The sequence below is a fragment of the Mustela nivalis genome, assembly GCF_964662115.1.
Source record: "Mustela nivalis genome assembly, chromosome: 2".
In the NCBI taxonomy this organism is placed as follows: Eukaryota; Metazoa; Chordata; class Mammalia; order Carnivora; family Mustelidae; genus Mustela; species Mustela nivalis.
Window position 1 is genome coordinate 132357885 of NC_139021.1, and position 111602 is coordinate 132469486.

The 111602-nt window shown below is 48.2% G+C and overlaps 3 protein-coding genes across 22 annotated transcripts; 1 reads left to right on the forward strand and 2 right to left on the reverse strand.

The window, feature by feature from the left end:
- Window positions 1-8510: 8510 nt before the first annotated feature.
- On the reverse strand, window positions 8511-23155 carry TBATA (thymus, brain and testes associated). 12 transcript variants are annotated; one of them, XM_082721333.1, is made up of 14 exons: window positions 23032-23121; window positions 22452-22495; window positions 20415-20568; window positions 19904-20083; window positions 18884-19113; window positions 16836-16991; window positions 15857-15936; window positions 14161-14334; window positions 12989-13049; window positions 12342-12755; window positions 11912-11993; window positions 10981-11125; window positions 9827-9879; window positions 8511-8864 (listed from the first exon to the last, which is right to left on the reverse strand). In XM_082721333.1, the coding sequence occupies exons 3-14, from the start codon at window positions 20462-20464 to the stop codon at window positions 8648-8650; spliced, it is 1842 nt and encodes a 613-aa protein (XP_082577459.1). In that variant the 5' UTR covers window positions 20465-20568; window positions 22452-22495; window positions 23032-23121; the 3' UTR covers window positions 8511-8647. The 12 variants fall into 12 exon arrangements, with proteins under 12 accessions (XP_082577459.1, XP_082577455.1, XP_082577462.1 ...); XM_082721329.1 differs by having other exon boundaries at window positions 22452-22499; XM_082721336.1 differs by lacking the exon at window positions 19904-20083 and having other exon boundaries at window positions 22452-22499; window positions 23032-23132.
- A 57-nt stretch (window positions 23156-23212) lies between these two features.
- SGPL1 (sphingosine-1-phosphate lyase 1) lies at window positions 23213-90923 on the forward strand. Of its 9 annotated transcripts, none has more exons than XM_082715414.1 (16): window positions 38098-38221; window positions 38545-38683; window positions 38997-39058; window positions 59449-59614; window positions 65568-65635; window positions 68716-68863; window positions 71373-71449; window positions 72853-72981; window positions 80423-80511; window positions 81889-81994; window positions 83401-83499; window positions 84045-84194; window positions 85395-85633; window positions 86737-86883; window positions 87827-87947; window positions 88452-90923. In XM_082715414.1, exons 3-16 carry the CDS (start codon window positions 39032-39034, stop codon window positions 88590-88592), a joined length of 1707 nt encoding a protein of 568 aa, XP_082571540.1. In that variant the 5' UTR covers window positions 38098-38221; window positions 38545-38683; window positions 38997-39031; the 3' UTR covers window positions 88593-90923. The 9 variants fall into 9 exon arrangements, with proteins under 9 accessions (XP_082571535.1, XP_082571534.1, XP_082571538.1 ...); XM_082715410.1 differs by having other exon boundaries at window positions 38134-38221; window positions 38854-39058; XM_082715409.1 differs by lacking the exons at window positions 38098-38221; window positions 38545-38683; window positions 38997-39058 and adding exons at window positions 23213-23383; window positions 29106-29213.
- Window positions 90924-93060: 2137 nt separating this feature from the next.
- On the reverse strand, window positions 93061-97993 carry PCBD1 (pterin-4 alpha-carbinolamine dehydratase 1). Its single transcript, XM_082715638.1, has 4 exons — window positions 97167-97993; window positions 94443-94574; window positions 94145-94225; window positions 93061-93598 (listed from the first exon to the last, which is right to left on the reverse strand). Exons 1-4 carry the CDS (start codon window positions 97167-97169, stop codon window positions 93500-93502), a joined length of 315 nt encoding a protein of 104 aa, XP_082571764.1. The 5' UTR covers window positions 97170-97993; the 3' UTR covers window positions 93061-93499.
- Between the last annotated feature and the right edge of the window lie 13609 nt (window positions 97994-111602).

Sequence of the window (111602 nt, forward strand, 5' to 3'; positions counted from 1 at the left end):
CCAGATCATCGGGGCCTTACCCTGTGCCTCAGCCAAGCACTTGCTGAGAGGAAGCTGGAAGAAATCCAGGAACCTCACCACCCATGTGGGGACAGGCTTGAGGAGAACCCATTTCTGGGGGGGCTCAGGACCTCCATCCCTAACCTCGGGCACCAGACTTGCCTGGGTTTTGGTTTTCAGTTTCTGTGTCCAGAGGCTCACATGGACTGGACACATCTGGAAGGTGCTTGCACGTTCATCATGGTCCTGCAGCACTCACCACAGTCGTGGGGGTGGGGGGCCTCAGGTGGTCCCCCCCCCACCGCAGGCCCGGGCTCATGCAGTTCCCCCACTTTTCCCTTACTCTTCTTTCAGGACTGGGCCTCGATGTCACCTCCCCTGGGAAGCCAGGTGAGTTCGTGATGCCCTCCGCTCATGTGCAGACTGAGCTTCTTTACGGACCCTGCCTTCACATCCCTCACTGACTCATGTCCCCTCCTGGGCTGGGGCTCCTTGAAGGCAGGGGCCTGGTCTTTATTCAATCAGCATTTATGGAGTACCTACTGTGTGCACCAGGGCCACGCAGAGGTGGGCAAGACAGATGGGGTCCTTCCCTGCCTGGAGCTTATAGTTTGATGGGAAAGGCAGATGGCAAACACATTAAGAATGAAGCTGGGGAGATCTTCACAGATTGTTGAAGTCTAGGAGGAAGAAACAGGTCATCTGTTCTTGAGGAGGATGAGAGGTGGTCTCTTGGAGGGAGCAGTGACTGTGCTGAGACCCGAGCATAAGAAGAAGCAGTAGGTGGGGCCCCTGGGTGGCTCAGTGGGTTAAAGCCTCTGCTTTCAGCTCAGGTCACAATCTTAGGGTCCTGGAATCCCAGGACCTAAGCACCGCATTGGCTTTCTGTTTGGTGGGGAGCCTGCGTGACCTCTCTCTCTGCATGTGTCTCTGCCTACTTGTGATCTCTCTCTCTCTTTGTGTCAAATAAACAAATGAAATTTTGAAAAAAAAAAAAAGAAGAAGAAAAAAAAGAAGAAGGAGCAGCAGGCAAGCTCCAGAAGGCATCACTGCGGGCAGTGGGAACGGCATGAGTGGGTGCTCTGCGATGGGAACGAGACTGACTCCCCAACCATCCAGGAGACGTGTGCATCATTGGGGAGAGAACCAGAGGAGGCCCTCACAAAGAAATGGGATGATGGCCACAGCTGGGCCTATGGCTGGGGCAGTGTGTGGAGCCAAGAAACGATGGGATCTGGTTTGCATTTTCAAGTTGGCTTTGCAGGGAACAGGGAGCAAGGACGCTGCCATCAGCTCAGAAATGTTGCTGGCCTGGACCAGGTCACCTGCAACGGAAGTGGGTCCGAGAGTCAGATGGTGGAGGTGCGAGTCAGATGGTGGAGATGGATTGGCTGTGGGGTCAAGGGGAGCCCCCAGGTTGCTGAGCCTTTGGGTGAGTGAGGGGCAGTGCTGGAAGAGCACTACCCGGCGGACATACAAGGTGTGAGATACTGGGAACCCTGAAGTGGAGACATTGGAAGGCAGCAGCTCAGGGTAGAGGATAGGGCTGGGCAGGCAGGTGTGAGGGCTCTCAGTTTATTGAGGTGTCTTATGAGGAAGCTGGAAGGATGGCCACCGGGGAGAGAGCTGTTGAGGGGAAGCAGATGGCCCAGGCAGGAGCCTGGTGGGGCTCTGACAGTCAAAATTCAGGCACCTAAGTCATGTGTGTTGGCCCAGTGCAGGACACTGTGGGTTGTGAATTGAGAGTGAGGATGAGTTGGGCCTGGAAGACCTCACACGTGTGTTGTGGGTTGAATTGTGTCCCGCCATTCATACGTTGAACACCTAACCCCAGTAGCCCAGAAGGTGTCCTTATTTGGAAATAGCCTTGTTGTAGATGTAATTAGGTAACAAGAGGTCATACCAGAGTTGGGGAGGGGGCTCTAATCCTCGTGACTGAGGTTCTTATAAAAAGAGGAAATTTGGATACGGAGACACACATATAGAGAAAGGCCATGTGAACATGAAAGCAGAGATCAGATGAGGCATCTTTAAGCCAAGGAATGCCAGAGATTGCCATCGAACCACCAAAAACAAGGCGAGCACCTGGAAGAGACTGTGTCACGCAGCCCTCAGCAGGAATCCACCCACTGACACCTCATTCTCAGACTTCTGGGCTCTAGAACGGGGGACAATAAATTCCCGTTGTTGTAGTCACCCAGCTTGTGGGACTTGAGTTAAGGCAGCCCTAGAAAAGAAACAAATTGGCCAACGAATTCAGGGGAAAAAAAAAAAAAGTCACATGCCAACTGTCCAGAAAACTGACACGGAGCCCACAGTGTGACCTTGGGCAAATCACATGGCCTCTCTGGGCCGTTCCAACTGTGACACACTGATGAATGACTATGAAAGAGCCATGTGCTGAGTGGAGGAAAGCCACCAAGGAAGAAGGAGCTCTGGGTAGATGAGGGAAGTCCATGGAAGGAGGAAGGAGCTGGAAGGGAAAACAGCAGATGCCCGGAGCCAGAGCGAGACTGGGCGTTACCAGGTCAGTGACATGGCAGGTGTGGAAGTGCTCCAAGGGGACTGCGGCCCGAGCTGTCCCCCAGCTCTGTCCCTGGCTGTGTTCAGGGTGATGCAAGAGGAGGGGCTTAGCTCCGGAGAGGTGGCCCTCCAGCAGGTTCAGTCTCTGTCACTTTGCTGTGCCCGCCTGCAGCAGGGACATGGCCTGGCTCACCAGAGCCCACTTCTCTGCTGTCCCTCCCGAGGGCCCAGGACAGCTGCAGACAGGAGTGACTCCAGCAGGGTGCCCTGCTCCAGGGCTGTGGATGTCCAAGAGCTCTGCAGGTGGCCCAGGGAGGCCTCTGACTGAGCAGAGGTGGCTGTGCCCACCCAGAAGGGGCAGGGGAGGGAGAGCAGGGGAGGCCTGGGACGAGGTCACACTGTGGGGCTAGAGAACGTGGAAGGGGGTACAGGTCAGTAACAGAGGCTCTCAGCTCTGTAAGGATTCTGATGGGCCACACTTTGGGGGTATCGAGATCCTGGCCCAGCAGCAAATCCTAGGGAAAAGGAACCGGGGGGATTGCTTTGTCTGTCTCTGAGAATAAGACAGAGGGAGGGGCCTTTTAGGGACAGGTCTTGGTAATGCCACTTAGGGAATCATGGATGCAAGGCCAGTGTCCCCCAGTACTAAGACTGCCAAAGGCTGGGAGCTTCTGTTCCGGAGCAAGGATAGTCTCTAAGGTCTCCTACAGAGCTGATGGAGAGATGACCATGGGGAGACCATGGTAGGAATGCCACCATAAGAATGTAAAACGCAGAGATCCCCTGTGCACATCACAATTGGACTCCTCATTGCAATTTATGTAGGAGCCAAATTCTATATCTGGGTTAACACGAGGGATAGCGCAGGGGGTCCAAGATTCAGTCTGCAGGAGCTCCAGAAATCTGTAGACTATGGGAGTTGGGACAGTTCAAGGATGTCTGCCCTGGAATGCCATGCCAGCAGGACAGAGGGCCACAGAGCCACATGGAACTGAATGCAGGGTAGGGCCCTGGATCAGGGGTCTGGGATGCTGCTTTCTACCTCATGTATTAATACTGTCCATGGGTCTGACGCTGGCAGTTTGCCAGTTTGCAAAGTGCTTTCATGAAATAATTTCATTATATGTTTGCCTACTTTCTGTGTGTGGACACTGGTGGACTGAGAAGTAAAGGGACCTGCCCCCAGGAAGGCATTCAGAGCTGGGACAGGAACCCAGGCATGGGTCTGGTCCCAGAGTGTCTGGATCTTGTCCCTTGCAGGCCAGGGGGTGAAAGGACTTGGCTAAGCCCCTGGACTGGAGACACACAGGTGGTGGGCATTCTGCACTATCTGATCGAGACTCCCAAGGGATGTTCTGAGAAGTATCTGCTCCCCCCCTCACTTCAGGTGCCAGAGGGCTTGGGGGAAGGCAGAGGTGTGCCAGGTTTGAGGGTATGGGGAAGAGAAGGGGGAGGCAGGGACCCAGCTCCTACTGTCTAGGAAATCCCAAGGCCTACACCTCAAGTCTTTTTCTTTAAAAAAATTTACACAAGAAATTACAAGCTTATTATTGAAAACGAATCTAAAAATCCCATGAGAAAAGAAAATCTATTTTTCTACTTAGCAGTAGCCTCTGTTAACCATTTAGTTATCCTTCTAGACATATGCAGATCTGTGCTCGGATGTACACACTTGCACACACACACACACACACACCTGGGTGTTACCATGCATGCCACCGGAAACTTGTTTCCTCCCCCCTCTGGCCCTGCAACAAAAGAAGAAGGTCATCTTGGGGCCCCTGGTGGCTCAGGTGGTTAAGTGTCTGCCTTCAACTTAGGTTGTGATCTCAGGGTCTTCGGATCTAGTCCAGCATCGGGCTCCCTGCTCAGTGGAGAGTCTGCTTCTCCCTGGCTTGTCTCTCTGTCTCTCAAATAAATAAATAGAATCTTTAAAAAGAAGAAAGAAGAAGAAGAAGGAGGAGGAGGAAGAGGAGGAGGAGGAGGAGGAGATCTTTCCAACCTAAAATATGTTGAGGTGTGTCTTCATTCTCAATGATACCTCCTACCCCATCATATGGCTAGATAATCACTTATTTAACCATATCCTCTAGTACTGTAAATTGACATTGTTTCTAAATTTTGGTATCATAAAAAACGATGGAAGGCAAATCTCTTTTGGCTTACCTGGTTTTTCTTAGGAAACTCCTGGTTTCCAGAAGTGCATCTGAATGAAAAATGTACCGAAATCACATTCTGAGGGCCCTTCACGTACATTTCACAATTAAGCCAACTGGGATAGGTTGATCCAGAAAGGTTTTTCAGGTTTTAGTCTTTTCCATGGTGTAATAGGATGACAGCCCAAATATTCTAAATTTTGGTTTATACCATCTACTCTCAAAACATTTCAAAAAGTCTTAAGCATCCAAATGGACAACCCTACCAGAAATTTTTGACTTTGCTGTCTACTTGGCAAGAATCTGGCATTCCTAATGATGCTCCCAAGGGGCCTAGCACATTCGAGGGATCTTCTGGCATCATCTCAGCTGATTGTCTTGCTAAATGGCCAGGAGGATGTAGGGGACAGAACACTGGTTTGGGAGGCAGAAGACACAGATTCTAGCCCAACTCTGCCATCTTCGTGTCTGACGTGAGCATTCTGTGGGTTGATGTGGTGAAGTTTTCACAGTGTGCATGTATGAGCAGGGAACTTGACTCTTGACAATGGGTAAGATGCTAAGTGTTATGTTAAAAATGCATACAAATCAACTGTAAGAAGTAATTTTAGGGACACATATAATAGGGAGGCATGGGGGACAGTCAGGGGCTGCAGGTGTGACTGATGCTTTGTCCCCTTGGAATGATGATGACCAATGATGGCATCTTGTAAAGGCCAATATTCCTCTCCCTCCACCTCAAGACCAAGGATTGGCCAAGTCCAAGGATCGGCCGGGTCCGAGTCTGTGATTGGCTCAGCTTGGGTCACATGCTTATCCTACCCCGGAACCAGTCACTGTGCCTAGGGATGGGGTGCTGTGATTTGGATAGAGCTAGGTTCAGGCCCACCCTGGACAGAGGATGGGGGACATCTGGACAACCCCAAACAATGGCTACCACAGTGCCTAAGAAGACTGGATCCCAAGAAGGACCCAGAGCCATCTGGGAGAAGATTGGAAAGGAACAATCTGTCCTCATGCTTCAGGCAGACAGGCAGAAGGTAGGGAGAAATTTCAAGGTCTGGAGCCAGGAGAAACTTAAGAGTGACCTAGAGGTGGCCATGATGGCCAAATGGGTGTCCAGCCACTGTCACCAGGGAGTGCTGCTAAGCAACACATAGAGACTGCACAGCCTTTAGGGGTCACAGCCCGGGAACCAGTCTGGCCTCCAACCCACGTAGGATCTGAGGGCACAGGTGGCCTGGGGCAGGTGACGAGGAAGGCAGGCTGGACACCACTCACATTTCCAAGAAGGCCAATGACAACTTTGACCTGTGTATAGGTCTGGAACCTTCAAGTGCCCCCAGCTGGCTATCTCCCTGGGATTTAGCAATAATTCCCTTAAAACCTAGGAAGAGGATGGGGGCCTGATGAGGGGCTTTGAAGAGAGTCAGTGAGTGAGAGGAAACCCTGACAAGCTCTCTGATCTGAGAGATAGGGGAAGAGGATAGGCGGGGAGGGGGGTGAGTGGCTGGAAATGAGAGACAAGCAGCCTGGGGGTGGGGAGAGTGGCTGGTAAGGTGGCAAGGGAGCACTGACTGAGAAGCCCAACAGCCCTGGATTCGATCCACTGTTTACTGGCCATGTGAACTTCAACATGTTACTTTTCCTCTAAGCCTCGGATTTCCCACCTGTAAGATGTGGGTGAGGACACCTGCCTTACAGGTTATCGTGAGTGCTGAACGAGGTCAGGTCATCTGTGCAGGCCCAGCTCGACCGTCCACATGTCTGCACAATGGCAGTTTCCCATGGGTGTGTATCACAGGGCTCTTTGCCACACTGTCCTTATGTGTGCGTGCTTCAGCTGAGTCCCTTTGCCTTTCTTCCTCCCGATAGACCGCAGGGCTATGAAGACAGATCTGTTTGCCATCTCCCCTCAAAATATATGAGTAAGAAGCCAGGCTCAGAATACCCTGTCTTTAAGTGTACTGACAATGGGTGCAAAGGCCAGGCAGTGACACAAGGAGTTTGCAGGGAGTTGCAAAAGTGAAATCAATCAATCTGCAGGACTGGCTCAGCAGCCTTTGGAATAAGAAACTGACAAGAACCCGCTGCTGTAAATGTTAATGGGTCGGCCATACTTCCTGAGCAATTAAAGGGGACTTGGAAAGATGACCAGAAGAGCCAAGTTTTTTTGTTTGTGCCAACAAGTATGGTTTATTCTAGAAGCAGATATCTTCCAGGACTTTTTAGTGTGTGGATTCTTAAAAATCATTCCTTATGGAGGAGGGAGAGACTGTTCTAGCCACCACTGCAGCGGGTAGGAGTGGGGTAGGGGGCAAAGCTCAAGGACCATTCCATGAACGGACTTCTAGGTCAGCCCCTTGATGGGGCTGGATAGGCCAACGTGAAGCTGGAGACTCTAGGAATGGGCCTTGAGGGGCTGGTGGGTCTGAAAAAAAATATTAAATGTGAGAGGAAATTCCTACAACATGGATGAGACTTGAGGACATCCTACTCCATGAACAGAGCCAGTCTCAAAAGGACGAATATTTTGTGGCTCCACTGATATGGGGTGCCTGGAGCAGTCCTGTTCATAGGGACAGGGAGTAGAAAAGTGCTGATGGGGGCTGTGCGGTGGAGGAGGGGGAATGCTGTTCGCATTTAATGGGCATGAAGTTGAAGTTTTGCAAGATGCAGAGAGTTCTGTGGACAGATGGTGGCGATGTTTGCACAACAATGAATGAACTGTATGCTTGAAGCATGGTCAAAATAGTAAATTTTATGTTACGTGGATTTTACCACAATAAAAAAAATGAGAAAGAAGAAGAACACAATGTACGTGGGCTTTCGTGGGGCAAACTGGGGGCGAACTGGGGGCAGTACAGGGGAGTGCGTACAGGGGAGTGCGTACAGGGGAGTGCGTACAGGGGAGGACAGCCTGCAAGATGACAAGGCATGTGGCTGTTAGATGCTGAAGCCAGGGGAACATCCTCAGTGGGAGGGGGAACTTGAAAAATACACGGCAGTTTAATATTGACAAGATCCTGTTGGCTGGATTCACAGTGAATCCCCATCCAGCCCCTGATCTGGGCTGAAGCTGACTGTGCACACAGATTTTATGCAAATTGGGTCTTTGAGAAAACCCGGAGGGACCAAATCCATCTGAGCTGCTATGAGCTGGACCTGTGTTGCCAGCACAGGAGGGAGCCACAGTCCAGGGACCTGATTCAGTGGAAGTAGGAACTCAGAGCCACAGGTGACCAGGAACCCCAATGCTTCTTCCCATGTCTCCCCATCCCGGCTTTCCACAGAATCTGCAGCCATCTCTGGACTTCCCAGAGCATCAAAGGCCACCTTCTCTAGATGGTAAAGGATAGCAAAACCCCAGCTGGGTCCCATTTATGGAAGGTCTCTTTCCTCCTTGATCTTGCCAACCACCATTGTGCAGCCACCTTTGGCACGGTAGCTGTTTGGAAGGCAGGAGAGCATGGTGGGGGAGAGAGGGGGTTCCCCAGCCAGACATGCTGGATTTCGGGCCTGGCTCTGACAGTTACTGTGTGGCTTTGGACAAGTTATTCACTGTTTGAGCCTCAATGTATTCATCTGTAAAATGGGAGTGATGCTACTCATAGTCTGCTGCACAGAACTTTTGGGAGAATCGAATATGGTACTGCAAGGAACTCAAGTGTTGGTATGGATGGTTACTTTCCAGAGGACCGTGGGTTCCTGACCTCTGCTCTAGCCTCCCTGGAACCCTGTGTGTCTTGGCGTGGAAGGGACAGAACTTCTTCCTTAGGCTGCCCTTCAACTCTTAGGAACATAGAACGCGTTAGGAACACAGAACACCACTTACACACTAAGTGCTGTATTCTACCGCTTAGACTTTCTCCAAGGGAATGGGACCGTTCCACAGCCCATCCCAGCTCCTGGAATTACCCAGCCCCCAAGCACAGACCCACTACAGAGAGGAGAGTGGAATTGTCCTCCTAAAGGGAAGGCAGCCTTTTAATGGGCTCCGTGTGATAGGCAAGTCGGTATTGCTGTTGAGACGGTGGGGCTGAGAACAGCCTCAAACTAGGGGGCAGCTCCTGAGCAAGGCGGGCAAAGGGACTCGGACTCAGCATTCTGCCTTTGGCTGTGAGGCTTTCTCTTCTGCGATCTGGCTTGAATGCATCCGAAGAACTTGTGCTCTTCCGATATACTCTGGGAGAAGGGAAGACATCCGTCAGGAGAGGACAGGGAGGGGCCTGGCCCCTAGCTGGGAGCTGCTCGGGAGACCTGGGTGGACCTGCTCTCCCCACAAGACCCCAGGAAGATGTGGGTCAAGGCCAGCTTCTGCTCTGGGCTCTGCTGGTGACCTGGAAGGAGCCAACCCCCTTCTCAGAGCTTCACCTCCCCTTCCCTTTCTCCATCCAGACAAAAAATACCTAGAGGGCCAGATAGCCAGCCCCCTTAGGATCCCTTACAGTCTAGTGGGGAAGAATGCTACACATGGCGGGTAGCTGTCCTTTCCTCTGCCCTTGCCAAAGGCACCAGGATGATGCTGCAGCCTCCTCCCTGGTCTCCCCCCCTGGCTCCCGACAGTCCATTCTTTACTGGATCGCCACGGGTCCCCCCAGGCCCTGCTCATAAGGCTCCAGGGCACCCCCACACTCTCTGCATGGGACCACCAGTTCCACCCATTTACCCTATCTCATTTCTTACTTCTGTCCTGACCCACAAGGCCCCAGGCACCCTGGCCTGTGTGTGATTTCACCCACACACCGGGCACGTGAGAGCCCTACTTCTGGGCTCTCCCTAGACCCACATCGGGCTGGATCCTACCTTTTGTTTGGCTTAAGGAGCCCTCTCCCCACCCTGCCAGTCTTCCCTACTGTCCCTCACCTTACCTTTTTTTTCCCTTTTGGCACCTGGCCCCCTCAGATGTTTATGTTGGCTGCCCTCCTCCTCATAAGCCCCATGGCCACAGAAGCCCATCTGGACTCTTCCCCAGAGCCTAGCTCATAGCTGCTAAGGAAGTCTCTTGAATGAGTGGAGAGATAAATGGACAGAACGGGCAGCTTCCTGGAACAGGGCCTTATCTCCAGGGTCCTTGAATCCCCCTGGGCATACAGCCAGGGTGGGCTTCGGGAGTCCCCAGGATGACCTGCTGCCTGGGATCTTACCTGGTTTGTCGCCTTTGGGTAGGGGCGGTGTCTTTGTCTTCTTCGGGGATTGGCTATAAAGGACACAAAGACAAGGCTGGGAAGGTGAGGCCAGAGCCCACTGGGGCACAGTGGCAGGGCGGGAGGGGCGGGGAGGGAAGTGCTCCAGGGAGACACCTGAGAGCCCAGTGCAGGGTCAGAGTGAGAACCCAGGCCCTCAAACCTAAATGAGCACAAGCCCCAGCCCCCAAGCTGCAACCACCCTCAAACTCAGCATTCCCTAGAGTGAGCCCATTCCTGCCTTCCCTTTCTGACTGTTCCCACCCTCTCATCGGCTCCTTCCGGTTCTACCAATCCCAGCAGCGTTCCCCAAGCTCTACTGGAAAAACTCTGGGAGACTGTCAAAATGACACAGCCCCTGGTTCATCCCCAACGTGCTGTGTTAGAATGTTCCAGAATCTGCATTTTCCACAAGGTCTCCTGCAAATCTGCGTGCTGCTGGGCTGGGAAGTGAGACTAGTCCCAGGCTGAATCCCAGCTCCAGGGTGGACCCCTCAGGTGACTTTGGGCCTCCATGTAGTGGTGGCTTAGCCTGAGTTTTCCAATTTGTAAAATGGGGGTGTACCGCTGCCTCCACAGATGGTTGTGTGGGCTGCAGATACGTGAGACATCTGCCAGGGTCAGGCAGCGTAGTGGGCATGTATTACTGCCAGATCCGTCACTGGCACCTGGCCCTACACACCTGCTTTGTGAGGATTTCCCTACTCGCCCCTTTTCCTGTGTCCTCCAGCCATAGGAAGCATGTAACATCCCTGGTAAGGGACTTCTACTTGCCTGTTAGATTTCCATCTCTACTTGTCTTCCCAAAGACTGAGAGCAGGAGGGCTCCATGTGGCTCCTCTGGCCCTTGTCTTGCTACAGCTGACACAGAGCGCCCCTAGGGCATCCCCCAGAGCCAGCCACGGAAGCCTGGGCTGTAGCAGGGGCTGACCTGGGAATCCCCAGGGAAGGGACTGGGCCTTCTCCAACTCCAGCACAGGCTTAGTGAGCCCAGGCTGTGGCCAGCACCCGGATTCCTTTTTCAGACCACCCCAGCCTCCCCTGGGAGGACAGGTGGATGAATGTGAGGGAGCAGCTCTGGGAGCAGAGGGGCAGGTGAGGGGAGTGGAGCCCACCTGTAGGGTGGTTGTTGCCTCTCTTGAGAAGGTTCTTGGACTTCGTGGAGCTGATGGAGAAGTTTTTCCACCGGGAGAGAGTCTAGGGGCTGTGGAAGGAGCTGAGCCACTGCTGTCTGCAGGAGCCCCAGGGCTAGGTCTTTCTCTGCAAGCATAGCCGGGGGACATGGTCTTCAGTGGCAAGACCCACGCTGTCCTGTCCCCATAAGGGACAGGCTGGAAGCAGGGCCTCCAGCTCTTCTGCCCAACCCTGATCCAGGACAGCTCTCTCTAACCATCTGACATTCTGCGTCCAGGTCCCCTTTTGGCGGGGGGTGGGGGGGGGGTGGGCCTTCTCTGTCATGGCCCATGTGTGTGCAGAACACCCAACCGTTCCCCACCTTTCTCTCACCACAAGATCACATGCCCGTACCTTGTCCTTGGCTCTCTCTGGCCCAGCCGCCATGCCTCCGGGCTCTCTCTGGAAAGCCCCCTGGGGACCTGCCTCCTTCCCTCCCCCGCCCCCCTCCCCCACTCCCTCCAGCTCCCATCAGCACTCCTCAACCCCCCACTTGATTACACCTTCCATCCACCATCCCAGTGTGTGCATGTGCGTCCGCTCGTGTCCCTGTGCATATGCTGTGCCCGTGTGTGCATGTTTCCCACAGCAGTGGGTGTCTGCTGAAGACAGCTCTGGACTTCTCCCTGCAAGGTGTCCAAGGTGGTGGTCAGCCTGAAGCCCCCTCTGAGAAGCAGGGGTGTGGAAATCCTGCTGAGGGAGCAGGAGCAGGGAGCAGGGGCACCGTCCTGTTGGAAAAGGCTAGTTTGGGGCTCCAAAACGGAGCAGCAGCCCAGGGGGATGGCTCTGGGTGGGAGCTGAGTGATATCCAGAGAACAAGGCCCTCAACAACTTCCAGTCCGAGAAAGCCCCAGGCACCTGCCGTGTCCTCACCCTTCGGAGGAGCGTACAGAAGCCAGAACTGGATAGCGCTCAAGGAGTCTGTCTGCAGGATCTGACAAAGGAGCTCCAGGATCTGTGGGCAGGAGGATAGGTCCCGGGTCAGCAGGTCTGGTAGGCACGTCCCAGCCAGCAGCACAGGCCCCGCCCCCACAACGTGGGCTCCCAGAGCCACATGCTTGGCTCCACTGGTCCCCACCAAGGTCCCTGCCCCGTGACTTCGCACTTTACAGAGCACTTTCTGTCCCACCAGTCCCGGAGGAAGAGTCTTGAGGACCCAGCTGGGAGAGTGCGGCAGAACCAAGCTTCTGAACCCCATGTGTGGACGCCTCCTCCCTGAACCCCGTGTGGGCTGATGGTACCCCAGAGTCCCTCACTGGGAAGGCGGAGTGTGAGCGGGCCGCGCGGCTGCTCAGAGACGCACCGAGTCTCGGATCCCTGGGTCCTGGATGTGGGGATTTAAGGAACCCCACAGGCCTCCCCTCCCTGGAGCTCCCAGGGTCTGGAGATGCTAGCATAGAGGTGGGGTGATCGGAGTGGGCGGGCTGCGGCTCAGGACTGGCTGGTTCCGCAGACTGCCAGGCCTGGGATTCCGTCTCCCCCAGTGGCGTGCGCACTTCACAACTAGCCGCTTCCTCAGCTGCTTCCTCAGCCTCAGGTGTCACTGCCACTTTCCGACCCTCTTCCCCCTGTGATCTCCAGGCAAGTGTCATCCGGGGGAGAGCCAGCTCTGTGTCGAACAGGCTACGGGGGCTCCCTAGGCCGAGCTGCTGATGGCGGCTGTGGCTACGGCTGGCTGGAGTTGGGGCTCGCGGTAGCAGGTGGAACCCTTGGAGTCCTAGGAAAGTGGGGTCCCCTCAGTGCTTGGCAGTTGGTATTCCCAGGACCTGGAGGGGCCTGTCGGTCCCCAGCAAGTCTGCCTCATTCTCAGCAGAGTGGGAACGTGACTGAGAATCTTCCCAGGCCTCTGCTGCCTAGGGCACCCCCTTGGTCCCACATACCCACCTGTTGCAGTGACTCCCACCCTGGGTCTGCCCCTGGGCCCTTCTCCGTTCTCCGCGTCCAACTTACCTGCCCTGGGCCCCCTCCCCACAGGACCCGAGAACCTAATTCCAGGCAAGGTGAGGCCGCCCTATGGTGGAGAAAGTGCTGTTCTAGTCCCGGTTACACCACTCCCTCTCTGGGGGCCTGGGCCACAGAATGTCACCGGGCAGGGTCTTAGCCTCGCCGTCTGTGGAATGGGGATTCTGGGACCTGCCTGCGCTATCCATTTCAGCGGACCCGTGCAGTTCTCCAAAGGACTGCAGGCTTGGAAGCGCTGGTCACGGGGAGGGTGTTGAGAGACTGGCTCTGTGTGTAACCTTTTCTGGAGAACATGGATGCTTTTGGAAAGGGACTGCGAGATAGCTTTAAGCCACCGGCAAGGGGCAAGGACTCATCTCAGGCCTTGACTGGGAAACTTGTGCAGGCCGCGGGCAGCAGGGGGGTGGGGGTGAGTCTGTGCATCACTGTAGCAGAGACCAAACCCCTCCAAGTGTGGGAAGACTGTGCTGGGACTGGCCTGGCTGGCTGCAGCCCGAGGCAGAGCAGGGCATGCTTTGGGAACAACACTAGGCAGGACCTTCCTCTCCTGCCGTTCAGCCACAGCGGCTCCCTTCCTGAACTCCTCCAGCGCCACAGCTGGAACAGCCCTTCTTGACAAGCCGTTCATGCTCCTGGCTTGGGTGGATCATGGAACTAAATCCCTGAGCGGGCAAGGCCTTCAAAGAGAGGGAGAGCCTCCCACAGAAACCTGGATGCAACGGGGGGTTGGATCCGGGGGCTGGACTCCCAGGTCCGGAGTTCCTGAGGCTGACGGTCTCAGGTACATGGGTCCCCAGGAGAGGCCACGCTGCCTTTTTTCTTTCTTTTTTTTTTTTTTTTAAGGAGGGAGAGATGGGGGAAGGGGGAGAGGGAGAGGAAAAGAGAGAATTCCAAGCAGGCTCCACCCCATTATGGAGCCCAAAGTGGGGGTCCATGCCACGACCCTGGGATCATGACCTGAGCCAAAATCAAGAGCTGGACGCTTAACTGATGGAGCCACCCAGGCGCCCCGAAAGGCCACACTTTAAAGCACACTTTGAAGTTTTTAAGCTCCTAGTTGAGATTGCTGGGAGCCTGGGAGCAGCAACCCCCGTGTTCTCAGCCCTCAGACCAGACCTCCATCGGGCCGTAGCTCCCAGCGTTCATTCCCAGGGCCTCACCAGCAGCTCCTGATCCCGCAGGACAATGGTGTGAACTCCTCCATCTTTGCCAGAAGGATAAATCCGGGGGCTCTGGTGGGAGTGGCGGCGACCAATGGCTCGGGTGGAAGTGGGGATGAGCCTCCCGGTTTCGGCCGAGTACTTTGCCCCCTGCTCCCGCTGAGGTTCCTCCTTCTGCTGGGGGCAAAGTGGCCAGAGACTCCAGGCAGTGAGAGAGAGATCAAGAGAGATCGAGAGAGAGAGAGAGAGAGAGAGAGAGAGAGCAGGGCGGGGGTGGGGGGCGCGGCTCAAGGAAGAAGGCAGAAGGGGCCCAGTCATACCTCTAGGGCATTCGCTCCCCTCCTGAAATCCCAGCATCACCACATTGCAGGAAACTAGGAGGATGACCAGGCCAGCCCACCCTGTTCTAGACTCCTCTCCCCAGCCAGGGGCCCCTCTATAGCCCAAGTTCTTCCTCCTGGAACTTGAATGCTGGAGCCCCCGGCGATCCTCTGAAGTCCTCGTACTTCCTCCTAGGGAGACCCTCCTTCCCTCCCCTCCCCCAAGCCCATCACAGATTTGAAAGCAGTATCCTGGGCCATGGTCCCCATCGCCTACCTTAACTCCCAGGTCAGCTGCTCCCAAGTTTGTCCCCCAGAGCTTGGCATATTTTCTTTGCCCTGGGAAACCCTCCTGAGCCAGGCCTGTGGGTACGAGGCCTGAGACCTCCTACCCTTGCAACCCAGTAGACTGGGGCATACATCCTATTTTATTTGTTTATTTACTTGTTTATTTATTTTAGAGAGATCAAGAGAGCTCCTGTGTGTGAGCAGGGGAGGGGCAGAGGAAGAGGGAGAGAAGCAGACTGCGTGCTGAGCACAGAACTCCAGTGTGGTGCTCGATCCCAGGACTCTGAGATCAAGAGTTGGATGTTCAGCTGACTGAGCCACCTGGGCACCCTTATACTTTTCCCCATTTTCAAGATAAGAAAAGTGAGACCCGGATTGCTTAACTGAGTTGCTGTGAGCATTGCACTGAGTTAGGCGCAAAGCAATCCTGAGAGCTCTGTTGCCTCAGACAAGGGTGGAGCCAGAGTCCGTCTCAAGGGCCACACCTGCCCTCAGTCCCTTTCCAGCTACCTCCAGGCTGCCTCCAACTGTCTTTACTGAATTACCAGCAAATGGCACCCATGAGGTCACCCCATCCTATTTGAAATCCTTCAGTGAATCTCCCCTCCTTAATGAGATCCGACACTACAGTAAGTTCACAAATTAAGAACAAGCTCCTCTTTTTGTCCACATTCAAAGTCAGCCCCTTCTCACACGTGCCCCCTTCCCCCTGCCATGTCTGCCCACGTATCCCTGCATGTCAGCCCGGTCTTTAAGGATGTCCTGCCTTTCCCAGCTTCTGTGGTCTTGTGCTGCAGGCCTCCCCTAGGGACGCCTCCCCTGTCCACTTCTTCACATCCCCCTTCTGTTACGAACCCTTCCTGGATTTCTCCACCCAGCCGCCTTCTCTTCTCCTCCGAGCCCTTGCCGCGACCCTCCCCATTCAGGCCGGTGTTCTGTAGCCCCCTCCTCCCTTGGCCAACAGCCCCCCACCTCTTGTGGACACGGGCTTTACTGTCCATGAGGTGGGAACCCCCTTGGGAGGGATTTTGTTACAAAGAGATGGACCCTTGGATCTCTTCCCGGCAGCGCCTTTGATCCACACCCACCTCTTTGCTCTTCAGCGCATTCTCCTTAGTGAAGACGGCCACCCGGGAAGCCAGGTCCTTCAACTCCTTCTTCCAGGTCTCTGGGAAGACACTGCCAGCTGATATGTGGGGTCCTACTCCCCGCCCTCCCTGTGGTACCCAGCACTCGGGGGGAAGCGCCTGGCCACCTCCCCAGCCTTCCCAGCCTCATGTCTTACAGGGAAAGGGGGAGGCAGTGACCTGGGGGGAGGCAGTGACCTTGAGGGAGGGAGGAGGAATCCCCACCCCCTACCCCCCGCAACCTTGGTGCAGTCACTACTTGGCGGGCGGCTGACGTTGATACCCTAGCCTGTGGCTTCACTGGGGGATGCTAGAGATGCTTGGCTCCCTGTGCTAGGAAGTGTGCGGGTTAATCCAGCTTTGCCTCCTTTGGACACTAAGGCCAGGCTGGAGACCCAGTGGCTGTGCTGTACCAGTCACTCAGACATCCACCTGTTCCTGGCGAAGCTGGTCTGGGAGCAGGCTGGCGACAGAGAGAGCCTCGGAACCCTCTCTGCTCTACACCGCTGTCCTGGTTCCTCCCTGGGGCCTCTCCCCACACCCACCAGTGAGCTTCCCCTTGGCCCCGCAGGGAAGGGCAAGGGCCTGGGCAGGGCCATGGCCGCCTGAGAGCTGCCCCTCCATCTCTGGCTGTCTGCTCCGACGGCCCGGTGATGGGCATACAAGCCACTCAACATTTCCAGTATCATCCCTGTCTCTGGCTGTCAGTCACGTGACTGTGGCCCGCCTCTGCTTCTCCTCTGATGGTTATTACTCCTCAAATACCTCAAATCTGAGTAGGGGCCACATTTCTGAGGACCTGGGGAGGGGGTGGGGAAGAATGCAGATTCTGCTGCCTGAGGAAATGTGGAAAAATCTAGGGTACCCCATGGGACCCCAGCAACCTAAGAGCTCTTTCCTTCCCAGGCACCTGGAGAGGGGTTGCTGCCCACATACACACCAGAGGAAAGCTGAGGCTCCCGATTGGACTGTGGGTCTCCAATGGGGACAGAGATGCCAGGCATCCCCATCAGGCAGCGGGATAAAAGTGTGACTTGAGGCACGGGGGCTAGAGAGAACTCGTCTCTGACGACACAGACGGGCTTCCCGGTGAGATCTGTGAAGGGTGAGAGGCCGTGAGAAGGAGACCCTGGGTGGACCCTCGGAAGCCCGGGAGACTGGGAGGCGGTGGGCAGGGAGAGCACTGAACCCGCTTCTTCCAGTAATCACAAAAGCCCATAGATCACTGGAGCTGGGAGACCGCAGCCACGGAGGCCCTACCCACAGGGACATTAGAACAGACAGTGACAGGCTGTGCTCAGGCTCACCTAGCGAGTCAGGTGGAGGTGAGATAGGAACCCAGGCTTTCTGGAACCCTAGTACTGGGGTCCTTCTGATGTTCTAGGACAGAGCAAGGAACTGCAGGTGTGAACACACAGAGGCAGACAGCGTAAAGAGGAAGGCACGGGGCGGGGCGCTAAGCCACAGTCTGTGACCAGAGCCCAGAGCCTGGGCTCAAATCACAGGGAGTGGTAAGAGTTAGCCAGACCCCTCTGGAGAAAACTCCTTGCCATCTGTCAGCCTGTGCCGGGCAGCCTGGGGGAGATGGCGAGCTGCTTACTCACAAGGACCCTGCTGCCTTACAGTCTGGCCATGTATTATCGCCCACCGTAAAGCTTCAAGGACCAGCCTGGTAGGACCGAGCATGGTGGCTCACTCTGTCCTTTCAGAAACACTCTACTTTTTGTCCAGGGGTCCCCTCATTCTGCCGGTCCCTCCTAACTCGCAGGCCACTCCTCACCTCCTCTGCTCCTTCCTTCTCACCAATGGCGTCCCTCCTAGAATGGCCACATCGGGGTCTCTCGCCTGAACTCTGGGCCCAGCCACCTACTCTGCCCTTCCACCCCCAAGCCTGAAAGTCCTGTGCAGTCTTACATCTCCCAAGTCCTCACCAAATTCCCAACCCCGCTTCCACCCAGCTTGGGCCCTCGCTTCGGGCTCTTTTTGCCTCAGTCCATGTGACTCTGGTTTTCTAGCCATCAGGCCCAGCACCAGGGAGTCATCCTTGACTGCTCTTTGCCTTTCCCACTCATTTCGAACCAGTCCACAAATCCTGTTCGCTTCACCTCTGTAGGTCTCTAGAGCAGGGCCGCTCAGTCTTCCACTGCTACCTCCTTGGTCCATGCCATCCTCCAGACAGCGGCCAACATGTCACTCCTGTCACTTCTTTGCCTTCGCCCCTTCCCATGGCTCCCATTGCCTCAGCGAGATGGCTCAATGGTAAGTGGGTGATCTCCAAGGCCCACGTGCTCTGGACCCCCATCACCTCTCTGGCCCATCTCCTTTTTACCCTTCCTTATTCTGCTCCAGCCACACCGGATTCCTTACTGACCCTCCAACTGAGCCAGGATGTGTGCCTCAGGGCCTTTGCACTTGGTGTTCCCACTGCCCGGGACATTTTTTTCCCCCAATATCCACAATATCCCTTTAGTTCTTTGCCCAAAGGCCATGCTATTGATGAGGTTTCCTCCCCTCATGAGCCTTGGCGCTTTCTATATGCTGACACCTTATCTGTTTCCTATCCTTTCTCACCAGAATCAGCTCTGTGGGGTCAGGGACTGTCTTATTCAGTCATATCCCCAGCACCTAAAATGTACCTGACCTGTAGTTCACACTCAATAGATGGCTAAGTGGATTAATTGGCTGGAATTCCAGAACAGAGTGCGGTTCTGGGGCAGAACATTTATCCCTTTCCCTGAATCCTAAAATGGGAGGAGGATTGGTAATGAGGGACATGTTCTAGGGCTAGACACTTGGCCTTGGAGCCTGTCCCCAGGGTCAAGTCTTTGCTTGACCAAGTGCTCGCAAGTGGCCAAGGAGCTCTCTGACCCTGACCAAATCCCCACCCTTTCCGGGTCTCAGCTTGGAAATGGGAGCTGACACCTCCCTTTCCCATTTTTAAGATGACCCCACCACCTCCAGCCGGGCCCCTACCCACCCCAGGTCTACCTTGGATGTGGGTCACACGTTGTGGGTGCGGATGGTGTCGGGAGAAGAAGGAGTGGTGGCTGAGGCGGCCAAAGCGGTAGGTCCCAGGGGTTTGGGGCCTGGGGGTCCTCAGTGCCGTTTGGATCAGCTGGAAATCCACAATCCCTGGGATCATCAGTTCTTTCTGCGGCCCGCCGTCCCCATGGCTCCTCGGCCTGTGTCCTGACTTCTTTTTAGGCTCAGCCCTTGGACTGAAGGAGAACATTAAGGAGAAGCTAATGGAGCCTCCGGGCAGCAGTGCCGACCCAGCTTGGAGCTCGGGTCTTATCTGGAGTCTATTACTGAGACACGCTGAAGCGGGTTTCCAGGATCTCTCTCCCACCCCCCTGGCACCCAAAGCCGGGCCTCTCCCGGGGTCCACTCCCAACTGGTACAATCCAGTCCCAGGGAGCTTCCTGTCTTCCTAAGATGCCTTCACAGGGAGCTTGAATCTATTTGAAAGAATTCAGATGGAATCTCTCAAGACCTCAGTTTTCTCCCATAAACCCTCTCTCAAGCCACAGGGAAGAAGCCTCAGACCCACCTACTCAACCAAATACCTGGGTAGAAGCAAAGGGACCTTATATACACAGACACAGCAAGGGCCTGTCCCCACGCTGACTGTTGGCAGTCCAGGAGAAGCCAACTACAGGCAGCCCACCCCCACCCCGTGCCTCCCAGACAATCTTGGCCCAGGCATCCAGAGGCCAAAGCTGGAGCGCCGAGGTCAGATGGCGCCAGCATGTCCTTTTCCCGGGGGGCCCCTCCCAGGAGACGCAGAGCTGATGCGGTAGCCTTCAGAGTCGCAACGCTGCAGGGAAGCGTCAAGCTCTTGCTCTGCTTTGCTGGAGACAAGCTTCTCAGGTTGTCTGACCTCCGCCCTGCGCCCCTGCCCTCCGCCGAGGATGCCAGGCCCTGCCTCTGGAGGAGGAGCTCGAGGTCAGTCCAGCAAGGATCCAAAGGTGGGGTGCTCTCCGCCTGGGGCCTGGGGGGGCCACCTGCCTGCGTGCTGTCTGCACTCCCTTCTCCCACTGGCCCCGGCTGAAGGGAGGCCCTCTGGAGAAGAGACGGACTCTGGATATGCTAAGCAAGGTGCTCTGCCCCGGGACCCTCTGAGAATTTCGCTGACCAGGCCCCTGAGTTTTCTGTGCCGTCCTCGATTGGCCTCTAAGGGATCTGGGACTTAAAGAAATAAAGCAAACCTTCTCTGAAATTTGCAGTTACCTGGTGGTCCCCTACCCCAAGTAATGGAGAGTGTCATCCCTCAGAAACCCCAGGAATTCTAGTACTAGGTGCTTCGGCCCCCCGTCACCATGTCCTCTCCCTCCAGGGAGGGACCCGGTGTGTGACCTGCGCTAAACTCAGGCTCAGGAACCCACGGGGACCTGGCTGAGGGCAGCAGAAGGCGAGGCCCCTCAGTCTGCTGGGTTCCCCCTGGCCACCTTTGTCTCCCACCCCGCCCTGCCTCCACCACCCCCTTGGTCAGCAGCAGGGGGCACATGCAGGGTCTTACGCCATCAGTGGATGTTCAGCCAACTGGGTCTTCACTTCGGTAGCCATCATAGCCTTTCTGACAGAATAAAGGCCAGTGCACCTAATACTAGTGCTGGAGATGGATGGCAGGAACTCTCATACACTGGTGGTGGGAGTGTAAGCCGGAACAGACACTTGGGGGAGAAAAATTGGCAATATCTTGTAAAATTGAACATTGGCATGTTGAACTGGCATAGAGTGCTCAGCCGTTCCTCTCCCTGACATATACCCAGGGAGGCCCTTGCGGTGGTACCACGGGGGCTGTATGTAAAAATATTCAGACTAACATCGTGCAAGTTAGCCAACACCTGGCGACATCCCAAATGTCCGATGGTGGCAGGAACGGGAAAATGAGCTGTGCTGCATGTGGGCAATTGAGCATCATATTGCAATGACAATGAACCACAGCTACGCAGAACAACATGGGTGAATCTTACAAATACAATGTGAGGTCAAGGAAAGTGAGTTCCAGAAGCCCCAGAGCCTGAGATTCCTTTTTAGAGGTAGAGTTCAAAGGCAAGCAAAAATATCATAAATATGATAAAATAAGGTCGGGGGGGGCAAGAAAACAGGACACACAAAATTCAGCTAGTGGCTATTTCTGAGGAAAGTAAGGGGGGGGGATGGGATGGGAGAGGGCGGGTTAGATTGTTGTTGGTGGTGTTCTAGTTCTTGGTTTGAGAGGCGTCTTTGCCGGTGCTCATTATAAAATGAAATAAACTAATTTGGTGACATGGATGTAAGATGATAGGTGTTGAAGTCAAGAATTATGACTGGGGGCACCTGGGTGGCTCAGTGGGTGAAGCATCTGCCTTTGGCTCAGGGTCCTGGGATGGAGGCCTGCATAGGGCTCCCTGCTCAGCGGGGAGCCTGCTCTCCCTCTCCCACTCCCCCTGCTTGTGTTTCCTCTTTCGCTGTGCCTCTCTCTGTTAAATAAATAGATAAAATGTTAAAAAAAAAGAATTGTGATTGGTCTAAATCTATGGACCTGAATATAGCTCTATATATGCATATATGCATAATATATACACACACATACATATACACAGACACGTACGTATACACATATAGTACACACACAGATATACATGTACACATATAAATACACGTGAACACTCACACATATACATGTACATAAGCGCACACATGCACACATTTATATAGTATGTGCACATGTACATACATGTATACATACACATGCACACGTGATTACATATACACACATACATACACACACATCTACACATACAATATACCACACATATACACGTACATATACATGTGCATACACATACATATACATATGCACACATACAGGTACATGTACACACAACACATATATACAGGTCACATACAAATACACATGAACACACATGCACATGCATATATGTGTGCACATGCACACACAATACAGTATATGCATATGTACATGCATGTACACATACACGCATATACACGTACACACACATACATAGACACATGCACATATACATATACACACAGCACACACACATGTTCACACATATATACTTGTATATGTGTATACTTGTATACACATACCTATACACATGTACACACACATGTACATATACACATATATATACACAATATACAGGCACATATATAGCACACATATACAGGTACACATAAAAATACAGGTGAGTACACATGCACATACACATGTGCATTTACACATACATGTACATACACATACAGTATGTAGATCTCTAGATCTATCTGTCTATATCTCTCCAATGTGCAGGATAGTGATGGGGTTGGGACAGGAAGCCAGTGCATTCTGAAAATGAACTCTCAGTCACAAAATCTGCAAAGGACCCCAGAGATCCTCAGGGCCAGCCTCTCAAGCACTTCTTGAGTTCGGGAAAGGGGAGACTTTCAGGCGTCCTGCCTTTAAGTCTCCTGGTCTCTTCTCTAAAGAGCAAAACAATTGGCAGAACTTCCTTGGAAGGAAGCTTTGGACATCCTTGGTGACGGGGGCTGGGTCTAGAGCACTCACATGCTGCAGGCTTGAGGACAGGCCATTTGGAAGCCCAAACCCATCTGCCTACAGGAAAAAGTACTCGTTAGAACAAAGACTTTCAAATGCTTTTGACTGTGATCATACTAAGAAACTCCTTCCTAGATCCTGATTCACACACATACGTGCACACACATCTGTGTATGTGAAACTGAAGCAAGAACATTCTAGAGCAATCCTTACCCTTGCCACATAGCATGCACAGCACTATTTTCACCCTACTTCTTGTTTTCATTTCGCAAATGTTAGCTGTGACCAATTACATTGATTTTATAAGCCACACAAACGGGTCATGACCCACAGCTGCGGTAGAGGTCAACAGGGACTCAGGCAGGTCTGTCTTTTCCAGAGTGGGACAGGCCGGGCCCTGCTGTGTCTGCTCCCGTCCTCACTCCCCTCTCTGCCTGGCCCCCAACCAGCTGGACACAAGGAGTCCAAACACTCACACCCATCCTAGACCTTCCCTTTCTGCATCTCGGCCTCTGGAGGCCCTCCCCTGGCCCGTCTGTCTGGCTCTAGTGTCCATTTCCTCCCCGGGAGACATCCGTGGTGGACTCACCAAGGCGAGTGCCTGCTACGGTCTGTGTATGAGAAGTCCCCGCTGCCTGAGCAGAAAGGAGCGAGAAGACACATCAATAGGCAGGCAGGCTCGCTGGTTCTGTGGGCAAGCCTGTCGGCTTTGTGACCACGTAAGGCACTGGTTGCTAGGCTACCCCTGCCCCACAACTCCAGAACCACTCCCCAGCACCCCTCTCCTTGCCACCCCCCCCAGCTCCTCTGAACCCTCCAGGTTCCCTCCAAGTTCCCTCTCCACCTGGGACTCGGCATTTTCAGTGGGGGCCGGGGAAGACAATGAGAGTCGGGGGCTGGTTTCAGCCAGCAAGCGGCAGACAGAAAAACTGGCAAAGAAGGTTGGCGGAGGTTGGTCCCAGCTTTGTCAGCCCAACCAGGCCTGATGCCACTCTAGAGAGCTCTGCTTCCCACACATCCTGTTTCTGGGGGTTGATTGGCAAGACAGCTGCCTCTTAGCTGGAGAGAAGGAGGCTGCCCGAGTGACCTAGAGCCTCCCTCTAGCCCTCCTCTGGGCAGGATAATGGGGTGGGAAGACTCTGGTTTTTAGCTGGGCAGGGGTTTCAATCTGATTCGAACACTTCCTAGATGTGGCACCTTGGGTTTCGAAATCACCCGTGTTGCCAGAAACATGGAACAGTGGTAAGAAGGCTTGGTTGAACACCAGTTCTGCTACTTGCAAGCTGTGTGACCTCGGACAGATTACCTGATGTCTCTGAACTTCAGTTATCACATCTCAGAAATGAACATGCTCATGGGATTTTTGGGAAGACAGAATGATTTCATGCACATTGAAGTGTTTAGAACAATGCCAGGCACTCAGTATGATCTCCTACCGTTATTGCCTTCTCTGAGCCTGTCTGACAGGGCAGTCTGCTCTACCCCTGGTGTCCTTCTGAAGGACGAATGAGCTCAGGGAATTCAGCTACCTAGTCTTTTACCTGGTGCACACGAGATGCTCAAAAATGGTAATAACAATGCTCATTAGTATTGGTGTCAGGATGGAGGTAGGATTTTTTACTCTACATGCGTATGTAGGTGGGATAAGTCCTTAGTCCGAGAACTCCCTTGGGTAATTCACTTGATTGCTTGGAGGCTCAACTTGGGACACCTTTTGTCTGCAGGGTACAATAAGATCAGGCACTGTGAGGGGTGCATGCTGGTTCTATGAACTAAGGGAACGTGCTTGCTGCTGTATCCTCGGCTAGGAAGGAAGGAAAGGAAGAAGGAAAGCTAGAGGCAAACCCAACTCCTTCAGGAGTTCTGCTAGTCCCAGCAGAGGGTGGGGATTCCAACAATGGTTATGACCCACTGTGGGCGGTGCCTGATCTTGGCCTGGCCCCCAGTGCTCCTCCATCCGTACAGGTCAGCATGGTCTCCAAGTAAGTGAAGCTTTTCTCAGGCCTGTCTCTGGGGGAATAAGGAGATCCCTTTGAACCCATTCTGCAAGACCCTTCTTCCACGTTTCTGGAGTTGTAGCTACTATTACAATAAACAGTACTGTGTTTGAAAGAAGGGAAAGCTTCTTTCCTGCCCAGTCCCTCCTTGTTGCTTCCAACCCACTTTGAGGGGTTTCCCACCAGATGACCTGAGGCAGCTGAAACTAAAGCCCACCTTCCCTTTCTGATTGTACCTCTTACACTTCCATTGTATTCTTCAGAACCCTACAGCAGGGTCTGCATGTAGATTGAGCTGTGGGGGTGAAGGGAGTACCTTAGGGAATGCCTTCAACACTGGTTTGTAAGGTTGATAACATAATTGCTAAGCAAACCCTCCTGACATAATCTTTATGGAGCATCCAAGGCAGGAGGGTCTGTCTGCCTGGAAATGCTCTGAAGCTTGGTCCTCCTGCTCAGACATCTCAGTTATGAGAGGAGAAACATTACATTTTATGGAGCACTTTCTATGTGCCAGGCACTGTGCTAATCCTAGGATTATGAGATAATCCTAGAGTTGAGGAGATTAATGATCAGAGAAATCCTGAGTTACAGGTATTACAATTATTTCTAAAATTTCCATTTGGTTCATTATAGCTTCTATTACTTTGCCAAAACTTTCTATTTTCTTTTCCATCACTTATCTCCAGTGTGTTTCTCATTGCTCATTAGAACTTTTTTTTTTTTTTTTAATCATGGCTTCTGTAAAATCTTCCTCAGAAAATTTTAACATCACTGCCTTTTGGTATTGGCATCATTGGGTATTTTGAGGAATTTCTCCAGAACATCAACATTTTCAATTGTATCGCAGAGGTCATATCTTTGTATTGTTTCCAGGAACTATAGTGATACCCGTTGTTTCATTCCAGACACTGGACTGGATTTGATCTCTCTCTCTCTCTCTCAACTCCTTGATAAATCCTGCCAAAGATTCTTCTTCTTCTTCTTCTTTTTTTTTTTTTTAAATCAGTTTTTTCCCCTCAAAGAACCAATTTTAGGTTTTCGGTCCTCTTTATTTAATTTCTTCTACTTTCTTGGGGGTCTACTTTGTGTTCTTTTTATAATTTCTTGATAGGGATACTTAGCTCATTGACTTTCTGCTTCCTTCTTTTCAAATATAGTCTACGTTTGAGGCCATCATAGCTGCATCCCACGTGGCTTTCCAGTTTTTAGGGGATCAATGCCAGTTTAATTTGCATTTCTTCAGTCAGATTGAGCATCTTTTTTCCTATGCTTAAGAGCTACCTGTGTATATTTCTTGCTATTTCCGTTTATATCTCTTACCCACTTTTTCTATTTGTTTGTTGTCCTTCTTACATGAATATTTGTATATTAGAGTCGTTATCCCTTTGTAACATGAGTCAGAAGACATTTTTTATTGTTCATTATTTTTCTTTGACTTTGCATATGCTATGAACTCAGTTTGAGATCCCCTCTCCTGCTCAATGGCCAGTCTGCTGAGGGCTTACTCACCTACTTTTGGAGTTCACACAGGAGAGCCCATTTTGACCCATTCTGCTTTGGTGGGCTTTCATTTATCTCCACAAAAGGTCAACAGAATGAAGGCCAGAAGCACAGGCTCTGGAGACCCTTGGGCCTGCCATTCCCTACGTACTTGATCTCAGATAAGTTTTGACAATTTCTGGGCCTCTGTTTCCTCTTCTGTAAAGCAAGGATAATAATTCTGCCCCTATGGGGCTGTTTGATGCTTAAGGAAGATAATGCGTATATAATCACCCCAGAACAGTGCCTGACCCATAGCAAAGGCTTTGAGGCATGGCATTTTTCTTTTATTATTACTATTGTTTACCCAAATCATGCAAACATTTCATGAATAGCTGTGTGTTATCCTAGTGCTGTCCCCCATCAGGGCAGGAGAAAGTCCTGTGATCACATGCCTCTCGGCTCACCTGCTATTTCTTTTCTGCTTTGGACACGGAGTTCTGGATTGTGGCCAGTACCACTGGTGCTTTGATGGCTGTTCTGAAAGTAGAGAGTGTGCCAGGCTCTGGGGGTTCACCCACCATGGGATTGCTGGTGCCTCTATTGTCCCAAACTCGGTGTGACTAGCCTTCTGGTGGTCTTTTAGAGACAAGGGAAGGAAAGAAAAGGCATGACTAAAGACCACACGTGGCTCCCCTGGAATGATCAAAGTTACTGGGTTACCTGTCAGCTGAGCAGAACTCACAGCTCTGGAACTGACATGACAGGCAGAGACTGGTCTAAGCCAGCCTTCAGAAAGGTCACCCAACTGGAAGAGCAGGCATCACAGAAGAGAGAAGAATCCTGAGTTCTCTAGAAAGATCTAAGGTCATGGAACCCCACAAGCTTCCTACATTCATCCTTGTTCAAGTTTAATATCTCTCTGGCTCCCACCCCTAGTCGTCCCCTCATACAATTGTTTGTATCTCTTCTGCAAACCTAGAAGCTCCAACAGGTCAGAGGCCAAATCTGCCTCATGCATCAGCGAGCATACGCCCTTGCTTTGCATGGTGGTTACATGGGTGTGTCCGTGCTGTGCTAATTCATTGAGCTCCTGGTGCAATGCCGGGTGCTCAGTAAATATTCACTGAATGAATGAATGGATGAATCACGAAGTATAAGGTAGTGTATCCAGGCCACTCACCCACTACATGCCCTAATCCTTCCCTCAAAATTCCTACTATAGACTAGTATTTGTCAACAAAACAGCCCTAGTGGCAGGGAGCTCTCTATTGTTCAAAGCTGCCTACTGATTTTGTGTAGTCCTGCTGGCTAGAAAGTTCTTCTTAATACTGAGCTGAAATATATCTCCTTGAGGCTTCCCGTTAGTATTCTTGTTCTTCCCTGGTGGTCTCATAAGTCAAGTCTAGGTCCTCTTTGTGATCACAACAATTTAGACGATGGAAGCTAGTGGACACAGCTACCTGTTCTGCTATTCAGGCTTCTTCAAACTACCTTCAAACTACCTTCAAACTACCTTCCTCAAACTCACAGGCTAATTACAAAATCATTGATTAGAGACGTGTTGAGTACCTACAACATGGAAAAGACTAGAGAACACAATGATGAAAAGATACAATACCTGTCCTCAAGAGGTTACAGGTCTTGTGGGGAGCCAGGGAAATGGAGACAGAATGTGGTATATGCTGGGGACAGTGAAGACACAGGGGAAGGAGAGCCCAAGCCCACCTATGAGTCTTGAGGAAGGCTCCACAGAAGAATGGATTATAGAATGTGCTCCAAGTAAACCAGAAGAGGAGAGCAAAATTCTGGGGATTCAAGAGCCCATGACATGTTATGGGAGCTCTAAGTAGCTCCACATGGCTATGGAGACCAGAAGTCCCAGATTGGGTAAAACAGTCCTGGTTATACCTTTTGTCCTGGGAAACTGAATAGGTCTGTATCAAAAGCATCTCATATTGGATGATAAACTATATGGTCGCTCTATGCCTGGGAAATAAAGCCTCGGTGTGAGATAGACATGTGGGAGGTAAAGGCAGAAAAAGGCAGAGGCTAATCAGAAGGGGCCTGTGGGCCAAGTTCAAGAAGAGCCTTCTGTTAACTGAACTTTGTATGGCGTCTTCCCTTGGAGGTCATCTTCTCCAGAAGTAATCTAATTCACAGATAGGTCAGCATATCTACTGTAAGATGATTATTGCTGTGGGTTGCCATTTATAAATGAGTTAACCAGGTAAGTGCTTTCTGCATAGTCTGGGGTATGGCCGAGGCTACCTCTGCTAACCCTTGTTCATGCATATTCTATAACTGATTCTCTGCCAGTAGACCTCAGTGTTGACTTGTTTTTATGGTTGTGAGGTTGTGTCCTGAGACAACATTGGGCAATCCCCTCAGGTCCTTCTGTTCCCAACTAGAAACTTTATAAGGCTTCCCTGGAGGGGGCTAGCTCGGGTGGGGAGTAGGCCTATTAGCTATAAACAACTTGCTCTAAAGAAGGGGAGTGATTTGTGTATTGGAGAGGCTTATAAGAATCTTCAAACGAAATGAGTTTAATTGGGTCTACGATGATGCAATAACCAGGGAGCCTTGAGTTAGATGTTTGAATGGGAAGCCAATGTAAAGAGTTTACGTATTTGCAATTCTTGAAATACACGAAAAATGAATGGTAAGGGAGGGCATTTGAACTATGTCTGGGTGAGTGGTTTCTTTGGCAGTGGTTCCTGCAGCATTCCAAGGTGCCAGGTCCAAAACTAAATGTAGTGGTCACCTCAAGGATTAGCTTCAGGATTAGCCCTGGTCCCCAGGGTACTGGGGGCTCTTGCACTTCAGTCATTGCTCAGACACCTGGCTCAAGGGGACACAAGGCTCCTCAAAATGGACAGTTCACCCTGTCTCTCCCATTCCTCCTGCGTCAACTTAATGAAGGTTGGAATGAGTTTGAGAATCTCAACATATGAATTTACCAGAGCTGTTGTCAAAAAGGGCCATAAACTGGGTGGCTTCAACAACAGTAATGTATTATCTCACAGTTCTGGAGACTAGAAACCTGAGATCAAGCTGTCAGTGGGACTGATTCTTTCTGAGTGCCGTGAGGGAGAACCTGTCCCACGCCTGTCCCCTAGAGGCCATCTTTGGTGTTCTTTGGCTTGGAAAAGCAACGTCTCAGCTTCTGTCTTTATCTTCTCAGGGCACTCTCCCTGTGTGCACGTCCATGTGCAAATCTCCCCTTTCTGAAGGACCTCGGTTATATTGAATGAGGGGCCCACACTACTCCAGAATGACCTCATCTGTCCAGGTATGAGTCTTCCCCGCTGATGCCACTGTTCTTTCCTAGAACCAGCACCCTCCATTCTTCACCTGGAGGAGTGTGAATGCCTTGTAGCTAGTCTGCATCTAGCCATTCTCCTTAGTAGCAAGACCCAAATATGGTACAATTAAAATGACTTCAATGGCTGCTGGCTGATATTTGGATTAATATAAAAATATTATATCCGGGGCACCTGGGTGGCTCAGTGGGTTAAAGCCTCTGCCTTCTGCTCAGGTCATGATCCCAGGGTCCTGGGATCGAGCCCCACATTGGGCTCTCTGCTCAGTGGGGAGCCTACTTCCCCCTCTCTCTCTGTCTGCCTCTCTGCCTACTTGTGATCTGTCAAATAAATAAATTTTAAAAAAAATCTTTAAAAAAATATTATATCCTACAGGGCCCTGTGGTCTCAGACAGGAAGCTTAACATTTGCAGCGAGTCTCAGTTGATTTAATTAAAAAAAAAATTGAATTGGCAATCCTTCCTTCTCCCATTCTTTTCTTCCCCTTCCTTCCTTTCTCTCACTCTCTATCTCTCTTTTTCCTTCTTTCCTTCCTTCCTCCTTTCAAAAGATTTTATTTTTAAGTAATCTGCACACCCAGCTTGGGGCTCAAACTCACAACCCTGAGATCAAGAGTCACATTCTCCACCAGCTGAGCTGGCCCAGCACTCAGAAATGCTCTGTGTTTTGATATGGGTGATGAACACTGATGTTCACTCCCTGAAGATTCATCAAACCTTAGTCTTTGATTTGTGGACTTACCTGTTCATAGGGTATACTTCAATTAAGAGGCAAAACTTCAAAACAATTGAGTAAGTTACCCAAAGCTCTGGGATTTCCTTGGTCACATTCCCCTTTATGACCTTTTCGATCTCTTGACAATCACCATACAACTATAGATTTCTCTCTCTCTCTCTCTCTCTCTCTCTCTCTCTCGGGGGTAAGGGGAGGAGATGGAATGAACAAACAGGGGCGATTCGGTAAGTTACATCATGGTCACAAGATGAATTATGGAAACTGTGACAAGAAAACAACATAGTCCTACAACATTTTTGAGCTCTTTTTGTCCAGAATTCGTGCTGGCTTGCTGTTTCCTGTTGCTAAGAATAAAGAGTGATCTGTATGTTCCATCTGTCTCCCAGCGCCCAGAGAAGATCAGGAGTGTGTCTGCCTGTCAGTATAGAACATGGTTTGCCTCTGGAGGGACCGTCTGCCCAACAGAGCTGGGGCAAGAGGCTGGCTGTGGGCAGCCCCTCTATGTCTGCCCTGAGAAAAAGGGAGTTTAGAATAGCTTGGGCATCTGAAAAAAAGGAAAAGCTTTCCACACATGGCTGAAAGCATCACTGGTGGTCTCTGGATGTCACTGCTTTGGGGCAGTGACAAGCCCTTTGAGTGGGCTCTGTCTCTTGGGGTGTTGAGCCCATTGGCATAGTTTGACACAGAGCACTAAAGCAGTCCTAGCCAAAAGAAGAGCACAATCGCTGATATCAGCAGGCTTCTAGGACATAGCAATGTTAACATTGAGAGATTTTACCAAAAGTCTGGATTTATAACTTTCCTTGTGAAATTGAAATGTTGGGCCTACTCTACCATTCTGTTTGCAATTACAGCACCTAGGACACCCTGCCCTGAGCCTCACACTTTCTATTTCCCCATACTCAGTTTTCTTTTTTTTTTTTCATAGTCCTTGGCACTTTCTGGACTGCCATATAGTTTACTTATTGTGTTTATTTGTCTGACTCTTTCCACTAGAGTACAAGTAGTACTGGGGAAGGGTTTTTGTTTTGGTCAATGATCCACCCCTTGCCTGGGATACTGCCACTTAGCATTTAATGAATGAATGAATGAATGAATGAATGAGCCCGAGGCAGTCACGTCACCTGCTTGGGCTCCTGAAGACATGTGCCCTGCACAACTATCCCTACTGATCTACACTGCTTTCTGTACCTGCCACTGGGCCTTGGCACATATGACACCCTCAGCCAGAACATTCTGCCTGCCCCTCTCTGTCTGCTTAACTCCTGTTCATCCTCTGCACTCAGCTCAAGCTGTCCTTGATCCCTCTGCCGGGTCAACTCCCCTGATCATGGAGAATGACTGTCCTTAGTTTTTATAAAACCTACTAGAGAAAATTACTTTAACTCCATTTTTAAAGACCAAGGTTTTCAGTTGCTTGTGCAGATGGATGCTCTCTCCTCCTCCCCTGACCCCTGAGCTCAGGATACATCTAAAGCTCCCCTGAGTGAGTCAGGCTGGGAACTGGTTCTGCAGGACAAGGCAAGGAGTAACCACAGGCCAAGGTTCATAATTACCCCTTGGTCCTCTGTTTACACAGGACTTATATTACCCAGGCTTCTTCATTGCATCCCATCTGTGTCCACACTGGTGGGGGAGGAGAAAGGGGGCCCTGGCTTCCCTGGGCATTTGGGCCATGGCACTCACCCTCAGAACAGGACCGGGACAAACACTTTTCCCAATCAAGTAACTTTGTGATCTAGGGCCTTTCCCGGGAACCTGGGGACAGAGAAGTGCAGTTTCCAAACAGAGGCTCCGGGGAAGTGTTAACCCAAGTGAGGTATCGAGAACTCTAGACTGACAGAGTTGGAGAGCTGCTTCCTCTCCCTATCCAATTTTGAGGTGAAGAAATTGAGACCCAGAGAGGGTCAATGGTTCACCCAAGGCCACACAGTACGTGAATCCCAAAGCCGGCATAAGAACCTACAGGTTTCACTATGGTTCCTGAGTCTGGGCTTCTGGAGCTGGAAAGTCAAGAATTCTTGGTTTTGTCTCCACTAGCTGTGGGGCCAAGGCATAGAAACTGATGAGAATGGATAGAATTTAGTAGCTCTTACCTAGGTGTGCCCAAAATACAGGTGTCTGGGGCCCACCCCTCATCCACTGGGTCTGCAGGAAAGCCCTGACATGCGGATTTTGAAAGGGTTTTTGGAGATTCTGACACGCCATGATACCTGGGAAGTCTGGGCCTGGCCGATGCTCAAGTCCCTTCCAGCTTGACAGATACTCAGCTGCAGATACTAAAGTGAGGCTCATGCTCAAGTACATTTCTGTTATCAATCCACGGTGACAGGTCTCAGTGGGACGTCTCCGAGCCCAAGGAGGCAACCTGAAAATTTAAAAATTGCGGTTGTCACGTGATGAGGTTGGTTCCCTGGCATTCGGTGATCTTGCCCTGCAGACTGTGAGGACAGCTCCTCACAGTGAGGAATTACCCCCGAGTCCTGCACACCTTTTTTTTTTTTTTTAAATTAGTTAATTAATTTATTTGACAAAGAGAGAGAGAGAGATCCCAAGTAGGCAGGGAGGCAGGCAGAGAGAGGGGGAAGCAGGCTCCCTGCTGAGCAGAGAGCCCAATGCGGGGGCTCGATTCCCAGGACTCTGGGATCATGATCTGAGCCGAAGGCAGAGGCTTAACCCACTGAGCTACCCAGGCACCCCCTGCACACTTTTTAAATAACATCTTACCAGAATACTCATATAGGTAAAAAACCAGATCATAGTCACATGAGCCAAATATTTGACTTTCTTTAAAAAAAAAAACAAAAAGACTTATTTATTTTAGAGGGGGGAAGGGGGAGCAGAGAGAGGGGAGGGGTGGGAGGGAGGGAAGGAGAGACAGTCTGAGGCAGACTCCACAGTGAGCATGGAGCTTGCTGTGGGGGGCTGAATCTCACGACGCTGAGATCCCGACCTAAGCCGAAGCCAAGAGTTGCATGCTTAACCAACCATGCCACCCGGGCGTCCCCCAATTTGACTTTCATGCAAAAAGTGCATTTCTTTAAAAACATGGTTTTACTATACGCACTGTCTAAAGGGTAATTACCATGTGGAGAGTTGCATGCAAGTTGCCTCATCTTGCTTGAAACTTGGCAACTCTTAATCCAACAACCTTTCAGAAAAATCACATCACCTAGGACGACGCGGCTTATACAGCCAATGAGTCACCGGATGATACCTCCATACTGGTCTGCAGCTGTAGCTTTCAGTTCATAACAATTGTACATCATTATAGCAAGATCCAAATTTAGCCTCTTTTTCAAATGTCAATTATAAAGGACAAAGAGACAACCACATTTAAATAATTATTGCTTTCTCTTAAAAACATAGTCCACCCAGGGGTGCCTGGGTGGCTCAGTGGGTTAAAGCCTCTGCCTTCAGCTCAGGTCATGATCCAGGGTCCTGGGATCTAGCCCTGCATCAGGCTCTCTGCTGAGCAGGGAGCCTGCTTCCCCCTCTCTCTCTGCCTGCCTCTCTGTTTATAACAGATTTTGTAACTCACATAAACGGGGTGTTGGGTCTGGTTGGTCTGAAATGTACCGATCAATAAACAAAACCTGTAGGAAGACCATAGAGAGTTCTGAGGTTCTTGGACAAGCCTTGAAAAGGCCTTGGGTTCCCTCGGCGGCCAAAGTCAGGTTAGAAAGACTGACCGACTGTCAGGATCAGGTCCTAATGGGGAATGAAGCCAGACCTGGAGGTCTGGTCAAGGTGAGGGGGCGGGGCTTGGTTTAGCAGGTCCCAGAGTGCAGCATGGAATCCTACCTGAACTCCTAGACACGCGTGGAGTGGATCTGACTAATGCTCTGGAGGGTTCCTGGCTCATGGCTGGGTACACGCGTCTGTCTCCTGAGGTGCCACCACTGCCCTCCGGTAGAGGCTATTAACCTTTGTTCTACAACTGGGGAAGCCCAGGCTCAGACCATGAGACCCACTTGTTCAAGGCCAATGCAGCGATCTGGGAGAGGCCAATGTGCCTGCCTTCAAAGCAGTTCTGTCACCACAGGCCCCAGCTGGTTTCCTTCTGCCCAAGGAAGGGTGTATTTATTTGGCTTCTGATAAGCAGTCACTCGGTGTGTGAGGCTTTGCTAAAAGTGATCCCGTAGCCCAGACAGCAATGGGTGGCTTCCTCAGGAAAAGCCGGCTTCCTTGGGAAATGATTTGTTTCTTGCGGGTTTTGGCCATTCTGACTTTTGGCTGAACTGGTACCTGGGACATGGAGCTCAGTGACCCAGTGGAACCTTCCTGTCTATCCCAGGATGGCACACTCTGGGCACCTGCTCCCCATGTCAGTTGCCCCCACTGTGTCTGGCCGGCCCTTAACTTACCTTCTCCAGGCCGGTCTTGTGTCATCCAACCTGCTGCTGGTGGCTGGTTTCCTGCCTCTCCCTGGGGAGGGCATTTCAGGCTCCATGATCAGAGGTCCTGCATGGGGGCTTTCCTGCAGGCCATTCCTTTCCAGGAGGGGTTCAGAAGCTGCAAGAACATCTGCCCATAGCCCTATCTTGAGGTGATCTTCCACAGAAGGCCCCCAGTTGGGTGGGGAGGTGTCAGGGACAAGAATGGAGGTGTGGGTAGTATGTTCCTGCTTTTTAGAGTGGGGCGTGTGTTCTCCTGGATGGGGGGAGGGGTGTCACTAACTTGGCCATGGAGAGCTGCCATTTTAAGCAGAGCCCAATTTGCTGGCATGAATTGTTTTAAAAGAAGTCGTGTAGGCGGGGGCCGGGGCACCTGGGCGGCTCAGTGGGTTAAGCCTCTGCCTTCAGCTCAGGTCATGGTCCCAGGGTCCTGGGATGTTGCCACGCATCCAGCTGTCTGCTCAGCAGGGGCCCTGCTTCCTCCTCTCTTTCTCTGCCTCTCTTCCTGCTTGTGATCTCTGTTAAATAAGAATAAAATCTTTTAAAAAATTAAAAAAAAAATAAAAAAGACGATGCCGCCATGTAGGGTTAAAAAAAAAAAATCCCAGACTATATTTCTTCTCATTGTGGCCCCTGCCACCCCAAACCCTCCGTCATCAACACAAATTCCAGTCCCTTGCTGGTTCTTCATGGGTATTTCCAATCGCTCCCATTATTTTTGTTATCCGGGAAGGCACTATGATGTCACCGAAGGCCAACTTGGGAGCATTAGTTCCCCTTGCCCCCCAAATATTCATCAATCTCCCTACACCATCCCAAACAAACACTGTACTTTCTCTGCAAGCAGGGTGTCCAGGAAGTGCCTGTCAGAATTTAGGGTGCATGTCTATTACCTGGGGGGCTTGTTGAAATGTAGATTCAGATTCATCATCTGGACTGGGGCTCCAAGAACCTGCATTTCTAGCAAGTGTCCCAGTGATGCCAGTGATGCTCCTGGGGAAACCATACTCTGGGTTCGGAAGCTCCAGGGAACCCTACCTCTGCCTCCCACCAGCCAGCCCAACCCGTCCTTCTGAAGCCCCCACTGTGAGAGAGTCTGGTGGGGGGAGAGGGGAAGGAGATTTGCTTGTGTCCTCTCCTTAGCCACTGCTTCTTGCTTTTTCATATCCCTTTTCCCTCTGCACTGCATTATAATTCTCTCTTTTCTATCTCCTTTGTTCTCCTCTCTCTAGCTTTCTCCCAAGGGCCCACCGATATAGCTAGGACACATAAGACCAAGAGGCTGTGGGGATTTTGTTCTGTTTTAGTATAATGTGATTCCCCCGTGAAGGCCGAAATTATCTCCCTTAATCCCTATGCTGCTTTTATCCCTGGCCACTGTCTACTTGATGCTTCTAGTGTAATCCCTGATGTTATCCTGTGGTTAGGGGGAGAGGGAGCGTGGGGCAGAGGAGCCGGGGGCCTTGAGTGTCTCTCTGTCTCTGTCTCTGAATCTCTCTGTCTCTGTCTCTCTCTCTCTCACACACACACATACACACAACCTCTGGGCTCTGCCAGCAACAGCCAAGAGTCATGTTCCTTTCTAGGCCTTGGTTTCCTCATGCATACGCAATGGGGTTGAGCTGGCCAAGAGTGGAAGTCTCCTCTACCTCAAATCTTTGAATTTAATAAATCAACCAGCATATTTTAGGCTCTCCCTCCAAAATCTAAAGCCTTAACTTTTTATCCAAAAACTCTATCCCCTTCTTCTGTGTGTCTTCGGAGTGATCATTCACCTTCTCTGGGCCTTGGTGTCCTGATCTGCAAATTGGGAGGTAATGAGAGTCAGCTGATCTGGGCAAGTTAGGACCTAAAGAGAGTCCTGGTTGTAAAGGTACCTAGTTTAGTTCTTGGCAAATTTAGTTTCTTAGTCAGCTCAGGCTGTCACAATAAAATATAAGATAAAGTTGTTGCCAGGTTTGGGTTTCGGTGAGGCTCCTCTTTCTTTCTTGCAAAGGGCCACCTCATTACGCGTGCTCACATGACTTCCTTTTTGTGCCTGACTGGGGAGAGAGAGCCAGAGAGGGCTGCGGCCTCTTCCTTTTCTCATACAGACACTAATCCTATTATGGGAGCTCTGCCCTCAGGATCTCATCAAAACCCAATGACTTTCCAGAGACCCCACCACCACAATGGGGGGTAAGGCTTCAACAGACGAATTCTGGGCGGGGTGGGGGGGCAGAGACAAACTTTTAGTCCACCACAATAAGGATTAGTCAATAATGTTGAATTGGTTGGTTCATCCGGGAAGAATGACAGGATGACCTGCTGCATTTTAAGGAACTGCGAAATTGTACTGCAGAAGTGTAGGGAGGGACCAGAGATGGACCCTGGTCCTTCAGTCAGCTGGCATAGAGATTTTAGATGAAAGGATGGGAGGTAGCAGCTAAGGAGGAGGTGAGGGAGAACAGATCCTAGGATGGAAGAAGAAATAAAGAAGAGGGGTAGAAGTGGGAAGTGGGGAGTGGGGAGATCACGCCTGGAATCTCAAAGTGACTCTTGATGATTTGACATTGGCTGAAGGGCCCAGAACATTTCCTGGCCCTTCCACACTGAGAATGGATGTCTGCTGGGAGATAGCAGCAAGGGGGTAAGGGTTTGGGAGCATCAGTGACTGATTCAGGAGCTTTGAATGGCAGAGATGTCTGGGATTTCCGATGGGGTGGGGCTGACGGTGAGGAAGCTGAGACCTGCTTGACCCTTTCAGAGTTTTCACCACTCTGGCGGCCAGGCTGGGAAGTGACAGCCCCTCAGGGTGTGCAGAGGAGGGCAGCCATTCTAACAAGGGATTCCATCCCGAGAGCCCTGGTTGAGGGGTACCAGGGGCAGCGATGACACTCTAGGTTAGTGTCCTGACAACATTTGCAAGGGGTTGCAATTGGGTACCCTCATTCGTGTCATTTTTGTTAAGATTTCAAGATTCCATCTAGGTGTCATTTTTAAATCTGTTGAAAAAAATACCGCATGCTGATCACTGGTCAGTTACCTGAGACTACCCTATCTTTGCTCCTGCTGAGTTAGTGTCCTAGGCAAGTCATGAAAAACATATTTGAGATTGAGCTATTTCATCGGGAAATGAAGGCTGACATTTGTGGTCCCGGTGGGCACTTTCACTTCAGTGTTAGATGCTTCCTGACATTGCTCATGAAAATAAAGTAATATTGGTAACGTTTTTTGCCCAGTACCTGGTCTCTGTTCTTCATGTTTGTAGGGGGAGGGGAGAAGGGGGAGGATAATTCCCCATCCCTTTTAGGAGTTTTCATGTAGCTTTTCTTCAGGCATTATTGACCTCAAGGAAATCTGGAAAGAAAAGGTGCAAACCTCTGAGACACCTATTAAAATCCCAAAGGTCTTTCTAGGGACCCATTTTGAGTGGTTGCTTTGGGTTAGTTGGTGCAGTGCTCGGCATGCTGACTCTCTCAAGGGCTCCAAGTGACCAAATGTGACCAGTGAGTTGGTTTTTACAAAAGGCGGCCTGAAGGAGAAGGGGGTGATGGTCTGTCGCCAGGTTCCACCATCCCTCAGGGCCCGCCGAGATGCCGGTCCCTGCCTGGCCAGCAGGCGGCGCGCACGCGCCGTCAGGCTGGGAGGAGAGGCAGGCCTCGCCCTCCCCCCCCCCCCACCCCCGGTCTCCAGGCCGGAACGTGCGCGCCCTCGATGCCAGGGTCGCGCACGCCGGGACTGGGGAGCCATTTCCGGGCGGGGAGGGGCGGGTCCGCCGGCGGTCTGCCCTCCAATCTCGGCGGCGGCGGCGGCGGCGGCTGCAGGGGGAGCCCGCGCTCCGCTGCCGGCGAGTCGGTCGCGTGGTGAGGAGGAGCAGGGCCGGCGACAGGGAGAGGCTGAGGGAAGGAGCGGGGCGGCGGACTCGGGGCAGGGGAGTGCAGGGGGCCGCTGCGGCTCCGGAAAAGGGAGGGTCGGGCTGGCGCGGACGGCTCCTGGGTGGGCCGGGCAGGGGCGTGAAGAGGAGGAAGGAGGGCCCGGCGGACCGAGGGGTGCGGGCTGAGTGTGGGCGTGCCGAGCCCCTAGTTCTGAGGGAGCTGGGAGTGGGGGTGGGCCCGAGAGGGAGCCCCCGTCCCGCGGAGGTGGGAGCGGTCAGGGACCGCCGCGATCTGCTGATCCTTCCTTACAGAGGAAGGGCTCCGGTCTGGGAGCGATGGAGTCGGCGGCGAGGCCAGCGGGGCTCGGGAGGCTGGACGCTGGGCTGGGCTGAGCTGAACTGAGCTGAGCTGAGCTGCCGGCGGCGTCCGACCCTCCTCCCTGCTGCGCTGGTGGGCTGGCCTCCCGGGCCCCGGGGCCGGGTCGGGGGCGGGCTGGGCGTTTCCCCGGGTGTCTACCTGGGGGGCGCGCTGGGTGGGAGGCTGGGTCTGGATTCGTTCGGTCAGCTGTGGGAGGAAGCACCGTGCCAGCAGGGTTGTGATTCGCTGGCTAGGGTGCTGAGGGGGTGGAGTGTCCTAGCTGCGAGTGAAATCGGAGCTCTCAAAGGAGGGAGAGAACCATTTCTTGACTGCTCCTGCGACTCTCGGCGGGCCGAGGCGACAGTTTAAAGCTCGAGAAGTAAACAAACCTGGTTCCCTTTTGCAGAGGGGAGGCGCCGAGAGGAGGGCTGGGGGAGGAAGATGCCGAGTACGGACCTTCTGATGTTGGTGAGTCTTTCCCAAACATCCTCCTGGTTATAAGGCACTTTGTCCCTTCAGTTTTATTTTTAGTCGAGAGGATCTGAGTGTGTGGATCTCGCTCCTGGTGCTTGCTTTTGGTAGCCGAGCGTTTCTGCTCCCCTTTTACTTCGGGTGTGCTGGTTGGGATGGATAAATGCTGATTTACATATACGAATATGTTTGTATTTAATGAATGCGAAGAATCTTTTACAGAATTCTTGTGGTTGATTTTAATCTCTCCCTTTCCATACTCCCAGAACGGTTTTAAAACTTGTATTCAGTTTTGCCTGCGTCTGCCCTGTACTCGTTGATAAGCGTTTGTCTCTCAGACTAGACTTAAGACTCCTCAGAAAACAGATAATCATGTCTTACATGTTTAAAGATGAATAAACAGCTGTCATAGTGCTCTGTCTATAGTAAGTGCTAAACACATGCTTGTCGAGTTAAACTAATTTGAATTTAAGTTTTCCTCTTGGGCTGAGGAATATTCCCTGCTTTGGTAGAGTCTTGTTTTTTCCTCTAGAGATTTCTGTGCCTATTTCTCCCCACCCCCTCCACCCCTCCCCAGCAGGGAGAATAGCATTGCAAAATGAGTGTTTCCCAAAATGAGCTTTTATTCTTGGGACATTTATGATTCCATAGAGGGACTTTTTTGGGGGTATTGTGGGGAGCCCGTGGCTTTCTAATAGCTATCTCGAAAAACAGCATTTTGTTTTTAATAAGCTACTTCTCCGAGTCTGATGTGTCTTTGTGCAAAAACACTGATTTCAGAACAGTTCATCTCCCTCTCTTTATCTCACTCTCCCAGAGAGCTGGTAGCTGTCACTGGGAAATGGGCAAAAAAAACTAGCAGTGAGGTTTTTTGTTTTTGTTTTTTAAATACCCAGTGCTGACTTTCTGTAGTGGCAAAACCTGTAAGGTCTGTGGGAGGGATAAAGAAGGAAATCAAGTGCTGATTAGTGCTGGTTTGAGGCAGAGACCAAGGATGGTTTTAGAGACCGAGGTAAATACTTGGCTTATTCAAAGATCCTGATAAAGAGTTCACTTAAAGTAGCTTTTTGCTTCAAATTTCATGGATTGCCAGTAGATAATCCTTATTTATTATGAAATTTTAAATTCTTATTGCAGGAGCCATGTATTAAAAAAATTGGAAGCTATACATAAGCAAAAGGAAGCAACCCCCCAATGATTACACTATTCAGAAATAAACACCTTAGAGGGTTAATGTAGAATGATTTGTAACGATTGGCAGTTTGTTTTTCCTCTTACAGATGGATCAATATGTTGATGGAAATTAAGATTTCCTTGTGTAAGGAAATCTTCATGGCCTGAGATGAGCTTGTGACTTCTTGGGCCCGTGTGCTCTCTTGAAAGGTGTGGCCAGTCAAGGCTTTTATTCAGGATGTTAACTTGGGCATCTGTTTTGTTTTGAAGCATTTCTCTGGCCACCACCATTAGTTTTCATTTCCTCATTTGATAAGCTAGAGTATTAAGGGTGTTTATTTGCTTGTTGGTATAAGGAATACATTCACATGGACAGTGACTGGCTCTCGAGAATCCTAACTCTCTGAGGATACTGTACATGTCCCTTGAGGTGCTTTCTCTGGGAAAGCTGTTATTCTTTGCCTGTGCTGCGTTTTTGAGGCCAAATGGTAAAGCACCAGTGGCCAGGGCCGGGTTCTTGATGAAGGCAGTAAATGGTCATTATCTGCATTCTTTAGCTACTTTGTGTGAAGTGGAAGATGTTCTGGGCCCTCTAACAGGGAAGAAAGGACCTCAGGTAATAAAAACAAAAAAAAAAAATAGCCTCCATGCCAGGCAGCGGGTTGTAGAGCCGCAGAAGTAGAAGCAATCTTGGAGGCCGTGTGATGCAACTTCTCACTTAGATTGTATGTGAATCCTTTTTAGAGCATATCTGATGAATGGATAGCCTGTCATCCATCCTTTCTGCTGGGGGAATAAGATGGGCATAAGCTGGTTCACAATCCAGGGTGGACCCAGGAATAATAACATACAACTGGTAGCTAACATTTATTGAACATGTCTTACATATTAGGTGCGGAAACAGATACTCTCCATGTTCATTGAATTTTCACAAAAACCCTTTGAAAAACATGCCGGCATCCTCCTCTTGTAGGTGAAAAACCAGGCTCAGAGAGGGTACTGCTGCCGTGAGCTGGTGGAGCCTCATTTGAACTCCAGCTAGTCTGACGTCAGATCCTTCCTTCTGCCTTTTTTTTTTTTTTTAAAGATTTTATTTATTTATTTGATAGAAGACACAGCAAGAGAGGGAACACAAGCAGGGGGAGCGGGAGAGGGAGAAGTTGTCTTCCTGCTGAGCAGGGAGCTCAATGTGGGGCTCAATCCCAGGACCCTGGGATCATGGACCTGAGCCAAAGGCAGACACCTAACCACTGAGCCACCCAGGCGCCCCCTTTTCTGCTTTGTGATGCTGCCTTGGACCACACTGCGCACAGCGACAGAGGTTGCTGAGCTCTTTGAGTGACGGGACAGGGGTTCCTGTGGGGCAAGGGGACAGCATAGCTCTGTCCCCTGAGGGGGGCACTTTGGAAACCCATGTGGGGGTGCTTTTGTTTTCTAGTATGGTCCTGTCTGAAAATACATGCTACGTGAGACAGATCTTCTGATTTATTTTCTCCTACCTTGGCAGTTAGGGCATTATGCCGAGATTTTTAAAAGTTATGTTCACACAGGTAGTCTTTGAATTCCGTTTCAGAACCATAAAAGGGGCATACGAAATATTTGTTCTAATAAGAGGGCGGCAAATTTGATAGTGTTGGAAACTGCTTATGTGGACAGTATCCTGTGGCACGAAAGCATGAAGATGAACCAGAGTCCAGAGTTGATAAGCCTTATCCTACTCCATACTGTAGGGCTGCGGCCGCCATCTGCCGTGCCTTCCTGCCCTACACTTTGCCCTCGTTTGATAAGGATGGTTTGCCCGAGTTTTTCCATTTGCTCACTTGTGTCATGAACTGTAGTACTTTCCACCTGTGTCTCGAAGAGAATGAAAGGGGGGAGGGTATTCATCTGAGACCCACGATGCTTTCAGAAGGATTTCAAATCCAGATTTTTTTTTTTTTTTTTTTTAGCAGTTTCTCTCCACTTTGCCCACATTCTTTTCACCCATGTTCTCCTCCTCCCTGGTGCTAGGGTATGGTGTCACTTTGTAAGTTGTCAAATACTTAGAGCTTTTAAGAAAAGAGTAAGTCTGCTCCTTTGGGTGTCTTTTCTCTTTTCTCATCCGGTGACTCATTCACACCATGGCAGTGCTGGGTGGAGGTGGAGTGCTCGTTTATCTGGGGCCAAGGTTCTCGGCTGTGATTTTGCTCCCCAGGAACATTCGGCAATGTCTGGAGGCACTTTTGGTTGTCCTACTGAGTGCTAGAGGTCAGGAATGCAACTACAGGCCCTATTGTGCATATAGCACTCCACCACCAAGAACTCTGTGGCCTAAAATGTCGGTAACGCTTAGGTTGAGAAACCCTGGTCCAAGGTTCCTTAACACAGGTAATAGCGTCTGTGTAGCCCTGGCATTCATGTGGGTGAGAGATGGGGCCTTTTCTTAGAGTTCGGTGGGTCTGTTCCGGTGCTCCTTCGGGTTATTTTGTCCATGGACCAAGTCCTGCTTTGGAATGTCTGTATTGGACTGTATACAGCACAGTCTTCTGTAATACAGTAAAATCTTGAGAAGTGCTTTCCTTCACAACATCTCTGAAGCACTCTTGATTTGGAAACAGTAAGCCTGTCTTGGTTTTGTTTTTTGGGTTCAAAATGGAATCTTTCCAGATCTCAGAACTTTTATCTTTGAGCCTTGAATCTCTCTTAGGCATGCTTTCTTTCTGAATGTCAGGTCGGATTTGAGCCATAAGCCAAAAGATCGATTTTGAATCTGGTATCTTGTTTGTAGGATTGTCTAGGGAAAAAAGGGAAAATTCATTAGGGCTGGTAGGACCTTTAAAATTTTGGTGACCATTTGAACGGCCCTTGTAAGATGGCACCATGTTTGGCATTGTCCAGTCTTACTGGTAAAGCAAAACTACAATAACAAGTTCGATAATTCCTCCAGCCATGGGTCTAAAGGAAGGAGGGGTGATAAATAATAGATAAATGCCAAATCCCAGTATTTGGCTTGGCTTTGCAGTCTGTGTGTCAGGAGTTTTTAGTGCTGTTTGCTTTCTTAATTAGGCTCTTCCCAAACATGCAGTTTGTACACATTGGTGGCAAACCTGGGAATCATTTTGGGATTAAGAATTTCCCATAGGGAATTGATTTAGAGTGACTCAGTCCGTATGTGGAAATGTATAGAGCACAACTACTGAGAGGAAAACCATTGGGGGGTAAGAAGAAACAGGCATCTGGGAAGATGGAATGGTGCAGGCTGAAGAGAGGGTTGGATATATCTGCAATCTTCTGGCACCCTCCGGTAGTGTGATTGAGGAGAAGAAAGGACTGTTTACAAAGCTGGGTAGAGTTAAGGAGACCCATAGGGGTTGGTGAAACGCCTCAGGGTTAAGAGTCATCATCATTCTTAGGCCTGAGTGGGCAAAGAGAGAGTAGCTTCTGGAACCTTGAAAGTTTAGCTGGAGGAGAGGGTAACCTGTAGGAATGCTGCCACTGCCAACTGGTACTGGAGCAGGAAGGGAATCGGGGAATACATACCTCACACCCTTCCTTTTCCCACCCTCTGATCTCACGATGGAGCCTTTCCTCAGCCAAACCCAGCTGGAAACGAGAGGATAAGGAAAAAAGCCTGGGAGGTTTAATTCATAGAGGGCGGTCCTGTGAGGCACAGGGGGTGGAGAAGGTTGGATAGAGGATCTGGAGGAGCCAGGGGAGGATAGCCAGCATGCTCAAGTTGAGGTCAAGTTCATTCTGAGAGGCACAAGCGAGAAGATAGCTTGTTAGTAGAGTCTCGAAGAAGGGATAGAACACAGAATGTTACAGAAAAGGAATGTTCTCATTGATAAGAGAAGGATAGATTCAGAGGCAAAATGTTGCCACAGCTTTGGCAAGGCGGGAGCTCTCGCTTTTTTCCAGGAGTAGCCTTAGAATCTTAATTGCCTGAAGGGCATTGAGAGATCCTGCAGTCCAGCTTCCCTTGCTGTGTGGAAATCCTTTCCATGGTGCCCTGCCAGGGGTGCGTGCAGAGTGCTTTCTCATGGAGTTCTTTCCATTGTTGGACAGCTTTAATTGTAGAAAGCGTTCCTTTTGTCCAGATCACTGACATATCCGGGAGGGTTAGGTTTGGCTGCCTTTAAAAGAAAAACTAAAGTAATAGAGATTTTTAAAGGTAGAAATGAATTCTCTAAAGTAAGAGAAAGCCAGAGTAGACACTTCTTGGCTGCTTTGGCTGTTCCTAGGGCTTTGAGGAGGTTCTACCAAACGCCGTGTGTCCCCTTCTGGTCCAGCATAGCTGCCCTGAGCTTGAGCTGTTACATTCATGTTTTATTTGGTAGGAACAGCAAAGGCAAGGAGAAGGACTTGCCCTCCTTTTTAATTAAAAACGTTTTCATATGAAATTTGTTATATATAGAGAGAGCTATATAAAGCACTTATCTGTATTTTAAAGGATAAAGGTAAAATAGTCATACACTCTCCCCAGGTTAAGAAATAAGAGTATTTACTCCCAGTCCCATGTGCCTCACCCTGATTATATCTCCTTTCTTCCCCTCTAGGGATAACTATCCTGATTTTTGGAATAATTAATCTCTTGCTGTGTTACCAAAAAAAAAGTTACCACTTACATATATGTCCCTAAGTTTAGTTTTGTTCATTTTTTAACTTGCTGTAAATCTGTGTATATGTATCTTTTGGTGATTTCCTTATGTTGCTCAGTATTTGTGAGACTCCTCTATGTTGTTACATGTAGTTATTGGAGTTTCTAGTTCATTCATTTTCATTGTTGCCCAGTGCCTCACTGTATGACTACCACAGTTTATCCAGTGCATGATGGTGGGTACTTAGGTGGTTTCCAGTTTGGGGCTCTTTTGAACATTACCGTAGTGAACTTCCTTGTATATGACAAAGTTTTTCTGGGATTTCCTCCTGGGAGTAGAATGGCTGCATTGTACCTTCACTTGATAACGCCAAACTTTGCAGAAGTGGATGCAGTTTATACTCCTAGCAACAGTGTATGAGAGTTTTTGTTTCTGTGCAGTTTGACAGACTTGGTACTTAAAAGCTTTTTATACTTTTTGCCATTCTGGGAGGGTAAAATCTAATTGATTCCCATATGCATTTCCCTGATTACTCCTGAGGGTAAGTGTCCTTCTCTTTGTATATGGAGTGTTTTGTGGGGTGCCTCTTCCCATCTTAAACACTTTCTCAATTATTTATTTCTCCTTGTAGTTGTAGTAGATTTTGTTATATGTATTTTGAGATTTTGTTACTAGGTGCATGCGGATTTAAAATGATCACATCTTACCTAGTAAGTTGCGCTTTTAACCTAATAGTGCGTTTTGACTTGATATAATACAGCTGCATGAGCTTTTTGTCCTGAAATGGGGAAACTGTAAATGCTTGATGAAATCGAATGAGTGTCTTGCCGATTGTATAGGCAGGAATTGCAGAACAGTCTTTATCCTGGTTCGTTTTTCTGGCATACTGCTGTTTATATGGCCTGTTATCACTGACAGTGGATAAATCACTTTTGAATTTAAGAAAAAAAAAGGTAGTTTTCTTTTTTGAGGAGGAACTTGCATACAGTAGAGGCAGGAATCTTAATTATACAGCTCAGTAACATTTGCATGTGGTTACACTGTGCTCACTGCCTAGATACTAAGAATGTCCAGCCTCCCAGCAAGTTCTTCCTTCCCTCCCCTTTGGACCCACCAGGGTTATCCTTCTCATTTCGGCTTTGTTTTGCTGATTTTTGAACCTCATAAATGGAGACATACAGTATGTTTTATTTCGAGTGTCCTTTTTGCCGAATCTGCGAGATGCAGCCGTGCTCTTATGTAGCAATAGTTTTAAAAATCATAGCTGTGTGGTTTTACATGTATAAAATGCTGCAGTTTAAAAAAAATACTGCAGTTTATTCCTTCTATAGTTGGTGAACATTTGTGTTTCTAGTTGTTGGCTGTTTTCAGTGACACTGCTACATTCTTGAATATGTCTTTGGGTAAACATAGCATTGCCAGGTCATGAGGCCTGCTGCCAGATGGGTTTCCCAAGTGGTTGTACCAATTTATACTCCCACAGGATTTTCTTAATGTGTAACTTGTGCTTTTAGCTTTTGGGCAGCGAATCTTAGATTTCTGTTACCTGCACATTAGATGTAGGAAGACAGCATTGAGAACTCTGTCCTGAAGTAGGGTAGGCACTTTTAAAGTGTGAAATGTCCTTCCTTTTCTGTAATTTCCCCAGAGAGTAAAAGCCTACTGTGTTCTTATTTATCTCGTCTCTAACTATTAATAAACATTTGATGGAAAGAGAGCAACCTGGGTTCTCTGTTGAGAAGCAGCTGTTGTAGTGTATTTACACTTTGTGCTCCATCCTGGGGAGACCTTTTTTTTTTTTTTTTTTTTTTCCTGGAGGCTTTTCTGAAAGCATTTAAATGTATTCCTTTGAAATGCATTTTGGCAGAGAGGACTGATATATTCTCTTTTAAAACCACCGTGAGTTCTAGTCTTACTGGTGCTGAAACAATTGAGGCAAATAGAAAATTCTAGTAGGAAGGACTCTAGAGACCAAAAACAAGAATGCCTCCAGGGACCTGCTCCCTGTGTAGCTGCATTGCAGCCAGGGTGGACGAAGGCCTAGGAATAAGCTACCCAGCCCTTTTTGATAAACTTGTGATTTCAAGTGCTTTCCCAAAAGTCATAACAGTAGTAATCAAACAGCAATCTATCCCCATGCCTGAAATCAGGCTTGTGATCTGTAAACAGGAGTAGGTAACCAATATAATCCTGTTTTGTAGGTGAGAGGGCGCTTGCAACCTTCTGATTGAGTTAGTTGGAGGCTGAGAGTTGACTTACCTCTGTCTTATTAAACATCGGCATCTGTAAGATAGTACTTAAGCTAGTACTAAGCTAGTACCACGTAGGCAGGGGAAGCAAACCACTTAGAACCTCTCCCTGCTCTGCCTGTGGGACTTCGCTGGGGACATGGCAGAGCTCACTTTGCCTTGCTGCTCACTGAGCAGGAAAGGAAAGCATTTATCATCAGAGATTCAGGTTCATCAAATATTTAGTAAGTGTTCATTATCTGCAGTCAGTCTCTTACCCCCTGACTGCGCAGTCACAGCCACCCTATGAGTAGCTACTTGAGGTGTCTGTTTGTCTTGTGAACTTTTTGTTGAATAACAACAATGGCATCTGTTTTTGCAGATCAGCAAAATCCAGCTGCATAGAGGCTCAATCATATATATGCCAGAGGTCGCACAGAGCTCACATTAGTAGAGTAGAAGCCTCTGCTCACCAGTGCAGACTTTCCAGGGCACCGCAGCTGTTTGTAGGACACGATTAACAGACGTTCAGTGAGTCTCCAGGAGTGGTGATGAGTGTTGGCTCAGAACAGCACCCAGAACCGGCTGTCCTTTCTTCATATCCTTGGTAGTGGCTGGAGCACTGGTTTATGAGCTGCCAGGGGAGAAAGTGTTTTTTGTTTGTTTGTTTGTTTGTTTGTTTTTTTATTTCATTCTTTTAGCAGTTAGTAGTTCTGTTTATGGACTCTTAAAAAATACATACCTTTAGGCAATAATGACCTGCTTTGTCTAGTTTATACATAATTGCTCTACAGATTTCTGAGTTATCTTCAGATACTCAGGATTGGTTTCACTTGGAGTCCAAAGCTTTGCTCTCTGTTTCTGGAACTGCAGAGTTTCTGCTGTTTTTGGCCCATACCACAGCTTTTTTTCAGAAAGGCCTTTAGGCTTTTTTTTTTTTTTTTTGCTTTGTTTTGTTTTTTAAAGAAAGCCTGTGAATCTTAGGTGGTTGGTCTTAGCTGAGAGAATAGTGGTGAGAGTAAATGGAACTGCTGGGTCATAATGTCTTTTTTTGTTTCTTTTTTTAAAGCACCCAGTTCATTGCTTTTCACTGTGTTCACAAAGTTGTGCAACTGTTACCACAATTTCAGAACATTTTCAGAGGAGACCCCTTATCTCTGCAGTCACTTCCTTATGTCCTCCCAGTCCCTCAGCCCTAGGTGACCCCAAACTGCTTTTTGTCTGTAGATTTTCTTACTCAGAACACTTTATATAAATGGAATCCTGTAGTGTCTGGTCTTTTGTGATGAAATAGTTTTGTTCACTTAGCATGATGTTTTGAAGGTTTATCCATATTGTGTAGCTTGGATCAGAATTTCATTCCATTTTGTTATAATCATAAGGCTTTTCCCAATTTTCAGTAATGGATAATAGTTCTCACCTCCAGGCAGCATAGGGGAGTTGGGTTTACTCTACATATAATAGGATACTTTGTCATATTAAAGCTATTGCTGTGATTCATTTTGAAGAGGGGTTTATTAACCTAGGGAATATAGACCCCAATGACTGGCCTTCAGGATGTTCTGAAACCTTTGTAATTATTTACAGGTTTCATGTTCCCAGATATTTTTTCGGTGGGGGGTGTTTGGGGACCTATGGGTTTTAGCCTTTGTTGAAAGATAATTTTCAAAAAAAGGTAAAATCATGACACTGATACAAATATAAAACAAACACACATTAAAATTTTTATTTTGCTTATAATGAGGAAACCTGGAAGATGTTATAATTGTTTCAAGGAAAGGTCTAAAGAACAAACACATTTATAGGTCATGGATATTAAAATGAATATGTAAAGAGCACCCAAACTGGTTTCTTCCCTAGTGAAGAGGGAAGTCACGTGAACCATTACCAGACCTGGCAGATTTTACATGTTTATAGATAAAGAATAGTTTAAATTGCTGTAATTACATGCAACTTAAAGGGTTGTACAATAACTTCCTTACAGTCAAAATCAGGTAACCTAAGGGAGTTCCTAGATAATGTATAATTTTCCATTGGAAGCACACATCTTCTGCACTTTCAACAGGTTATCAGAAAAGTCAGAAACTTTTCCCGGTGTTACTATTAAACTTGGACCTTTCTTCACTTTTTAAAAAGTAGCTTCTTTGTGACTAGGTTTTGAAAGCAGATTTTCCAGTGGGTGTTTATATTCCCTGATGGCTGGTTAGAGACCCAGGGACAGGTCTTTGATTTGTGCTTTTGAATAAGGTTACACATTAGGAATCTCCAGAGAAGGAGCCTTTGTGGCTTAATTTAGGTTAAGCTTCCCAGCACAGATTCAATGTTTCTTGTCTCTCATAGCAGCATGATGGTGGAAATGGAGATTTCTGAACTATAATATGGAAAGGGTAGGCATCTGAGCTCAGTGACAAAGGTAGAAATCCTATCAGTAAATAAGGATGGTAAGGGAGAGGCCATGTGACTCCTTCCCCCAGCTGGGATATTTGCAGGGAAGTCAAGACTTCCCCTTAATGTGTGAAGAATACGGGATTATTTCTGCTGCTCCTTATTTGTAATCCAAGGAGTTCCCATTAATTGACCAGAGGATAGTGAACTCCTTTTGTACTTTGAAAGGTAGCTTATATTTACGTTCACAGTCATTTAGCTACTACTGTAAAAGGCTCTGGAAGTTCGTAGCTGTCAAGTTTGAACAGACCTCCCCCTACTGCCACCATCTTCCCTCCTTGCATTTGGGTGAGAATGTATTCAGCAAGGCTCTTACCTCAGCATCCCTCAGCCTGTGCCCCGGCTTACTCAACTTGGTTTCCTGCATGTTAGCTTTCTCCTGGTTGAAGCTTGCATGGGTGACTTTCTGATGCATCACAGAAGAGAAGGGCTCCAAGTCTTCAGTGACAGAATTTGCATCAGTCTTCACTCAGTGTCTTTACCCCCAACACAAGTAAATAAATGCAGAATTTACACACACGTTTGGCAGTGTTTAGGGCTGTCATCACCGTTTATGAGCTCAGAAGCTTTGGTCTTCCATGAGTACACTTCTAGCGCTGCACGTCTGTCCCCTTTCTGAGGCCAGGATTATGTCTCAGTGATGGTCAGGGGCTTGTCTGAATTCTCCAGTGCTTCTCCAGTGCTAAGGGCAGAGCAGTTAGACGTGTTAAGTGTTATGGAGCAGTACAGCTGTACCTCTGACTCTTGAGGTGTGGCTGGCAGGGCAAACATGGACCGTTAAGCTCGTTGCGATGACCTCCACACATGTGGTAGAATTTTGGAAGAAGTATATGGTTTGTTCTTTACCACCTAAGAAATGATGATTCAGTCCCTTCAAAAAGTTCTGTAATGCAGTCAGATGACTGTTTGGTTTTGTTGCTCAGTTCTTACTTCTTTAATGACCCAAGGGAGTTTTTCCTTTGGGCTTGTGATCTGGTTTTGCTGATAAACTTTAATGCCTTTTAAGGTTCCAAAAACAATAGTGTTTTCTTACCTGTTTACTTTGCACTTTTAAGTTCTGTGGAATATGATATGAAAGGGAACCAGATTTAATTTGCTTTGTTTTCTGTGTTTTTAGGGCAGAAGTGTGTAAGAATGACTACATTAACTCTTTGGTGTCTTCTGTGTCTTAGCTCTACTCCTTGACCTGAGTCCCAGGCTTTAAATACCCTCTGATCTTGAGGCATTAAGGCAGAGGGTGAACTCGGTAAGAGAGGTCTTCTTTTCCTCAGCAGCCCATTCCTGCTTTAAAGCTCGGATTTCTGGCTCTTCGGGAAAAACTATAGAGTGGTGAGGTGTGTAGTTGTATCGGGTATAAAGAAAGTGGAGGGAAAAAGAAAACCAGTGCTTTTTGTCTGCAGCGTTGCAGGGTGGGAGATTTTGATTCCCATTCGTATTTGGCTTAAGGATAAAAGCAGGGAGCAGTGTGTGGTCTTGTGCACGATGTGGCGGGGCCCTCACTGACACTTCCAGGAACACTTGGTGATGTTAAACAGTCATCTGAAAGACGGATAGCCACAAAGTGTGGCGACTGAGTCTCAGTCATTTTTCTTTTACCACAGCAGGGGATGGGGAAGTCATGTGAGCTTCGGCCTCAGTGTGTTCATCTCTGAGGGGTGGAGAAGGCCCCTGTGCTAGTCTTGAAGCTCCCTGCTGCCTCCGGCGGCCAATGACGTGGGGTGCGTTGTGAGTTCATCTGAATGGTGCTGGTGTGTGCCGGCTGGTTACAGATACATGCCCTTGTCGTCCTCGGGTTTGAGCCCCTGCCACCAGGAGAGGTGTGGGAGAGGCGAGACAGGATCTTCCCTAGGACCGTACAGAGCAGTCCTAGTGGATGCAGTATTAGAATTATTTCACTTTAGTTGAACCAATAGATCTCGTGTTTCCGCCGTGCTGAAGGTGTTATAGGAGATATAAAAATTATGCCTTCTCTGTTTGTATTCTTATCAGTACTTGGTGCCGTAGAGAGGTCAGGTCTGGAAACAGTTACTTGGTCGTTCTCCCCCACCAGGGCTGACAGCTCTGCCTCTGGGACGCGTTAACTCACAGTGCAATTGGCTAATGCCGCTTGGTGCTGATTGACTCTTGAGAAATAACCCGAGCTGAGGCACACGGAAATGCAGAGCAGTCACCGTGCTGGGATAGGGAGGTGAAGCTTTTGTAGCAATGCAACTTTCCCAGAATCCCAGTTTCAGAGTGACCCTGCAGTGATATTGATAGGAATCACTGTTCTGAATTTTCCCTCCTGCAAGTGACAGACTTAAACTTGAACCCGGGTCTTCATCGTGGACGGCAGCCCTCATTTGGATGAGCAAGCATTTGGAGGGGCCCAAGCTGTGACGGGAACCGAAGAAAACTAGGGAAACTAGTTCGTGGGCACTTTAGCTTTGACCCAAAAAACCTTCGCAGACTTTGTGCTGGGTAATAATAAACTGAGCAAAATTGCTACATTTTCTTTGGTGAGAAATCCATGTCTCTGTCAGAAATTATTAGTAGAGTCAATCATTCTGACAGTGGGAATGTTTTTCTCTGATGTTTAGCCTGATTTTCTTTGATGTGGGAGGGTCAGGAAGCAGAACATACGTTGGAATAACTTGCTGGTTCCTCTGCTTAGCCTCACAGCGTTTTGGTTTCCTTGAGTTCTCTTCTTTCAGGTCCGATTCCTCCAGTTAATGTTTAGTTACATATGGTGTCGTGGAGCCCTGGGAGAGGGTCCAGGGCGTCTTGAAAATCAACTCCGTGTTTTAGTTCTCACTTTGCTCCTTATTACTTGCTATAGAGCAAACTTACCCTATCTTGATTTCACTTTTTGCCACCTATGAAGTGAAACCATTTATTCTTTTTTTTCTCAAATCATTTATTCTTTTTTATTTATTTATTAGAGAGTGAGAGAGTGCAAGAGCGCACAAGTTGGGGGGGCTGAGGGAGAAGCAGACTTCCAGCTGAGCAGGGAGCCTAATGGGGGGCTCGATCACAGGACCCTGGGATCATGACCCATGCCGAAGGCAGATGTCTAACTGACTGAGCCACCCTGGCGCCTGTGAAACATTCATTCTTTTTTTTTTTTTTTTTTAAAGACTTTATTTCTTTATTTGAGAGAGAGAGAGGGAGAGAGAGTATGAGAAGGGAGAGGGTCAGAGGGAAAAGCAGACTTCCTGCCAAGCAGGGAGCCCGATGTAGGACTTGATCCTGGGACTCCAGGATCACGACCTGAGCCGAAGGCAGTCGCTTAACCAACTGAGCCACCCGGGTGCCCTGAAATATTCATTCTTAATCTGAGAACCTCATGAGGCTATAAAGTACACATAAAGTAATGTGAAACCTGGTTAAAAATTTAAGTTATATAAATATCACTGGGTATTCTTTACAATTGAGTTAATGCTTTTAAGTGCTTTACCTTTTCCTGTGCGTGTTTATCATGGCCCCTGGGGCCTTCCCCATCTTCATTCTAGTCCCTCTGTGATCAGAGGGTCACCTAGTCTTGGAGTTGGGAAGAGAAAGTTACAAGTGAAAACAAACTGGTGTTCTCTGATCCCTATAAGATAACGCTGTGGGGATAATAGGTGCTCAGACACTAATTGTCCTGTGGCGGAAAAAGTGGAGAGCAGTAGACATGTGTGTAGCGCAGGCAGCGTAGCCCTGAGATCTTCTCGTAAAGTGTGGGAGGCAGCGCAGGGAGCCGCCTGAGCTGAGATGCCCAAGCTCTTGAACAAAGCCAGTACATATGGTTCGCCCTGCAAGATGATGGAGAGAGGATTGTTGTTATTTGTAGTAGCTCCGAGGAAGGAAGCGCTGTCTGCCAGATGGATTTTCTCTTTCAGTCCTATCCATTCTTAGAGTGTTTCTTCTAGTATGCATTGGTCAAAATCACTGGGCAAGAAATATCACTGCCTAATTGGCTGTTGGCCAAGTGCAGTTCTAGTTCTCAAAGAGGGTTTTTTGGGGGAAGGGTGTGGGTAGTGCCACTGAGAGAAGTTTGCCTGTGGAGTCTTCTCTCCTGGAGGGATGTGGGAACTGAAAGAGTTAGCGGTCGCTGGGAGTGGCTGTGGGCTGGGACCAGTAGGGGAGGAGCCTGTGATGGAAGGATTCAGCATCTCTTCAACTGACCGTTAGCTCATGACGTCATAATGCCGGACTCACAAACATGAAGAGAATAAATCTTAAGAGCAAAAACCACTGAGAATGTGGAGAGTGTAACATACCTCCAGTTAACTCCCACTTCTGCGTTACACAAGTGTATTCTCTATTCGGAGAAGCCAGGAGTAGACTCACAGTAAGGCCCTGCTTTTAAACCTGAAGGCTGTGATCCATTCAGAGGGATGCAGAATCAAGTTAGTGGTTTGAACATTTAAAAAGAGAACGAAGAAAGAAGAGAAAAAAATGTACCTGCAGCACAAGTAACAGATGTTAGGTTTTATTTTGGAAACCTTTGTTTTGGTTTCCTACCATTCTGTTGCTGTGTGCTAGGTGGTTGTAAAATACACTTTGCAGGTCTGGAATGGCAAAGTGTGGATCTGGTGGTGCCTGGGCAGCTCAGTCAGCTAAGCCTCTGCCTTTAGCTCAGGATGGAGCCCCACATCAGGTTCCCTGCTCAGCAGGGAGTCTGCTCTCCCTCTCCCTCTGCCCTTCCCCCAGCTCGTGCCCCCCCCAAATAAATAAATAAAATCTTAAAAAAAAAAAAAAAGGAAAAGTATGAAGTCCTGTGGTCTAAAAATTAACATGCAGGGGCACCTGGGTGGCTCAGTCGATTAAGCATCTTGACTCTTGATTTTGGCTCAAGTCATGATTTCAGGATCATGGGATCGAGGCCCATGTTGGGCTCCAAGCTTGGCGTGGAGCCTGCTCGAGAGTCTCTCTCTCTCTGTCTCCCTCGGCCCCTTCCCATCTCCTCCTTTCTCTCTCAAAAAAATAAAAATAAAAAAAATAAAAAGGCACATGTCCCAAATTTACAGAATTTGTAGACTTTCACTGTTGTGTTACTTTTATATGAAAGTGTCTTGCTCCTTTGAAGTGATTTGGGGGTTTGAAGAGTGCAGTATGATTGGGACTAAGAGGGCCACTAAGTTCCCATAAATCCTAGCTGCCGCCTTTTGTCTGATAATGATTAGGATTATTGAGTACTATTTTGGTGGTTTGTAGGCATCAGCTAAAACTTAATCATTAGATGAGAAATTGGAAAGAATTAAGAAGAGAAGAGCCAGTTAGTTTATTCATCTTTGACAGTAGCTCCTTAAAGTAGTTACCCTTTTGAATCTTTATATTTTATCTTTCTATTTTAATAAGATTTACGGTATTCTTTGTCATCATTTTAAATATGCTAGTGAGCAAAGTGTTTTATTTTGGTTTTCTCCAGGGGAATACATTCCCAATCTGATAACAAACTGCGGAGGAAGGAATGCTTTCCTTGTAGAAATTTTACCAAAATTGCTCTGTTCAGGGTTGGAGGTACATGCCCACATGTACCTCCCCCCCCCACAGATGCACATCTACACAGACACAATTTCTTTCTTGTGTGACTGTTATCCTATGTCCCTTCCTCTAGGTGAAGGGCAGAGGCACATATTGGTGAAATACTTACCTGGAGGGCACGACAAGCCAGTGGCCTTCACAGATGTCCACTTGTGGTTCTTTTGTTTCCAGAGACAAATGTGTGGATTAGGTTGAAATAAAAGCCCAAATATTGACTATTAACACATATGCAGGTGTATATTGACCCCCAAAAATGTATTTCTGTAAACAGGAAGACATGGTGGGAAGTAGTAATTGTAATGATATTATGTTCTTGTGCTATTTCTAAGTGTGTTTATATCTGTAGTCATGACCTACTTCCACCATTTTAGTTTGCTCTGAACTGTACATATATCCAGGGTAGGTTCTGCCAAAAACACAACTTGTGAGAAGGAAGTTCGTGGGATGGCATTGGATGGTAACGTGTTAAGTGACCATCTGCTTATGGACACTTAGAATGAAGAACAGGAAAGAACCCTGATCCCTGAGCTGGTGGCCCGGGCTTGGACACAGCCTCTGTGGCTAGGCTTAGCATGGCTGTCTCACCGCGGGGCCTCTGTTTGTGCACTTGCAAATGTGGCCTTGATCTCTAGGGTTCCCTTCAGCATTGGGATTGTATGCTTCTCTAGGGCTGCCGTGTTGCATCAGGCCCCGGCCTGAGGCTTGTGCCACATGCAAGGCCCCAAGGAGCTGCCTCATCCTTTTTTCCAAGGAGATGGTGTGCATTAGCCCCAGAGCCCTATAAAGCCATGAGCTCTTAGTGCCAGGAGGTGTTTATTCACTGGGGATGGAACCTAGGTTGTTTGTGGTAACCAGCAGGACCTTGGGCTGAGGCTAGGACTTGATTTCTGTGACCATCTAGTTGTCTACCAGACAGCTTACTAGGACCTTTCCAAGGCCAGCAGCATTCTGTCTTTGGAGAAGGAGAATATAGAAACAGATCTCTTTCTAAGGAGATATATTTAAGGACTTGGAATTTAAGGACTCCCATTATCCTCTTAGAGCAATTACCAAGAAAATACGTTCTCACTGAAATGTAATTTTATAAATGTTAGAAAGGAATGCGTTCATATCTTAATAGGCTTTGTAAAACTTAACACAGATTACATTTGCTGATTCTTTGCTCTCTCCCTGATACTAGTTATATTACTTTTTGTTATGTGCTGTGAAAAATTGATATCTACAGGCACCTTTTGACCTAGGTAAGCTCTGTTTTCTGGGTAAATTAGGAACTAGGAACAGGAGGAGAAGATGATCTGCATGATTATTTCTTCTGTCATTCCATTTGTATACATTATTCATTTCATGTATTTATTATTATTTAAAGTAGTCTCCATGCCCAGTGTCGGGTTTGAACTCATGACCCTGAGATCAGAGTTGCATGCTCTGCTGACGGAGCCAAACAGATACCCCATATATACTATTTAACCATTTGGTTTCGTCCTAGCCTTAACACTAGAAGATTTCTTCATAATGATGGAAATAAGGACACACCTCTGCTGATGGGTAGGCTCTTCTGGTCTTCCCCAGGTCCTGACCGACACTGTCACTGCTGGGCAGGATTGAGGCTGTTGATAGCAACAGTGGACTCTGGGGAGTGGCCAAGAACTATGAGGGGGGTTGCAGATCAGCTGGGTTTCCATGGCTGGCCCTCTAGGGAACCTAGCACTTGCCCGATGTTAATGACCTTACACTGCAGCCTAATTGCTAAGGATAGAAATGTTTTCAATAAACATTTGTTGAGTACCTGTCCTCCTCGGCTTTCATGCTCCTACTAGAACAGTGCAGGTAGATATCCAAACAGGAACATAACTCAAACCAGTATCATTATCTTTATCGCAAAATCTCCTTTACCTTCTTCAGTTTCCCTTTCTCTTCTAGTCTGCTGGGCTTAGTGCTGACACCACTCACCTGCTCTCTCAGACTTAAACTTGAACATTTGGAATTACGTGTACTCTTCCCACTCCATACTTCCTGTATCTGAAGTTAGCAAACCCTGTTTGTGCCACCTCCAAAAGGGGTTTTTAATCTGTGCTGCTTTTCAGCCCCAGTGTCATACTGCTTAAGGCCAAACCTAGTTTGTTTCTCCCCTGAACTGTTTCAGCAGTCCTCTTAACTGGGATTTGTGTTTCTGACCTCTGTCCTCTCCTTCATCTCCCATCAAGTTATCTTTAAAAAAAAAAAAAAAAGTACTCTCCTGATTAACACCCTTTTGTTTGCTCTTGTGGTTCTGCAATTTTTTTTTCTTACACTCAACATTATGTTCTAGAAATTTTTCTAAGTAGTTCATTTAGATTTTTCTTTTAAATGCTGCATAGTATGAATACATTAGGGTATGTATTATAGATTGTTTCGCATGGACATTTGTGGTATTTATATTTCACTGTTACAGAGAAGCCTGAAATGACTATCCTTGAACCTGTCTCTGTGCACAATGAAAAGCAAGTAGATACCAAAAAGTGGAATATCTGGGTCAAAATGAATGTACGTTGAAAACATCAATAGATACTAACAAATTGCTTTATAAAAAGTACCTATCAAATTATATTCCCACTCTCCATATTTTTTTTTAAGACCATTTTTAATCTGGACCTAGTTTACTTCTGCCAGCCTCTCTTCTCCGACTGACGTGTTGACACGCATGCTGGGTCGCCGCCGGCTATCCTCCAAGTGTTTGTGGAGCACTTGCTGTGTGCTGGGGGCCTAGTACTGATGACACACGTAGCTCCCTGTCCTCAACGCTGCTCGCACTATGCAGAACTTTTTTGCTGTTCCTAGACTTTCTTTATGCATTTGCAGTTCCTCTTCTCTTCCTGGTTATGACTTTTTTTTCTTTTAACTTTTCTGCCAAGAGAATTTTCCTTGGTAGTTCTTTTACCCTTCTAATAATATCTTCCCTGTCTCCTGTTAGGTAGAGTTGGACAGGCCTTTTTTCTTAGTGGTCTCTTTTAGCACTTTACTTCAATACTTTAAAAAAAACATTTCTTTTCTTTAGGGGAGAGAGAGAGAGAGAGCGCGCGCCAGCGAGCATGGGGGGGAGGGGCAGGCAGAGGGAGAGGGAGAAACATGGTCTCCCCTGAGCAAGGGACCTGGATGTGGAGCATGATCCCAGGACCCTGGGATCATGACCTGAGCTGAAGGCAGATGCTTAACTGACTAAGCCACCCAGGCGCCCCCTTAAATACTTTTTATCCTGAAGAGTTTACATGTATATGTCTGCCAGTGTATGTTTTCATGTGTATGCCTGTGTGGGCACACACACGCACACACATGCGTACACACACACCCCCGCTTCCCATTAGACTGTAAGCTCAGTGAGGGCAAAAACTTGTGGTGTTTATCTTAAGGCTCCAGCACTGGGGATGCTTAGTAAACATGGAATAAGCCAGTGAGGAACAAACTGTCAGATGAACCAGTTTTGGGGCTTGGGAGATGACACATACATCTGATGGGCGTTGAAGGACTCAGGCCTCAGGCACAGTGAGGAAGATAAAAACAGAGGAGTAGGCCAAGTGCAGGCCACCTGGAGCTAGGCTCTGTGGGGCGGCACAAGGGGAGACTTGAGAAGATTTGAGCGGGAGAGATTCATTCTTCTGAGGGTCTGGTAGCTGATCAGGGCAGAGGACTTTATTCCTGCTCATGCTGGCTGTTGCGAGGGACACATGTAGCAGTAAGCTTCTGTCTCTGCTATAAGAGTGTGTTAGCCAAGCTGGATGTGAGAATGGAGATTGGAAGCATCTGCTGCCTCTTTCTGTACAGCCCAAGAGCTAAGCATGATATTTTACATTGTGAAAATGGTTTTTATAAAAAGAGTATTTGGTGATATGGGCAATTCTGTGGAATGCAGATTTGAGCATCTGTAATGAACTTATTGGAACACGGCCATGGTCGTTGGCTTCCCGTTGTCTGGGGTGCTATCAGGGGCTGCTGCCATAGCAGCAGAGCCGAGTCCTTGTGACAGAGACCAGCCAGCCTGGGATGCCTGAGACCTTTCCTCTCTGGCCTTTTCAGAAACAATCTGCTGACCCCTGGGTTAGAGGATGGGAAAGATCCAAATAAAGCAGAGCAGGAGGGGAAGACGGGCTCGGGGGAGCTAGGAGAGTGGGACGATGGATACTGTAGTCACAGTGAAGCTTCAAGATGGAGATGATGATCCCGCAGAACCTTCTGTTTTATAGACCAGGCAGAGGATCAAATACCTTGTCAAAGTCCACCTGACTCGTGAGGGGCAGTGTACCCTGGAGCGCCTGGAGCAGAAGCCTGGAGGATGGTGGAGGAAGATAAGATTATTACTGGGGTAGGGCCAGATCCTGAATGGCCTTGCCCTTGAAAAATGAGAGCTGAGGAACAGATGAAGAACAGACTTTCTCTTTCTGAATGTCATGTTTCTTTTTTTTTCTTCTTCTTGTATTTCTAGAAGGCTTTTGAGCCCTACTTTGAGATTTTGGAAGTGTATTGCACAAAGGCCAAGAATTATGTAAACGGACATTGCACCAAGTATGAGCCCTGGCAGCTCATTGCCTGGAGTGTCCTGTGCACCCTGCTCGCAGTCTGGGCCTACGATTTTGTCTTCCAGCCAGAGAGTAAGTACACCTCCCCCTCTCCTGGAAAGGTACAGTGGAGTCTCACCAGCCTTAGAACCCATGGCTGATGGATTGGATGAATTTCTTGCCTTCTGATTTGGTTCTGATTTTTTAAACCTATTTAAACGGGAGTGGGACATTATCTTCTGACCATGAAGCTATAGTAGGACTCCATACGTAAAGTTATAATAGCTACTCTCATGTGTCTGTTACTGCTCTTGTTGATCCTTCTGGATTTGCAGCTTGCACAAAAACTCCCAAGAAAGTAGTTACTGTAAGGATCCGCAAGTATCTCAGAGCATGGCTTAAATGAACTTTCTCATTTTTAGTTTCTTGCCTAGAACATAATTGCATACCCTGGAGTTCCCCAAGCAGGAATTTATTGCGTTCATTTTAGGCCATCTTTTTAGTATAGATTATGGGAAATTGAAACAGCACTCCTGCAGTGACCCTACGAGTATGTGCTGTGTGCCAGGCACTGTACTGGGCTCTGGGGTTGTCTGCACAAGTCGTACAGGGTCCCTGTCCTCTTGGAGTTAAACACGGATGTCAGGGGACAGTGTACTTCGAACTTGCAGGCAGCAGGGTAGTGCACTACTACTCAGGGAGCCAAACTGACATGGGGAAGAGGAGGCCACTTCTCAGGGAGTGCAGAGGAAGATGAGAAGTCTATTAGTTATGGGTTTGTAAGTCCTCAATCCTTCCCAGCCTGGTTGCCTGTTCCCTCCTTGTGAATCGTTTCCTCTTGCAGGTTGTGCTTAACAAGGAAAATAGGTGTGGCGCTGGGTGTTTTAGACCTCTCCTCTGCACCCCTTCCCCATCCTTAGTAGAGTGCCTGAGTTAATTTCCTTGGGATGAAAAACCAACACCACTGAAGAGAATTGCGTGTCATATCTCATTTGTTTAAAATGTCCATGACTGTTTGCTTCCCTAATAACATCTGTTTGAAGGGGCTCTTAAACTATACTTTTCCTGCTTTTCTTCTCTCCCCCAGGAAGGTTAACTTAGAAGCCAGTTTCTTTTTTACCTGTTTACCCTGCAGATAGCCACTGAGCCATTCTAGTAACCGTTGCTGTTAAGGTGCAGTAAACATTGCGCTTAATGAAGGTGGAAATGAGACCTGCTTGCCCTGTCTACATTTTAGTCCATTCCGGCTGTAAAAACCCTGTCCTCAGTTTCTGCTCCATCTTGTCCTTCCAGGTGAAGTAACTTATTCCAGAGGACTCTAAGGAGTAGCAATAAATAGACTTTTCTTCCTTTCCTTTTAATTGTGATAAAATATTTGTACATAACATTTATTCTTTTATCCATTTTTAAGTACATTCTCATTTTTGCACAGCCATCCCTACTGTCCATCTCTAGAACTTTCTCAGCATCCCACACTGACACCCTGTACCCACTATATGATAACTCCCTGTGACCCTCTCCCCCCAGCTCCTGCTGACCATCAGTCTGCGTACCTTTCCTTTTAAGGTGGTGCATTTATTAAAACCAACGTAAGGTTACAGATCTTGAGTTTATATTTCTTCACTATGATTAGTGTTTGCTTTAGATATTGACTTCTGTTTTTAGTTCTGCAGGCCACGGTGCCTGTGTGCATTTTGCCCACAGCCACCTTAGACCCTGGTGCTTACATACCTGCCTTGTTCCAAACAGAATATACTGGCCTCCATGCATTCTGTGAGAAAATTACCCGTAGCAGTGTATTGATGGTATGTGCCATGGAAATCTTCGTAAGCCCAACTCCGAGCTATTTAAGTCCTTTTAAATACATTTTTTTCTTATTATAAAAGTAGTATAGGTTCATTGCGGAAAATTAGGCAATGCCAATAATCCATAAGAACTAAATGAAAATCTTGCTACCTAGAGCCAACCACTGTGTACACACAGGTATCTTTTCTCTGTATCTGAATCCAGTTGAACCAGACATAAAAAATGTTGTTTCAATAGGTCAGCATTTTTTTTTTTATGTTATTTATTTATTTGACAGAGAGTCACAAGCAGACAGAGAGGCAGGCAGAGAGAGAGAGAGAGGAAGGGAAGCAGGCTCCCTGCCGAGCAGAGAGTCCGATGCGGGGCTCGATCCCAGGACCCTGGGATCATGACCCGAGCCAAAGGCAGAGGCTTAACCCACTGAGCTACCCAGGCACCCAGGTCAGCATTTTTGAAGATCAGCAATTTCCTATAGTTTAACACATATACACACCCTACACTTTTTATTTTGTAACTTCTAACTTGAATTTTAGAGACACTGATCAAAATGCCTTCCCTCTAGAGATTGGGGATAACCTTGGCGACATTGCCATTTTTTCAGTACCTTGCTCGTGGAGAGGCATTGTCCTTATCACAATTGAGTTATTTTCAGCCCATTGCCCCAGAAGAGTCTTAAAGTCTAGACTAGTGATAAATTTTGCTGATTTTCAAACTCTGAATACACGTCTAAGAGGAGAGGATAATTCTGGAACATAGGATGGACACTGGGGTAGATAAGAACTAGAAGTGTCAAGAGGATGGGAGTGAGAGCTTTGGCAGGGGTCAGCTGCTCTCAGGCGTGTTATCTCATCCCTAATTCTGCTCTGCGATATCAGCGCATATCATTATTCTTTGACGTTGATTTAACCGTGGGATTGTCCATAGTTCATGAACAGAAATCAGAGTTATGTGGCAGGAGGAGGTGATACACTCTGCCTGTTTCTGACTGTGGCGCCTTGAGCAACGCCCTTAAGCTCTCTTAGCCTGTTTCCTCATAGTAAAAAGGGCCCAAGTGTCACCCGCCTTACTTACTCATAGGGTAATGTCAGTATTGAGGAGGTCTTGTTTGTGTGAAAGGAATTTGTCACCTGTAAAGAGCCATGCTTTGGTGTCCTTACACTGCATTTCCTATTTTATTACCTTAAAACACTACAATAAACACTATAATTACTTTTCTTTCTGTACTTCTGGGGACTTCTGAGATCATCTTTTTATGTTATGATCACATGATCTCTTCATTTCTAATTTCTCTGTCTCTGATCTTGTATTCTCTTCTTTTTACCTGTCCTGTTTAATCTCACAGCTGGCACACACTCCGTCTATTCTCGCCTCCTTCACCTAGCCACATGACTACTACTGGACAAGTGACTCCCATTTACTGAGTTTTTGACCTCTTTCTTCCTCATTAGTTAATTACCTCATCTACTAAATAAGGAAGGTGTTACGAATCTTTACAACTTCAACATTGTTAGAAATGGTCAGATAATAAGCATCTTAGATATCCAATGCTAAGTTATACTCATTTGATGGCCTATTATGATAATATTTTAAAAACTCTGTTTAGGAAGAATCTTTAATGTAGAAAAGGCTGTGACAAGAGGACACGGGGTTGTACATACCGTAAGATCGCAGCAGTATGTAGAACATAGGCCCGAGAGGAAATACTCCAAAATTTAAACAAAAAAGTAACCTACAAACAAGTGATTTCAGTCCCTTTGTCTTCTTATTCATTCTCGGTCTCAGTTCCCTGATTTTGTCCCAGATGTTATGGAGTGTTAACACTGGTGGTAGGCACTGTGGGCAAGGGGGAAAGGCAGGGTTATAGCGCACATAAAAACAAGCAGTAAAGATGCAGGGCGTCGTGTAATCAGTACCAAGGAGGCACAGACAGTCCATGCTTGTTGGAGAGTGCTCCACTGGCTAGGGAAGCTGGAGTGTCTCCATCTCCGAGAAATGTAGTAAAAGGTCACATTCATTTCCTGCCTGCACAGAAGCTAGGTCTAGATTCCTCATGGACTCATTCGGGATAACTGAGAATTTCTGTTCTGTGTTTGAAGCAGCATAGAGTCCTGGGGTTCTAGGGCTAGGAAAATTAATACTTCAGTTAAATGCCTGCTGTGTCACTGTTGTGACCTGTGGCCTTCAGCAAATTATTAATGCTTGATCCTTAGGTGCCTCCTATATTGAGTGTGAATTTATTAAAAGTTATGATGGCCTCTTTGGATGCCATGTATTTATAATTCTTGTAGTGGATAGAATCAGAATTCCGTATTTGTCCTGTGTACTGCCTGACAGAAGGGAGTCTGATTGGTGTCCGTGATACTGAAGGCCTGTTTAAGTCTGTAAGTGTTGAAAAGTTGTCAGGGGGTATGTTGAAGAGAGACTAGAGCATAGATCCTGAAGAAAAGCATGGCTTGGTCATTTGTGTTCATGGAGGAAAGAGAGGTGTTGGGCATTTGGAACTTTGGGAAGGTCAGCAGCTCTGCAATACGTATGTCATTTGACCTAGTGTTCTGTTCCTGGGAATTCATGCTGTAGGCATGCTGTCAGGTGTGCGGTACCTGCTGCAAGGTTATTATTCCACTGTTGTTGATAATAGGAAGTACTAGAAATAACCTAAGTGTCCTCAGGAAGGGGCTGGTTAAATTAGTTATGATACATACATATTGTGTTGGGCATCTGGAACTTCGGGAAGGTCAGCAGCTCTGCAATACATATGTCATTTGACCTAGTGTTCTGTTAGGAACAGAACTGGGAATTCATGCTGTAGACATGCTGTCAGGTGTGTGGTACCTGCTGCAGGGTTATTGTTCCACTGTTGTTGATAATAGGAAGTACTAGAAATAACCTAAGTGTCCATCAGGAAGGGGCTGGTTAAATTAGTTATGATACATCCATATCATGGATTACTTTAGAGCTAAAAAGGTGAATGCTAGGGTGCCTGGGTGGCTCAGTCGGTTAAATGTCTGCCTTCTGGTCAGGTCATGACCACAGGGTCCTGGAATCGAGTCCCGTGTCCGGCTTCCTGCTCAACGGCAAGTCTGTTTCTCTCTCTTCCCCTCTGTCCTTCCCCCTCTTGTGCTCTCTCTGTCTCTCAAATAAAATCTTTTTTTTTTTTTAAGATTTTATTTTTTTGACAGAGATCACAAGTAGGTGGAAAGGCAGGCAGAGAGAGAGAGGAGGAAGCAGGCTCCCTCCTGAGCAGAGAGCCTGATGCAGGGCTCGATCCCAGGACCCTGGGATCATGACCTGAGCCAAAGGCAGAGGCTTTAACCCACTGAGCCACCCAGGCGCCCCTCAAATACATAAAATCTTAAAAAAAAAGAAAAATACAGATGAATGAGGAAGTACTGAGCTTTAAGAGAATATGCCTAAATAGAGTATCAAGGTCTAGTATAGTGCTATCGTATGCTACCTTTTGTTTAAAAGGTGGGCAAATAAGATTTTATCTTTATTATTGCTTGTATAAGCATAAAGAAATTCTAGATGGCTATTCTAGAAGTGAAGAGTAGTAGTGTTTACCTGAGGGTAGGATGAAAATCTGGGGAATCCTTGAGAGAAAAACTTTTTTTTTTTTTAAAGATTGTATTTATTTATTTGATAGAGACACAGCAAGAGAGGGAACACAACAGGGGGAGTGGGAGAGACACAGGCTTTCTGTGGAGCAGGGAGCCCGATGCGGGGCTCAATCCCAGGACCCTGGGATCATGACCTGAGCCGAAGGCAGCTGCTAAATGATTGAGCCAGCCAAGCGTCCAAGAGAGAAACTTTTAACTCTGTGTGTATTTATTTAAAAAAAATTTTTAAAGACTTTATTTATTACATATTTGAGAGAGAAAAAAAGAGAAGGAGACTGAGCAGGGGGGGGAAGCAGAGGAGGAGGGGGAGAGAATCTGAAGCAGACGCTATGCTCAGTGTGGAGTCCAACTCCAGACTTGATCCCAGGAGCTTAAGATGGTGACTGGAGCCGAAACCAGGTGTCAGATGCTTAATTTGACTGGGCCACCCAGGTACCCCAATTTTTAAAAAATTTGAATCGTGTAAATACATTACTTTTGGCAGTTTAAATTTAACGGTTTTTTAAAACAGAGAGAATACCTTTACGATCAGTAGGTGGGTGAGGTTGCAGGAGGCGCATTGAGGAGTTCATACCTTATCCATGGGAATTTATTCGGGTAACGGAACCCTCTGTTTCTTTTAGGTTTGTGGTCAAGGTTCAAAAAAAGATGTTTTAAGCTTGTCAGGAAGATGCCTATTATCGGTCGCAAGGTAAGTGGAATCTGTGTAGATCTCTCTGCCCTCCCACCACCCCCATGAGCATGACGTCTTCTTTCTGTTTACTGAACCTAGTGTGAATTCCCCAGGGCGAGAGGTGATTTTTGTCCCCCTACCCACCGGGGAACATCTGACAATGTTTGAGGATGCCTTTGGTTGTCACAACTGGAGTGGGATGCTGTTGGCTCTCAGTGGAACACAGCCAGGGGTGCTGCTAAAATCCTGTGGGGCCCAGCAGACAATTACCTGGCTCAGAATGTCTGAAGTGCCAAGATTAAGAAACCCACATGAACCCTCTCTCCAACCTGTTTGACCAAAGGAGACAGGTGACACCTGTTGAGACAGAATTTACAATTAGGAAAGCTGACCAAAGTGGCATGATGCTTTTGAGCAGTGTTTGGCTGTGCTAGCTTGAGATGTGTGTCTGGGTCAGGTACTTCCATGGTTAGGGCAGGTTTGACAGACTTTCTCCATGAAGGACCAGATAGGAAACATTCTAGGCTTTGCAGGCCATACCATATCTGTCAGAACTGTTCACGTCTGCCCCTGGAGCAGGAAAGCAGCACAGGGCCATGGGTAGGTAAAGGGATGAGCCTGGCTGTGTTTCCCTGAATAGCCAGGGGCTAGATCCCAGCTATGGTCTGTGGGTCCCAGGTCTTGAACTTAGAGAGCTCTGTTCTCTTGCTCTTTGAACCTGTCTGTAGCACAGTATGTTCTCTTCTCTGTGTCCTCTGTCCCCTCACCCATGCTGAGGATGAGACCGTTACCTCTGTACCCTTCCCACCGGCTCTTTATCGCAGAAGATAAATAGGGCAGGCCCCATGTGAGCCCTAAGGAAGGCACACAGCCTCTGATGTCTTCGTCTCCCTACGTGCCCTGCCTGTCCCTCTTTCACTTTTGGCTTTCAGTTCCCTTTCCCTTTTCCCCTTTCCTGGCCAAATCAGAAGAGATGTCAGTCACCTTTAGCCTTTCTACCAAAATCCATTCAGACCCCTGCGCTAACTAACTCTCCAGGAACCGTGTATTTATTTTCAGGTTCACTTCCTGATAGGGAAGCGGAAATAGTCATTGGGGTAGAAAAGGGGAACGGGAATAGATGGGCTTTTATTTGACCCTAAATCATCTTAAGCCCTAAAATGAAATTTCCTTGAGTCGTTCTAGACTTAAAGGATAGAGAGAGGGCGACCGTAGAGAGTGGACTGGATTTCAAAGGATACTAGCATTTCCCCTTTCCATTCCCCGTATTTTTTTGCTTTTTCTTCACACATTTCTCCTTCAGTTTCAGATTTGGGGACAAATAAATGCTAGGGTTCTAAAACCCGTTCTTAAATTTATAAAATAACAGAATTGGAAGGCACTTAGAAACTAAGCAGACACCTTTCATTTTTTAGAAGCAGATTTTGAGGCTCAGAGATAGTTCTTTGTTTTGAGCGAGTGTGCATGATGTGTCCCTGTCTTGTTCATTTCGCTACATTCACTTAACTCAGCTGATGGTTTGCAGGCCCCTGCTCAGCATCAGGTACTGCTCTGGGTGCTGGGGACTAAGTCCCCAATCTGTGCAATTTTCCTGGGAAAATCAGAAAATAGCTATGTGAACAAATACACAAGAATTTCATTTTGAAATAAATGCAGTGAGGAAATTAGAATATGATTGAGGCTCTGAGGCAGGCACTGGGGGAAAGGTATATGCTGTGCTTTCTAATATGATCATCATCATTTCGTGTCTCTTCTGTTTTATTACAGCAGCAGTCTAGGCCTTTTTTATTACAGCAGCAGACTAGTCTACCTAGTCCCATGGCTTGGTCCTGCTGCGCGCTTGCCATTTGGCAGTACAGTCCATGTACAACTTTAAAAATGCTTTCATGCCAATTACATGTCTCCCCGCTACCCTGGGCGTGGCCTCTGCTGCCTGCTGCTGCCTGCCTGCTAGCCTGGTGGGCTTGGTTCCCAGGCTCTGCTTTCCCTGTGGTTTCGTTGGGGGCCGCATCTAGGAGGCACCTCTCCTATTCTAATCCTCTACAGCTAGAGATGGGAAAGTTGCAACATTTGGGGTCAGATCTTGGGTCTCGGACATTCACAAACAGGTCGCTGAAATGGTCTTGCTGTAATGCTTATAGATCGTGGCCTGCAGCCGCTCTTTCAGGCCTGACCCTCAGTGGTCCCTTAGTGCAGATAGCAGCCCCTGCTGGCTTGGTGTGTTTTTAAAACTCTGCTCTGTCCTCCCCCAGCACTTTCCACCACCTGACTTTCATTCTCTGTGTCTGCTGCTATAGGGAAGCGCCGTGAGAACAGAAGTTGTTCTCACTTGTACTGCCTAGTTAGTGTGTTTTGGTCGCTGTGTCTCCTGGGCCTACAGGGGTTGTTGGGCAACGGGGAAGGGAAAGCATGGGCTTTTGCGGTGAGGATGAGGGCCAAGGAGAAACAGCTGTAGCACACGGAAAGGACCGCCACTCCCCTAGCACCGAAGCCTCAGGGAGTACAGGCAGCAGACAGCCCGAGGAGATGGGAGTGCGCTCTCCCCTTGCCACCAGCGGTCTTGTGCACACGTGTGGGGAGTTGCACAGGGCCTCCGCGTTCTGGGTGTGCTCCGTGTGTGTCTGGTGACGGAGCCCATCACTGGCACAGGCACCAGCATCCCTTCTGCACATGGCCTATTTTCTGGCTGCCGTTCGTGGCTCCACCTTTGTTTCTTCACACACTGGCTGCTGCCAGGACCAGATATGGTCCAGATACCATGCTCACAGGTGCCGGCACTGGCTTGAGCAAACCCAGTAAAGCAGGGCTGATGTCGGGCATCCCAGAGGAAGGGGGTGGGGGAGGGAAACTGGATGCATTTTTGACTTTCAGAAAGAAAGTTGACTTTTCAGACTCCTAAGAGCCTGTCTCACATGCCAGCAAAGAGCTGAGCAGCCAGCACCTCCTCGTATCTATTGAAAAAAAATACCATCCCTGTTCTGTCGCACCCGTGTGGCGCCCAGCCCAGAGTGGTTGACTCGGAGTCATAACTGGTTCTTCTGCTCCCTGGCCTGTATTTTTCTATATCCTTTTTAACTTTGCCTTTCTTCCCTTTGGAGATCCAAGAGAAGGTGAACAAGACCAAGGATGATATAAGCAAGAACATGTCATTCCTGAAAGTGGACAAAGAGTATGTAAGAGCTCTGCCCTCGCAAGGTCTGAGCGCGGCTGCAGTCCTGGAGAAGCTCAAGGAGTACAGCTCTATGGGTATGATTCTGGTCAAACGCACGCTGCTTGCTTTCCCAGTGTGGCCGGTTTGGTCCTTGTTTAATGTCGTAGGTGAAGAATGCTTCATCCCTGGAACTTAACATGTTCATTGTGTCTCAGAGGCTGAATTTCTTATTATAAAAATTATGCTTAAATTCATCCTTCATCCATAAAGCAAACAAATCTTAGAGACAGTGGAACTGGAACTTGGTCCCATTTCCTTTTGTGAGCCTGAATAAAACATAGTTTGTTTCGAAAGAGAGAATATATACGTAATAAAAATAAAATGCAGATTCATTACAGAAATTGTGAAATCTGCACAAAGGCACAAAAGAAAATTCCATCATCACAAGATAAACACAGATGAGATACACACACACACCCCTACACACACGTGTGTGTGTATATATATATATATATATATATATATGTATGTGTATATATATGAATTTTAATAGTGTTTTTGTGTAATAAACATACACACACATATAGATACATATATACGCATGCATGTAAGGGAAGGATAAATATACCAAGTAGCTTAATGTTCTTAATGTTTAAGAGTGTAGCCCTGGCTGGCTGAGTTGGGGGGGCATGTGACTCTTGATCTCAGGGTTGTGAATTCAAACCTCACCTTAGATATGGAGATTACTTTTAAAAAATGCAAAGATCTTTTAAAACAGAGTGTTGCCCATGGAATGAGCCTGGATTCACATCATGGTTGGGCCATTTAAGCTGTGACTTTGGGTGAATTACTTAACCTATGTCATGGTCTCTGTCTTTCTACGATGGGGATTACTTGAAAAGATGATTACAAAGATTAAATAAAGTCATACATATAAATGTATAATACCTGCCATGTAGTAAGTGCTTAATAAATGTTGACTCTTTTTTAAAAAAAATTTTATTTGAGAGAGAGAGATAAAGCACTAGCAGCTGGGAGAGGAAGAAGCAGACTCCCCACTGAGCAGGGAGCCAGATGCAGAGCATAATCCCAGGACCCTGAGATCATGATCTGAGCCAAAGACAGATTCTTAACTGGCTGAGCCACCCACGTGCCCCAAAATGTTGACTATTAACACAAATGCAGGTTTGTTACAGAGTAAGATCGTATTGTAAGTACTTTTAGAAAACAGGCTTTTTAGTTTGTCATAATTTTAGATTTGCAGAGAATTTGCAAATTCATACGAACAGAGGTTTCCCATACACCTGGCTTCTCCTGAAGTTAACATCTAAAGTGACCGTGATTCATTTGTCAAAATAGTAGTTGACTAAACTGCAAATTCTGTTCCTATTTTGCCAGTTTTTCCACCAATGTCCTTTTTAATGTTCTAGGCTCCAATCTAGGATACCACAGCAAATACACTGAAAAATTTCTAATTGCCATGTGTTGAGATTTTGACATTGGAGAGTATAAGATTAGCTGCAGTCCAGAATTTATAGGTGATATAAAGCGGGGATCAGCCAGCTGAGACCTGGATATTAAAGATTTCGTTGATCTTCAGGGCACATTCCTGTCACCATATTGTCTTGCCTTCCCTTTTCTGAGTTATTGACAGTAGCACCGGTAAAATAACAGGAAACAAAACCACATATTCTATTTTTGAAGGGCTGGTGGCCTCTGGTCTGAAGACATGCATGGGACAGTCCAGTGTCCTCTAAGGAAAGAGGGAAAGTCCTATGGAATCAAGCCAGAGCTGGCTGAAAATGAGGGGTCTGTCTGGATGTTCGCTACTCATTCTTTTGCTCTCTTGCTGGAGCTGAAGAGTGTGGCTTTGTGGGGCCCGTGGCAACAGTTTTCAGTTAGTGTGTCTCTGGTAGCTTTGTCACTGTCCACTCTCAGTAGGGCACAACTGTATTGGATCAGAGGTACCTGCTACCCACATCAGCAGAATCACTGATAGAACGTAGACTGACTTTGGAGAAGCACCTTAGACCGGAGGTGGAATTGTGGGTGGGTTTGGGGCTTGTGCGAGGCCAGGGCCACTGAGACCAGGGTGCTGATGGTGTGTTCGTCATCATGGTTTGTCTGGTCAGGGATTCAGTTCTCTGGTTCCACCTTTGATGATAGTGTACTGAAATCTTGCACTTCGCCCTGCATTTTCCTGCCAACTCTGCTCATCGTAGTTCTCACACTTCCTTTGACTAGATAGGAAGGGGAGAAAAAAGTCAAGTTAGCCATACAGAGACCAGAAAATGAGTTTAGATAAGGAACAATTTGGTACTGGTAGAAGGCCGCTGGAGTGATGACAGCATTGTTATTGGACTGTATTATACCTGGATGCTCCTACTGTCTTTTTCACACTATTATTGGTAGTTTCACACTTTCATCTTTATTTTGCTATGATAATAAGTCTTTATTGGAATTCTTTTTCTTGATTTAACATAAGAACACCTTTGGGTTTCTACTCAAAAGTTTTTTTTTTTCTTCTTTTGTACCCAGAGGTGTTTCTTTGTATTTTGGGGAGGTTCCTGCTTGTTGACCCAGTGGTCTTACCTTTCTCTACAGACATCTTCTGGCAGGAAGGGAAAGCCTCCGGAGCGGTGTACAGTGGGGCTGAGGAGCTCACCGAACTCCTGGTGAAGGTGAATGCTGGCACCCCAAGGGAGCGTGTGTGGTCTGTGGCCTTCATACTACCTCAGTTTTTCTCCTTCCTTTTGTAATAAGAAAAAAAAAATACTTAAGGATAGTTGAAAAGTTTCTCTTTACCCATACATAGGTGAATATGGGTAATATTGTCAGAGACATCTTCAGTCCATAAAAAAGGACAATGTTACTTACGTTTCCATGCTTTATCAGTGCCCCATGTAGAAGGCAGATTACTGGGGAAGGGTGTCTTGTTTCCCCATCACTTGAGGTTATTAATGACAAGACATACTTTGATGAGAAGAGAGGAGGAACAGACACTTGTCCCTCATTCCCTGTACCACCTGAGTCTCAGATCAATTGATTTTGAGAATAAGCAATAGGTTCACTCATAATTGAAATAATTCTCATATTTTTGGTTGACTTTAGGGTTGCCTGTAGCTTCTTCCTCTCCTAATCCAGTTTATTTCCTAAACCCCACTTTGGCATTGGCATTGGACTCAACAGTGTTTAAGGTCTTTGTTTAATTATGGTAACTATGAAACCGCTCCTACCTTACTAAATACTGTAAGTTTGGCTCGGCTATACCTTGACATAATGCTCTGAGTTTACTTCTTAGCTTAAAAATCTTTCCACTGAAAGATGTCCACTGAAAGATAGCTTCCCGCTATCTATGGGATAAAAGCCAAGCTGCTTACATAGCAGAAAATGCAAGCCTAGCCTCAGCCGGCTCCCACCTGTGTTTTTCAACTACCTCTGTTACTTTCCCATGTAAATATGAACTTCCGCCTTTCCTCTTCACTGAGTGTACCTTGCTCTTACCATGTTTTCCTCCCCTCCTTCATTCCACCTGTTCAAAATGACGAATTCCTATTGATCTGTCAAGGTTCTGCCTGTACAGACACCTCGGACCCCTCAGGCTGTTTGTTATTCCCTCCTTAGGGCTCCTTTCATCACTTGCATACTTCTGCTGTCACACACCTGGCTGCTTTTTGCCAGATGCTCTCCTAAGGGCTTTGCATACCTAATGTTATTTACTTAGCTAGAACCCTATCGAGTAGGGACCATGATTGTCTCCTTGAGCACATGAGGGCACTGAACCTCAGAGAGGTGTTTTCACCTCACATGACACAGCAAGAAATAATAGGCAAAGCTAAGATTGCAAACTGGGTCTGTTTGGTGTTTCAGTGTGTGCTTTGAGCCACTTTCACATCTCCTCTCTAACAACATTGTAAAATAACTTATTTGCAAGTCTGTCTCCTCCACTGTATTTTGAGCTTCCCGTTTTTCCAGTTTCTAGGGTTGTGCCTGGCATCTAGAAACCTTTGTCTAGTGCATGATTTCCTGTCCCATACCGTGTATTTATCCCTCCTGCTTCATATTTGCGTGCATCGGTTTGCAGGCTTACGGAGATTTTGCATGGAGCAATCCACTGCATCCAGACATCTTCCCGGGACTGCGCAAGATCGAGGCCGAGATTGTGAGGATAGCTTGTTCCCTGTTCAATGGGGGGCCGGATTCCTGTGGATGTGTGAGTATATGCAGGTGGCCTCCAATAACCTTATGTTTTTATCCTAAAGTAGAAGAGTTTGTTGGAAACATTTTGTTACACAAGTAATGTGATTATTGATAGGAAGATCAGATTAACAACAATGTAAAAATGCTAACTTTTGGAATTTTTAGAGCATCAGCATTTTATTGTATATTTTTTAAGATTTTTTTTTCCCCTTCAGTTTTATATTTTGAAAAATTTTAAACCTGATGTCACTAGAAAGACAGCACTGTGGATTCCATTACTGTAAATATTTTGCACATCTACTGTGTCTGCTCCTTTATTTCTCCCCCTCCCTCTTCGACCCATCCAGTATACTCCCAGCAGGTAGGCCTTCTCCTGTGCCATCGACTCTCTGAACTCTGAGGAGACCATCAGTTAAGGAAGCCCGAAACAGTTTGGCCTCATCTGAAGAAGTGGAAGAAACATGTATCTCACGACCCTGAAATTTCACTACTTAGGGTACATACCTCTGGCACGTGTATGTCAGGATAGATGGATATTCCTAGCAGCATTGTCTGTGATGTTGGAAACTGGAAGTAATTCAAATGTCAGTCAGCAGTGGGGGAAATTACAGACTGCTCCCTGTGTTTCAGTCCATCGGAGCTGCTGCTCTGAGTGATGCTCAGATTAGCCCATTTTGACCAGTGGGAGCCTCTTATTTTTGGCCTCTGGGTCCTTTTTATGATTCAAGTGGTCTTTGAAAGCTTCTTTCCTTCTTTTTTTGACAAAATACTTTTATTTGCTGAAACGTTCCAGGGTCGCTTTATGCATTTCCAGACACCAAGCCAGCCATTTGTCCGAAGAGCCTGTTTCATTCAGAATGGTGTAAAATACTTACATGGCTCCTAACCCAATTTATAGAATAAGACTTATACAAAATTAGCCGGAAAAACATCCAGAGGGACAAACAGCACAAAGGAGTTTGGAGAGACATGAGGGCTGGAGCAAGAAGGGCTGCCATGCACCTGGTTGGGGTGTAATTAGTGTTGAAAGAGCAGGTGTTCTCAGCCGCAGCGGCGGGGGCGTTTGCAAGTGGAGGAAAGACAGGCTGTGAGGTGCTGCTTGTCGGAGCTGGGAGATGAGTACAGGGGTTTCATGGATTCCCTCTTCAGCCATGTCTCCTCTGCATTTGAGTTCTCCTATTGAGTTTTTTTTTTTTTAAGATTTTATTTATTTATTTGACAGGCAGAGATCACTAGTAGGCAGAGAGACAGGCAGAGAGAGAGAGAGGAGGAAGCAGGCTCCCTGCTGAGCAGAGAGCCCGATGTGGGGCTCGATCCCAGGACCCTGAGATCATGACCTGAGCCGAAGGCAGAGGCTTAACCCACTGAGCCACGCAAGTGTCCTTGTTTATTTATTTTTTTAACCTCATTTACTGTGTTCTTCATTTTTGAGAATTTTGTCTTAATCTACCTGGGGATTCTTTTGTTTTTAGACTAGGTTTTTGCTCATTTTATTTATTTATTTCTGTATTATTTAAGTGTTATGCCTTATGTGGGGCTCGAACTCAGAACACTGAGGTCAAGTGTTGCAACTTCTGCTGACTGAGCCAGCCAGGTGTCCCTGAATGGTGGTTCTTTATCGTTTCTTTCCTTGGCTTATGTTTTGTTCATTTAAATATGTTGTGTGTATTTTATATGTTGCGTCTGATAGAATTATCAGACAGGATTGTTACTCATGAGTCTTAACTCTCTGTTTCTGCTGGTTTCACTCATAATCCTCTTGTATCCTTATATTTGTGACTTTTTTTTTTTTTTTTTACATCTTTCTGGGAACTTCAGTCTCCAGATTGAAGTGAAGTTCTCGCAGGGAACATGTGTAGTTACTTCTGGCAGTTGCCGGGGACTTGCTGGGAGGTGCTGTCACATGGGAACCCATTTGAGTCTGATGCTCAGGGTGCAGTCTCATCCTCCAGAGGGCGCGTGAGTTCACGCTGCAGACCCACGTGAGAGCTGTCTCGTGAGTCATTCTTGAGAGAGAGCCTTATTTTATCAGAGCATCAATGCTTCTTTACCAGAGCATTTTATTTTTCTTGACCAGAGCATCGGGTCAGGGAGAAAGCAGTTTTTCGAGCTGTCGTCTTCTGCACCAGTGGGGCTTTAATTTCTTGTTCCCTCGAGATGTGGGTGTAAGTCCCAGGTTCTCCAGCTATCTCCTGTTAGACTCTCCACCTTGGACAGGCCCGCAGTTTACCTCCTGTTCATTTGTCACGGTGGGGGTCGGGGGTCTCAGAGGGTGGTAGCAGCCCTCAGAGTTGAAACCAGCTTTGGCACTCACTTATCTGCTAGGATTCTTGATTTTGCTCTGCTCGAGTTCAGTATATTCCTTTATGTTATAAACTCAGTGGTGGATGTAAAATAAATTCTAATGTTTTATGAGGCTTTTTAGTTGTTTCCCTTGGGGCTGCCCAAGATGGCTTATCTATAGTGCTGGAAATAGGATTTCCATGATTGTTTTTTCCCTCCGTGTGATCTTTGTACACTTTACAGCCTTCTCCTTCTGGATCTGCTCTTCTCCACTTTCTTCCTAGGCTACTCAGCTATTCTTAGAGAATACAGTTTGACAGATTGGCGACCATGCCTGTGTTTCTTCTCCAAACACCTTTTGGTTATGTGTGTCCAGCCAGAGGGATATAAGTGTGGAGAGGCAGTGATCTTTCAGTCTCTGTCTTTTTTTTTTTTTTTTTTTTTAATATGGGTTCACTAAACTTGCCTTAAACCTTTCCTCCAAGCTCTGATCTTTATTCTCGGCAGTGTTTATTCTATTCCTCGTGTCGTTACTACTCCTGTATCGGGGTCGTTTGGTACTCTGTGTTTTAGGTCTGCGGTCTCATTCTCTTGGTTGGGTGTCCAGTCTTTCAGCTCTTACTTTCTTGAATTTGTCGTCTTGTCATGTTGTCCTGTAGTGAGAAATAGTGGTGAGGAATTCCCTTCTCCTCCTCAGACTGTTATCTTTTGAGTTAGTTACCATGCCATTTTCTTTCACTGTGGCTCATGCTGATCAGAATATTCTGTTTTGTTCTGACACATGCTGGCTGATTTCTCATCGGAGAGCATTAGGTTGAGGGCCTCTTGTATTAGAATATCAGGCCACACCTGTGTTAGAATAACTGGGTCTCTTCTGAGATTTTGTTAAAAGTTACCTATTAGAGTTCACTCTGCCTAGTTGGAAGAAAGTAATACCCTTTGGGTTTTGATTATTTCTTTAACCCATTCTATATCCCTGAAGCCATGACGTTGAGGGGTTGGTCCCAGTGTTCTCTTAACCCATTTTGCCTGTTTCTCCCTAGCTGCCTTGTCTACCACTCACAGAGCAGAAGATAAGGAACCCCCATCCACTTGCTTCTCGGAAGATTTGGAGGGGTATTAATGAGAATCCTCAGGATTTTGCTGGCTCGCTGGACAATTTGAAGGGCTTGGAAGAGGGATTAGGAACTGTGTTTTGCTCTCTGCTGTGCTTTAGTAACTTGTCTCTCTTTTTCATTGCCAATATTTGAAGTTTATTGCATTGTATTCTCTCTCTTTTCTTTGGTGGTTGCGATTATAGCTTTCTGCAGCTTTTTTCCCCCTACTTTTAGGTACCAGGGGAGAGGAAGTAGCTGTGAGGTGGGTTCAGTGTTTCATCTTAATGCCCAAGTCCAACCCCAGGGGCATTTTTGCATTGCTGTGGTATCGGGGGCTCTGGAGAAGGATGGAGTCTGAGATCCCTTAGTCGTTTCTAATACTTAGACTTCTATAAGAGAACTAATTACCTCTGGGGTACTTTGAGTTTCTCTGTTTCTTTCACTCTTCTCAGTATCTGTCTCTCTCTCTCTCTTTGTCTCTCTCTTGATGAGTTGCTTTCAGTGAAAAAAGTTCGGAGGTGGGAACCAAGACAGAGCCGCATGGCCAAGCTCTGAAGCTCTTAAGCTCTTTTCAGGTTCTTTGTTTTTCAGTGTAAACCATCTTTCCTGTTACTAACTTCATTTGGCTCTGTTAATAATGGAGGAGAAGTGATTTCATATACCAAAAGAACTTCTGTTTCCCTGGGGAACAGTCTTGGCTTGTGCAAAGGCCTCTGGGTCCAAACAGCATCTGAAAGAAAATTCTCTCAACAGGCCATGTTCTCCTCTTATTCTCTGACATACTTCTCTTATATTATAGCAAGAGTTTTTCTAAATGTCGGAAGAAGCTGACTAACATTAGTAGTTATTGAAGCTTTCATCTTCTGTTTACACAATTTCCAATTTTCTTTGGGCACAGAGGGTCGAAGGCAATGGGAGGTTAATAGCATGTTTAGACACAGAATTTGGGGATTAGAAAAAAATTAGGAGTAGAATTTAGGTATTCTTGCTTTTACAGTCAGAAGTACACTGCTGTTTGCCCAACAAATAATGATGTTGATCTGATTAGTTATTGGACTAAAAATAGGGCGTGTGTGCTGGGTGACTAGGGGTTTAGAAATCCTTTTGCGTAGGTCATTACTGAACCTTAGTAAGGGGCTGACACACTGGAGACTTGGACATTGCCGGTCCTTTCCTGACTTGCTTCACAGCTCATTTGGATCCTCATGTGACAGTCTGAGGTTTTGTGCTAGACCACAGGGCGAGCTGCTGATTTGCAGAGCTGACCTCTGCTATAAGCATTTTCATCTCCTCTGGCAGAAGAGTGCAGAGGCTACAAACAGGCGGGCGTCCTGTGCCCAAGTTCAGTGGCATTACTTAGTGGGTGATGGGCATGTGTTTGGTGAAAACTTCCTGAATCACAGTATGACTAACTTCTCTCAGCTAATCTTCCATGTAACTCCTGACCGCTGGGATTTTGTAGCCAATGGTGTTTTTGTCCTCTGTGGGGGTATTATATGAAATTCCAGAGATCCCCTTCTCTTATTCTCCCCCTCATGTTAAGCTTCACCAAATGAACAAATGTAGAAAGTTTTCTTTTTTTAAAAAAAATTTAAATTCAATTATTTAACATAAAATGTATTATTTGTTTCAGGGATACAGGTCTGTGATTCATCAGTCTTAACACAATTCACAGCACTCCCCATAGCACCTACCCTCCCCAGTGTCCGTCACCGAACCACCCCATCCCTCCCTCCCCACCAACTCCAGCAGCCCTCAGTTTGTTTCCTGAGATTAAGAGTCTCATACGGTTTGTTTCCCTTTCTGGTTTTATCTTGTTTCATTTTTCCCTCCCTTCTTCTATGATCCTCGGTCTTGTTTCTCAGATTCCTCATATCAGAGAGATGGTATGATAATTGCCTTTGTCTGATTGACTTATTTTGCTTAGCATAATACCCTCTAGTTCCATCCATGTCTTTGCAAATGACAAGATTTGAGAGTTTTGATGACTACATAGTATTCCAATGTATACGTGTGTGTGTGTGTGTGTGTGTGTGTGTGTGTGTGTGTGTATCTATCTCACATCTTCTTTACCCATTCGTCTATTGATGGACATCTGGGCTCTTTCCATAGTTTGGTTATTGTGGACATTGCTGCTATAAACATTGGGGTGCATGTGCCCCTTTGGATCACTACATTTGTATCTTTAGCGTAAATACCCAGTAGTGCAGTTGCTGGGTTATAGGGTAGCTCTATTTTCAACTTTCTGAGGAACCTTCATGCTGTTTCTCCAAAGTGGTTGCACCAGCTTGCATTCCCACCAGCAGTGTAGGAGGGTTCCCCTTTCTCTGCATCCTCACCAGCATCTGTCATTTCCTGACTTGTTAATTTTAGCCATTCTCACTGGTGTGAGGTGGTAGGTATCTCACTGTGGTTTTGATTTGTACTTCCCTGATGCCGAGTGATGTGGAGCTTTTTCATGTGTCTGTTGGCCATCTGGGTCTTCTTTGCAGAAATGTCTGTTCATGTCCTCTGCCCATTTCTTGATTGAATTATTTGTTCTTCGGGTGTTGATAAGTTCTTTATAGATTTTGGATACTAGCCCTTTATTTAATATGTCATTGGCAAATATATTCTCCCATTCTGTGAGTTGTCTTTCAGTTTTATTGACTGTTTCCTTTGGTGTGCAAAGTTTTTTTATCTTGATGAGGTCCCAATAGTTCATTTTTGCCCTTGGTTCCCTTGCCTTTAAGACATGTCTAGCAAGAAGGTGCTGCAGCAAAGTTTTACTTTTTATCAACTGATGCTAATAGATGGCATTGGGTGGATTATTTTAATCTTCTTAGGGCTCAGTTTTCTCACCCGTACAATGAACAAGTTATCTAACCTTGTATGAATTTTTGGAGATGAGAAATCTAAGAAAATAGCCACGTAGCTCAGTGCTGTGGCTTTTTTTGTTTTGGGTTTTTTTTTAAAGTGATTCTTTTTTTTTTTTTTTTTAAAGATTTAGTTATTCATTTGAGAGAGAAAGAAGAGGTCGGGGAGAGGGGCAGAGGGCGAGAGAGGGAGACCTCCAACTGAGTGTGGAGCCTGATGTGGGGCTTGATCTCACAACCCTGAGATCCTGATCTGAGCTGAAATCAACAGTTGGGTGCTTAATCAACTAAGCCACCCTGACTTCCCTGAAATGATTCATTCTTAGATGTCATCAAAAGTTAACCTGACGGGTATGATGTGCCTTGTTGGTCATGGTTTACTGAGTGTCAGATCAGGCTTTGAGAAAGTTAGGTGAGGTTCTGTTAGGTGTCAGCCTTTAGGCTAGGTGCTTGGAATATTGTCACGAGGGGATCGGTCGCCACCTTCATGAGTTTATGGTCTCGTGAGGGAAATTGGACACACGACATGACCTTTGAATATTTATGTTTCAACTCTGATAAAGCAATTCACCAATAACAGAGGGCTAGGCCTAGCTTGAGGAAAACATTTTACTTTGTTTAAAAACACTAGGATTTTTGTTTTGATTTCAGGTAAGTGAGATAACCAACTTCTTTTTTTTTTTTTTAAAGATTTAGATAACCAACTTCTAAGTAGAGGCTTCTGCTTTTCTTTTTCAAAGAGAAACCACAGTTCACTTCAGAATATCTAAACTTTTCTTCTCGGTCTGCTGAGATATTACGTAGTTTAGTGGACTTTGTGACTGCAGTGTATTCTGCAGTGGGCACTGGGAATATAGATCAAAGTCTGTAATCCTGACACTTTTGAGTGGTGTAAAACGCGCTGTCCTGACCGCAGCTGGATGAGTAGTAGAAGTGTAAACAGCCCATGTGCTGCCGACATCTGGGGAGCTGGTGCATTTTTCCATACAGTGCAGAGATTCTTATTTCATAGTTTTTTACTCTTCTGAACCAAGATTGGGCTTAGCTGATAAAGCCACATTTCCTTCCGGAAGACACAGTAATATCCGCTCTGCAGAGTGCATGCCAGACCTGACCTGACCTGCTCCTGCATGAGACACCACCAAGATAGGGTGGGACATGCATGCCAATAGCTGTCCTTCTCTGCTCTCCTGAGGATGACATCTCTTCTTTATTACAGGTGACCTCTGGGGGGACAGAAAGCATACTGATGGCCTGCAAAGCTTACAGGGACCTGGCCTTTGAGAACGGGATCAAAACTCCAGAAATGTATGTATGCGTGGCTTTGGGATTTATCTGTTTGGAGTACTGCGGTTGGAAACAACCTGACCATCTGTTTTCTCCTTCTCTTCCTTCTTCCTCTGGTAGTTCCAGTCCTCTTTCATCCTGTCCTGTACCCTCAACCCTTATCCTCTCACATTTCACAGAATCCTACATGGATTAGCCAGTTAATTTTAAAGGTCATTCATTTCCCAACCCCCAAGTTTATACATGGTAAATACTGAAAGCAAGAATGAAATTCTTAAAAAAAAAAAAAAAAGAATGAAATCCTTTTTCTAAAAGTGATCGAGTAACAGGACTACATCTTTGAATTCTGTGATATTTATTATAAATAATCTGAAGCCCAAGGAAAAACTCTCTAATTCCCTTAAGTTCAGTGCTAGTTACGTAAATATGATAGGCTGTCTCAGGGTGCTTCCTAAGAAAATCAGCCTGCAGGCTATTTTCTGGGAGAAGAACTTTTTAAAAATCTTTTTGAGATGTATCCATAACGCCACCCCATGGGCATAACTTTGATATTTGGCTGCATTTTTTTCTCTAGACACTCTCTTTGCCCAGAATGTTTATGCTGCATCCTCTGGGTTTCTGTTTCCCCACAAGTATCAGTGACCCAAGGGTTGCACGTGGTCTCATGCTGTGCTTCGTCCTCGGCCTGAGAGAATCCATCAGGCTGCCATCAGTCTCTGTATATAAATCTTGGTGCTTGGTACTCAGTAATAGAGTCTTTCCTTCTGTAAAGGGAATGATTGATTTTGAGAGTGCAGTAATTGAGAGAAGTTTGAAAGCAAATACTTAACCATGACTCAGTCCCCTTTTCAGTGCGATTTGTCCACGCTCTGTGCCCAGTGTGGGCCTTGTACTCAGGACCCCAAGATCAAGAGTTGCAGGCTCTACTGATCGAGCCGACAGGCACCCCCATTTCAGTACTGTGGAAGTGCTGCTTCCAAGTGTGTAGGAACAACAGGAATTATAGTTTCTCACAGGCTCGTGGGCTCTCAGAGCTGGAAGGAACCACTGACCTCATAGAATCAGTCTTGGGTTCTTCCTTGGCTGTGACCCCGCCACCCCTCACGGCTTCCTGGCTTTGGATGACTGACGCAAGAAGGCTTTGCCAGATGCCAATCTGCTCTAAATTCCCAGGCCCTCATCTTCTCCCTGTCAGCCCTAATTTATGCTTTGGATTTCCTAAACCATAGGGAGAAGATATCTGTAGAAAATCAGTTGACCTCTTTTTCTTTGTGCTTGAAAGGGTAAAACAGTATAAACACTTGTAAAAATGTGAGGAAGAATAACCAGCTGCTAACTTGGCTCTCTCTTGAGCCCTGTTTCTATCTGAATTTCATTAATCTTTTCCCTCTCATTCAGTGTGGCCCCCCAAAGTGCCCATGCCGCATTTGACAAAGCAGCCAATTATTTTGGGATGAAGATTATACGGGTTCCACTGAACAAAATGATGGAGGTGGATGTTCGGGTGAGTTCCCCTGAAGGGCCCGTGTTGTGCCATGGACCGTGAGGAGCAGGGACACAACCGACTGACAGACGTTCTCCAGTGTTGTGTGCAGAGAGGCTTCAGTGGCCTCTGACTGTGGGCAACGGGGCTGCCAAGCTGCCGCCGGCTGTGGGGATGGAGTGAGGCTCGGTGTTTGCATAAAGTCTTGAGCTCTGAGGAAGCAGGATGGTCCAGTCCTGGGTTGAGACTTGGCAGACCTGGGCTTCACTTCTGCAACTTCACTTTCTCCTCTCTCTAAGATGAGCACGGACTGACTTGGCCCAGGACTCTCCCTGTGGTTTTCAGGAGCCTGAATCCATATCCTTGCCAATAAAATAGGAACTGTATCTTTTCAGAACTAAACTGCCTAGTTTCGTAGCACTAGCATTATTTCTGCCTTCCATCTTTATTGATATGTTGACTGAATAATTAATTGACAGATAAAAATTGTGCATATCTAAGGTGCTGGCTGGATGTTCCGCTGACGCGTTGTCCACACAGCCAGCTCCTCACTACAGCCGCACTGTGGAGCGTATCCCATCTCACATAGTTACCATCATCCTTCTTCTCCCTTGTTTCTGGGTTAGAATACACGGGGCTGCTCTCTGGACCGCTAGCTGGCTTCAGGCACACAGTGCAGTATTGTGCAGCCTGGCCACATGGCCATCCGCAAGCGGTCCAGAACATTCGGACAGGCAACACTGAAACTTGGTGCCCCTCATCCTCCAGCCCCTGGCAGCCGCCATCCTGCTTTCTGCTTCCGAGTTTGCCTGTCACGGGCACCATGTATGTGAGGTCACACAGCCTTTGTCTCTCTGTTCCTGGCTTACTTCACTCAGCAGAGTGTCCTCCAGGTTCATCCATGTCATCACAGGTGGCAGACTTGCTTTTTTAAAGACCCTGTAGTAGTCCTTTAGTCACTGTTCCTATGTCGTGCCGTGTGGAGAACTCTCTAGTGCCTGGGTGCTGTAAGAATTGCATCTCAGTCTTGTGACAGCCCGGGTGGGGGGCGGGGGGTGGCTGTAGAAACTGTCTGTCCTTGCACAGTGCACAGGTGAGGAAACAGTTTGTATGGAGTTAAGTCGTTTGCCCCAGGGTTCCACACTAGTGAGCAGGACTGGGACTCACACAGGCTTCTCTGCCTCTTGGCCCAATGCCCTTTCTCCTGCCAAGTTGTGGCCTCAGACTTTTCCCCAGATGGAGCCCTCTGGCCGCGTTTGCGTGCTGCCTCTGTGGCGTGGGGCTGTCCTCTCCCGGGTTGGAGAGGCAGATGAGGCGGGCTAGACGAGTGCAGACCCTGAGCTGGTTGCTTGGAGTGCTCTTGGCAGCAGCACAGAAGAGGGATTCTGACGTGGCTTCTCATTTTCCTTTCAACTTTAAACCCCTAGGCAATGAAGAGAGCCATCTCCAGGAACACGGCCATGCTTGTCTGTTCTACACCCCAGTTTCCTCATGGTATCATTGATCCTGTCCCTGAAGTGGCCAAGGTACGTGGGAGAAATGGGCCGCCAGGCACTCAGGCTGAGATTTGAGAGTAGAATGTAATGGTGTAATACTCAGCAGGGAGAAGCAAGTCTCAACTTGGACACGTGCACACATTTCCTGAGCCCTGTAGGAACCCCTGCTGCTCTGTTTGGAGCCTCAGAAAGTTACTGGCTTCTGCTGTGGGAAGAAGACTGTTGAAACTGGATATTCTGGGAGAGTACTGGCATTTCGATTCAGCCGGGAAAATGAGCTGCATTTGGAGTCTGCTGCCCGATGGTGGCGTCCAGCAGCGGCCCCGCCTGTCGCCCTTCCTCCCCACCTGGCAGTTACTACAGCAGGACCTTGTGCCCAGCATCAGAGGGCTGCTCCTGCCCTGCTTGATTATAGAGTGAGGTTGAGGCCCTGTGTATTAAAATATTTTTTAAAGCCTGAAAGACACGGTATATAGTGGCCTGTGGTCACAGCACATCTTTCCACCTGCGTCTTGCAAGTTTTTGTTATATGGTTATAATGAAATTCTCTTGTGGTCTTTGTCTTTTGGGAATAGCTGGCTGTCAGATACAAAATACCTCTTCATGTAGACGCTTGTCTGGGGGGCTTCCTCATTGTCTTCATGGAGAAGGCAGGATACCCGCTGGAGCAGCCTTTTGATTTTCGGGTGAAAGGTGTGACCAGCATTTCAGCGGATACCCACAAGGTGAGATGGGAAGCGACCAAATGCTAATCAAAGTAGGCGGTTGATTATCTCCACTACTGTCAACAAAATAAATTGGTTAAAGCATTAACTTCCACTCAAAATGTAAAATTTAACCTGGCTCTTTGATCTCCCCCGCGTAGCTGGTTCAGGTGACAAAGTATGGTGCTAGAGGTGACCGGTAATCGTGAAAAGGGACCTGTTATCTTTGTGGCATATGGCTAAGAGAAGTTCTGCATCCACTGGCCATATGTAGCTGGGACATGACAGGACAGGGGCCCATAGAACAATGTTCCTGACGTGCTGAGATTCCGTGGGGTGGAGGCTAGTGATGAAGCTGATAGTGGAATTCCTGAGAGGATGGACGTTGGTGCTGTAGCTCCCACGCAGCCAGCTGGGGCTACTGCCCGGAGTGATAGGAGCCCGCTAAGGGAAGCCCTTTGGCAAAAACGAAGAACTGCGTGCTCGAGAAGGTTTGGACGCCGCCCCCGGTGGCCTAGAACAACGTCTAAGTTGGTCAGGAATGCTCTGAAGCTACACGCAGTTGTGGGGGAGTCGGAGCAGCCTCAGGAATGTGTGCTCACTCATGGAGCTTGTTTTCATCCCAAGTACAGATGAGACCTGTGTTTCAAACCCTGCGTGATGCACATGGATCTCCTCAGCCCTGAGGCCACCCCTTGTGCCCTTGTCCTCACCAGTCTCTTGCTGTGTGGTTCAGGGAGCCAAGCCGCGTCCGTGCTTGCTGAGGCAGGAGTTCACTAGGAGGGCAGGTTGCTGTAAGGAAACTAAGGAGTAGGTTGTTTTTTTAAAGGGGATTCAGTAGTTTCAAGATTCTAAACACCCTGATGTTCCTAAAAATGAAGTATAACACTGAGCAAGAGGGATGGGAAGGAGTCAGCCGGGATTTTAGTTGCTTCATGTGAATTCCACCCTTTGCCCCAGTTTCCAGTGGGAGCTTATCTTTGCTTCCATCCTGACGCCCTGCCCTGGGGTCCTGTTTACAGAAGAGAAGCTACGTGCTGGGTTGGGGGCCGTGGGCTCGGCCTCTCAGCAGCACAGGCCCTGTGTGCCCTCCACCCTTCACATCTGAGTGCGAATTCTCCGAATTCCCTGTGCAGGTGGGCCCTTGAGAAGGGGCGCAGGAGGAGAAGTGCGGGAGGAGCTCATTGGGTGGGCACTCACCTGTGTGCTTCTCCCCCTCAGTATGGCTACGCCCCCAAAGGCTCTTCTGTGCTGCTCTACAGTGACAAGAAGTACAGGAGCCATCAGTTCTTCGTGGCAACAGACTGGCAGGGCGGCATCTACGCGTCCCCAACCATCGCAGGCTCCCGGCCCGGAGGCATTAGCGCAGCCTGTTGGGCTGCCTTGATGCACTTCGGTGAGAGCGGCTATGTTGAGGCCACCAAACAGATCATCAAAACTACTCGCTTCCTCAAGTCAGAGTATGTGCGTTAGATTGGGCTTCTGCCTCGTCTCTTGCTTTGTCTGCTCTTAGGCTCGAGGCATGTACTGGGCCCAGCACCTGTGCCCCCAGCCCAGTCAGCATCCTTTAGTGGCCAGGGGTTTAGGACAGCAGTTTAGGGGAGTGGTGCTGGCCTGGGAGGAGGAGAATTCCCTGGCACTGCTGGGACTTGGAGGGTCCGATCCAGGCTTCATGTGTAGGCCCTTGTGTCTCAGAGGACGTCTTCATGACTGGCCGCTCTTACCCACTGCCCAGACGCTGTGCGCCGTGAATGCTGCAGACTGCGGCTCTCACATGTGACCGTGTGTCATCATCATTGGGAGGGCCAGTCACGACACACGTTGCTGCGCCCCCCCAGGCTTCTCATCCCGTCCATTTGGAATGGGAGTCTGCGGACGGGCATTTCTGGGATGCGGAACCTGTGGGACTAGAGTTGCTGGTAGATGAGGCAGAGGGAGTGGGGGAAGGGCGGGCTGGGAAACCCAGGGCCGGGATGAAGCTAGAACTACGCAGCACATTTTCTGACACACCTGTTCATGTATATCTGCACACCGCCCCCCCACCCATCTCTGTGGCTCACCCGCCCCGGGGAGGCTTTTTCAGAATCTGGAGGGTGAGTGAAAGCAGCCAGGAGGCATGTCTCATTTGAACAAAGCCTACATATACGCAGCCAATACACCCATCTGTTTGCGAACTGCTCTGCCATTTCTTGCTTTAGGGATTACATACATGACTTTTTAAATTGCAGACACGGAGGGGTTCTTTTCCAGGATTATTTTTTTAAGTGTGTCTTTTATGCCTCATACGCCCCTGGGCACGTCATAATTTGGGAGTTGGGCAGACAGGGTAGGAGCCAGTGACTCTGACTCATCAGAGCTCAGTGGAGTTTGGGTTTTCAGATGTTTGTAATGTTTGGGAACCACTGATCTCAGTCTTGCCACCTGATTTTAGAAGGTGAGCAAGCTGAAGCCCTAAAAGAGGAGACTGTGCTATAGGGGAGATGTTGCATGATGAAAGAGTTGATGACCCAAGCAGTATATGTGGCTGAAATTTTCTTTCTGTTCCTTTTTTTGTTTGTTTAAGACTGGAAAATGTCAAAGGCATCTTTGTTTTTGGGAATCCCCAGTTGTCAGTCATTGCTCTGGGCTCCCGAGATTTTGACATCTACCGGTTGTTCAATCTGATGACTGCTAAGGGCTGGAACCTGAACCAGCTGCAGTTCCCGCCCAGGTAAGCCCCGGAGAGCTTCCTGCCCTCGATGTGCTCTGTGACTTCCCAGCAGCTTGTGTAGCGGGGTCACCTGAAGCCTAGAGACTGACGGCGAGGCCAGCGCCCTGGGGCCGATGGACTATCTGTGTGATTTCATCTCTCCACCTGGCATTACTCAAACTCTGGGGACCATTGGTCGGTCAAGAACCCCTTTACAGCAGACCCTATCCTCTTCCTGGGCTGTGTACTCTGCGCCCCATCTCGTAACCACCTTCAGATTGTTCTTGGACGCACTCATGACCTGAGTCATACTTAGCTTAGAACCTTGCCTTCCACAGGCTTCTCATCATTCAGGCCCACTGCCCTGATCTATAATAGGCTTCTGTCATCTCATCCCCCGTGATGCCTGTAAATAAACATGGCTCCCCAAGGGCAGAACCCCACCCCCCCACCCCCAGGTATCCTCGGGGCACCCTGATCCTTTCACCTGGTGGTGCCCTTGCCAGTCCCACCTGCACTCAGCTTCTTCCTCTTCATGATCCCTCTGGGCCTCAGTCTCCCTCCAGGGGGTGTGAGCATTTCTTCTGAGCTTTGAAGTCCTTCAGGACCCCCGTGGCCCTGAGCATGTGGGGGGTTATCATCTGCGAGGAGAGCATCCCCTTGGTGGCCCCGTGGCTCAAGGCATAGCGGTTGGCAGTTTCTGAGGGGAGAGGTGGGACAGAATAGGCAGCCTGTACTCCCTTTTGTTGGGATGTTGCTGCTCACGTGGAAGTGTGACCCCCTCGTGCCGGGCCAGGCTTGACAGCCGTGTATTTGAGAGCCCCGAGTTCCAGGACTGGGAACACTTCTCACAAGTAACATGAAGAAGCGAGTGATAAATTCCAGTCTGTGGGGCTCCTTTATTTTAGAACTTGGTTTTCTTTCCCCAAGGTTCATCTCTGCCTGTCTCTCTGTTCTCCCACAGTATTCATTTCTGCATCACGCTAGTACACACCCGGAAGCGCGTAGCCGTACAGTTCCTAAGGGACATCCGGGAGTCTGTCACTCAAATCATGAAGAATCCTAAAGCAAAGACCACAGGAATGGTAGGGACGCTGGGGATTTTCATCTTCCTATGGAAGTTTAGGTGTCGTGGGGCGTTTGGAAGAACCAGGTGACCTCAAGTCTCTTCCTGCCTCTGTTCTATCTCTGCAAACCTTATTCCTTGGAGCTCATGACCTTTGCCTCACCTGTTTCCAGGCTCTTTGGTCTCAAGTGAGGCATGCTGTAGATAACGTACCTTATATATTTGAACATGTCCTACAGAGGCAGGTGGTGGTCGTGTCCCTTTGAATGGAAAATTTTGACACAGGAAAGACAATAAGCGTGTTTTCTCTGGAATTTTCTTTGGCAAATCCCATGGGTCAGTTCCTTTGGGCAGAAAGGCAGACTAGCAAGTACCTGTGAAGTGCTGCCTGGGTGGGTGTGGAGCCAGGGTGTGGAGAGGACGTGGAAAGTGGGGATTGCTGGGGGGTGGGGGAGAATCAAAGTCGCATCTTCGTCTCCACCCCCATACACTGTCGCCACTAACACTCTGACTGGATTTGTAGGGTGCGATCTACGGCATGGCCCAGACGACCGTTGACAGGAACCTGGTCGCAGAATTGTCCTCAGTCTTCTTGGACAGCCTCTTCAGCACTGACACTGTAACTCAGAGCAGCCAGATGAATGGTTCTCCGAAGCCGCGCTGAGCCTGGACCCTCTGGCCCCGAAGGGCTCCTGGCCTCCAGACGGTGCTCGGGGTGCAGAATGGGCCGTGTGCAGGGTCAGCATCTGGTCTTGCTCCATGGAGCACGACAAGACAGACCGTGAGACAGCTTGATCTTTGGGATTCTTGTTCCTCCTCTCGTCCTCCTCCTGTGGTCTTTATGTGGAGACCTGAAGGAGCCTATTATATAATTATTTTGCCCTTGTTCTCAGATGTTGCCCTAGGAATTGTTTTAGTCATTTCTCTCTCTTACCTTCTAGCTTTCAACTTCACTTAATCATTGTGCAGCGGCTCTGACCTGAGTCCTTACAGAGGCTGGGGGGGTTTACGTGATAAAGAAGCTTCTCTGTTCTCTCAGGCAGACTGGCGAGGCAGATTGGAAGATGTTTTCCCGGGTGGGAGTTAGGTGCCCTCTAAGCGTGAGGCTTTCTCCGCCTCCTCTCTGGGTAGTGAGTTGTCTGTCTCGGAGAGTCACTGGTAGTGCAGCTCAGTTTCTTTTCCCATTTGATACTTGGTGGCCCCATCTGTGGAGATATGTGCTTGAAATTGGGCTCCCATTGGTTTGTTGTTGCTGCCCTGGATTAGGAAGGGATTGCAGTTTTCAGAGAGCCCAGGCCTTTCTGGCCCTGGCACTGCCTGTCTGCACAGGCAGTGTTCAGAGCACACCTGGACCCTCTCCTGGGCTGCTAAGGATCAGAAACCAGAGCCTTTTCTCAGGTTCTCTGTCACATTCAAATACATGTCCCAGAGTTGGTGGTGGCCGTCCCCTCCCCCGCTGCTATAAGCCCTCTCATCTGCGAGTATGTTTGCTTGAAGGAACAGCTCAGAGCACCTTCACAGTTGCCTTGACCTACCCTAGATGGGTGTAAGGGGGCATGAGAGAGCCTCCAAGGCAAGGAAACTTCTCAGCATTCGTGTATCCCTCCTCCCTCTTTCTGTCTCTTTGGCTCCCCAGGTACTCTGGCAGTTTAGCCTCAGGTACTGGACACTTCTCAGCCCTGGCTAACTCTGGGCTAGGGAAGCATGATGGCAACTGTCAGTTGGGGCCTGGGGCCTGGGATTCCTTCCTAAGACTAGTTTCTCAGGGTGGTGCAGGGACAGAACCAAACCCTGCGCCCACTCCCTGCCCTCTTCACCCCTACACAGGGCCCTGACCTAGGTGGAGCCACAGTCTTCCTCTGAAGACGACCTACCGTGTGCCTTTTTCCTCAGCACTGAGTAGCGAGGGGCTACTCCTGACCCAGGCTGTAGGGGAAATGGGTCAGTCTTCAAGCTTTTATTTGGGTAGGGGAGGACTTTAGGATAAAGTCATGAGAAAATGTCCTCTGTTCATTCCCCTTCTCAGGGACCTCTGAACCATTCAGCCTCTGCAGGCTGCTGTCCTCCTGCATGCCCTCACTGGGAATGCTGGCGGGGAGAGCCAGGACGACCAGACCTTCCCCGGGGCTTCATAGCACATGTGTCTGAAGTGGCCTTTGGCATTGTGCTTCCGCCACAATAACTGTGACTAGCTGGCTGTGTCATTGCCGGGCTGGAGTGTGTGTTCCTCCTGTGCCTTGTGGGTTCCAGGAGTGGGGGTGGGTGGGGTGTGCGTGTGTGTGTGTGTGTGTGTGTGTGTGTCCGCGCATGCTCATTAGAGGGAGATGCTAAGATCTTTTGGACATGGTAGCCAAGTTCCTTCCAGTCGCTGAACTGGGGGACACCTCCCGAGAGTTGCTGTGGCCGGAGCTGTGCACCAGTGCTTCTGGGTCTCTGGTGCAATCATGGTGTCAGAGGAGTACCCGGGACCCAGAACCACCCTGGCACCACTCTGTTGGCAGCGAAAATGGAGAAGCCTGTGCCAGATAGAGTGATGGGCATGTTGTTGCTTCCGGTGTCTACGGGCCCTTCCTCTGCTGTGACAGCACTGCTGCCCCGGAGGCAGTGGTGTTTTTTCAAAGGGACCTACAGTAGCCACTTTATATCACGAGCCTTAGTTTGACTGACACTTGCGGGCTTTCCATTCTATGCATACCTGCGCCCTAGAACACCTAGTCTGGCAGAGGCAGGCAGGATGTCTTCAGATGTTGTGTTGCTAGCAGATGTCACATTGGCCTATGCAGAAACGGTAGTGTCTGGGTTCTATACGGAGGGAGTAGCCGCCAGACTATATACTGCCATGTCACTTTTAATATTACTGGTTTTATACTTGCAAAATGGTACTTGCCTCTTTTTTTTCTGTTTAACCTCCTTCTTCCCAGCTCAGTGCTCCCTTCCTGATTGCAGCAATAATATCTTAAAGAGCAATTCAGTAATTAAATGACCAAAACCGTCACCAATGTGGTTGTATTCATTTGCTTCTGGAGGGGCAGGCGGGAGATCCCTGGAGGGGTGGTGGCCTCAGGAGACCTGGCTGCTGGTGGGAGCTCGCCCCCTTGTGGTGAAATGGTTGTGTGTGGCCACACAGTCTCAGGGTAGTGGCTTCGACAGGTCTGGAACTCACGCCTTTAGTTCCCCAGAGCCCGGATCTGCCTTGTGTTTTCTGTCCTCTTCACCACCATCTTCTGCCTATACCTTAATGATGATGGAGCCCCCGAGGGGGGCTCCAGCCAGCTGGGCGCTGGCTTCAAGCCCTGCATTTGGTTTGGGAGCTGATGGAACCCCTCAGAATATCTCTCTGCACATGTAACCGCTGGGCTTCTTGTTCCATTACAAGTAGGAAGTAAGAATTCTTTCCACAGGTCCTGGGGCCTGTCACTCGGGAACCAGCATTTCAGCCCATTTGGAATTTGTTAGAGTCAAGTCAAGGAATGCCTGTCTTTGCTAGTTTTCTGCTAAATGACTTGGTTTCTTGAGCACCTGCTTGCTTTAGGGTTAATCCTAGAGGATGAGGCCTGCCCCCCCCCCCAATCCAAGAATTGGTGTTTGGATGCTTATACCTGCTACTTAGTGCTGTGAACCCCTTTGCCTTCTCTGAGGGTTTTTGGTAGCAGCGAGCCACTTGTAGCCAGACCCAGTAGTAGAGACGTCATTACGTCTCCTCAGAGGCCTGACTTGACAGCTGCCAACTACAGCCTGGGTCCAAGCCTTTTCTCAAGTTGGGAGTCTTAATTGGCATTCTTTTTCTTGGGCTTTTTTTTTTTCATAATCTCTCCTTAACATCTTCCCCTGTAACTTCAGTTATTTGCACGAATTGTAGAATAAACATTTGTTTTTGAAAAAGTATCATTAATGTCTTTGTCTTATAGCAAAGTCTGTCACAGAACTGTAGTTTCTTCTAGGTTGGCATCTTTCAGCTCCTGATCTTTCGGTGAGCAGAGGCAGGGAGGTGACATAACACGTGCTCCATACCTCTGTGTCTGGTGGCTTCTGTCCCCTAAGCCACAGTCATCAGATTGAAGCACACTTAGGAAAAGGGAAGTTAGAAGTGGAGCAGATGGGGGCCACCATCAGAATAAGTTTTCTGAGAACCTCCCGTTGACATAGGTGTTGTCAATCCTCAGATTCTGCCGGTACCTCTCACAACAACATGCTTCTTTCTCAGACACCGACCTCTGCCTCTCTTTTGGCCCCGGTTATGTGACCAGCTCATCCTGGGTTGTAATATTGCTGAATGTCTGCTCCAAGGAACCCTGGCATTTGCAAGTCAGCTTAGAATGCAGAAGCTGCCTGCATCCAGCTAGGGGATCTCAGATGAGAAGCCATCAGAAGGGCCTCCCACAGTCCTGCATCATGGCACACGTGGACTGCTATGTGCATCGCGTGCACTGGGGGGAGAGGAGACTGAGCTCTGTGCCTCACCCCATCTCCCAGTCACAGCGCATTAGTGGGAACAGTATCCTGGAGTCACTAGGTTGGAGGACTTATCTGTAGGAATCCAGTCCCTAACTGCTTGGATGGAAAGTAGCCCAGCACCTCCTAAGCTAGAATTTCTGCCCTCTCCCTCACACAGTAAAAGCGTACAAGCCTCAAAGCGCACAAGCCTCGAGAAGGGCTAAGTCTCTAAGAAACTGCAAGACCCTACCGGGATTAGCAGTCTCCCCGCCCTGGGACGCTGTAGGCCGGAATGCAACAACAGCTGCAGACTGCCTTCCTCATCCCAGATGCCACCACGCACAAGTACATGGTACTTGCATACCTTTACCTGTTAGTCATGGTACCCCTTTGGCCACTGCTGCGTCAAGAATCCCTTTCAGGTTTTCAAGGTACAAGTCAGTGAAGCCTTCAGACTTACCCTTGTCAATCACTTCATGTTCCCTTAACTCATTTCTTTACCCTTGCCTCTAGTGTTGACTTCATCCATCCTGCCCCGTGGTAGTGAACTGCTTCCTGCTTAATTCCGCTACATGAAGACCATGGTCTGGTCCTCTGACCCCGGGGCCTTGAACAGGGCTTCCCACAGAGTGCTTATTTAAATGCCTGTTGACTCCAATTTGGATTGACTGTGGAAAGGAAATTTCTAGAGCCTGAGACCGAGTGAAACACTAGTTTTATTTAAGACATAAAAGCACAGGTGTTTGTGTTACATATGGTAAGGTTGACTTTAGGGTCCTGGTTTCTGAGATTAAGACTTGGTACCTCTTTGTCACAGCTTCCTGGGAAATGAATTAGGGAGCAGGATGCAGCCTGGCAAAAAGACCAATACTGTTGCCAGGAAGTCTTCCAGAGAGAGATCAGACTCAATTAGTATACATATAACAGAGCGCCAAGGATGAAGAGGGATTTGGGGAAAGGTCGGCGTTGATGCCGGCATCTCGTTCCACAGCAAGGACTCTCCCCTAGCTGGTGGCAGCACAGTCCACTTGGCCCTTCTAGCTGCAGCAACATCTTGGCTCCCTGGATTCCACCCCCCCCAGATTCCTGATTCAGTCACTCCTTTTCCCTGAAGAATTCGCAGAGGAAGGGCAGGGCCTAGGTCATGGACACTGCTACTTGTTCGATGAAGCTGGCCAGGTTTATGTCCCGTTCCGAAAGGCCGGCACACTCATGGGTGCTCAAGGTGATATGGACCTGGAACAAAACCAGAGGTTCGGGCCCAGAGCGAGAGAGGGTCAGGGCTGTGCGGGTCGGCAACACAGAGCGCTCCAGGCCAGGGTGGTAGCTGGTCACCACGCTCTTGCCCGGGGACAGCCTTCCTGACTGTCTCCAGCAACACTGCCAACCCTCCCGCCGTGGTCTGTGGTAGGGGTCGTGTGACCGCCCTCCAACAGCCTGCGGTCCGACCTGTCTGCTGTGCGTGTGTTCTCAGCTCCGGTGACTACTTTTTCATCCCTCCACACCACACCTTCAGGAGGATTTGGGCCACAGAGCTATGAGCCATGAATACGGCTAGTGCCTGCGGCCTAGCCTTCTGTGGTTCAGCTTTCCTAGTGCCGACTGTGCACCTTAACCGCATGTTCGCTCACGAGTGTTTTAATTTGCACTTTTCTAGTCTGTAGCGAGCCCGACTACCATAGGGGTGACGGTGCTGATTCTAGGTGGGGAGGCCCCTAGGGAAGGCCAGGGAAGGGCCTTCAGAGCTCGGCCGGTCCGGCACAGCAGGCACGCCTCGCTCACCTTGTTGTACACGTTAAACCATTCGGGGTGGTGGTCCAGTTTCTCGGCCTGCAGGGCCACTCTCGTCATGAAGCCAAAAGCCTGCGAAGTGAAGTGAGACCCGGGTGAGCGCTGTGAGAGAGAGGGCTGCTCGAAGAGTTCCAGGTGTGGAGACCCCCAAGACCCATGCCCCCCACTCCCGTCCCCAAGGACACTCCAGCCCGACAAGGATAGTGGCCGAGGGGCTTAGGTGGCAAGGCCTTCAAGGGAAAGAACAAGTTCTGGAGTGTCAGAAACTCTGTCCCACCAGGCGACATACCCGATTGAAATCTTTGAAATGGAACTGCTTGAAGATGGCGTCTCGGCCTTCCAGCTCATTCCACCCCACAGCCCTCAGGTTTGGCAGCAGCTGGTCCCGCTCCTCGGCACTCAGCCTGTGCGCTTTGCCGGCCTAAGACAGGAAATCAGCAGAGGCCCATGGGCATTTCTCCCTCCAGGACCCAGGAGAGGGCCCCAGTCATGAGGGGACCTTGGCTGACCTCCATGGGGTCTCTGGTGGCGTGGTCTAAAGCAATGGACAGGGAGCCGTTCAGGCGGACACCCTGCCCTGGGGGTGGGGCCCTGGCTCACGCACTGATGGGTTCTTAGATTCTGACACTTTGCTCAGAGAACAGAAAATACTAAGCCTGTGACGCAAGTCACTGGGACTGAGCAACACTCCCCCCGCCCGCCCCTGTCCCCAAAGCCTGACAGAGCACCCCACCATAGGTCTCTCATATCAATGAGGGAGTAAAAGCAAAATCAAACCCAGATGCGAATGTGTTACTACACAACTTTTCAGAAAAAGACTACCCAGGACTGTCCAACCTTCCTTTTTCTGTTACAGACTATATCCAGTTCACCCCCAGGTCCGCACAAAGAAACTGAGGCCTAGAAAGAGAACATGACCATGGTTCTCCTCCCCCCCACGTCCCCCTCCATCCTCAGAGCACAGACATTGTTCTCACAGGGGTCTGAATCTGCATCCTGGGCCCAGGGAAAAGGAGCAAGTGCTTACAACACCTTCCAGGTGATTCTACCAGAACTGATCCCCACTGGTACTACCTCCCAGTGGGTATTCATCCCGCCACCACGCAGCCCCTGAGTACCAGCTGCAAGGCCTGGGGGTTCCGGATTCCCACCTTCTCGTCTACTCCATCAGCCTGGGAAGCCCGAGCCACAGAGCTCATGCCAAATGGAAGTAACTTGGCCAAGGCCGACTGGCAAACCTAGCCCCTTGGCCTATTTGCCTATTGTGCAAAGTGCCCTCCAGGCAGCCAGAGCTGGCACAGTTCAGGGGCTGAGTGGAACCTTCAGAGACAGACGGAAGCAAAGGCCAGTTCCATTCTCTGGGGGGATGGATCCAGGCCTAGGCACGGAAGGGATCCCAGAACTGTGATTCCTCCAACAGAAACTGTAAGAGTGTTGAAGGAAAAATGAACCCGCAAGGTCTGGGGAGAGAATGTGAGGGAGGCTAATTCAGCTTCACGAGGCAGCCCGCAGCCTGGCAGTCATGGGGGTGTTGGCAGGGCTGGGTCAAGTCCCAGTTCTGGCATTGGACAGCAGGATGGTTACCTCCCTTGGCTTGAAAGGTAGAAGGGGCCCAGAACTTCCATTTCAGATCAGTGAGAGGAGCCTATGGGACCTATGAGTAAGTCCATCCTTATTAAGGGCCTGCCATCTCGTTTTGTAAAGGGCTTGTTAGGTCCTGCAGGTGTGGGGTCGGCTGTGGGGGTCGCACTAGAAAAGCAGTACAGTCTCCTCTAAGTCAATCTTTCCCTCCCTTCTGAAAACACTTGTTTTCTCTGGACTGATCTGGCTTGGTCTGGTTCCTCAGCTCTGAGAGCTCTGCATCCTGCCCCCAAACCCTGCTCCATCCAGAGCCGGCCCTTTCTCTGGGGCTGATAAGCCTGGTCATGTATCCAGGCAACTGGATGAATGATGTCAGCCCAGGGATCAGAACCCACTGCTTCGCTCTCTGGCCCAGAAAGAAGTAGGGGGATATAGGGAGCTCCTAGGAGGCACCCCGTGCCCCTTAGTGTCTTCTGGGATTTCATAGCCTAGGGCTGAGAGGACAGGCCCCCCTGAGAGCTGGGGTCAGACTGGGAAAGGGGCACTGTTTGCTTAGTAAATCACAGGCCAGGCCTGGCCAAGCCTTCTGGGGGAGTGTGCACTCCGGTTACTGATTACCAGCCCTGCCCCGAACCGCAGTCTCTACTGCTCCTCAGGCTTTGGGATCTGAAAGGGGCTGTTTAGTAATGCTCCCAGGTCTACACCCTTCTCCCCAGCCAGGGCTCCACTTCACTGCTAGAGAGAGGGTGGAGGTGATGAAGCAGGACTGACCACAGGGCCCAGGCCCTCCTGGGGGAACACCCTCCCTGGAGGAGGGCTGATCCTGAGCAGTCGGTCCCCACTGCTGGGCGCAGCCTCAAGCGAGGCACCAGGGCCTGGCTACGAGGCCAAGGGGGCAGCGCCGGGTGCGCAGAGGGCCTGGCCAGACCCTGCCGGAAGTGCAAGCCAGAAGGGCGGCGGTAAACAGACTCCTACTAGCCTCCCTCCTACTCACGTTCTGACACACGGACGACCCCCACCCCCATGTGGACGAGAACCCGCCACTGAGAGGGGGCAGATATCTACAGGCTCACCAGCTGCCTCCCCCACCCCTGCCCTGGGCCAACCGCCCACGCCCCGCTTGCGAGGCGGCCCGCGGACAAGGGCCTGGGGGCAGGGACAGGCCTCAGCCGCGCCACCGCCCCTCTCCGGCCTCAGCTCGCCTCGCGCGCCACTGGGGGTGCGGGTGGCAGCAGGGCGGAGACCCGGCTCTCCAAGCCTAGCCCTGGCTCTCCAAGCCTAGCCCTGGCTCTCCAAGCCTAGCAAGCGGCCGGCGGGCGGGTGTCTCGCAAGGACCGTCCCCCACCCTCGCAGCCGCCGCGATCGGCCCCTTCCTCTCCTCCGCCCTCCGGCGCGCCCGGGCCCCGCGAGCGGCGGCGACCGACCCCCTCACCATGGCGGGCGCTGCGCAGGTGCGGGCGCGGCGCAGGTGCTGACGGGGCGCAGGTGCGGACTCGGGCGCAGGTGCGGATACCAGCGAGCAGCAGGTGGCGGCGGCGCGGGCGGACGGCGCGGGGCGTTCGGGGACGCGGGCGGGGAGGGGCCGAGAGGACCCGCCCACCGGTAATCGTTAACTCGGCCGCGACCCGCGCACTCGGCCTCTGCCCCCTTTCAGCCCCTTCTTCCGGTCTGCTGTTACCCGGAGCTCAGGGGCTGGGAAGGACTGGCTCCAGGTGCAGCCTTCTGCGTTTGAATCGCTCTCTGCCGCTTACCAGCCGTGTCACCCTGGACGCGAGATTACGCTTTTCTTTTTTAAAGGCAACAGATGGAGGTATTGGCCTAGAAGAAACCGCACAGAACTAAAATGTACTGTATGATGCCTTTTGACGTCTGTTAGCTCTCCTGCGAGCATCACTACAGTCACGCTCATAAACATATCATAGCCAGCGTCCCTACAAGTGTCCTCCTTTCTCTGACAACCACTCATCCGCTTCCGGGCACAATATGTTAGGTTGTATTTCCTAGAATTTTATGTAAATGCAGAGCATGCAGTGTACACTCTTGTGCCTGGCTCCTTAGGACTCAACGTTGTCACTTTGCGGTTTGCCCCTGTGGCTGCGTGTATCAATAGTGTCTTCCTTTCTATGGCTAAGTAAAATTTATTTCATAGTGCTACATTGTATGGCTATACCACAATTTGTTGATCTGTTCACTTGTTGATAGGCATTTAGATTGTTTGCAATTCTTCATTATTACAAATAAAGATGCTGTGCGCTTTCCCATCAAGTCAACTTAGATATCTGCTTTCATTTCTCTTGGGTAAAGGTCTAGGAGTGGGATGTGCGCTTTCCCATCAAGTCAACTTAGATATCTGCTTTCATTTCTCTTGGGTAAAGGTCTAGGAGTGGGATGGCTACCTCATACGGCACATGTGTGTTTATAACTTGTTAGGAAACTGCCAGACGCTTCTTAAAGTGGTTGTACTATTTTAGGTGCCCGCCAGCAATGTGTGAGAGTTCCAGTTTCCCTACATCCTCAAAGATGCACCAATTTTTGCTACGGTCAATCTTTTTCATTTCAGTCATTCTCACTGGTGTGTAGCGGTATCTCATTGTGGCTTTCCTTCGAGTTTACTTAATGGCTAATGATATTGAACACTTTCAGGTGTTTATTTTCACTGGTAAATCTGATAATCGTCTTCGAATTTCCTGCCCCCCCCCACTTTTGAGTTGGGTTCTTACTGGTTTTTGACTTCTTTACTCTGGATATGGGCACTTTACCAGAGACATGGTTTGCCAGTTACTGCTTTGTGTTTCACACTGTCTTCCAAAGAGCAGACACCCTTAATTTTGATGAAATCCAATTTATCCGATGTTACTTTTATGGATTAGTGTTTTGGTGTTGCAACTAAAACAATCTTTCCCTACCCTACCGTCATGAAGATTTTTCTGTTATGTTTCCTTTTTGTGACGTTTTTTCCCTGTGTTTTATAGTTATTGGTTTTCCATTTAGGTCTATGACCCATTTTGAGTTAATTTTTCCTATGCATTGCATTATGGATCCAAATTCACTTTTTTGCATATGAATATCCAGTTCTTCCTTTCTCCCCTGAAATGCTTTTACACCTTTGTAAAAACTCAGTTGAAGGTATATGTGTGGTTTCCTTATAATTGGACATATATTGTGGACTCTAGACTGCTTATTGACCTGTTTGTCCCTCCTGATGCTAATGCTATACATTTTGATTCCTGGAGCCATGTAAGTCTTGGAGTCAGGTAATACAAGTCCTCTAACAGTCAAAAACGTTTTTCCTTCCCATTAACCTTCATCACTATAGTCCACTTTTACTCCTCTCCTCCCAGTGCGTTATTCTGCAAAAATCTAACGTGTTGATATGTAGTTTTGTTTGTATCTGTTTGGCAACAGGTGCTGTTGTTTCATCTCTGTGCCATTTATTTTTTGTAAATAGATCCATGTGCTGTGTCTCATTCTGTTTCTTTCACCTATTTTTGCCATTTTGGTATATACACTTCATGTGTAGCTTCTAACTGCTGCTCCGTGGGGAGCACCCAGCATAAGTTCTCATTCCTCCAGTGGTGGATGCTCGGCTCGCTTCCGACAACCTGCCTCCACCACCACCACCCCCCAGCCTGTGAGTGTGCAACACACGCAGAATATAAATCCAGCAATTCCCTCATGGGTGTGTATCCAAAAATAGTTTCAGACGCTGTGGGCAGGGGCTGCTCTGGTCCTCACATCATGTGCATCATGTAGGGGAGGGTTTCTATTCCCCTGTATTGCTCACACATACTACTCATCCTTGGCATTATCTTGCTTTTTAATTTTTAACACGTTAATAGGTATAAAATGATAGTGCACTGTTTTTACTTTGTTTTTCTGATGACTAATGGTTCTGAGCACCTCTTCATCTGCTTGTTAGCACCTGGGGCTTATTGCTTGTAAATTGCCTTTTAATAGTCTTCCCATTTTTTTTTTTAAAGTATACAGTGTTCTGTTTTTTTTTAAGTTGATTTGCAGGAGTTTATATCTAGACATTAATTGCTTGTCCATTTTCAGTATTGCAAATATCTCCTCCCATTGGTCATCAGTATATTAACTTCTTCCATAGTGTCCTTTGTTGGTAGAAATTTTATATGTTGGTATATGGGACTTACTCCTTTTTTTTCTTGGCCTTATAGCATTGTGCTTTTCAGGATTTATCTGATGATTTTCCTGCCACAATAATAATCTTCCTTTTCTCCTGTTAACTTTATGGTTAGATAAACATAAGACTTAAATGTGAAAGGTCCCCCTTTATATGTAGCATTCTTAGTGTTCTCCAGTGGACCTTGACTGTCCATCTTCTTGCCTGTGGCTTCCGCTAATCATGCTGCAGCGTGGGGCGGGGGCTCCTTGGCTATCCAGACTGTCAGATGACTTCAGCCCCAGGAGTCCCATGTGAGACCTCAGCAGAGACCAGTCAACCCATGGAACCATGAGAACTAGTAGCAAGTTTTAATAGTAAGCCACCAGATTTGGGGGGTGGCTTGTCACACAGCAATGGAGAACAGGATTCCTGAACAAAACTCGGTAGCTGGAAGTGAACTGCTGAAAACAAGGTGCCTGGAAGCAGTGGTGGGAAGAAGGTGGAAGGAAGGCTGCAAAGACGGGAAGTTTTGCTTCCACCCCAGATGTAGAAAGCTGCAGACTGTTGCTCCCACACTAACATGGGGAAGCCTGGATATACTACAAAATCAGCACTTTTCTTCTGTTCACCAGGAAGCTGAGCTCACAGGGCAACCAAGGAGCCTGAATTCCAAAGGAGGAGCACAGACAGACTCATCTGTGCTGGCCCTTGGGGAGGGAGAGGGACACACACAGCCTCCATATACGTGGAGAGGAAGAAATCAGTGAAATCTTTTTTTTTTTAAGATTTTATTTATTTATTTGAGAGAGAGAAAGAGAGCACAAGAGCAGGGATGAGGGAGGGACAGAAGGAGAGGGCAAAGCAGACTCCCCACTAAGCAGACATCCTGACCCTGGCTCGATCCCCAGACCCCGAGATCATGACCTGAGCTGAAGGCAGATACCTAACAGACTAAGCCACCCAGGGACCCCAGAAATCAGCTCAAGTCTTATCAAATAGTTGGGAGCCAGGTGTGTGCTGGCATGCCAGCCTGAGGAGCTGGGGCTGCAGACACCGGGACAGTTTGCATAGAGGAACTCTGGCAGGAGCCGGGTGGAAGATGGGAGGAAGATCCAACCAGGAGCAGGGTGGAGGGGATTGGCAGCTGCTGTGGGGAAAGGGCCAACCCCTCCCTCCTCTTACAGACCCTTGTTGCAAAGGAGCAAAAGCCTAAGTCACTAGGAGAGGGGCCACATATCAAGCATGCCCAGGGCCCTCGTAAAGACCCACTGTGGCTTCATTTCCAGCAGGAGGAACAACCCTGGTTGCCGCACCTCACAGGACACTGTTGGAAATGCAAAATAAGTCAGCCACTTGGGAAAATGCTTTGGCAGTTCTTTATGAAGTGAAACACCCCTTACCTTATAAATCACCAATCCTACTCCAAGAGAAGTGAAAACATGTCCATGCAAAGACCTCCATACAAATGTGTGCAGCAGCTGTATTTGGAAATAATCCAAGTGTCCATCAGCAGGTGAATGAATAAACACAGGTGGTCCATCCAGACAGTGGAATAGTACTCAGCAGGGGAAAGCAGTGGACCGTGGACCCGGTCAGTGTAGTGGGTGAGTCCCAAACACATTATGCTAAGGGACAGCATTTCGGATGTCTACATACCATATTATATGACATATTACATCATTCCATGTATATAACATTCTGAAACCCACACTACTATGGGCAAACATTCCTGATTGACTACAAGGGGCTGGTGGGGGGACCTGACTACTGAGGGGCACAAGGGAATTTGGGGGGGGTAATTATAATATTTTATTATATTATGATCGTGGTGTCCCATGACTAGATGTTTCTGCCAAGAAGTATGAATATATAAATTATATCTCAATAAACTTGAGTTAGAAAAATGAGCCTGGAGTGTGAAATCTCAGGACAATCATTTCCCTGTGATAGTTAATATTGGAGAGATTGTGAGTGGGCTTCTGGTAATGTTTTGTTCCTGAATCCTTGTGTGGGATATGTGGGTATGTCAGTTAGTGAAAATTCTTTAAGCTGTACCTGTATGAGTTATGAACTGTTTTATATGTATATGTCAATAAATTTTTTTAAAGGCACAGTGAATAAATTTTTGGAAAAAAGAGGACTTAGGAACAATTACAAAGACTATCTCTTTAAGTTACCTGGAAGGGAGAGGGATTATCTAATAAACTTGTGCTGAGCTTTCTAGCTGCCTATGATAACACCAAGAAAAGTGGAAATGGTGAGCAGATTAGTGGTTTTTGTTTTTGTTTTTTTTAAGTAATCTCTATATCCACTGTGGGCCTTGAAATCACAACCTCGAGATCAAGAGTTGCATGCTCTATAGACTCAGCCAGCCAGGAACCCTGACCTGTTTTTTTTTTTTTTGTCTTTTTTGTTTTTTTTTTTTGTTTTTTTAAAGCAGAATTTATAGGAAACAGAGAGGTCCCAGGACAATCTTTCCGGGTTGCAGAAGATTCTCAAAGTAAGAAATGACTTCACAGTAAAGGTCAATTCAGGGGAGCAGTTGTAAGACTCTTTGTTATGACCTTAGAGAGATTTAAGTGTGTGTCATACTTTCAGGTAGACAACATGTCTTCTAGAAGAATCTTTAGGATGTGATTCTTAGACCAATTTTGTCAGACAGGAGGGCTGTTAAAAATCCCAAGGACAGGATCCTGCCCTGCCCTGACTCACAGCCCAAGGCAGAGAGGGGCCTCTCTTGAGATTTGTGGCTGGAATTTTTGTCTAATAGAATAAACCTCCATAAGGTTCATAGGAACCTCACCAAATTTTTAAGAGAATTGTATTGGTAATAGCACTAACAACTTGGATTGAAAAAGAGACAATTGAAAAGGCAAAGAGTCCAGTGTACTTCCTGCCTTCTAGGAGTAGAATTCAGACAGAATTCAGACTGTACTTCAAACAGGAGCATTTCTTATCAAGAAGAAAAAGTAAGCCCCATTTCAGAGGCAAGAACTCAGTGTTCTAAGCCAAGAGCTATGAAGATTCACTCCCAGGGGCAGGACTGGGCTATGACCCAGGATCTTACAAGGAGCATGTCCTGCTGGATTTCAGACTTGCTAAGGCCCACTGACTGCCATGTACCTCTTTCTCCTTCCCCTTTTTGAGCAGGAGTGTTTATCCAGCCACCCTATCCCTGCTATTGCAAGTTTGAGGAAAGTTTGGAGTAGGGCAATGTTCTGGTGAAAATGCCTTGTCATCTTCCTGTAGGAAGGGTCATGTCCCTTCTAGCCCCTTCTGCCCCAGTGGGGTATGTGTTGATTCATGAGCCATGTTCTCGAAAGATGGAATGTGAACAGATGAATAAACAAGCAGTCTGGGGCCACATGCTGGTCTGAGCAGCCTCGCTTCTCCATTTCATGCCTCTGTCAGGATGGAGTGGGTTATGCTGCAGTAACAAATAGCCCCCCAACTCCTTCTGGCTTAACAGAGCCAAAGCTCCCTCCTCTCACAACGTGCCCAGTGCAGGGTGACAGGTGGATTCTACCCATTGTAGTCACATGGAGACCTAGGCCAATGGAGATCTCTTGTGTTCCTTATTTCCACAATCACTAATCACTACAAGGGTGGGATGGGGATAGGATGGGTTAGCTCTGACCCCTCAGTTTCAGCTCACATGGCTGTGCCTAGCTTCGGAGGGAGTGGGGGAAATGCAATTCTACTGTATGCCTGGGAAGTGATGCTGGAAGTATCTGATGACTTACATGAAGGACCAGAGTCTACTATCCTCATGATGGAGCACCTAGAGAGGGTGGATGCTGTTCTAGGTGGAAAGGGAGGCTGTCCTTTAGGCTCCATAGCATGGGACCGTGGGTCAGGCATGTTTGAGGCTCCAGGGGCATGGTCTGGCCCCGGGAAACTTCTGAGGCTCCCTAGTTGAGGCCAGAGGTTCATAATGTCTGGATTTGTTTGGGCCATCTTCTGATCTTCCCATTCTACGTAGCCCCAGAATTTCATCCTCCATGAAAATGACTTAATAGGGGCACCTGGGAGGCTTAGTTGATTAAGCATCTACCTTTGGCTCAGGTCACAGTCCCAGAGTCCTGGGACTGGTCCGGTATTGTGCTTCCTGCTCAGTGGAGAGTCTGCTTCTTCCTCTGCCCCTCCCTCTGCTAGTGCTCTCTCTCTCTCTCAAATAAATAAAAATTTAAAAAGAAATAAAATGACTTATTAATGACCTCTTCCAAGAAGTAGAGGCAGATCCAGAATTTTTGTATAACTTTAATGTATATGCAATTGGGGAGGCCTTCTTTAAGCAAAATAACACAAATTACAGAAAAAAAAAATCTCTCCACACAAATTTAGGCTCAAATGTGAATATTTATTTAGAAGGAGAAAGGCAGTCACAACAAATTGCAAATTTAAAAGAACTGCCATAAATATCACAGAGTTCATAGAGATAATAGAATATTTTAATTAGGTGGCTGACATGCACCTATAATAGTTTTTATTTCCTACAATTTCTTCTACATTTTGATTGCTTCATATGATGATAGTTCCGTTAGCATTTTTAGAGAGAGAATAGGAAGATAAATTTTGATCATTATGCTAGAAGAAAGACTAATTATTTTGTTCATAATTTAGATGCACAAACTGACCTCACACATATGCAGACTTGCTAGTTGGATCTGACCAACAATGAAATTCTGATACATTATATCTGTGCAATACACAAAGAAAAAAATAACTATTTATAATTGAATATGTTACATTATTGAGAATTTTGCTAACAAGGGAGAAGATGTCTTTTTTAAAAAAAAAAGATTTATTTATTTATTAGAAAGAGAGGAGGGGCAGAGGGAGAGAGAGACTATCAAGCAGACTCCATGCCTGGTGTGGGGCTCGATCTCAGGACCTGGAGATCATGACCTGAGCCAAAATCAAGAGTCAGATGCTTAACCGACTGAGCCACCCAGGTGCCCTGAGATGTCTTTTTTTTTTTTTTTTTAACCAGGTGTTGACCAAAATGAAGATGCCTACTTACAAATATTACCCAACTGACAACTGGAAGAATGTTCTAGAGGTTAGATGCTGGCTCTGTACATAAAGAGACTTTTCTCTCCTGCATTACCCATGTACCCTTTGCCAGGGTCCAAGGGATGCATTCATGTCACTTACAGTGTCTTGCCCTACACCTTTTTGTCACTTACCTGAGGATTCTGCATAGCAGGAGGTGGGAATATTTCTGGAAGACATTCCTACAACCAGAATGGCCAGCAGTAGCTCATCTAGACATGGAAATGACTGAGAATAACATCCATGTACTCTTTTTTCTGAAGACAAATTAAGCATATCCCCAACTCAGCTTGCCCTTAGCCAGATCCCCAAACCCAACCAGCATCTGGCCAAACACAACCCAGCCTGAGGTGAGCAACCTCAGGACGATGTTGGAGAGACAGAAGACAAGGGGCTCAGCCCATTGTATTTAAAATATGAAAATATCTTTCTTTTGCCAATTTCACAAAAGGATATGAGCAGGTTGCTTCCTGGCTGGGTCCCATTCAGGTGCAGGGCTCTGAGGCTCAGAATCTGTTTGCTCCAGTAAATCCACCCCTGCCCCGGGCCTTTCCCATGGGCCCCTCCCACTTCCTGACCATGCTTTATTGCATCTGTGTCCTCAGTACATTTCCTTTCCTCCCCTTGCTCTGCAGGATGCAGTATGGCATCTCTGAATTCCCCACGGTGTCTGGCACTCTGCCATCTGCTTAAGATGCTTTCAACAAATGCTTCCCAAATCCACATTCATGTCTGTTTGCTGGTTGGAATGGCTACGGAGCGACATACCAACGGTATTCAAGAAGTAGGATCTACAAGGGACACCGCTCAGACTCACATTTCCCTACCTTTAATTTTTTTTTTTTTTTTTTTGGCCAGATCCTAGGCTAAGGATCTAAAAAGTTAAAGCAAAAAACACAAAACAAAAAATATACAACCTTGAGGAAAAAATGTTTTAATTCTATTGTATAAAGAAGTAAGACTGACATCCAATGATAACTTAGTTTCAGGTTTACACATTGTAATCGAATAAGTCACACAAACTTTTTTTTTTTTAATTATGGAAGAAACACATGCTTATAGTAAAAACAAAACAAAACAAAACAAAAAAACCCACACACACACAACAAAAATTAACAAGAAGAGTGTTGATATGGCCGGGCATAATAAGGAGAAAGGTAAAAATCACCTTTCCATGCCGCCTTATGCCCACTGAGGGTCACCATGTGGAGGCCACCGCAGGAACTGGAGTGACATTTGCTCTGAGGTCACGCTCCTCCACTGGCCTAAAGGTGGGATCTTAGACAAGTTACTGAACATTTTGGAGCCTCAGTTTACTGAACTGTACAATGGGAGTAATAATAATAATGACGATGATAATAGCTGCCTTGTAGGGTTTTTTGCAATGACTAAATGAGATAGTCTGTGGCAAGTGCCCAGCACCATGCCTGTGCCTTCGCAACCCCAGGTGAAGGTCACATGCATGGTCTGTCTTCCCACTGCTGTTCTCTGCTTCCCTCCACCTGAGGGCATTCTCCACCCCTAGAACAAGCTGTCTAGACATTTAGACTGGGAGGGTAATGCCCCACTCTCCACCAGTGAGTACCAGGGCTTTGTGGGTCAAATCCTCTCCCTTGCTCCTTGGGGGAGCAATCCTCACGTGTTCTACATGGTCCCTCAGGGGTCCCTAGCAGGTTCAGCCCATTGCCTGCTCTTCAAAGCCCATGCCCTGGATTTCCTCCGCACCCCCCACCCACCAACCCACCGGCCTGCAGTCTTTGTTTTTCATATTTCCAGATGGTCCTTTTCTTGTTGATTTGTAGGATAATAGTCCCTTATTTATTACAGATGTTGTAAATATTTCTCTGAATCTCGTTTGCTTTTTAGCTTAGCGACACAGCAAAATATTAAATTTTGCAGGGAGGTGCTAAGGAGGGGGCTAGGGGAGGAGCAGAATCTTCAGCAGACTCCATGCCCAGCATAGACCCTGACGCAGGGCTCAATCTCACAATCCCGAGACCATGACCTGAGGGGAAGTCAAGGGTCAGATGCTTCACAGACTGAGCCATCCAGGCACCCTGAAATGTTAAATTTTTAGACAGGCAGATCTATCTGATTTTTCCTTTGTGACTTCTGGATTTCAGGTCTAGCTTAGAAAGGACTTCCTCATACTGAGAATGAACAAATATTGGACAGCTGGTAAAAAGTGCTCAGATTATTAATCTCTCTGGAATTTTCTTTTGGGCATGATGTCAGATATACTAATACTAACCACAACAACAACAAAAAACTGGAGAACAATACTTACTGTTCTGTTTCCAAGTGGATAAGGGAAAATCCCACACTATTTGTCCATATCTCAACTGGCCCATCTTGCCCCCTTCCAATCTGAATTCTGCTCTTACATTTTGCCCAGTTCCCATGATCCCCATAGCGTGGCTTCTGAGTCTTCGTTCTGTTCCTTTGATGCATCAACTCCTCTCTGTTGTAATTACTCTGGCTTTACAACGTGTTTTCGTATCTGGAAGGTCAACTCTCATCTCATTTTTCTTCTTTTTTCAAAAGGTTCTTGGTGATGCTTACTTGTTTACTCTCTCAGATGAGCTTAAAAACCAGCCTGTAAAGTTCTTATAAAAATCCCTTTCAGGTTCTGATTGGAAATGCATTGAATTTATAGATTTAATTTTGGAAGAATTGACATCTTCATATTGTCGAGTCTTCCCATCTGGAGCATATGATATATCTCTCCATTTATTCAGCCTTCTTTATGTCTTCAGTAAAGTTTTATTGTGTTCCTTGTGTAGGACTTGGACATTTCTCATTAAGTTTACTCTTAGATATTTTATAGTCTCGGTTGGCCATTGTGCATGGGATATTTTTCCCATTACATTTCTAATTGGCTATTGTTGGGTGGGCAGGTGGGGTGTGAATTTTTGATGGTACCTTGTCTGCAGTCCCACTGCTGCCTTATGGAGTTCTAATGTTTTCCTGTGGGTTAGCCGAACTTTAAACCAGCCGTGCCTGTCCCACAGGGGACAAGGGCTTCCTCCCTCAAGAGCAGAGGGCTCTGTTGTACCTGGCTGGCAGCAGCTAAATGCTGACCTGGTTAGGGCTGCTGTAGGGACAGCTGCATGGGACAGAGCTCTCCACCTCCCACCCTAGATCCCTTCCAGTTGTGAGCTTCCCTGAGTTCGTGATTCTGGTCATCGTGTCTGTTTTCAGCCATCTTCCTGAGCACAGGATCATCAAGGACGAGGTACCTTCCCTCCTGTCTTCCTTTCCTTCTTCTTCTGTTATTATTGGATTTCTACATGCTGAGCTCTGCAACAAGGGGCGGGAGGGAGGGGAAAGGGATATTGAGATGATAGTTGAAGATATAAATGCTTCCCACCCTTGGGATGCAAGTGGTATCCCTTAAAATATTCTTCAATTAGTGCATGGTAGAGACCCACACCCCCAAATGGCTCAAAGTGCAAAGTATATTCCGGAGGCTCCTCCTCCACCGCATGTCCCTAGGCATGTCCCTAGCCCCAAGCACGAACCCCAGGAAAGCTTCCTCCCAAAGGAAAGCTTCTATTCCCTGGGAGCAGTCTTGCTTTTCCAAGTGGCTTGCCTCTACGTTTGCCACAGAGGGCGCTGCTGTCCAGCCCTGGGCCCCTGCTCTGCTGCTGATCCATGCTTCTGTTCCAGCAACCAGCCTTCTCCGAGGCAAAAGTGTGGGTGTCCTTGCCCCCAGCAGCCTAGGCTGCTCCTCAGGGACCCTCTCAGCAGTTCCTAAAGGGCGTACAGCCTCAGAATGGGGCGGGGGCAAGGACCGCAGGCTCTGCCTGGCGGATATCCTGAAACCTGCCGCCTTTGCCCTCCTTCCTGGGCCCACAGAGACTCCAGCAGGGGGGCTGCTCCCTCCCCCACCCCTAACACAGATGACTCTTTCCCATCCATCTCTCATAGGGACCATGCTTACCTACCAGAAGGGTCTGGGACAATGGTTCTCTATCAGGGTGGTGGCAGTGGTGATGATTTTGTCCCCCAGAGATCATGTGGCCCCTCCCCATCATATTGCTGGTGCTCAGCTTAGCGAATGGCTCAGACAAGCCCTCACTAAATGTTGTTGGGTGAAATGAGATCTGAAAGACAGCTTTGGAGCAGCCCAAGAGTCCTGAGCACCCTTGGAGGTGGCCACTAGTTTTTAGAATGAGGCGTCCCCAGGGTGCCCTGAATGCCCCCAGTTTGGGGGTGCTCACTCCCTTAATGATACTCTCCGTTCTGGGGTGGCTCCCGCCATCTGGGAAAAAGTACTTGCTGCTGATGGAAAGGTAGGTCAGCTACCTTCGGAGAGCCACAGGTGACTGGGGGCTATCATACGGGACAGGACTGTTCTAGACATTAGAAATAGAAAGTCTTCATTTCTTCCCCAGGGAGACAAAAACTGCCACCTGCTCCTGTCTAATGACTCAGCCTTCATTCTCAGGGACAGTGGGGAGCTCTGGCAGGAGTGGTAGAAACCAGACCCACGAGTTTGGTTCTTAGTGGGTCTCTGCCATGCTGAGACCAAGTGGTCTCTTTCAAGGACCCTCTGGTCTGGGCAAGGAGTCAGGTACCCCAGTAATACAGGCAACAAGTGCTATCCTCAAGGGCTGTGGTGTGGCTGTCATAGAGGGACACAGAGTAACTCTACATGTGGGGGGCAATAAAGTGCCCACCTGCAGGGATGTTCGGTGTATGCCATGAAGATGCACCAGGAGCGGGCCAGGCAGAGACAAGGTATGTATATGTTGGGGAGCTCCTGGCCAGAATCAGGTGGCAAGGGAGGGTGTGGCTTATCCCTAAGGACAGTCTTTAGTGGGCCGACATGGGAGCCCCGAGGGGTGGGAGGGGGCTGATGGAGATGGACTCTGCATGCCTCTGTGGCCTGCTTTCCCCTTCTCTGCTGAACCACAGCTATGGGCTCTGAGGGTGCTAGGAACCCCGTGTTGTGTCCACCCATCCCTGCAAAGCTGCTTTCCACCAACAGGGGGCAGGGCGACCTCAGGAAATGATCCTGGTTCTCTGGGATTTGGGCAGCCAGAGGATGTCCAGTGTTTCATGAGGCCTCAAGATACTCAGGGGACAATGACTGAGCTTCAGGCTTGGTGCTAGGCTCTGGACGCATGAAGACAAAGACACACCCTGCCCCTTGCAGCCCGTGTCCCTGGCCACAGGAGTCATAGGGGCTGCAAGGAAGCAGCAATCACTTCCACCAGGGTGGAAGCCAGAGGAAGCATCAGATCTGCTCCCTAGAGAAGGCCATTTGGGGGCTCAACCGAGACCTTTTGGCAGATGGGGTTTGGAGATGTGCACCGAAGGGACAGGGCAAGGTGCGTGGGGGCGGACACAGACAGGAATGTCTGGAGGCTGAGCGTGGTCCTGGATTCCAGCACATGAGGTGTAGGCAAGTGCGGGGGTGGGGGGGGTGGGTGGGCAGGAGGCTGGGACAGTGACAAGGGGGCTGGGGTTATGAGTGCAGCTCTTGGAGGACCTGTGCTCCATCCTGGGGCAGCAAGGAGGTGCAGACAGACTTGCCTTTAGCAACACAACCTCAGAACAAATTTTGATCGTGAAAACGTACAAATACACACCAAAGTATGTAGTATAACGACTTCCCTGTGCCTGCCCATGATGATCACATTCTCCCACATTCTCATCCATTGTCCCTCCACGTCTGAAAAACTTATTATAGGGAATTTCAAACACGCACCAAAGCAGGGAGCTGGTATAATGAACCTCACAGACCGACTGCCCGCCTAGCTCAGCGATGAACAGCTTGCCGGGCTCATTTCCGCTGTACCCAACCCTCAGATTAGTTTGAGGCAAATCACATATCATTTCATACATAAATTATTTTTGGATCTCTAAAACTTAGGGGCTCTTTAAAAGCAAAACACAACCGCACTACCGTGAGCACACCTGAACAAAGTTAACAGGCATTCTTCAACTTTATCCCATAGCCAGGACTGACAGATTTTTAAGCCCAGAAATGGCGGGAGTTGGGTTAGCATTTCCAGAAGCTCGCTGAGGCTGGATATGTACGGGAGATGGGTGGGAGGTGGGGTGGGCAAGGGGCTGGGGTCCGGGCATCAGCCAGGAGACCCGTCTGAGAGGCTGAGGTGAGGCAGTGAGGACATGAACTTGGCTAAGGGACGGCCGTGAAGGGAGGGGTGGTGGACAGCCATACGGGTGCCAGACACCGCACGTGTTGTCTTAATCTCACAAAGCCCACGAGGGAGGTCTTGTTACGTCTCATTCAAGGTCAGGAGACCACAGCTTGGAGGCACTGAACTGCACCATTCCCCAAGCCCTGCCTCGCTGCATCTCTCCCTGTAGCTGAGTGCCTAGGGGTGGGGGTGGTGGGGGCGGGTTGAGCTCAGGTGCAGGGGTATAGGGGGAGCCTCTGGCATGTGAGTTATGGGGGAGGGAGCTATCCCTTTCCTAATTTCCTAAGTCAAGCTCACGTCCATCCTGGGAGATGTGGTAAGCCCTTTCTGGGCTTCAGTTTCTCCGGCTATGAAATGAGGTGGGAGGACTTGTCTCCAGGCCACTCCAGGGAGATTGTCCCGGCAAATCCTGACCAATGGAAGCGCTGTGCCTGGTTGATGAGGGGGTCATGACTAACTTTGTTCCCGCATTGCTTCTGGACCTGTGGGCTGAGATCAAACCTGCTGTTGCTTC

Bases quoted from the DNA above. Each gene is read 5' to 3' on its own strand.
- TBATA (XM_082721334.1), bottom strand. From the start codon at position 20,464: ATGATGGCTACCGAAGTGAAGACCCAGTTGGCTGAACATCCACTGATG. The intron at 12,756-12,988 runs GTAAGTTGGACG...CCACTTTCCTAG, and splicing joins GGGGAGGGGGCCCAGGGCAG to GACTCCAAGGGTTCCACCTG. The intron at 9,880-10,980 runs GTGGGCTCCACT...TGTCCTTTATAG, and splicing joins AGGCAACAACCACCCTACAG to CCAATCCCCGAAGAAGACAA.
- SGPL1 (XM_082715408.1), top strand. The intron at 59,615-65,567 runs GTAAGTACACCT...TGTTTCTTTTAG, and splicing joins TTTTGTCTTCCAGCCAGAGA to GTTTGTGGTCAAGGTTCAAA. The intron at 80,512-81,888 runs GTATGTATGCGT...CCTCTCATTCAG, and splicing joins GGGATCAAAACTCCAGAAAT to TGTGGCCCCCCAAAGTGCCC.
- PCBD1 (XM_082715638.1), bottom strand. The intron at 94,226-94,442 runs GTATGTCGCCTG...TTCACTTCGCAG, and splicing joins ATTTCAAAGATTTCAATCGG to GCTTTTGGCTTCATGACGAG. The intron at 93,599-94,144 runs GTGAGCGAGGCG...GTTTTGTTCCAG, and splicing joins GGTTTAACGTGTACAACAAG to GTCCATATCACCTTGAGCAC.